Source organism: Loxodonta africana, chromosome 7 (genome assembly GCF_030014295.1).
Source record: "Loxodonta africana isolate mLoxAfr1 chromosome 7, mLoxAfr1.hap2, whole genome shotgun sequence".
NCBI lineage: Eukaryota > Metazoa > Chordata > Mammalia > Proboscidea > Elephantidae > Loxodonta > Loxodonta africana.
This window is the reverse complement of record NC_087348.1, coordinates 94,439,865-94,580,528: the sequence shown is the minus strand read 5'-3', so window position 1 is coordinate 94,580,528 and position 140,664 is coordinate 94,439,865. Positions and strand designations below refer to the sequence as shown.

Below are 140,664 nucleotides of genomic sequence, written 5' to 3'. Positions count from 1 at the left end.
TCTGGCAAATTCCTTGCTGGCCACCCTGCCACATCCAAAGTCCTCACCACAGGGTGGACTTTCCAAAGAACAAATCTGACCATGCCACCCACTGCCCCGTGTCTCCTCCAGGCCTTGAGACACAGTTCAAGCTTCTTAACATGGCTTGGGAGCCCTTCCTTAGTCAATTCACTTCTTCAAATTATCCTTCTTGAACTCTATGCTGAATTGTTCTGTGCCCTAGAAACAGCCCTGCCCTCTTTGGCCTCAGGGCCTTTTTACGTGCTGTTCCCTTTGTCTAGGAACCCATCTCCCCTTTGCCTGGCTAAGCCCTACTGACCCTGCATGCCTCAGCCGCGATACCACTTCCTCCAGGAAGCCCTCCCTACCCCTCTCCAAGGCCGGGTCAGGTCACGGTACTCCCCCAGGCCCATCGCAGCACTGATCTTAGCCTTAAAATAGTGAGATCAGCATGCGTCCCTCCCAGCTGAGGCTCAAGAGGCCAGGGGCGGGGCCCGGCCCAGCACACTGAACAGTGAACATCTGTCAACGAATGACGGGGTCCAAGAGGCAATGCAGGAGGCAGCACTTAGCACACTGTACAGCGCCAGGTACATGGATGGAGTTACTCCATCAACATCCCCCACATCTGTCCAGGACCCAGCTGAGCCCCTCAGAAGGAAGGAGGGGTGTTTCAGACAAAAACCCTGGAGGCCAGAAGCTGGCCTGCCTGTCCTGGGGTCCCCCTCCCCGTGACCACCACCCTCCACTTCACTGTCCCCTGCAGGTGTGGATATCGAGGAAGGCCATGCAGGCCTCCTGTGAGAGCTCCTCGCTGCCCAGGATCTTCTTGAGCAGTGCCTGCTTAAGCGGCTCCGTCGTGTGGCTCCACAGCCGATCCTTGCCACGTGCCTTGGACACCATCACACGGCTCAGAGTGTGTTTGGGTGGGGGCCTGGCACAGCACAGGAACAGTCAGCATTGACCCCGACACTGGAGGCCCCAGGGATAAGCCCCCTGGTGGTAAGACATTCTCCTCACCCTTCCTCTAGTTCCATCTCCTCCAGGAAGTCCCTCCTCTCCTCTGCTCTTCCCACGGCCCACCCAGCATGCCCATCCCAACTCTGGGCATTCCGAATTCCCGCTGCCTGTTTTCTTGCCTGTCTCCCCACCAGGACTGCGTTGGTGAGGACAAGCCCCCCCACCACACCCATTGGAGAGGAGCCGAGGCCTGCAGCTCACTGTCCTGTGGCCCCTCCTCTCTGCAGGAGCCCCGTCACCTGAAGTAGTCGTAGGAGAACTCCTCCAACGTGTAAGGCTTGGCGCGCGCCTCGGGCTCCGCAGGTCGCAGCTGCAGGAGCCGGACGACATCCTGCCTCTGGTCAGGGGTCATGGTGACCAGCGCCTGGGGGCCGGGAGGCGGGAAGCTGAGGTCACTGTCCACCTGAAGCTACTGGGATCACCATGTAAAAGCCCAGGGCCTCTGGAAAGGGGCTGGGGGAGACTCTTCTCCATGGAGGACGAGGTAGACCCCATGCACCACTCAGACCCTGGGACCCTTTTCTGTTTGGAATCTCTTAAGTTACATGCTGGCTTCATGACCCTTCCCTAGGTGCCCTGTGGCTGAACCGGGCAGGTTGCACCAATCAGAAAGCCTGGACAAGGGCAGGAGGCTCTGGTGTCACCTAGGAAGCTGGGCTCTGAGTCCACAATGCTGTATTCAGAGGGACTCCAAGAAGAACCAGGGCCTGGCCTAGGCCTTCCCTTCCCAACCCTGCCCTCATTGTCCTTCCAGAGAGTGCCAGGTGATGCCCCCAGGCTAGTCTTCTCCCATCCAGAGCCCTGCCCCTGGGCACTGCCTCTTCTGAAGCAGTTTCTAGGCCACTCCCCACTCGGTAAAGGTTTAATAGCTGCCCCAACATTAAGCTGTGGTGCCATAAAACTCTCACTTGTGTCTGCAGAAGCTGCAAATCATTAATCTGGTATGAGTCCTCACTTCCTTTTGCAGATATGGAAAGAGGAAAAACAGGGTCCCAGGGAGCCCCCCATTCATCCCCAGCCTGGTCCACTTACCACAATCTCCCTCGGTGGCATGGTGACAGTGGGCATGACATACACACAATCAGTGGGGAAGTCCCCACGCTGCTTGGTCCTCTCATTGATGCCGTTGGCCCAGCCCGAGTTCATGACCTGTTCACCGGTGTCATGGTCCAGGATGATGAGGTCTCCCTTGGCAAAGCTAAGGAAGCCTGATTCCTCCCCCGCTGGGGGGTGGGGGCAAATGGGGCCACATGGGGGCAAAGAGAGAGGCTGAGTTGGAATATCTTTATTTGGGTTGACGACATATAAGCCTATACTCCCCATTAAAGAATCTGAGGCCCTGTCCCACTCATGTCTACCCTATCTCCACCTTCCCACAACCCTCCACAGGGCCACAAGAGTAGGCTACTTCCCTGCTCAAAACCCTTCCATGGCTCCCCATTGCCCTCAGGAGAAAGCCCACACTTCTTTTTGTGTGTGTGTGCTTTACGTGACCGTTTACAAATCAAGCCTGTCTCTCATAAAAAAGTTATACACACCCCGCTGAGCACTCCTAGCTACTCTCCCCTTAATGAGACAGCACATTCCTCCTCTCCACACTGTATTTCCTGCGTCCATTCAACCAGTTCCTGTTCCCCTCTTCCTTCTCATCTTGCCACCAGTCAGGAGTTGCCCACATAGTCTCATGTGTCTATTTGAGCCAAAAAACTCACTCCTCACCAGTATCAGTGGCTATCTTATAGTCCAGTCCAATCTCTATCTGGAGAGTTGGTTTCGGGAATGGTTTCAATCTTGGGCTCACAAAGGGTCTGGGGACCGTGACTGTCAGGGTCCCTCCAGTCTCAGACCATTAAAAAAAAAAAAAAGCCTCGCCTTTTTGTGAGAATTTGAAATCTGCATCCCACTGTGCTCCTGCTCCATTAGGGATTCTTTGTTGTGTTCTCTGTCAGGGCAGTGATCAGCGGTGGCCGGGAAAGCCCACACTTCTTGACGTGCCCATGAGGTCTGTTGTGACCTGGCTTTCCTGACTTCTTCCACCTCGTTTCTTGTGTTTCCTCCCTCACTTTACCTAAACCAAACTATTTGCAGGTCCCCAGACATGCCGGCTTTCTCTTGCCTCTTTGCTTTGTTCATGCTCTTCTCTGTGCCTCAATATACTCTGTTCAGACATCCCTTCCTCCCTGAGCCCCCAGGCTGCGCAGGGGCCTCTTCTCTGGGCACCTATAGCCTCTGGGCTTCCCAGGTCACTGGCTGGTCACAGGGGCTGTAACTGTGTTTCCACCTCCTCCCAACTGTGGGCAGGGCTGGAGTCTGTTTCATCTCTGTCTTTTCCATGACCCACCCTGGTCCACCAAGGAGATGCTCAACCAGGATACTTTTCATTGCTGTTATTATCTGAAGATGGTGACTGTTACGGGTTGAATTGTGTCCACCAAAAATATATGTTGAAATTCTGGCCATATGCTGTTATGATTTAAACATGAAATTAAATCAGCTGGCTTTGAATAGGGCAGATCACCTTCTGTAATGCAATCTTACTTAATGTAATCAATCGATCAGTTGACGTCTTACAGCATAGCATGGCCTCTAAACCTAATCAGCTCTGAGCTATAAAAAGAGCAGAACAGACACATACATCCTCACAGAGGAAGATGTGAGGATCGCCTACAAGCCAAGTGACCAAGGAACACCCTGGACTACTGACAGGAAAGAATCGACAAGACTAACACCCTGATTTAGACTTTTAGCTATCAGAACTGTGAGAAAATAAATGTCTGTTCTTTAAAGCCACCCATTTGTGGTATTTTGGTTATGGCAGTGCTAGGAAACTGAGACAGTGGGTACCTGGGGAACATGGAGGAGGAACTCATGATCTAACCTGGAGAAGGGACAGGAGATAGTATTTGAGGAACCAGCTTCTTGGCGAAAGCCTATGTGTGATCTTTCAGGCTGGACCACAGGCAATTACAAAGACCTTGCCTGGCAGGCCTGGGGGTAGGGGGCTGCCCTCCTCAACCAGACTTGGTGCATGGCGGGTGCATCACAGTCTTTGGAGTGAGTTGCAGTCAAAGACTCAGGCTCCCTGGCTGTCCAGTCTCTTACTGGTATCTGCATCCTTAGCTAGGCTCCTCCATTTGGAGGATCTTTATCAGGGCCCTTGGTCAAGGCCTCTTCCAGGTGCCTCTGTCAAGACCACCTTGTCTTGGGGCCTTGAAGCCATCACTCTCCACTCTGACTCAGTACTCAGAACTTTTCCATTCCAAGCCCTGTCCCCTTCCCTCCCCCGGCCCCTGGGTCCATAAAATGGCAGAAGCCTTTGTTCAGGGCTCCCTCAGCAGTGAGCAGATATCACCTGTCACCTGTCTTTGCTGATACATCTGGCCCTTGCCTGATGCCATTCCGTGGGGGAAATAGAACATTGGGGGAGCCAGCACCTTCTTTCTGGCCTCTTGCTTATGATTTCCTTTTGGCTTGTTGTCTTAATTCACCTGCCAACACCCAGCAAATCAGTTCTTGATGGTATTGAACAACCAGTGAGAATTAGCCCAGCAGAGAAAGAGAAGGAACAAGAGGGAGGGAGGGGATGATTCCTCACGGGGCACAGATTGAAGGCACAGAGTTTTGTTATTTGGTCTAGTTGGAGCCGGCTGTCTGGGAAAGGTAGGATAACAAGGCAATAGCAGCCTTGAATGCCAGGCCAAGGCGAAGACATGTAATCTGCCTAACACCCCAAGCTCTCAATGCCTGGCAGGCTGTGCCAGGGGCCACTCACCAGGGTTGGGGTTGTCCTGCAGGGCCACCACGTACTTAGACCTCTTCCGGAGCCCTTCCAAAAAGGTGACTACCAGGTCACGGATATCCTCAGCATTGTTGGAGGTGAAGGTGTACTCATCCCCCTTGATGGTGGCCAGTGTGAAGCTGGGGGCTGTCATTTTTGCTCCCCTGCAGGACCAACACGGAGAACAGGGCCCATCCAGGGTCAGTCCTGCCCAGCCCGAGTGAGACGCAGCACAGCCCAGGTCAGAGCAGCCCAGCAAGAGCAAGACACGGCACTCCCTGAAGGAGACCAAGGCCAGCCGAGTCAGACGCAGCCCGGCCAGAGAGAGGGCCCACCTAGCCCAGGTCAGCCATGTCTTGGCCAGAGTCAAATGTGGCCCAGCCAAAGTGAGGCCCAGCCTAACCCAGGATAGATGTGGCCCAGCCGGAGCAAGGCCTGGTCTACCCAGGATGAGACACAGTCGGACCAAGGTGAGACATGGCCCAAGCCAGGCATTTCTCAGCCAGTCAGACATGTCCAGAATGATCCCGGCCTGGCCCAGCCCACTTACCCTTTGCCTGGATGATTCCTACTCACCCTCAGGTCTTGGCCTAGATACCACCTCCTCCAAGAAACCCTCCCTACCCTCCCACAGCCTTCATCACACTGATCCCTGCTTTCAAATGGCCTGTTCCATGTCTGTCTCTCCTCTCAATTTAAGCTTCTAGAGGGTGGGGACCATCTTGTCACCACAGGCCCTGTCTGCCTGGCATGGGCCCAGTCAGAGCTGGACATGTCCCAACCCCGGCCCCCATCAGATATAGTCAGAGACACTCCTATAAGCCGAGGATTCAGGGGTAGGGCAGCACTGGTGGAAAGCCTGTCTGTCCAGGAACTTCAGATATGAGCTGGAACCCCCTTCACCATCCACCATCCCTCCTGTGTGCATCGCACTTCTCAGTTTACAAAGAGCTCTCCCATTGATTATTGCATCTATTCCCCACCGCTGTTATAGAAGGAAAGTATTCAGACCCTTATCTGAGGGATGAGGACATGGAGATGCCCCACCCAGGCCCCTGAATCCCAAGCCAAGCTCTGTTCACACACCTGTGACTGGTCCTTCTAACCACTCGCCCCATCTCAGACAAACTACTAATGTGCTATAAAGCCTTCCTGCTAGGAGGAAGATGCCTGTGAGGTCTGCCCAGTGTGGTACAAACTGCTCCATCACTGTGTGACCAGGACAGGCTAGTGCATGTCTTTGAGCCTTGGTGACATCCTGTGAGGTAGAGAAGCCCTCAAAGACCCCCATGACCTGCATGATAGCTCCCAAGACAGCCCTCTGCTTCCCCTTCTGTCTGCCTGTGTCTCCATTGCCCCTTCCTCACCTACTGCTGGACACGGCCATGATCTCGGGGAAGGACAGCTCCAGAAGTACCTGCTCCTGCTCATCCACAAAGTAGACGCCTGTCCAGTTGACTGCCACAATGACATCGTTCTTGGGGAGGCTGGGGCCTGGAGCAGAGACCAAAGACACGGGGAGGGTGGCCATCCCAGCTCCCAGGCCCTACTCTTCCCAATCCTCATAACCACCAGGGAGGCAGCCAGGGCTGAGAGTATACTGATTTCCGTTTTACAGATAGGGAAACTGAGAATCAAAGAGTATAGCATTCCTAAAAGCTGAAATCCAAGGTGCAGAAGAGAGTGTTGCAGTAGCAAACCTGGGTTTGAGTCCCAAGCCTTCCACTGGCCTTTGCACAGCTTTGGACAAGTCCTTCCTCCATGCTAAAGTGGGGTATGGAGAGAGGCTAGACTAACTGAGCCCCAAAGTTCCCTCCAGCCTTAATATCTGGGGACTCTGTGATGCCCAGCACCAGCACAGGGCCTGCACAGAGCTGGCTCCGGGGTACAGCTGAGCAAATGGCCTTTGTGGGTTTGCATCAGCCAGGCCCACTTCCAGCTTCACAGAGCCAGCCCAGCAGAGCTGGTCCTGCCCATTCTCTGAGCCACCCTCTTCTGTAACAGTAGGTGCTATAATGACCCAACTATTCATTCAAGTGCTCAGTCTAAGGCATCACTGACCACCTGTTACGTGCCAAGGCTCAAGACCAGACTCCCTTGGGTCTCAGCCCTGCTACAACAAAGTAGTGTGGAGACACTGTGGGTTAGGAGCCATTCCCTGTTCTGTGATGCCAACAGAAACTTGATTCTTTCCCAGGGGAAGCTGGTGCTAGTACCAACCTTGCCAGTGAATTCTGACTGGTCTGTGCCAAAAAGATGATCTGATTCCCATTGCCAGTAACTGGCTTAGAAAAGAGTCTGTGACCTAATTCTAGCCAATCAGAAGTGAAAGGAAATCTGCTAGATGAGAAAAGACTTCTGGGAAAACTTTCTTGGCTTTTAAAGAAGAACAGAGAAGAGATAGCTTCTTTTTTGCCTAGAGAAGTTTTTGTTTGAGGCTATGATGCCTGGAGCTGCTGCAGCCATCTTAGGACCATGAGGAGGGCTGCTGAGTTTTCTGTCACTTGCACCCAAAAAAACTTGACTGATAGGATGGTATTTGTGCTGAGGGGTTATATGAGACAGGATACATAAGGCACCCAGTGCCTTGTCTGGCCCAGGGCTAATGGTATTCGGCTCCTTTGCACTCATTTCCCTGCAGGTACTGCTTCCTCAGAAAACCCCTGTTGTGTTCCCATTGCCCATAAGCTCTGGACTACCACTCTTGAACAAAGCTGTCTGGTTGAGGCAGCCTTGGGGGCTGTAACAGAGCTGAACAAAACTCTATTCAGCCACATCCCTGACTGGGGCCACCCAACCCTGCCTGCACACCACCCATGACTGGGAGCTTACTCCTTCAAATGCAGGATGGCTTTGGCTCCTTGTATCAATTTGATACAGGCTGTTCTGTGTATGCTGACCCTAAGACTGAGCCTAATGTTGGGAGACCAGGCTTGGGCGGAAGGAGGAGGCGGGTCCTAGTCACCCATGCAGTCACTACCAGACTTCAGGGAGGCAGGACCACTCAGCGGTGTTGACCTGAAAAGACCAGGCAGCCCCTGCAGGCTAGGCCCTTGCTGACTGGGAAGTCTGGCTCAAGCCACTCCCCGCCTCCCTCTGCTGTAGGCTGGGGCCGTGGAGTAAGGGGGCTGGAGAAGGGCAGAGGGATACTGGAAGACAGGAGGGTGAGGGGTACCTGAGAATTTGTAAGCTTCATAAAACCTGGAGAAAAGCAGGGGCCACTTGAAGCGGGCATAATTGACCACGTCCTCTTTGACTTTCTGAGCATCAGTTCTCCTTTGAGCGTAAATCCCCTAGAGAAGGACAGGGGACACAAGATATGAACAAGCTCTGCCTGAAATCAGATGTCACTGCCCCCAAAATGTCCCTGTGCCCTCCCACGTGTCATGGTCTTGCCCACATTCCTATCAGCCCACCGCCACACCCATTACTCTGTTTTCTCTTATTCAACCAATGTCAGTAGAGGCTGCCTCTATGCAGGCCCTGGGGGTTCAAAGTTAGGGAAAACATGTGCTCCACTGCCAAGGAGCCCCCAGTCCAGCCCGAGAGACAGGAGGGCCAGCAATCCCAGCAGACACACTCTGCATGCACAAGGCCCAGAGGCAGGGAACAGCGAGAGGCATGTGGGGAACCGGAAAGTCTATGGCTAAGCAGAGGTGTGCACGCGAGGCTGGCCAGGGAGGAGGGGGGATAGGAAAATGGCGTGTAAGAACCAGGTCACTTGGAGTTGTGGGCCAAGCCACAACTGCAAGATTGGGCTTTTGACGGAACTGACCCAGGTGAATCTGGGTGTTAGAGAGATCATACATAGTGTGGAGATGGGTCTGGAACCTGGAAGTAAGGAGAGCAGTGAGGGGATATTGCAGCTCCCAGCAAGAAATGATAAGGTTCAGCTAGAGCACCAGCATTTCATTTATTTAAAAATATCCTCCCAAACCTTAATCAAACCCTAGTCACCAGCCCTGTGATGCTGCAGTAGAATTGGAGGGATCAGAATGAACTCACTGTTTTTTTTTTTTTTATTATATGTAGACACAGACATAGATAAAGATACACGTGAATATGTGCCTATCAGGACGTACACTGCCACATTTCCATCTGCTGAGAGGGCCTGAAAGCAGTGACGTCCCAGAAGCGGTGAGTATTTAGGGGCCAAGGTACTCAGTATCTCCGAGTGAATCTTAAAAGTTTCAGAAAAATTAATAATACGTAAACCCTGTTGGCACAGTGGTTAAGAGTTCGGCTGCTAACCCAAAGGTTGGCAGTTTGAATCCACCAGGCACTCCTTGAAAACCCTATGGGGCAGTTCTACTATGTCCTATAGGGTTGCTATGAGTAGGAATTGACTCAACAGCAACGGGTTACACACCTATGCAGACCGTTGTGATCCACAGGGTTTTCATTGGCTGATTGCTTTGAAGCAACAACGTGTATGCAGAGAAAAACAATAAGGTGGAATGTGTGCAGTATACAGCAGTTCCAGTTCTTTCAATTAAGTCTGAAAATTTAAACTATGCCCCCCACTCTAAAAACAATACTCATTCACACCTGTTCCTCTGCAAGAGGTCTGGCCCACTGGGCTCTGAGAGAACAGAGGCCACGTCTGTCCTGTTCACGGCTGTGTCTCCAGGGCCTGGTACGGTGCCTGCACACAGCAAGTGCCCCGAACGAGATGAATGCATGAGCAGTGGCACCCAACCCAGAGCGTGACAGGATGGGAGGGAATAGGGAGCGGCAGGAGGTCCAGGGAAGGGGGGGGCAGAGGCTGGAGAAGTTTGGGAGACCAAGTGCACAGGCTTTAGCAGCTAACTGGACGTGACCTGTGGGGGTGGGAATGCCAAGTACAGAGGGCAGGTTTCTCCCTTGAAGGACCCAGGAGGCTACACCCGGGAGGCTGAGGTGGACAGGGAGAATGCATCTCTTCTGGGGTGGGCTGCAGGGAAAGGGAGGACCTCTGCGGGGAGCCAGGTCTAGGTGAAGAAGGGGGTGCAGTGAACATTCAGAGAGAGCTTCAGGCTGGTGGGGAGGTAAACAGAGAAGGTGAAAGGGGGTCATCGAGCACCTGGGCTAGGGAAGAGGCCATGTAGAGTAGGAGGATGAGAAACTGTTGATTTGTGAGCCTTCTGTCTACTTATGTGCAAAGATGTTTCTACTCCTATACAACATGGGCCTGGGATGGGGAGCCCACCGGTCCTCTACCAGCAACAGCACACCAGCAATATGGCCTCTGCCCAGCACCTCCCCTACCCCCTTCCTCGCCAGTATACCCCTGCGATACCTGGGCAGGCCCCTGACCTTGAGAAGGATCTACCCAGGGCTGGTTATGGGCCTGGGGCTTTAAGCAAGAGGGGTGGTGGGTGTGCCTAAAGTTCTCCAGGGAGGGGGTTGGAGCAGGAGGTCTTTCAGGGAAAAAAGAGTGCACTTTCTAGAAGCTTCCTCCAGCATCCACCAATGCTCCTGAGCTGTGGCTCCTGGGAAGCTGAGAGACTAGTGAGTGGCTGGTGCAAGTCCGGGAGAGGGGATCCCAATCACCAAGAGTCTATTTCCCTCACGTGGCTGAAGAAGTAGTTTTGCTCCCTCTCTGTGTCCCTGGGACCCAGCCCAGAGCAGGTGGCAGAAGACATGAGTGAACTGACATGCATGTGGTGGGAAGGCTGCTGCTGAGAGGCAGGAGGACAAAGGTGCCATCCTGCCACCCATTCTGTTCCCTGGCAGTTCCACGGATGGACAGATGTCAAGTGAAAGTTACAACCTCCTTGATGGCTCAGGTCCTTGCGCCTCAGCCTGGGTTACCAGAAAGCCCACCACCACAGCCCTCCCAGCCCTCCTACCTTCTTGTGGGCAGCAATGGCCAGGTGGGCCCACTTCTCTAGAGTCTTCAGGGGCGTAATTTCACGGTCCGGGATGTAGGTGGGTACAAGGTTCAGCAGGCGCTCCAGGATCATCTCAGAGCCGTAGTCTACAAAGTACTGCTGTGAGGCTAGCTCGGCCAGGTCGTCCTCCTAAGGTGGTGGAGGAGGCCTGGGTCACACATATGGCCCAGATCACTCTGGAAAGCCCTTCCAGAACACCGAAGCCCCAGGCAGCTCTCCTGCCCTTCCTTCCTGTAGCTCTCAGACACTGGCCTTTGGGACCTTGTGTTTTCACTGATTCACCACTGAATTCCTGTCTGCTCAGTGAGATCGTGAGCTCCCTAAGGGCAAGGCCATGCCCTTTTTGTCTCCTGGGCCCTCTCAACACCAGAGCCAGGGTATATGACTTGGCCCAAAGAGACCAGCCAGTCCACTGGTAATGGGCCAGTCTCTGCATGCTCAACCCCATGAGAGAGCCACTGGGGTTGACAAGCAAGAGGAGACCCTGCCCTGGAGGTGGGGTCTCAGGTGCCACTGGCGATGTTCAGAGTGAGGGGAGTGCCCACAACCACTATTCCCATCACCACTACTACCATCCCCTCAGGGGTAGGCTATACTGCAGTGGCCTCAGAGAGCCAGGCTGGCACAGGGCATTTGCCCCTTCTCTGACTGGGACTGGTGCACAGCAGCACCAGTGATGCCTGCCTGGGGCTCCCCAGGGCTCTGGCAGCAGGGGCAATAGAGAAAGGTTCTTGGTAGCCTTGAGACAGTAGATGTTTTCCAACTACTTTCAGAGTATATCAGATTTTTCTACAACTGATATGGCTGTACTAATGTATACTTACTGAATATCAACCCAGCTTACTACCATCATACCACCATTACCACACCACCATCATTAACCACAACAGCAACACCATCACCACAAACACCAACACCACCATCACTACTACTACCAACACCATCCCACCACCACGATCACTACTACCAACACCATCCCACCACCACCATCACCACTACTACCACACCATCCCACCACCACCATCACCACTACTACCACCACCATCCCACCACCACCATCACCACTACTACCAACACCATCCCACCACCACCATCACCACTACTACCACCACCATCCCACCACCACCATCACCACTACTACCAACACCATCCCACCACCACCATCATCACTACCACCACCATCATGACCTTTACCATCCTCTTCATTTCTATCATCTCTACCCTCATTCCTCCATCAAATCACCAACAGAACCATATGTATCATCAGAACCATCATCACCGTTATCATCAGAAGCAAAACAACCACCTTGCTCCTGTCCTTAGAAGGAGACAGGAGAATACACATTTGCAAACTCTGATCTAAATGAATGGATCTCTTACTCATTTAGAGCAGAGTTAACTACAGTAACTCAGAACAATAAAGCCAGTAACACTGAAGTGTGTACTCTGTGCCACACACAATCACTACAGTGGTATAGGAATACCTTCATAATATTCTTCAAAGCCTTTGCTCCTGTAATTTTATCTCATCTTCACAACTCTCATGATGTAGGTAGTGTTAAATCAAGTAGAAGCCTAGATAATGTCTAAACTCAATCAGGATAACCTGAACATAGCTAATGGTGGGTCATGGGCAGTAGCGCTCAGCCCACATTTGGAAAATGGGTGGCTGTGAGCCAAGCAAACTCAGCCAGAAGATTTCCTCTCACTCACCTTCTCACACCTGTACTCCCCAAATTTGACTCCTCGCACCACCTGCTGATAGATGAGGTTGGTGGCCACATTGTCTTCAGAGGGGTTATGCCAGGGTGTGAAGACCTCTTTGCGGAAGAAGAGACGCCATGGGGCATTGCGTTCCTGGGCACCCTGCTCCTTGGCATACTGCTCACACTGAGAGATGGCATCCATGACATGGTCACTGCCACTGCCCAGGGAGGACACCTGTGGGCACGTGGTGGTGGTCACAGGAGAGAAGACCCCAGTGGAAGAGCTGGCAGCCACACAGGGAAGGACTATAGGAGCCACCAGCTGTGCCAACTGTTCTTGTTCAGATGGAAAACTGGAGCTCAGAGAGAGCACCGACGTGCCTAAGGTCTCCCAAGAGGCAGACCAGAACTAGGACCCTGGATCCCAGCCACAGGCTCTGAGCCAACACACCCAGTTATTGTCTTTCTAGCATCGGCTTTGGGCGCAGCCACACAAGAGTTCCCACTTCCTAGTGTAAATCTTTTGTGAAACTGACGCACAAATTGTCAGCAAAAATATAAGAACTATCTGTGTTGGGTTGGTGCTGAGTGCTGTCGAGTCTGCTTTGACTTATAATGACCCCATATAACAGAGTAGAACTACCTCATAAAGTTTTCTAGGCTGTAATATTTATGGGATCAGATTGCCAGGTTTTTCTCCTGTGGAGCAGCTGGGCGGGCTCAAACCTCCAACCTTTTGATTAGCAGCTGAGTGCTTAACTATTGCACACCTGGGCTCCTTTTACAGGTTAAAAAATCCATGCAAACTGTGCCCAACAATATAGTTCTGTCCTTGGACCTGCCACAGTTGGGCGACACCTCTGCTGTGTGTGATGTTTCTGGGTGTGGAGGCAAAATCACCCAACCCAGGCCCTGCTCGTCGAAGAAGGCTCCAGGCCAGGTGTGGGCCCAGGGGATGCTTATACTCCAGCTGGTTATGAACAAGCATAAAAGAACTACCATTTGTTGAGTGGCTTCTCTGTGTCTGTCTCAGGTCCACCAACCTGATAAAGGATTATATTCCCATTTGTAGATGAGAAAACTGAATCTCAGAGAGCTGGAATGGCTGTCCGCTGTCTAGCCCATCAAGCCATACTCTCTCTCCAGCACCAGGGAAAGATTAATTCTGCCTGAGTACATAAGATTGAAGCGAGCTCTTGGTTGCAATCTGCACTGTGATGTTGGACTTTTCCTTAGGTGCTTAAGAGCACTCCACAATCCTAATGAGCCAGGCAGAGCAGGTATTGCCGCTGGTTTACACAGGAGAAAACCGAGGCCCTAAAGGAGCAACCCATGCGAGGTCACCTGAGCCAGTAGGTGGCAGCACTGAGATAGGATCAAGAGCTGCCAAGCCCAGGAGGGACCCAGGAGGAGGGGCTTCCGGGCCCCATACCTTATCAAACAGGGCAATGTAGAGGGAGAACCCAAAGCGGTCCTTGAGTGAGATCTTGTCGGCCAGCGCGTTGCAAAGTTCTTTGGCTGTGGTTGCTGAGTCTGTCAGCAGGGTCTTGGTGGTACCATCCATGAACGTCACAGGCAGCATGATGGGTTTCTTGGACTTGGTGGCCTGGAAGTGACCCAAAGGGGTTTATGGAATCACTTTACCTCAATTTTTTTTTTTTTTTTTTACCTCAGACTTGCTCATGTTCCCACCTGCCCTAGGGCCCAGCGCCAGGACATCTGGGGAGCCTCTGAGCTTCTGGCTCCCTACTCTTGTGGGGTTAGAACTGTCCCTGAGGCCTAGGCTCCCAGCATTCCACAGGGACACTGCCTGTCCCTGATCATAGGTGCCCAGGGAACCCACCCCAATCGGACCTTTAGGGTTGAGAGGGCGGGCTGGGAGGGCAGGCATTCCACCTGCCAGGTACTTCTGCCCTCATTTCACGTAACCATCCCAACACCCTGTGAGATGAGTATCGTTGTCCCCATTTTGCAAATGAAGCCACTGAGACCCAGAGGGCACCCTTGCTTTCCCAAGTCACTCTAACCGTAAAGCAAGCAGATGGGAATAAGTTGTCCTTTGGGCCTTTCCTGTTCCAACAGACCTGGGATTTCAGAACTGGAGTGTGGGTCCCAAAGCAGGGGAAGTTTATGGGGCACCAGAGGAAATTGGAGACATGCACACATGAATACACATGCACACACACATGTGCCCATGTGGGGCCAGGGCAGCACCTGCAGCTCAAGCCAGCTGGGTGGCTGTGTCCGTGTCCCATTCACAAAGGTCCTCCTCAGCCGCTCCTCACAGTACGGGGCATAGCCAGGGGGCCCCCCATGAATGAAGTTCCGCAGGTACTGCAGACAGAGGACCAGGGGAGGTGGGACTGGTGGACTACCTCTCCCAGCCCCCACTCCAGCCTCTCTTGGCCGCCCTCACTTCCTCACAAGTCTCCTGTCCCCAGGCCCTGCCCTCACACTCAGGCCCATCTGCCTGTGCCCTCGTCTGCTTTCCATGGCTCTCTGCTGCCCTCACGATCAAGTCCGCGAAACTTAGCTTGCTGGCAAGGCCACCACAATCTGGCCCCATCTGTCATAGCTGCACATCCTGCCTCACCTCATCAGGCACATACCATACTCCCCTCTTTACCTAGCTTAACTGTGCTTCTTCCTTCAGGGCCCAACTTAGGCCTCACCACCTCCTCCAGGAAGCCTTCCCTGACTCCTTCCAACTGGGCAAGAGCTTCCCTCTTCATAGCACTGACCTGTAGGGTAGTCCTGCTGTGACTAATTCCACCTCTGTCCCCAGAACCCAGGGCCTGATACTGAGAAACAGTTGAGAAAGTAGTCTGAGCTGACCTAAGTGCTTGCCTCAAGACAAGTTTTCAGACAGCCCCGGAGACACTGCTGCCAAATTTGGTCTCCTCGCAAATAAAAGGAGGCTGCGGTGAGGATAGAGTGAAGTAGTGGGTGCCTGGGAGGAGGGAGTGTTGGGAGATGGTGAGGCCTGAAGGCACTGGCCCTGGGGCCCTTGTTACAAAACTCTTCTGCCTCCCAACCCAGTGGTGAGCTTCCTCCTTTTGCTCTCCTCACTCAGTGCCAGGACAGAGCCAGTCCCCCTCTGCACCCTAGGGGCCAGACCCCTGCCCTACCTTAACGAACTTCTCGGAGGGGGCGAAGCAGCCCACGCAGAGGGACACAAGGATCCAGCCCCGGGCGTAGCTGCTCTTGGAGGGGTTGTGGGTGAGCTGCTTGCAGATCTGACAGTAGATCTCATCCCTGGGTATCCGGGGAGGAAGGAAGGGAGACCTGCTCCAGAGGAATGGCCCCGAGTCCCACCCTCCGAGCAGCAGGTGGAACACTGCGCAGCTGTCCCCTCCACTTGCCCAAGGTGGCCCAGGAGGACATAGAGCTGGGTGGGGGAAGGCTGAGCCCAGGCCTTGGGGGACCCTGAAGAGGGTTCTTGCTAAATTTAGAGACAAGGTCACGAAGCATGAAGCACGTTTCTAACTCCGATCCAGATTCCACGTGCCAGAGCCCCATGTTCCAGAGAGTGGTGAGTACCATGCTCTGGGCACAGCAGCCACAAGCCACCAGCAACCACACTCATCCTGCCCAGCTGGGTGATCAAGCCAAGTTAGTTCTCCTCTCTGGGCCCCAGCCCACAGTCATGGCAGAAAGTCCAACGTCTACTAGTGGCAACTGGTAAAGCAGAGACAGGAAGTACATCTGGGGAGTCTACGGGGTATGAAATGAGTAGGAACTTGACTTTCTCTTGATATATTTCTATAATGCTTGACTATTTAAGCGGCCATGTATAGCTTTTAAAATCAGATTAAAACAATGAAAACAATTTTTTTTTTAACTTTAAGGGATTTTAAATAATTGCTTTGCCGAAAAGAGAGAGAGAGAGAGAAGTCTTATAAAGCACCTAGCACAGTGCCTATCTTAGTAAACCTTCCATAAAAGCAAGTTGCAATTATTGTTGTTGTTGGGAAAGATTCTTCCCTTCTACAAACTGGATGCTGTCTAAGTCAGCTGCCTGCCTGTCCAGGGCCTAGGGCTTGTAAAACCCGTCGGCACTGAATCAATTCCAATTCACAGAGACCCTAAAGGGCAGAGTGGAACTGCCCCATAGTTTCCAAGGAATGCCTGGTGGATTTGAACTGCCAACCTTTTGGTTAGCTGTCGTAGTTCTTAGCCACTACGCAACCAGGGTCCCTGGGCCAAGGGCAGGACCTGGAAAGATGAGGCGACCACCAGGGAGCGCGCAACTGCTTCTCTTCCTTCCCAGAAGGGCAGGCAGGGCTGGGCAGGAAGAAGTTGTTGTTGTTGTTGTTGTTGTTGTTGTTGTTGTTGTTGTTGTTGTTGTTGTTAGGTGCCGTCGAGTCAGTTCCGACTCATAGCGACCCTATGCACAACAGAAAGAAATACTGCCTGGTCCTGCACCATCCTTACAATCGTTATGCTTGAGCTCATTGTTGCAGCCACAGTGTCAATCCACCTCATTGAGGGTCTTCCTCTTTTTCGCTGACTCTTTACTCTGCCAAGCATGATGTCCTTCTCCAGGGACTGATCCCTCCTGACAACATATCCAAAGTATGTAAGATGCAGTCTCACCATCCTTGCTTCTAAGGAGCAATCGGGCTGCACTTCTTCCAAGACAGATTTGTACATTCTTTTGGCAGTCCATGGTATATTCAATATTCTTCGCCAACACCACAATTCAAAGGCATCAACTCTTCTTCAGTCTTCCTTATTCATTGTCCAGCTTTCACATGCATATGGCAGGATTGAAAATACCATGGCCTGGGTCAGGCGCACCTTAGACTTTAGGGTGACATCTTTGCTCTTCAACACTTTGAAGAGGTCCTTTGCAGCAGCTTTGCCCAATGTAATATGTCGTTTGATTTCTTGACTACTGCTTCCATGGCTGTTGATTGTGGATCCAAGTAAAATGAAATCCTTGACAACTTCAGTCTTTTCTCCGTTTATCATGATGTTGCTCATTGCTCCAGCTGTAAGGATTTTTGTTTTGTTTATGTCGAGGTGCAGTCCATACTGAAGGCTGTGGTCTTTGATCTCATTAGTAAGTGCTTCAAGCCCTCTTCACTTTCAGCAAGGTTGTGTCATCTGCATAACACAGGCTGTTTATGAGTCTTCCTCCAATCCTGATGCCCTGTTCTTCTTCATGTAGTCCGGCTTCTTGTATTATTTGTCCAGCATACAGATTAAAAAGGTATGGTGAAAGGATACAACCCTGACGCACACCTTTCCTGACTTTAAACCAATCAGTATCACCTTGTTCTGTCCGAACAACTGCCTCTTGATCTATGTGAAGGTTCCTCACGAGTACAATTAAGTGTTCTGGAATTCCCATTCTTTGCAGTGTTATCCATGATTTGTTATGATCTACACAGTCGAATGCCTTTGCATAGTCAATAAAACACAGGTAAACATCCTTCTGGTATTCTCTATTTTCAGCCAGGATCCATCTGACATCCGCAATGATATCCCTGGTTCCACGTCCTCTTCTGAAACTGGCCTGAATTTCTGGCAGTTCCCTATCGATATACTGCTGCAGCTGTTTTTGAATGATCTTCAGTGAAATTTTGCTTGCGTGTGATATTAACGATATTGTCCTATAATTTCCACATTCGTTGGCTCACCTTTCTTGGGAATAGGCATAAATATGGATCTCTTGCAGTCAGTTGGCCAGGAAGCTGTCTTCCATATTTCTTGGCATAGACGAGTGAGCACTTCCAGCGCTGCAACTGTTTGTTGAAACATCTCAATTAATATTCCATCAATTTCTGGAGCCTTGTTTTTCACCAATGCCTTCAGAGCAGCTTGGACTTCTTCCTTCAGTACCATTGGTTCCTGATCATATGCCACCTCTTGAAATGGTTGAACATCGACTAATTCTTTTTGGTATAATCACTCTTCCATCTTCTTTTGGTATTCCTTCCATCTTCTTTTGATGCTTCCTGCATCCTTTAAGATTTTCCCCATGAAATCCTTCACTATTGCAATGAATTTTTTCTTCAGTTCTTTCAGCTTGAGAAACGCCGAGCATGTTCTTCCCTTTTGGTTTTCCATCTCCAGCTCTTTGCACATATCATTATAATACTTTACTTTGTCTTCTTGAGACGCCCTTTGAAATCTTCTGTTCAGTTCTTTTACTTCCTCAATTCTTCCCTTTGCTTTAGCTTCTCGACCCTCAAGAGCAAGTTTCAGAGTCTTCTCTGACATCCATCATTAGAAGAGATTATCTAATTCAGTGGTTCCCCAATTTTGAGATTTCATGGATGAGTACAATTTCAAAATACATTCTGGAGGTTGCCAACTTTTTCTCACAACAAATAAGGATATTTAAAACACAGCACATGTGCACTCACACACACACATGTACACCCTGGTGTCTACTATGTATATCACAATCGTTCCATAAAACAAAAGTAATTTTTTATATCCAAAGACTAGGAAGGGCAAAATCTCAGAACAAAGAGTAGTTCTTTAAATAGAACAAATTTAACTTTAGAAACATCTCTATTTTCCCCATCTTGCCACAGACCAGTGAAAACTTCATCAGCTGTGTCTGGGAGCCACTGACCCCATTCACTTTATGGACGGGGAGACTGGGGTTGAGAGAAGGGTAAGGTTAGTCGTGGTCCCTCAGCGAGCCAAGGGCAGACCAGAATCAAAGCCCTGACTCTTGGTCCAGGCCTCCTGGCACTGTATCCTCTAGAAGTGACAACTTTAGTTATGCTGGGGAGATAACTGTGAGGCAAACCCTGGAGGTGAAGTAGTGGGTGGTATGACCATCTCTGGTGAGGTAGGAACCAACCTCGAGGAGCAATGAAAGGAGGCCTGACTGGAAGGCAGGAGATCTGGGGCCTAAAAGACCCTGGGCAAGTCTCTTCCCTGCTCTCGACTTGAGTTTGCCCATCGGTAAAATGGAGTTAGTCTCCCCTCACCCCTGATCCTGCCATCCTCCCGTCTAGAATGCACAAGTTCATGGGCCAACTCTCCTAACCAACATGTCCTGTCCAGATAAGGTTCTCTTAGACAAATACTACTCATTTTCCATCCTTTGACCCAGTCAAGCTGATTCCTTAATTTCCTGGTGACTCCTAATCACCCGTCTCCTCCCAATACCCCAGAGACCTGGGTAAAGGCCTCTCCTGGGTCTGAGTGGGGAAGGAGGCATTTCGAGGACTCCCAGGCATGCTGGCCACGCTAACTCTGACCACGGGGCCTGCACTGGGAGCACGGAGGGTGAGCAGGCAGGTGTAGGGTTAAAGCAGAAAATACATGTAGGATAATGAGAATCACTGCTATGGTTTATTGAGTCCTAGTATGTTCCAGGTCCTGTGCTAAACACTTAGCACAGTTTTATCTTCCCACAACCCTATGAGGTAGGTACTATCATTATCCCCCCTTTACAAATGAGGAAATTGAGGCTTAGAGAGATGAGAGAACTCGCTCAAGGTCATACAACTAGCAAGCAGCAGAGCTAAACACAGGCCTGTCTGGCTTAATCTGTTGCTAAGGTGACGGAGCCAGAGCTTAGCCACCAAAAGCTCGCCAGGACCCCACCCCGGAAGTGCAGGGTGCCCTGCCTAGCCGGTGCCCTCCCTGAGCCCCCACCCCAGACACTGACCGGAGTGCTGGCCGGAGAATGCCATTGCCGATGACAAAGTGCAGCTTCTCCAGATTGGAGGTGGGCCGGTCCTCCAGCATGCTGTTGCCCTGCACTGTGGACTCCCCATCATGAAGCCTCTTGGTCACCTAGGCCAGGGGGAGGGCACAGGCTTGACCAGGGCAGGGTGAATGGACCAATGCCTGAGTCAGCCCGTTTCCCCGAGAGCAATCCCAGGAATGAGCCAGAGGAGCTGGGCTCCCTGGCCCCTCGGATAGACACACGGCTTGGCTCCTCCCTCACCCCCGCCCCCTTCAGAAGAGAAGTTGGATCAATGACAGCCCCACACAGCCCAGGAGCACTGGCCTGGTCTGGGGAATCTGGCTCCTCGGCAGCCTCCTAGACAATGCTTCCCCCACTCCCTCTCCCTGGGAAGTCTTTTCAGCCATGATGGGGACCTGTTGTCTCCAAATGGGACCCATAATCAGGATGGACCCCATGCATACAACTTCTGGGACCCAAAGGACACCCCAGATTCCAGCCATCTGGTCACCATCACCCAGTCACCAACATCCTGGCCCTGAAGCAAAGAACTCAGACCCAAGTTCTTACAGAATGAGTTTCTCTTCTCCCATCCCTCACAGCCCATGACACCAGTCCCTCACTCTGCCCAGAAGAAGCTGGGTGAGAGAGAGGGTGAGCGGTGGGAGCGTATCACCGTAGTCACGTATACTGAGAACTCACAGCCATTGTCTCACTCCCTCTTCCTAGGAGCCCCATGGCGTGAGTATTTTCTTCCCTGGGTTCTTTGGATACCAAGTGGCAGAGCTGTGATTTAAATCTGGGGTAATATGGCTACAAGACTAGATTTGAGCCCCCGATGGATAACAGGACAAGGGCAGAAGCAAAGCAGGCTGTGGAAGCCCCAAAGCGGAACCTCTGACTCTACTGCAGAGAGGTCAGGGGAGGCTTCCTGGAGGAGGTGACCCCAGGTAGAGAAGGGGAAGGAGGTATTTTAGGTAGAGGGACTGGTGTTAGGGGTGTGAGGGAGCTGAGCTGTAAACGCCTTGGTCTGTGCCTGCCTGACCTCCACCAGCCTGGGCACTCCTGGGCCCAGGGCCAAGACAGTGCTTGGAGAAGGAGAGGTGAATAACCCAACGGATTAAAAAATCATCATGCAAACAAATTAATAGTGTTGATGCTGGATGAGGCCTCTTATCCCACAGAAAAGCTTTCAACATTTAAAAGGTCCTTGGGTCAAATGCAATCCAGTCCATCCTGCAACAGGAAACATCCTCTCTGTCACTATCTGCCACTCCAACCCCCACTCCTTCTCTGAGAAGCCCCCTCTAACCCCAGCCCCAACTCCTCGAACTCTTGTCTGCCTAATGGTCTCCCACACTGTCCTCCCCGGGCCAGCCAGGACCCCTGAGGACAGACAGTGTCCACTTTCCTCCTGGTCCCCCTCCTGTGTCCCTCCCAAGCTCAGCCTCGCCCCAGCCTGGGCCATCTGCAGCAGCCACCTGCAGCAGCCACCTGTGGGCTGCCAGCCCCCTGGGGACTGCTCTAACCTCTTCTGTCAGTTTAGACTTCTTCTTCAGGGTCAAGTGCACAAGCTTGTGCCTCACGCTGCTCTTCTTCTGTCCCTCAGGGAGCTGGGCCTGCAGGACCAACAGGGATCCAGGTCAAGTGACTTGGCAAAAAGTAATGACAAGACCAGCTGAAAACATACAATGTCTGTGAGCTATCTACCACCCCTACCCACCACGCCCACTCAGTAAAGTGCAGTAACCCACCCAAGGCCTCCCAAGAAGTTGATATTGGTGCTGGCTCCGCACGCAAAGTTCCTATCTGCTCTGCCACGAGGCCTCCTTGGTTGCGGTACGCACTTTACAGTTTACGACACGTTTGTTGCCTGTGAGTGGATGAGCTGGGAGGGGGCTGGCAGAAGTGATTTTTAGGATGTGCACCCTGTGAGGATCCTGAGCCTGGGGACACAGACCTGAGAGAGACATTGGCCGGAAGGCACCTGGCCTCACCTCACCCTCGCCCTGCAGGGCCTGCAGCTCCCTCTTGTATGTCTTCTTGCCCAGGGTCTCGTAAATCTTGGTCATCACAGGGATCTTCTCGCTGCCGTCACTCATGGCTGTGTGGTACTTGGGCTCAGGGAGGTCGCCCATGAACCGGAGGATGGTGATCCAGACTGCCAGGGCCGCCTGAGGACGGAAAGCCAGTGAGGATATTGCCAAAGAGATCAAAATAACCTGGCGATTGGGGGAGATGGCTAGAGAAGTGCCCACAGGAGGGCCATTCTGAGCCGGTCACGTGACCATGTTCCTCAGAATCTGGTCTGTGTGGGCCTGGCCCCCGCTGGGCGCCGAGTGCAGGCTACAGTCAGACCTGAGCCCTGCCCACTAGGGCCCACCACCCTCAGCACTCACACTGCACCACCAAGGGGAGTCCACAGCCCCAGCCCCCCCAGCAGTGACCCCCAATCAGCAGGAGCCTCACCAGCTGGTCACCCTCGTCGTCGTGGAACAGCAGTGGCTGCTTGAGCGGCCGCCTGGTGTAGGTGTGTGTGGTGGTGCCCTGAAAGTAGGTGGCTGCGAACTTGGCGAATTTATACTCAGAGAGGTCCTCCTCATCCTCATCGGGCAGAGGCAGGGCTGCGTCGAGGTCCTCCTCCACCATCTCCCTCCGCCCACACTCCAGGTCCTGATGGGGACAAGCAGGTTTTCTGCTGTGCAGGTTTGGACCACCAAGTGGGGAGGCCTGGGGCAGACTCAGGACTGGGCAGCAGCCCTCCGGCCTGTCCCTTCCCCCACAAGGTGGGGAGCTGTGTTCATCTCGTGTGCTATCCAGAGCCTGGTACATGGTAGGTCCTCAATATATGAATGAATAAAAGTTTAGGAATCCCCCTAGAGTGGGACACAGTGACTAGCCCAAGGTCACAAGGCAGGCTGGTGGTAGACAGGCCCTGACCCAACTCATCACTGCTCCCCTCTGCTCAGAGGGGGCCAGGTGGACTTCAGTGCAAAGGGGCACAAGAAAAGAAAGGGCCACCAGCCACCTTCAGGGGTACCGAGGCTCCCAAGATAGACATGGGGTCTCTGGAACCCCTGTTCCCAGCCTGGTACCTCGAAGCCACTAGGTGCCTGGCCCTCTTGGCCTGGTAAGCTGCCTGAAGTCCCAAGGAAGCCAAACATCTTGTCCACCATATCCGAGTGATTGATAGGCTCATGGCGGGCCCTCTCCATCTGCTCCAGGAGCTCCTTCTTCCGCCGCGCCTCCTCTTTCTCCTTCAGCTCTCGCTCTGCGTCCTCACGAGCCAGTTGGGCCAGGCGCTCCTGGGTGGTTGGAGTGATGCAGAGGAGATGGATGTCAGCACTGGTACCACAGCCTCAGGGAGTAGGCTGCCTGTGGGAGCCCAAGAGAGCCGCCAGAAGCTGGGGCCTCAGTCCCATCCTCTACCCAGGGCCCTGCTGACCACTGGGAAGAACTAAGCCTCAGGCTTTTCCGTGTGGGGCCAGCTCAGCTCAGCTGTCACAGTCCTATGCAGACAGATGCACAGCTGCACAGCACTTCTGGGCCACAGGAAACCCTCTCGACAAGCCCAGGCAGCAATCCCACTTGTCCTTCAGGGTATCCCTGGGGGATGACCTCCTCCAGGACGCCTTTCTGATTGATATCCCCCCATCCCGAGGGGACCGCGCCAACCCGGAAATCCCACTGTCAGAGGTTTGACTGCTGCCCAACAGAAATATAATTGCAAGTATACATCTTAAAAAAGTAAAAGGAATAGGTGAAATGAATTTTAACATATTTTATTTAACCTACTTTTTCCAAAATATTATAATTTCAACATGTAATCAATATTTTTAAAAATTAGTGAGATATTTTATATTCTTCTTTCTTTCCTTTTTTTGGATACTGGACTTCAAAATCCAGTGTGCGCTTTATGCTGAGAGCACTTTCCCACTGGGATTAGCCACTTTTCCAGGGCTCAGCAGCCACGTGTCTGGTGGCTCCCGTATTGGGCAGGGCTGCTGTCTTGGTGCTGTCACCCAGGCTCAGGCTTTTGAACCTGGGTGCTATTTCCCAGTTACAAAAGGTACTCCTGAGGGCACTCTGGAGCCCTCTGTCCTTCTGCCAGGCACAGGATTAGGCACCCAGGAAGAGCTCAGTAAACGTCTGCTGAATGGATATAGTAGGAATACCTTTTGAACGAGTAAAGGAAGGTTGCATGGATGAATGATGGCTGGCCCAAAGTGGATAAAAGCTGCGGATCAAACGAATGGCAATCTAAGGAGCTGGGATTTCTCAGCTCACCTGATGCTTGCGTTCTGCCTCCTCCTTGGCTTTCTTGGCGCTCATCTCCTTCCGGAGCTTCTCTTCCTCTGCCAGCCGCATTTTCTCAGCCTCCAGACGCCGCAGGTACTGAAGGGAAGCACAGTTGGGTGGGCAAAGAAAGTTATGCAGCTGTTATCACAGCCCCTCTTACCAGCTCACCTCACTCCCAACCCAGACTGAGTCCTGGGACTCGGTGCAATTTTCCCAAACTATTTGGCAGGTAGGGAAACTGAGGCAACTAAGAAATTCTCAAGGATACACAGTGGGTTGGGGCACCACTGATCCCAAAGCCAAATCAGGTTTGCCTCTGTCTCCCAAAGATTCACAGGAGTGCCTGGAGCTTGTCTGGGAGAATGGAAATAGAGGGGTGTGGCCCCAGTTGATGGATTCTTCAGAGAAGGCAAGGGGCACTCCTGCCTCTCTAGGCCTCAGCTTCCTGAGACAACAAGTCAGGGTAGAGCAGTGCCCCCCAGAGGACATAGTCCTGGTAGAGCTCTGAGCTGTGGGCACTGTGGACCCAGGACCCCTCACCTCACCCCTGAGGCGCCGGTGCAGCCGGCGGGCGATCATGCCCCGGGCATAGGCCTGCACGGTGAGCACAGCCCAGAGGCGGTGGCGGAAGGCCTTGCGCACCAAGTAGGCACGGCAGCGGGCCTGGAACTCAATGATGCTCCGGCGGGCCAGGCAGTACTGCTGGTGCAACTTCCGGGAGCGGTGCAGGGCCTGCAGCCGCAGGAAACCCAGCCGCATCTGCAATGACAGCCGTCCAGTGCTCAGAGCCTGCTGCCCCCTTTCCAGACTGACCCTGCATCCCTGAAGGCATGGTTGTCTCCTCTCAGGCTGGGGCTCCCCATAGCTAAGCTCTATCTCCTCTCAGACTAAAGTTTCCTAGGGAATGGCTTTGATTTCCCTCCTCAGACCGGGAGCTGCAGCCAACTGGACTCCTTCCTTTCCACCTTCCCAGCCCCAAGTCCAGGGTCCAGCCCAAACTGTTGCTCCACAGAGCCTTCCCCGAGGGCTCTAATCTCCCCAGTGGGCTCACAATCCACCAAAACGTTCCAGAAGAAAAGCGACGGACATTGCTGACCAGTTGGGAAAGCCACAGAAGAATCAGACCTGGACTTTGGGCTGAAGGAAGGGGAGGGGCTGCTTGGGGCAGTGGCAAGAGGCCAACCATGCCAGGCCATCCTGATTCAGGCTGCCATGGCAACGGGGCTAGGTTCAAAGGCCTCGTGGGGTAATGAGCAGCCCCCTCAGGGAGGATCACCAGCTCGTAGTTCTTCCGGCAGTTGTGGCCCCGCCAGTGCCTCTGGATCAGTGTGGCAGCATTCTTCAGCTTCAGGAAGTTGGACCTGAAACGGCAGCAGTGATGTGAGTGGATCTAAAGGCAGAGAACCAGCACCCTGATGTAATCAGAGTACAGGTGGGGTCTGGAATCAGGAGACCACGACTGAGTTCCAGCTCTGTAACTTCCCATCTGTATGACCTTGGGCAAGGCATATAGCTTCTGTGCCTCAGCTTCCTCATTTGTGAAATGGGTAGAACTTAATATCTGTCCTGCATGCCTCACGGATTGGTCACATAAGTCCACTAAGCTAAGCGTCAAAAGATGTTTGTTGAGCAAGATCATGGAAGCTCCACAGACACATTCAAACTCCCTGAGGGACAAGATTACTGGGCTGAGGACTGTGGGGACCATAGTCTCCAGGAACATCTAGCTTAATTGGCATAACATAGTTTATAAAGAAAATCTTCTATATTCTATTTTGATGAGTAGCATCTGGGGTCTTAAAAGCTGTGAGTGGCCATCTAAGATACTCCACTGATCTTACCCCATCTGGGACAAGGGAGAAGGAGGAAAATCAAAGACACGAGGGAAAGATTAGTCCAAAGGACAAATGGACAACAACTTCCACCAGACTGAGTCCCGCACAACTAGATGGTGCCTGGCTACCACCACCAACTGCTCTGACAGGGATCACAATAGAGGGTTGCAGACAGAGCTGGAGAAAAATGGAGAACGAAATTCTAACTCGCAAAAGAGACCAGACTTACTGGCCTGACAGAAACTGGAGAAACCCTGAGAGTATGGCCCCCAGACACCCTTTTAGCTCAGTAATGAAGTCACTCCTGAGGTTCACCCTTCAGCCAAACATTATACAGGCCCATAAAACATAAGACTAAAGGAGCACACCAGCACAGGGGCAAGGACTAGAAGGCAAGAGGGGACAGGAAAGCTGGTAATAGGGAACCCAAGGTCGAGAAGGGAGAGTGTTGACATGTCATGAGGTTGGTAACCAATGACACAAAACAATATGTGTACTAATTGTTTAGTGAGAAGCTAGTTTGTTCTGTAAGCCTTCGTCTAAAATACAATATTAAAATATATGTGTAAAAAAGTTTTAAAGGAGATGTTAGCTGAATTAGTAAATGTATGAATAAATAGATTTATGAATAAATAAGTAGAAGAGTAATAAAAAAAATAAAAGCTTTTAACAATTTATTACTGACTAACATCCTCATTTTTTATAGATGAGGAAACTGAGACTCAAAGAGGTTGGGACTACAGCCCATGTCTCCTGACTGACTCTGAGTGAGTTCAGTGCTGTTTCCTCCACACACACGAGGATGATTTCACAGGATGATAGTCACCATCAGCTTGATAGAGGTCAAGAAGCACAGAGAACACACATCAGACAGCAGATGTCGCTAAAGTTACAAATAAATAAAGGAAGGGTGAAGGGTGAATGTGAGTGAGCCAGTGAGCCAATGCCTGATGCACACACAACCAAGTTAGCAACTGTGGAAGGGGGTGGACAGATGCATGGATAGACAGATGGATAGATGGCTGGATGGATCCACAGATAGATAGACTGGTGGATGAAACAGATGGATGGACAGATGGATGGATGGAAGAACTGGCAGACGAATGGATGGATGGATGGACGGACGGACGGACGGACGGACGGATGGATGGATGGATGGATGGACAAATGGAGGGAGGGAGAAAGTGACCAGATGAACTGCAAAAGGGGCAAGTTGTAGGATTTTGTGGAGTCTGAATCATACTCCACAGTCAGCCCTGCCCAGCTGTGAACTGTCACAGGTATGCACATGTCCCTTACCGGGAATATGGGATGTACCTTGTAACATGTGACTTTTCTTTGGGAAATTTCATTAGCCTCTGAGACTGGCAGAGTGTGCATATTTGTGCCCTTTGTACCCACGTGTGCATGCGTGTATGTGGGTGAGTGCACCGTCTTATTCAGCATTCATGTGCATGGATGGGTCACATGTGACCGATGTGCTCGTGTGTTCACCTGTGTTTGCATGATCCTGCTATGCATAAAGTTCTGTCCAACTGGAGGGAGGGCTGGGGGCTCAGAGGTGAGGGAGGGAAGGCCGGAGAAGTCAGCAGGGCCTGTGTGTGCACATGAGTGCTTGTTTCTATGTATGTACACAGATGTGCATGCTTACTTCTGATATTGTTGTTGGGAATGCGGACAGAGGTGAGCCAAGTGCGTGCACACACGCACATGCACACACACTCATGTGCAGGCTGTGATGGGCAGAAGTTGGTCCCGGGCACGTACCTGTCTTTGAACCCCCGGATGACCTTCTGGAGGAGGATGACTCTGTCGGTGATGGCCTTGTCACGCTCCACCTCCAGCAGCATGTCGTGGTGGTCCTGGAAGGCAGAGCCCCTGAGCAGTGCGCCTCTAACATCTCCTCTCAGGCCACCATCTCAGTCCCAGGGCCCTCTTTCCCTTCACTTGGAGCCCAGACCTAGGACTCAGCTGGCCCCATAGGCTCCCAGGCCAGCTCTGGCCCTGTAGGGTAGCTTCCCACGGCCATGGGTACAGGCAGAGGTTGGGGCTACTTCCTGGAGCCTGGGTGGGACAAACGGAGCAGGAGCAGCCAAATTCTACTGGATGGGGTCAGAGGGCCCAATATATACACACGCTGGCTTTATCTCCTTAGTGTCTCTGCCCAAGACCCTGCTTTTCTAGATATCTCTGGGTGTCGGCCCCTGTCCTGAGCCAGCCGCCATCATTCCTCTCCAAGGTCTTGGCAGTAACCTCCTAACCAGTCTCCTGGCCTCTGTTGCTCCCCCCTGCCCTTTCCTCACAAGTAGCCTTCCTAAAACACAAATCTGACCATGACCTTAAATACCTTTGGTGATAACCCTACTGTTCCTGGGGTCAAGCCTGATTCCTCATGCTGGCACTCAAGGCCTTCTGTGATCAAGTTCTGTTGACTTCTCCAGGCTTCTCTTCCTCTCCCTCTGAGTCCCAGCCCTCATGCCAGTTGGTCAAAGCTTCATTTATTCACTCAATACATATGAATCAAACATCTGTACATGCTAGGTGCTGGGGTGGTACCACAATGGTCCCCTCTCCCTAGAGAGGTTAGAGTCTCATGGGGGAGCCACATCCATCAAATCATCACAGACATATCACTTCCAGACAGGGCCTGGCACAGAGAAGCTGCTCAGCCAAGATGCTCATTTTTGAATGAATGAATGAGAACTGAATATTTTGTCTTTGAAAACCAGGGCCCATTTCTGAAGAGCCCAGAGAGGTGAGGATGAAGATGACAACCCTCAGAGCTCTCTGGCCCTGGGTACCAGAGGCTTCATGCCTTCCCTCCTTTACCCACACAGGCCTGAGCATCAGACCAACCTGGGCTGGAAGCCCTGTTCTCCACTTCTGGCTGCATGACCTTGGGCAACTCACTTCTCCTCTCTGAGCCTGTGAAATAGGCATCATAATGCCTACCTCCTGGGCTTGTTGTGAGGATCACATGAGCTCATGTGTGAAAAGCGCCCACCCAGGGCTGGCACAAAGAGTGTTTTCCAGGTGGCAATAGTGAGTTGGGAACAGGCCCCCATTTCTGATGTGGGAACGAAGGCTCAGGGAGATAAAGGCTCAAGGCTCCTCAGCCAGAGAGAAATTAGATTAGCCCCAGGGACTCCCTCTACCCAGGAGTTGGTTCTTGCCTTCCTCTTCTACAGCTATACTGGGTGGCTCAGTCCCTCCCCCACCCCAGAGGGAGGTGCCCTGCCCCGTCACCCAGGCCAGCCAGAAATCTCCTGCAGCGGAAATGCAAATGGGAAACCCAGAGTGCTGGGGCTCATGCTGTCCCTGCTGGAGCTTCCCTGTACCACCAGCTCCCAGTAACCTCTGTTACAAGGCCATCTCGTCCCACAGCCCAGCTTCCTGCTCCCAGCCCTGTTCCCCTGCCCCAGCTGCCCAACACCCAACTCCAGCTTCCTGCCCAGGCAGCTGTGGGAGCCAGAGAGCTCCAGCTGCTGGCTGTGTTTAGGGAGGCCAAGGACAGACCCAGGGCCACTACAGTGCAATGGGGGTCAGCACACATGGCCAACCACAGCCTGGGATAAACCCTGCCTGGGAGGAACCTTAAAGATAAACCCAAGAACCCCCCAACACAAGTACAACCCATTTTATGGACAGGAAAACCTGGCTCAGAAAGGGCCAATTACTTGCCCAGAGTGTTGGGGCAGTTAACCACACCGCTAAGATTTGAAACCAAGTCTCCTTCAAGAAGGCGTGACACACATTCCCCCCTCAGGCCTTTGGTTTTCTAACCAGTCAGTGGTCAGTGTTCTGCATTGGGGGCTGTGGGGCCAAAGCCTCTGCAGGTTACAGATGATCTCAAATACCCATTTCCCTTCCCTTGCTGAGGAAGCCTCTCCTGTACTTCTCGGCTCCTCCTGGCCACAGACTGCAGGGCAGGTAGGATCTCAAAGGTGCAGCACTGGCCCCATCTATAGTGCCCACCTAGGGATCTCCCACCATTTCCCCACCATGGGCAGATGGAAGGATGGATGGAGGGACAGAAAATGAACAAACAGATGGATAGAAAGGGCGTTCACACACAACCGCCACTCTACCTCAGAGGCAAAGGTTATGCTCACCTTCAGGAAGATCTTGGTTTTGCCGATCTGCCAGTCATCATGGGTGCCCAGCACAGCCTCAGCCATGTGCTGGCATGTCCCCCGAAGGTCATCCTGGGTGGGAGGAGCACAAAGGAATGGGAGCCTTGCCGGTGGTAAGGCCACTTGAATGTCCCTCCCAGTCCCAACTCTGCCTTTGACTTGCTGTGTGACCCCAGCCAGGTCCTGCCTCTCTCTGAACCCATTGATCACAAAACCCTCTCCCACTCCTAATGTCTAGTTTCCATTTGGCAGCCTTGACCTTGCCCCGTACACCACCACACATGAAGCACACACCAGCCTTCCACGGCCTGAGCCCCCGATCTTCCCAACCTGAGGTACCTGAGGTAGGCCGAGGTGTCATGCCCACCCACTGTTCTGATGACAAATTGGGCCCAAGCCCCTTGCCCAGCCCAGAGCCCGGACCCTCCTCTCCCCACAGTCGTGCACCGTGCCCTGTACCTGCTTGTAGGCCGGCTTCACTCCAGGCAGCAGCACACGGTACCGCTCCACAAACTGCACAAAGCTGTAGCGGATGGGATAGCCAGCTCGGCGGATTCGAATGGTCTCCATCATCCCTGAGTACCGCAGCTGGCGCACGCACAGGAGCCGGTCAAATAGCTACAGGCAAAGCCATGGATGTCAGGGCCCGAGACTCCTTTGGGGAGGCCAGCCCTGCACCATGTTTTATCTGCCCCAGACAAAGGCCCAGAGAGACGGAGGTGAATCCCGCACAGCATCATGGAATGGGAACTGTGTGCCTGGGGAACACAAAGCGGGGACTGATTAATTCTCCTTGGGAGATCCAGAGTGGGCTTCATGGAGGAGGCAGTCTTTGCCCTGAGCACTGACAGGAAAGGGGGCATCCAGGGGGGGGAGCAGGTGCAAAGGTGTGGAAGCCTGAAAGCGAAGACTTGTTGGGGGCGCTTTAAGGGTACTGAGGAGGCCAACCCAGGCTGCATTGTGCAGGTGGTGGCTGCCTTGCACAGTCCCTGGGGTGCCCTTCACATTGTAGCCATTATAAATTTGTAGTTATTGGAACAACTTTCTGGCTGTTGACAATAAAATGCCTTAAGGAAGAGGCACATTTTTCTAAGTTGTTTTTTGTGATGGGAATGAGACCGGGCTGTCTCTCTAAGTATTACAGGGGAGAAGGGGGGATGGAGCAAAGGAGGGCCTTGGAGGCCAGACTAGAGAGGCTGGGCTTCATTCTGCATGAGATGGGAAGTCAGGGAAAGATCTGGAGCAGGGAGTAATGGATGGGGGTCAGATTTGCATTTGAGAATGATGTGGGTCCCCGAAGTGGGAAGGGTGGCCTGGAGGGAGTGAGATGTGAAGCTGGAGAGCTGAAGCCCAGTGAGGAGGCTGCTGCCAAGGCCCAGGCCACAGATGCTGAGGTCTGGGCAGAAAGAAGGGCTCAGGAGGCATTTCAGAGGCAGGAGAGATGGCTTCCCTAGGGCCCCTGCCTTAGAGGAAGAGTCTGCTGAAGTCCTCCGTGACCCTCACTCCCTGCAGACCGGGTCCGGAGCCCATGGGGGCATATCTCATGCACTCTCAGGGAATGTTTTCCTGGCAGGGGGCAGCAGGCGGCAGGCGGGCCAGCGCGTGCGGATGGCCTGCTTCCGCAGCCTGTTTCCTCTCTGTCCCGGCACTTTCCCCAGCCAGGGCCTGGCCTCCCGCCTTCCTTCCCTTCCTTCCCTCCCCAGACCCCAGGCCCCACGGCCCCAGCTTCCCCCTGGGCCTTCCTGCCAGTAAACAGCACCTCCCAGAGCTGTGTGCTATGGAAGGGGATGGCTGAGAGGGAGGCAGTGGGTCTGGGCTCCAGGCTGTGTTCACAAAGCGGAGCTCAAGTCTCCTAGCCTCCCTGAGCCCCCCATCCCCTACTCCTCTGCCCTGTTCTGCATCTCCAGGGGCAATGACCATCCCTTCATCTCCCAGCTATTGCGAAGGTTAAACGGAGCTATGGAGAGACCACCTAAGGAGGCCCCGTGGCACAACAGTTAAGTGCTTGGCTACTACCTCAAAGTTTGGAGGTTTGAACCCACCCAGTGGCTCTGTGCGAGAAATACCTGGTGATCTGCTTCTGTAAAAGATTAGAGCCAGTTCTACTCTGCCACATGGGGTCACTATGAGGCAGAATTGACCGGAAGGCACTTAATAACTAAGAGAGACCATCTAGCCAGTGCCCGGCACACAGCAAGGGCCCTTCAGAAGAGTAAAAAATGAGAACGTCCCCAACCAGCCAGAAAGATGGGGGGAGGCTTCAAGGAGGGGGCTGTCAAAGGAGGGGCCACATCAGGGACCAGGCCGCCATCATTGCATGGCATACCCATCCCATTTCATCTATGAGGAAACTGAGGCATAGGAAGATTAAGTGTAAAGTCACCCAACTTGAAGGTGGTAGAGCCAGGATTTGAATCTGGGCCAGGCCTACTGCAGCATCCAGGCTCTTTCCAGGGCACTTGCTGCCTCCATTAAATCTGTGACCTTGTTCTATAAGCCCTGCTCTCCCCCAAAGAAGATAATGTCACAGGGCATCCAGAGCCCACCCTATCCCACCCATGCCCCAACCCCTCCCTGCCCTGCCCCAGTCTGGCCCCCCGGCCAGGCCACTCACCATGGGCTTCTTGAACTCATTGGGCTTGATGCAGCGCACAAAGAAGGGCTGGCAGGCACCCAGTGTGCGCATCAGCAGCTCCAGCGACCGCTTGAACTGACTGCTGAGTGTGGGCGAGCGCTTCCTGGTCTCGGCGCCCTGGGGGGATGGATGACAGTGATGGGAGGGGCTGCGCCTGCCGCCCTCCACCTCTCCCAGCTGCTGCCCAGGAGGGAAGTGGAAGGACAGGTCAGTGGGGTCAGGGTCATCCCAAGTACTTGGTGATTTTCCTGTGACCCACGGGTCTGGTCTAGGGCTTGGACCCCAGATACACCCCCTCAGGGAGCCACCCAGGACCTCCAAAGGCATCATATCTGGGCCAGGAGGAAGTGAGCTGTGACCAGAGGAGCACACAGGACAGGGAGTCAGGGGCCTGGGTTCCTGCCCTGGTGCTCCAGAAGACCTCAGGCAAGGCACAGCCCTCTCTGAGACTCAGCTTTCTCCCCTCTCTGTATTACTGAGCGGTTGGACTTGGTCACTTTGGGATACTGGGGTCATACGGCGACAGGGTTAGACAAACCTACATTCATATCCTGGCCCAACCACATCCTAGCTGTGTGATCATGAGCAGATCACTAGGCAACACTGAGCCCCGTTTCCTAAGTGGGAATAATGCCATCTGTCTACTGGCAGGGCTGTGATGAGGAATCACCGAGGTGTGCATAGCCACCAGGGAAGGCAGGCCACTCCTGTTCTGGGAACCCCTGGAGGAGGGGAAGGAAAAGGGGAGGGGTGCAGCCTGTGACCTCTCCCCTCTTTGTGGGATTAGCTGGTTAGTAGCAGACTGGGGGCAGGGCAAACCTGGATAATCCTCCTAAGAAGGCACCCGAGCTGGCCCCCCCCGCCCCGCACCGTGTGGCATCAAGGCCCCCCAAAGGTTCTGTGCTCTACCAGCCGCTATCTGGAATCAGCTACCCCTCTGCACCTCCCCACCCTAATGGGCCCCCCCCACCTCAGAATATTGTGAAATGAGGTGGGGAGGGGTGCTGGGGGAGGACCTAACCAGCAAACAGGAAGCGAAACATCTCAGACCAGTACAGAAGCTATTCCACAGTATTTTATACTATTGTTTTCCTGACGATTTTCATTTGGATGAATGTAATTTCTTATTAATGAATTTGATTTTATATTTTAAGAGCCGTGTTTTTTTCTGATATCCTGTGGCACCAAAGATCAGAGGGACAGATGTAGGGTGTTTTGAGGGAGGTTTTTTCTTTTTTTTTTTTTTTGAGGGGGAAGCAGAGATGCTTAACCCATACTAAATTTAGACAATATGCCATAGAGTGCAATGAAATTTGCCAAGAAACAGCAAAAGCTTGGTATCCTGAAATTTGTTGTGTTTTCCATTTTAGTTTTATTTGGAATATGTTTTAGGATTTTGATAAAGAAAGCTGGGGAGAATTTACATTGTGGTAGGGTGACTCTCAGGTCTGTGGCCCCTCCGGGGTGCCTTCAAATATGATCCAGCAGCGCTGGGTGGCTCCCCCACACACAGTTGAAGGGGGAGCTGTCCAGGCTGATCTCTACCCAGATGCCATTAGAGCCCCTGTCCGGAGTGCAAGCTCGCACACATGTGTGTGTGCACTCACTCACACACACACACACACACACCCTTCTTTGGTTTCCGTGTCATCACCCTGGAACTACTTACTCTTTTCCACTTTTTCATCCATCTTCCCTGCTGTGAGGACAGGCTGGGTCTACCTTGTCTGCCACTGGGTTGCCAGAGCTTGGTGCAAACAACCATCAACAACTCTGCTGAACCGTTTTCAAAGTGGTTCCTGACTTCCACCGGCTCACAGAGATTGTCCACTTTCCAACTGCTCAGGCCAAAACTCTAGGAAGTACCTTCAATTCCTTTCTTTCTCTCACATCCAATATGTCAGCAAATCTTATCAGCTCTCCTTTCAATACATCCAGAATCTGACCCCTTCTTACTACTTCCTTCACTATCACCCTGATCCAAGCCACCATCTTTGCTGTCTCAGATTATTGCGAAAACTTGTGAATTGGTCTCCCTGCTTCTGTCCCTCCATAACACGCTTCACTCCACTGTTAACACAGCAGCCAGGGTGAGCCTGTGAAACCTAAGTCCCATGATGTCCCTTCTTGGCTCAAAACTCTCCAGTGGCTTCCCAGCTCACTCAACATGAAAGCAAAGGTCCTTGCAAGAACATACAAGGCCTCACAAGATCTGGCCCCAATACCTCTTGGACCTCCCCTCCTAGCTCTCTCCACCCCCTTGCTCACTCCCTTCCAGCCGCTCCAGCCTCCTCACTCTTCCTGGAAAGCACCAGGCAGGTTTAGGGCTTAAAAAGTACCTAAGGGCTTTGGCACCTGCTGTTCCTTTTACCTGGAATGCTCCTCCTCCAGGATGGGCATGGCTGGCTTCCTCACCTCCTGCAGGCCGTAGCTCAACTACCACCATACCTGTGAAGTCTTTCCTGATCCCTTATTCAACACTGCAAAGCCCTGCTGCTGGCATTCCTCTGTCCTTAATGTTTCTCCGTATCACTTATCATGATGTGGCATCCTATATATTTTACTTATATATTTGCTTATTAACTACTTCTCCCTTCTGCTAGAATATGAGTTCCAAGATTGCAGTTTTTTTGTTTTTGTTTTCTGTTTTGTTCACTACTATGACCCTAGGACCAAGGACAGTGCCTAGCACATGACTGGCATCAAACATATATGTAGATTCACTTAACTATAAAAAGACAAACAATCCCATCCAAAAATGGGCAAAGGACTTGAACAGGCAGTTCACCAAAGAGGATATTCAAATGGCCAACAAGCACATGAAAAGATGTTCAACATCATTTGCCACGAGGGAGACACAAATAAAAACACAATGAGATATCTCCTCAATCCCATTAGAATGGCAATGATCAAAAAATGGAAAACAATAGTTGTGGGCCAGGTTGTGGAGAAACTAGAACCCTTGTCCATTGACGGTGGGAGTGTAAAATGGTGCAGCCACTGTGGAAAGCAATTTGGCAGTTCCTTAAAAAGGTGAACACAGAACTAACTACCTTAGGACCCAGAAATCCCAATCCAAGGCATATGCCCAGAAGAACTGAAAGCAGGAATGCAAATAGAAATCTGTACACCAATGTTCATTGCAGCACTTTTCACAACAGCCAAAAGGTGGGAACAACCAAAACACCCAACAACAGAAGAACGGATAAGCAAAATGTGGTGTATACATAAAATGGAATATTACTCAATCATAAAGAGAAATGAAGTCCTCATGCATGCCACAACATGAATGAACCTTGAAAACATTATGCTGAGTGAAATAAGTCCATCACAAAAGGACAAATACTATATGTACTCACTTATATATATAAAAAAAAAATACACAGAAACCAAAGATTATTAACGGTTACCAGGGGTGGGGGTGGGGGGAAAGGGAGAGTTCTTGTTTGGGAGTCATTAAGTTTATGTTACTGGTGGTGGAATATTTTGGAAAACAGTAGCAATAATGGTGGCCAAACATGAAAATGTAATCAGTATCACTCAATTGCAAATGTGGAAGCTGTTCTGTTGGTGAATGGTTTGGTGTGTATATTTTCACCGTGGTAAAAAATATGTGTGTGTAAGTAGACTGAACGAATGAATGGGAGTTATGAAGCTGCAAGGTCTGCTCTCACTTCCCTGGCCATCTGGGTTTCTGACTTGATTTTTTGTTTTCTGGGTTAATGTGTAGATATTTGGGGATGGGCTAAAGACAGAAGTGAGAAGTCCAAAGGCCAGTGTTAAAGAGGCCCTGGGGAGCAGAAATCTGAACATGACGCGAAAGGGGTTGGAAAGTCACGGGCATGAGAAAGTCACCTGCAAAAAAAGTGAACAGGTGTCCATCCCATGGACTCAGGGCCCCAGGGACATGTGATCTGGGTTAGACACTAATTGGGGGATGCTCAATGCCCTGGAAAAAATGCGTTTGTCTTGGCATAGCTGGTCCTTCCACCAGCAGTGGCTGGGTGGCGGTTCCTGTGTTGCCCTGAGGAGATGCATGAAGAGTCACGGAAAGAAAATTCGGGGGCTGGGGTGACCAGTGCAGGGTATGTGTTCAGATTATGGGAAGGAGGCAGTGTAGGCTTCCGCTCTGACAAAAACATTGCATCTATTCAACTGTCATCAAATAAACCATGACTTAATATTTCATAGTTTACCAAGCTGATTTCCACTTTCATTAACAGAATTATCATGTCCCCAGCAGTTACAAAGTCTTTCTTCTTTCCAGGATGCTCTGCTTACAGGGGCTGCACAGTACAGTATAATAAAGCAGGGACTTTGAAAGTCTCAATTCTGCCCTCACTTGCTATGTGTTGTTGTCGTTAGGTGCTGTCAAGTCGATTCTGGCTTATAGCAACCCTGTGTGCAACAGAACAAAATACTGCCCGGTCCTGTGCCATCCTCACAATCATTGTTATGCTTGAGCCCATTGTTGCAGCCACTGTGTCAATTCATCTTGTTGAGGGTCTTCCTCTTTTCGCTGGCCTTCTACCAAGCATGATGTCCTTCTCCAGGGACTGCTCCCTCCCGATAACCTGTCCAAAGTTAAGTGAGATGTAGTCTCACCATCCTTGCTTCTAAGGAGTATTCCGATTGTACTTCGTCCAAGACAGATTTGTTCGTTCTTTTGGCAGTCCATGGTATATTTAATATTCTTTGCCAACACCACAATTCAAAGGCATCAATTCTTCTTCGGTCTTCCTTTTTCATCATCCAGCTTTCGCATGCACATGAGGCAATTGAAAACACCATGGCTTGGGTCAAGCACACCTTAGCCTTTAAGGTGACATCTTTGCTTTTCAACACTTTAAAGAGGTCTTTTGCAGCAGGTTTGCCCAATGCAGTGTGCCATTTGATTTCTTGACTGCTGCTTCCATGGGTGTTGATTGTGGAGCTAAGTAAAATAAAATCCTTAATAACTTCAACTTCTCCATTTATCGTGATGTTGTTTATTGTTCTAGTCATGAGGATTTTTATTTTCTTTATGTTGAGGTGTAATCCATACTGAAGGCCATATGGATTCATCAGTAAGTGCTTCAAGTCCTTTTCACTTTCAGCAAACAAGGTTGTGTCATCTGCATAACACAGGTTGTTAACGAGTCTTCCTCCAGTCCTGATGACCGGTTCTTCTTCACATAGTCCAGTTTCTTGGATTATTTGCTCAGCACACAGATTGAATAGGTATGGTGAAAGGATACAACCCCGACGCACAGCTTTCCTCGCTTTAAACCACGCAGTATCCCCTTCTTCTGTATGAATGGCTGCCTCTTGATCTATGTACTGGTTCCTCATTATTAGCAATGAAGAAGTCATTGGTTTTGCAAAACTCTATCTTGTGATCTTTGGCATCATTTCTATCACCAAAGCCATATTTTCCAACTACCAGTTCTTCTTCTTTGTCTCCAACTTTTGCATTCCAATCACTAGTAATTATCTGTGTATCCTGATTACATGTTTGATCAATTTCAGATTACAGAAGTTGGTAAATATCTTCAATTTCTTCATCTTTGGCCTTAGCGGTTGGTGTGTAATTTTGAATAATTGTCATATTAACTGGTCTTCCTTGTAGGCATATGGATATTATCTTATTACTGATGGCATTGTACTTCAGGATAGATCTTGAAATGTTCATTTTGACAGTGAATGCGACACCATTCCTCTTCAATTTGTCATTCCCAGCATAGTAGACCGTATGATTGTCCAATTCAAAATGGCCATTTCAGCTCACTAATGCCTAGGATATTGATGTTTACGCATTCCATTTCATTTTTGACGATTTCCAATTTTCCTAGATTCATACTTCATACATTCCACATTCTGATTATTAATGTATGTTTGCAGCTGTTTCTTCTCATTTTGAGTCATGCCACATCAGCAAATGAAGGTCCTGAAAGTTCGACTCTATCTATGTCATTAAGGTCGACTCTACTTTGAGGAGGCAGCTCTTCACCAGTTGTATTTTGAGTGCCTTCCAACCTGGGGGGCTCATCTTCCAGCACTATATCAGACAATGTTCCGTGGCTATTCATAAGGTGTTCACTGGCTAATTCTTTTCAGAAGTAGACTGCCAAGTCCTTCTTCCTAGTCTGTCTTAGTCTGGAAGCTCAGCTGAAACCTGTCTGCCATGGGTGACCCTGCTGTTATTAGAATACCAGTGGCATATAGCTTCCAGCAACACACAAGCCCCCACAGTACAACAAACTGACAGATGCATGGCAGCCTTGCTATGTGATCTGTAGCAAGTCCCCGCACCTTCTTGAGACAGACCTGGAGTCAAATACCCATTTTGTCACAAGCTATGTGACCCTGAGCAAATGCCTTGTCCCTCAGGGTCCGTTTCTTCTCCTATAACATGGGGTTAGTAGTACTCACAGAGTTGTTGTGAGGATTGAATGAGACTATAAATGTAAGCCCTTCACTTACAATCTGGCCCAGAATAGGTGTTCAGTAGACGTAATCAGTATCAAATTTGACACCGTTGGGTCCCAATTCTGTGCCACTAAAACTCCCTCAGGAGTGGGCCATTTCTGGAGACCCCAGGTTCTGAGTTTCGATCTGTCCATGATTCCTCAGTAAATAGTTTCTAATTGCAGGGGAAAGGGCCCTAGAACAGGAAACATCATGAAGAGGTCCCCAGAAGCTTCTGGGAGCTTTGGAAAGAAAGAGAATGCTGGGAGATGAGATTGAAGAGAAGCAGTAGGAGGAGAAAATGGAGTTCAACCAGAGTACAGTCTGAGAGCAGGAGGAGTGGATGGGCCAGGATTGGGATTGTGGGGGGCTGGGCAAAGGGTTATAGAGAAGAGGAATGAGAGTTGATGACAGCTCAAAGCCACACTTGTCTCTCACCAATGCTGTGACCCTATAATATGTGGGCTTGGGGGCAGGACTCTCCTGGGGCATGGGGGCTTCAGGAGCCTGGAGCCCTCTCTGAGGGATGTCTTGCATTCACCTATTAGCCTGCTAAACCACAGAGCTGGCCTCTAGGGAGGGGGGTACCCAAGGCTGATCCATGGGCAGAAGGAGGGAGGCCTCCATCCAGACAGGCCCCTGCTCCTGACATGCTGGGGTCCTGTCCTGCTGGCTTGGTTTTGTGAATTGCTTTAGAACTCTATGAGGTACGGGGTGCTGGGGGATGCACTGGGGCAGAAGGTATCATTCAGGGGCACAGGGAAGGAAGAGGACCCAGCATGGCATCAGATGTGAGAGGATGTCAGTATTCAGCAGAGAGGAGGCTAAGTGGACAGTAGAGCTAGGCTGTGGCTAAGGGGCCCCCAGCACCTGTATGATCTAAAGCAGCTTGGGGGCCATACCCTGAAGGTGGTGGTTAGGACCACACCAAGGGATGCTGTTCCAGGGCTTAAGGATGTCCAGGGGGCAATTGTTTCTAGTCCCAGCTCCTATCAGGATTCTGTGACTTGGGGTGAGTCACGCCCCGCTGTAAGCCTTCATCCTCCCATCTGAAAAACGCCAAAAATACCACCTGCCCTTTTTGCCTGGCAAGGTTATCAGAGGATCTGACCAAGTTTTGGATGCAGAAATGCTTAGCAGGACCTGGTAGAAGGAGCAGGGATTGATGACTCAAAGAGACTCAAAGATGGAGTGGAAGAAAGAACCCAGTAGAGGGGTTGGGAGATCTTGGTTGGAATCCCAGCTCTGCCCTTGGGTCACTAGGTGCCTGGGCAAGTCCCTGCCTGTTTCTAGGACTCAGTTTCCTCATTTAAGAAACAGATACCAGCAGCACACACAACTCAAAAAGCAAAAAACCAAAAACACTCCACAAACCACTCCACAAAAAAACACACTCCAAAAAAAGAAGAAGAAAAAGCCCGGCCCCAGGGGCCTCCAAGGCCTCTCCTGCCATCTTCAGACCCCGGGGTTGGGGGTCTTTTACCTTCACAGAAGCTGCTGACTGGCGGAGAGTGACCGATGAATAACCACAGAGAAACTACAGCAGCAACCACAGTGCAGGGCGAGATGGGCAGAGGAGGGAGCAAGGAGAACGTGGTGGGTCAGAAACCAAGTGTAAAATCCAACACAGAGGGAGGAAGACTCCCAGGGGAGAGGTCTGTGGTCCTGACAGCTCTGTGACAGCTGGTGGTCCCAAGGGTAGGGGGCAGTGCTGGCACCTGGACAGACACCTAGGGGATGAGGGCTTAGCCCTCTCCATGAGCCCTTCCAGGGATCCTCCAGGAACCCATGGGGACAGAGGAACATATGAACTAAAAAGGTGTACAACCCGTAGGGAGAATTCCACTAGATTGCCACCCTAGGGGCTAAGAAAAGGTAGGGGGGTGGCCAGGGCTTGTGGCAATGTGCCCTTTGGGCTGGTTTCCCCAAACCCCCTCTGCTCTCCCACATCTCCTGAGAGCTGAGCATGCTCCCTTCACCTCTGCTCCTGGCAGCTGCTGGAGGTCTGGGAGTGGCCCTCCAAGATAAACTGAGCCCTAATCAGGCTCTGCTTTGTGAACCTTCTCTGGGCCTTGCACCCCTTCCCCCTATCAGTGCAACAGAGGACCAGATGGGAGGATCTTGAAGGTCTCTCACGGCCCCTCCTAGAACCATAGCAAAGCACTGTCCCCATTCTGTAGTCAGAGGAGCTCAGCTGAAGCTGTTGGATGAGGGCGGGGTCTATCACAGGCCTGGCTCCTGGGGGCCCTTCCCTCCCAGTGGGAACCCACCCCCAGCATTACCATGGCAACATCGGCCTGGAAGATCTGCTTGATGAACTTGTTCCGGGAGGAGTGGACCAGATGGATGATGTCTCCATGCAGGGTGTCCCGGTTCTTCTCCAGGAAGCCTGGGCAACGGCAAAGCCAGGTCAACGTCACCTAGTTCAACCATATCCATTTTACAGCAGGGACACTGAGGCTGGGGAGGACAGCGGCTTGCCCAAGATAAGAGAAAATGAGTGGCTGAGCCAGAACTGAGACTTCATCTCCCCAACCACACAGTCTCCCTTCAAAAAAGGCAGCAGTTCCAGTTCCAGGTGGAGAACAGGGCACCTTTCTGACAGAACCACCCAATGCCTGAAATGCCACCACCAGTCTTTTGAACCAAAGTGTCAAGATCCCTTGCTAAATTATCAGTGTGTCACCTGGGAGAGAACACATGCTGGTCCAGTGCCAACTCACAGTAGAAGAGCCAATTTAAAATAGCTTGTGTTTGAACAGCATGTTTTACCACGTGCCCTCACAGCACTGATGCTCACAACGTCCCCTCTATGTGCGGATGGGCAGAGATTAGCTTTCCCATCCCATCATTTGGGAAACTCATGCTCAGAGAAGCTAAGTGAGTTGTTCAACACCACACAGCAAGCCAGGGGTAGAGTTAAGACCCCATCCCACGCCTTCTGGCCTGATCCCTGGGAGCCTCTCCCACTGACACAGATCCCAGAGGAGGCTGCCATTCCCAGGGACTGAGGAGTCAGGTCTTGCTCTACTAATTAGTGGAGGGTCTTGTTAGAGTGGGGAGACAGGATGCTCCAGGGCTGGGGATGCCTGAGGGCAAGGGAAACTGCAGATAAGCAGCACCCCTCTCCCCACAGGACTCAGGATACCCCAAAACGGTGGAAGCACAGAGATACAGTGCTAGGTTGCCCACCTAGCATCTGGGGTAGAGGTGAGTTCCAGGGGGCACACAGTAATGGAAGGGTGGGCTTTGGAGTTGGAATAGAATTACCAGGCTCTAATCAAAGCTCTATGACAGACTCGCTATGTGACCCTAGGAAGGTCCCCTCTGTGGGTCCTCAGTTTCCTCATCTGTTGAATGAGCATAATCATACCCATCAACTCTTGCTTCTGTTCAGATCCCCTAACATCACCCATTTCACAAATGAAATGCCAGATTAAAACAGTACTTTGTGAACCAGAAAACGCTGATAAAATTGTTTAATGTAGCTCAGACCTGTTCAGTGGACCGCAGCAGGTCATTTCCCTCTCTGGGCCTCAGTTTCCAAATCTGTAGCAGTAGATGACCCTTATGTTCCCTCCAGGTCTGATATCTATAATTTTATAACTCAGAGTAGAATTTAGGCAGTTTTCATCTCTGTATCCTGAGCAATGACCTCAGAACATAATAGATGTTCAGCAAATGTTGGTTGAACTGAACTAAAAAATACAATCCTTTATATCCATAAACAATAGACCAATTTGTTTGCTTGACAGTCTTGCAAAACTTAAGGTCTGCTTCCTTCTTTCTAACAGCAGGGTTGAATGTCATAGTCCAAGATTTTAAAATGGTATGAGCAGCCTTCAGATCCTGTAATTGCACCGTGGCTCACTGATACTTTCTGCTGCCTTCGGGACAAAGTCCACAGGAAAGGAGGAAACTGATGGCTCTTTGTTTGCTCTGAATTTCATTGGCCTCTGAGTATGAGTAGGACCCTTTGGGGCTGAATGACAGGAGCTCAATACAGACACACAGCACAATGATGCTGATTGGAGGCTGGCCCTCTAATACCAAGGTGAGAGGGGAGGGGTTGGCAACTGCTGTCTGTGCTTTTTTGACAGACCGTATGAGAATTCCAAGTCGGGTAACTGGACTGTGTTCTGACCCCTCTTCTTATCTTCTAGCTTCAAAATGAACCCAAGAGAAGATGCATCTGTTATGGACTGAATTGTGTTCCCCCAAAATATGTGTTGGAATACTAATTTTATTCCTGTGAATATAAGGAGCCTGGCAGCACAATGGTTAAGTGGTCAGCTGCTAACTGAAAGGTTGGCAGTTTGCACCCACCAGCCACTCCACAGGAGAAAAGACCTGGGAATCTGCTCCCGTAAAGATTATAGCCTAGGAAACCCTATGGGGCAGTTCTACTCTGTCATATAGGGTCACTATGAGTCGGAATCAACTCGGTGGCACACAACAACCTGTGGATATAATCCCATTTGGGAATAGAGTTTTCTTTGTTATGCTAATGAGATTCTATCAGTGTAGAATGTGTCTTAAACTCAATGACTTTTGAAATATAAAAGGAGCAGATTAGGCACAAAAGCAAGGAAGCAGATGGGAGAAGATAGGTGTCATGCCACATCACCAAAGAACCAAGAGAGGAACAGAAACTGGAAAGTGACAAGGACCTTCTCAAGAGCTGACAAAGAAAGCCTTCCCTTAGAGCCAGTGCCCTGAATTAGGACTTCTAGCCTTCTAAACTGTGAGAAAATTAATTTCTGTTCATTAAAGCCACGACTTGTTGTATTTCTGTTAAAGCAGCACTAAAGAACCAAGGTAGCATCCCCTTCAAGGCTCACATTGGTCACGTTGCTGAAATAGCCTTAGTGGGTAATGGGACAGGTCCAAGGACTGGTTTTGCACCTAATAGGCTACATCATATAAGAGAAGTCAATGCCCTGGCCCCATTCTGAGCCTCAGTTTCCCCATATGTACTGTTACAGATTGAATTATATCCCCCCAAAACATATGTTGAATCCTAACCCCTGGTACCTGTGAACATAATCTTGTTTGGATATAGGGTCTTTGAAGATGTTATGAGGTAAGTTAACCTGAGGTCATACTGGAGTAGGGTTGATCCTAATCCAATATGACTGGTGTCCTCACAAAAAGACAAAAGATACAGACACAGAGGAAAGGCGGCCATGTGAAGACAGAGGCAGAGATTGGAATGATGTGTCTACAAGCCAAGGAAGGCTGAAGTTTTTCAGGAACCACCAGAAGTTTGGAAGATGCAAGGTAAATCTTCCTCTAGAGCCTTCAGAGAGAGCATGGCCCTACTAACGCATGTAGACTTTGGACTTCTGCCCTCTAGAACTATGAGACAATAAATTTCTGTTTCAAGCCACACAATTTGTGGCACTTTGTTCTGCCTGCCCTAGGAAACTAATATATGAACAAAAGAGTGTTGAGCCCAGCGTTTCCTGCGGCCCCTCCCCTTTGGTATTCCAGGACCCTGATGTCTCTCCCCTGGGCTGGAAAGGGAAAAGTAGGGCACACGGACAAAGGGAGACAGACCCAAACAGCCTGCTTGTACCTTGGGTCTCATAGTAGACAATGCCGGCAAAATGGTTGATCCCAAACTGGGTCTCGTGATTGTTCTTGGGGGGAATGTAGTTTGCGTTGAGCTTGTGCTGGGAGTTCAGCTTGTGCAACATGGTGGTGTCTGTGCCCTGTGGGAACCGAGGAGCAGCTGCTGAGCCCACCCTTTCTGCCCCCCAACTCTCCAGCAGGCCCCACTGCCCTTCCGGCCCCACACCTTTGCAACCCCCTGTTCCATCTTTCTTAACAACTTCTCCTTCTTTTATTTGTACCCTTCACAGGAGCTCTCTCAGTCTCCATTTCCCCATCTGTTAAGTAGGTGAACTGGAACTAGACAACTGTGAAAGTCCATTCCAGTTTAGAAAATCTATTTCCCATGATTAAAATCACGGGAGCAATCCCCCCAACCCTCTTCACCTCAAGACATAAGGAACCACCATTTTCTAAGCACCTATCCTGTGCCTACAATGCCAATGCCCAGATTTGCATTTTTTGGCCCAGACCAAGTGGACTGTAGGTGACTCCTAAATATCAGATGAATGCAGTCAACTGGACCCTAGAGCAGCCTTAAAGGATGAGTATCAATAGTCCCATTTTGCAGATGAGTACAGCTGAGACTCAGAGTGGGGAAGGGACCTGCCTGCTCCCCAGCCGGCAGGTGGCAGTTGCAGGATCCCACCCTGCTGCAGACCCACCTTGGGGAATTTGCTCTCCTCGTCGATGAGGGAGATGATGTTCATGGGCTTGTTGGCGATCATGTCCAGGGCGTCCTGGTTGTCCGTGAACTCAATGTGCAGCCAGTCGATGCTCTCCAGGTCGTACTCCTCCTGCTCCAGCTTGAACACGTGCCGCACAAAGAACTGCTGCAGGTGCTCGTTGGCGAAGTTGATGCAGAGCTGCTCAAAGCTGCAGGGGGCATGGGCACAGGGCACAGGGGGTGCTGTTCAGGAGCCTTGATGAGCAGGGTGAGCTCAAGCAAATCACTCTCATCTTGAATCAGGGAGGGATGGTCAAGTTCAACCCCTTAATGACAGAAGAGGACACGAGGCCCAGAGTGGGCAGATGACTTGCCCAAGGTAACTCTTGAGTCAGAAAGGGAGTTAAGGCTAGAACCCAGGGTGCAGGACCCCTCTCAGGACCCCTTCCCCTGCACAACCAGGCCACATGGAGAGGGTTGGGCAACTGGCAGACAGGTACTCAAATCCCTGGCAGAGCACCCGGAAGACAGCCAAGACACAGGGCAGGCCAACCCTAAGGAGATATCCAGAGTGTCAGCAGGAGGTGGGAAGGGACTGGCAAGATTTGGCAGTCAGAGGCTTGGCTGCTGAGCCATGCGCTCAGCACTTTCCCGGGTGACACTTTGTGCATGCGGTGTGGGGGTTTTGCTTGACAGCAGAGGGCTTCGAGACACTTGAACCTTACAGAAATCGAAGTGGTTTGTCAGGAGTCACACAGCTAGGAAGTGGGGTAGGATTGGCTGCCTCCAGCCCCACGATCCACCTATGGCTGCTCCATTTATCAGCCCCTCACATGGCCCCCAAGAGGTAGGACCCCATCCCAAGCATGGTCAAGAACCCCCATGCCACTTTGTGCTCAAGCTTAACACAGGCCCAGCATCACCAGCATTGAGGGACTTCGCAGCTTGGACCCTGGGCAGATCAGCAGGGGCCAGTGGGGTCTGGAGACCAGAGGGGCCGCCCCAGATGTCTAAGACAGTATAAGAACCTCCCTCCCTCTTATCTTGTCCCATCCCCTGCCGACCTCAGCTAACCCTAGGAAGGGGAAGGAACGGGGAGGTGGGGAGGGAAAGTGAGGGAAGGAGAGAGGACCCACTGGGATCACTGAAGTGAAATTTTTCAACAACCTGGCAGAGTATACTTTTAAAAATTTTTTGAAAAAACAAACCTGTGCCATTGAGTTGACTCCGACTCATAGCGATCCTATAGGACAGAGTAGAACTGCCCCACAGTGTTTCCAAGGAGCAGCTGGTAGATTCAAAATGCTGACCTTTTGGTTAGCAGCCAAGCTCTTAACCACTGTGCTGCTAGGGCAGCAGAGTACACTTAGAGCCAACTAAATATGGTTTAAAGGGAAAAACGTGACATTTCTTAGGTCACAATTCACACGGGGCAGAGCCTCACACGGTACCTGTTCACAGAAAAGTTCTCAAACCCAAAGATGTCCAGGAGGCCGATGGACCGACGAGAATTCTTCACCTCCTGGGAGGGAGGCTTGTAAATCGCCGCATTGATCTTGTCCACTATCCACACGAACAGCCGCCCGTAGATCCCCTAAAAGGTGGCTCCATCAGCCCCAGGGCCCCAGATACACCCGCCCACAGGAGAAAGGCCGGGCTCCTAAACCCCACCTTCCAGACCCCTGGTGACCTCACTTCCAGAGAACAACATGCTGATTGAAACCCCCATGCCTTTACTCAATCTGTTCCTCTGCCTGGAGCTCCCTTTCCTGCTTGAACAATTCCTACTCATTATTCAAACTCTGAGATGTCAGCTCCTCTGAAGGCTTTCCTGACCCCGCAGTCTGGGAAGGAGCCCTCCTTTGGGCTCCAACTCTCTGTGTGTCTGTCTCCTGCATCAGCCCTAAGGATCTCCAGAGCCCCAGGGCCTGATGAAGGGAGGGGCTCAATGACTAGCAAAGGCAGGAGAGCAGAAGCAGGACTGTGCCACCCCCTCCACCCCACCAGGCCCCTTCAGTGTCTTCTGCAGAGACCAGCGATGGTGTCCCCTGGGATGGGAGCCAAGTGGCCAAGGAGTATGATCCAGAGTGAAGACCAAGGGGCTGGAGGTCAAAGCAGACCAGGGTGTGAGGACCTGAGGAGACAGGGGTGGGAGGGTCCCAGGAGAGCACAAGACCCAGCCCCTATTGGGGTGAATGGAAAGCTGGGGTTCAGGAAGGCAGGTACTTGCCCAGACCTTGGAGAAAACCATGGCCAGAACCTGGACTCTGGATCCAGCAGCCCCAGGGCAGGCAGGGGTCAGGGCCCAGCTGTCCACGCAGCTCTGTGGACTCTAGAACACCTGCCCACCAACAGCCAGCCTCCCAAAGGGCGGAGAGAGCAAGTGGCCATTCCACAAGCAGCCCACCTTGACGAAGGCATCGCGCACGTCCAGCGCCTGCTCCCTGCTGAGCGGAGTGGACACCGTCTCTCCACGGGTGATGAGGGTGCGGCTCGTCAGGCAGCTCATCAGGTCTGGGGGATTCACCTAGCGTGGGCAGACAGCGAGGGGCTCACCTTGCTGACAGCCACCTGCTGGCCTGTCCCTCCCTCCACTCACACCCAGACCCATGCCTTCCCTGCTCCCACTTTTTAACCCAGGCCTTTTTTCAGACTTTTCGCTCCACTAAGAATGCCCTCACCCAAGGCCCCACAGTCAAATCTTCAATCAAAACCCACTCAAATGCTGGCTGGAAGGAATTCTCCCACCTTAACTCTGGCTCCCCACCCTTGTCCCTCCCAGGTCTAGCACATTAGACTGGGAGCTCCCTGACTCTGGCAGAGCCTACCAAAAACCAAAACAAACCCTTTCGCATTGAGTCGATTCCAACTCATAGCGACCCTATAGGACAGAGTAGAACTGCCCCATTCTGTTTCCAAGGAGTGCCTGGTGGATTTGAACTGCCAACCTTTTGATTAGCAGCTGTAGCTCTTAAACGCTACACCACCAAGTTTTCCCTGGCAGAGCCTAGCATTTGCTAAATGACTGACAAACAGACTCAACACATATGGCTCACAGTCACCAGTGCCCTTTTACCTGGATGTGGAGACCGAAGCCCAGAGGACAGGAGAGATTTACCCAGGGCTACAAAGCCCAGAGCTTCACAGATCCCCCAGTTCAGGGCCCCTCCATGCCCCACACCATACCCAGGGGCCAGCAGGAGTCTAGCCTCTGGACTCCACTCCTTTGGACCCATGCCCTGCATGGAGCCTGTACTCAGTTGGTTCTTAGTGGTAAACAAAAGTTTCCCAATCAGAGGGCTTCACTCCCTGGTTCCCATGTTCCCAGTCCCCACTGAGCTTGAAGTCAAACCACCCTTCTGAAAGGAACAGAAGGAACAGTGGGGAGGGAGGGCTGGGCACTAACCTCAAGAAGGGATGCAGCTGTGGCCAGGGACGGGGAGAAGAGGACTTCACAGGCGTCCAGGTTTTCAAAGGTACGGGCTGTCGGCAGCAGAGGGTTCAGGATCAGGGCAGGGAGGGCGGGCTTGGGGGCAAGGGGCCCAGTTCTAGGCTGGACCAGGTTGCCATGCTCACTCTCACGGGGTCTGCCTCATTCTCAGGGGACATCAACACTGTGATTAAGTGCTTCTCTGGGTCAATGTATATTTGACAAAAGTTCTCACCATGAGCCTATGAGCGCCATGAGGGTGGGAACTGTGTGTGCCCTGTACCTGGCACCATGCTCGGCATCCAAGTAGCAGACAGTGGCAGTCATACACTGCCCCCTCGCCTTCAACCCCAGACTCCCAGAGCTTTCAGAGGCACCCTGGCTCCTATCAGTGCGGGTTTGTAAACTTGCTTAGCTCAGTGCCTGAGACCATCTGCCCTTCCCCAAACATGCCCTGCTCACTCAGGCCTCAGAGCCTTTGCACGAGCTGTTCCTTCTGCCTGATGTGCCCTCTCTCCGTGTCTCTTAGTCTTTCAAGACTCTAGACTGTGAGTGCATTCACTGAGCAAATTTTTCCAGACTTCCTACTGTGGGCCAGGACCCATGCTGGGATCCAGGGACAGGAGCAGAGTGGGACCAGGTGCTGCCTCAGAAGACCTCCCTGCCTGGAGCATAGCAGGTGTCCAGGAAGTATCATGAGTAAACATGTCCCTTTCCCTAGCCTTCCTCCTTTCAGAAGATGGCTGTTCAGTCATTCACACCGTTGAGTCGACTCCGACTCATAGCATCCCTATACAACAGAGTAGAACTGTCCCTTAGAGTTTCCAAAGAGCGCCTGGTGGATTCGAACTGCTGACCCATTGGTTAGCAGCCATAGCTATTAACCACTACACCACCAGGGTTTCCACTCACACCTTCAAAAATAAAAAAACCAAACCCAGTGCCATCATGTCGATTCCGACTCATAGCGACCCTATAGGACAGAGTAGAACTGCCCCATAGAGTTTCCAAGGAGCACCTGGTGGATTCGAACTGCTGACCCATTGGTTAGCAGCCATAGCACTTAGCCACTACGCCACCAGGGTTTCCACTCACACCTTAGCATGAATTCAAAAATTTACCCTCTTCCTGAGACATGTGACCTTTAGGAAACCAAAATTGGAAGGGGTTTTAAACGGCCCGTAGTCAATTCCCAGTATACTTTATCGGTACATCTTTATGGTGGAATTTTAGTCCAGTGACACCACACTTGAGGATGATTTCAAGCTGGCAGACCTGTTCCAACCTACGCACAGGCGAACTTTCTCCAGCTTTCAACCCAAGGAGGGTGCATGTTGGGATAGAAACTGAGACTCCAGTACCCCACGGGCAGCCAGAGGCTATGTCGTCCTCGGGCCCAGTGGGGAGTGGGGTGGGGATCTGTGCAGGCCTCTCACCTTCATACTGCAGGTTGCCCAGGTGCAGGATAGCAGCCAGGAGCTTTGAGATCTCCCAGTTCTCGGTGTCAGTGAACATGAGCACCTTCATGGCAGAGCGGATGTTGGCATATTCCTGGCTGTCCTCTCGGCCCTCACAGGTTATGCAGTTACCCTAGTGGGCAGGGATTGGGAGAGTAGGGTGCAGAGGGCATCAGGGAGGCCATGGGTACCCCTAGAGAGGCAGCGCCTGGTCAAAGCGCCCTTTCTGCCCGGCCAGGTCAGTCCAGGCCAGCCTGGGGCTCCACTCAGGGGCACTGACCTCACCCAGCCGGTACCATGACACCTCCAGAAAATCCCTGCCTGGGCTTCTCAAGGACACATTTCTTCCATCTGGGGACCCCAGATACCCCTTCTTCCCCAGAGTTGGGGAGCCAGGGCGCTGCTGCCAGGCCTGCCCCTGTCACCCTGCCTGGCAGTTATAGTACCAAGGTCCTACTGTCTCCCCACCTCCCTGAACAACACTCACTTGAATCCCCTCACCTGGTGCAGCCTGGTGTGGATAGGTGGATGGAGAAGGGGTAACAGCAGATAGGCTGGGCACTAATAGGGGGTCTGCCCAGGTCTCTGCGTCTATGAGACCTGTTTGCATGTGTGGGGTGTGTGTGTGTGTGTGTGTGTGTGTGTGTGTATGCATATCCAAGTGTGCCAGCCAGCTACAGGAAGTGTCCAGGAAGGCCAGTCGCACCTACAACCTCTATACACATACACATACAGACACAAGTACACGCATACCCTTCTGTTTTCCCGTACTCCTCAGGTGCATGACTAACACTTGTGTCCATGTGGCCTGGCCCAGCCCAACCCCAGGCAACCAGGACTGAACTCTCCCAGGACCAAGGAAGCGAGTGCCCCCAAGCCAGCCTGTTACGTGCATGGTCCCAAGACCAACCACCCCATTCTGGGCGGCATCAATGGCCCCAGGGCACAAACAGCAGCAAGAGACTGGCACCAGAGCCTGGCAACCAGCAAGCCCTTGAGGCTGAGGCTGCAGCAGCCTGCACCCTACAGCTCTGGGAGGCCTGGCAAAGGTCCCCATCTTCAAGTCCTTAAAGACTAAACTAACAGCACATATGAGTAGACAGATTTGTGTGTGTGCGTGTGTGTGTGTGTGTCCCAGATGGCTAACCGTCCCCGTTGCTATCCAGTTTGACTCACAGTGACCCTATGGGACACAGTAGAAATGCCCTTAGGGTTTCCAAGGCTGTAAATCTTTACCGAAGCAAACCACCACATCTTTCTCCCACACCGTGGCTGGTGGATTTGAACCTCCAATCTTTTGGTTAGCAGCTGAACGCTTAACCACTACACCACCAGAGCTCCTTTGTAGATGGCTACACACATTTAGAAATGTGTGTGTCTATGGTGACAGTCCATCTAGATGCGTGTACAAGAAGGTGGGTGCCGGAGTGGCGAACAGGTCTTATGCATAGACGAGCCCAGGCTGGGCTGGGGCATGTCAGGGGGCAGGAGAAGGCCCAGTGCCCTCCCGCCAGATGGGAAGCTGGGGAGGGGCTGGATGGGCATGGTCTGGATCTGCCCCGACCTCCTTGGGCTGGGTGTCCACTCCCCAAAGTGCCCTGCTGAGCCTCACCATGGCCAAGTAGTTATAGTCGGTGGCCTGGCCCAGGCCCAGCTTCTTCTTCTGTTCTTCGCTCATGCCCTCCAGCATGCAGTAGAACACGTGGTAGTTCCTTTCATCAGGGGCCTGAAAATGTGGGCACAAGCTCTTGGGGTCAGGGAGAGGGGGAAGGAGGAGGCCACCAGGAACCAGACAAGGTCTATGTGGGAGGGAAAGCTGTAAGCATGTTTTACCCTTTTAACAAGTGGCTTTAATGATGGTGGCATTTTGGGCACTGAGGCAAGAAGGCAGCAGCACAGAGCCCTGCAGGTGATGTGTGCCCCACCCCAGGCCGAGAGTCCTGGGCAGGTACAGCTCTGCCCCTGGGAAGGCCCACATTTGCTCCTGCATTCCCTGGGCTCAGACCCACCTGGCGACAGACACGTGACTTCTCCAGCAGGTACTGCTCAATTTTGGCGCCCTCGATGGCACCCCGCTTGTTGAAATGGATGTCAATGTACTTCCCAAAGCGACTCGAGTTGTCGTTGCGAATGGTCTTGGCATTCCCGAATGCTGTGGCGGGGTCAAGGGTCAAGGGCAAGGCCAGTCCCACCCCAGCCCCCTGCCCTGCCCTCAGAGCCCCAGCCCTACCTTCCAGGATGGGGGTGGCCTCCAGCACCTGCTGCTCAATCCAGGAATGCTGCCCACTGATGGCCGCCAGGAACTGTAAGATCAGCTTCGTGCTCTCTGTCTTCCCCGCCCCAGACTCCCCACTGCGGAGGACATGGAGGGAGTGTGAGGGCCCGTCACAGCCCGTACTGCCCTGGAACACTGGGGCCTCCGCCCAGGCGGCCCTCTCTCCCATCTGTAGAATGGGCTAACAGTATGGACTTAGCAGGACTGCGAGAGCGAAAGGCCCTCGCCCAGCACTGTGCTTTGTCACACCTGAAGGTTAGTCTCCTCCCCCTTCAAACACACCCTCCTCCGTCCATACTTGCCACAGAGCATGGCGCTTATTAGATGCTCAGTCAGTGCTTTGTCTTTTTGCCTCTGCTTGAGAGACAGCACAGACTCTCTGCCTGTGTAAAGCAAGACTGAGATTTCAACTGATTATAAACTTAACAGGAGCCAGCAGTAAACAAGGCTGGCCTTAAAAGCTAACGTGAGCTTGGGTAGCATTAATAGAAATACGAGGCCCAAGAAATGGGAGATGATTCTCTACATTATGACACTACACACAGGGCATAGGGCCTGGCTCTTCAGGAGTTTCATGCCATTTCCAGTAGTGTAAGCAATCCCGAGAAGCATTAAAGCGCTAGGTGCTAAGCCTGGAGCTCCGCACTGGTACTGGGCCACCCACCTGATGATACAGCACTGGTCACGGCTGTTGCGTTTCATGTTGAAGTAGCAATTGTCAGCAATGGCAAAGATGTGGGGGGGCATCTCCCCAATCTTCTTGTTGGTGTACTGGCGGATGTGCTCTGGCGAGTAGATGGAGAGCAGCTGGTAGGGGTTCACAGCCACCAGGATGGAGCCTGTGTATGTCTGAGGGCAACAAGGGACAGGGAGCTCACCACCACCCGTGTGGGAAGCTCTGATTCTAGAAAGCTCCCAGACTCTGCCCTGCTCTGTCCTTCTGGAAAGAAGAGCACTGGCTTTGGAGTCAGGTGGAACTGGGGTCAGAATCCTGCCTCCTCATGAGCTGGAGGCGGGGTCTTCAGTCTAGTATCAGGCATGGCTCTGAGTAGGTGCTCCATAGCCTTTGGTGAAGGGAGGGAGAAAGTGGGCCAGAGGGAGGGAGGAAGGGTCCCTCAGCCTCATTTTCTTAATCTGTAAAATGAACATCAAGTAGACATAATATAACTGTTTATGAAGGTTAAAGGAGATGGTGTGTTTTAATATTTGGAGCACACAATAGGTTTTCCTCCAATGTTCGCTCTCACCTTTGACCCCAGGCCTTGCATACCAAATAGATACTAGACAGTGTCCAGTGTAAAGGCTGGATTGATGAGGGGGAGTAGAAGGGGTTGGATCTGGATTTGGGGGGCTGGATGGGCCCCAGTCTCAGCAGCACTGACCCAGGGCAGAGAGGCCCATGCCCTCCTGGCAGTGCTGGGGCAGGGGCCCTTTCCTGGGGGGCTTTCTCTAAGTGGGCACCTCTGTTAGTGAACAGATCGGCTACCTGGAGCTCTGCCACCCAGGGGACAATACAGCCTGCCCCTCCCACCACCAGGGCAGAGGGAGGTGCTCAGGGGTTACTCCTCCCACACCTCCCCCCAAGCTTGAAAAGGTCGGGCCCAGCCTGTAATTGGTGATGTGTGTACGTTGAAATCTGTGGCCTGGAGAGGTGGAAGAAAGATGTGACTGGACAGGGGAGGTGACAGCCCCTGCCCCCTCCTACTCAAGGCTCAGCGTATCACACCACAGACACAGCCTCAGCCCATCGCAGCCACGTAGGGGAAGCACTGCCATGGGCACTACATGCCTGGGGACAGGACCACCCGGGGCCAGACGTGGCTGTGCAGTCCTGGCATTGGCCCTCCGAGGCCATGAGACTTGGCCAGGCAGTGCCCCTCCCTGGGCCCAGGAGGGCTCTCCTCCCCCATCCAAGTCTCTTCCTCCAAGCAGCCCACGGCAGAGGCAGTGGAGGGGGAGGAAATACCGACCCAGCTGAGACTCACTGGGGTGACCAACTTCACAGCAAAGCCCAAGCAGGAAGAGATGGGGCAGGGTGGGGGGAAGAGGCAGAAGGGAGCAGCCAGGCCAAGCAAATAAGCCTGGAGTTGGAGCTGACTGATGGTGGCTCTCAGAAACACTCACCCGCCCTCCACAGCTGGTCTGATGTTGGAAAGTGTCAGAGCAGAAGAAAAGGGAGCTGGTCAGTGGAGGGGGGGCAGGGGGTATGAGGATGTTCTCCATGAGCAGCACCCCACATGGCCCAGGGCTGGGCTAAATTCTCAGATCAGGGCCTGCTGACCCCCAGCCCTCCAGGCCCCATCCCCAAGGCCCCTGTCACCCTCTCCTACAGCCCAGCCCTGCCTTGCTGTGGGAACCAGCTAGATTCTGGTCCACTAGCCAGTAACCTGCTTCAGACTGGGAATCAGGCACAACGAACATCTCTTTGGCAAATCGCTTTTCTAAGGCTCAGTTTTCTCATCTGTAAAATGGGGGTCATTAATGCCTACCTCCCAGGGCTGATGCGAAGACTAAAAGGTATAACCTTTCACAGGTGCCTGGCACAGAGTAACCACTCATGCTGCCACCTTTCCTTCTTCTCAAGATTTTCTTAATAATGTGACACTGAACTATCTGGCTGGTGGCCGCCATGTGGCATGAGGCTGGCTCCATGCATTCATTCAACAGCCCTTTACTGAGACACGTGGGGGCAGGGAGGCTGATGGCCACAAAGCTGGGTGCCAGGGAGGGAAAGCCTGGGTGGAGGAGCTCAGACAGAGGTGCTTGGATTCCATGGCGGGGGGGGGTGGGGGTGGGGGGAGGAGGTGTGTCAAGTCAGTGGGCTCATCCAAGGATGCAGAGCACTGAGGTGTGAAAGGGCATGACATTTGGGAGGTCGGCTTGAGAAAGGTCACTCCGGCGACCATGGGGGATAAATGGCAGCCACTGAGGCTGGTGGCAGAGGCACTATTTCAGAGCCTAGTGAATCAGCCAACAAGGGCAGCGGAAGAATCGGTGCCAGACAGAGGTGCCCCTGAGTGCAGGCTCGGTGACTAAGAGGGAGAGGAGGTGCTGAGACACCAGGAGAAGCCTTCCTTGCTGGGGACTGGACCCTCTTCTCAGCCCAATGCCCTAGGAGGTCTCCCTTACCATGACTTCCACGACCCTCTCCATTCTGCCCAAGGGTCCTCCTAAGCACCAGAGCCCTGAGCCACCTGCCTCCCGGATGGCTCCAATGGATATCTCCCAGCATGTGAAAACGAGGCTTGCCCTTCTCTCCAAACTGCTGCTCCTCAGCCTTCCCCACTCGGCGAACGGCACCATCACCCATCACTCAAGGCAGAAACCGGGGAGGCCCCTCGCCACTTGCCTTCCCTCACGCCACCCCCACTTCTCTCTATCAGAACGGCCACCCTGAGTCCAGGCCACCATCATCTCCCCACTGGGCTCCCCACTTGTATATTTGCCTCCACTCAGAGTCAGGGTGAGCTTTTCAAAAATCTGACCATGTCACTCCCCCGCTAAAACCCCCTAGCATTTCCCATTGCCTTCAGGACAAGGTCCAGACTCCTCTCCCTGCCCACTGACAGGTGCCTGGCACAGAGGGCAGGCCTGACCAGCCTTAGCGTGCCACCACACTGCATCGCCTGGGGTCTCTGGGCAGGAATGCACATTTCCCCTGGCCCTTTATCCAGCTAATTCTGACTCCATCCTTTGGGTTCTCCCCCAGGCAGCCAGGTCCCCCTCCTGTGTGATCTATCATACCACGCACAGTCCCCTTCCCTGCGCTCCCTTGACTCCTCTGCAGCCACTGGTTCAAGGCCTGGTTCTCCCAGGCTGGCTCTCCTCTCTTTACCCAGGGCAAGTAGATGTAGCTCAGCAAACGTTTGCTGAGTGACTGAAAGAGTGACTAAATCAATGAGTGGAGAAGAAATTGAGTGGACAGCATTGGCTGTTGTCCATAGGAAATAGGGAGCTGAGGGGACAGGCCTGACAGAAACACAGCAGCCGTACCCATGGGACAGGAAGGAGAGCCAGGGTATGTGCTGAGTGGATAAAGCACAGACAGTGTGACAGTAATGTTACCTGTGTGTGTGAGTGTATACAAATATATACATGATGTATGTATATAAACCAAAACCAAACCTGTTGCTGTCAAGTCGATTCTGACTCATAGCGACCCCTATATATGTGTACGTATTTTTTTTATATATATATATGTGGAAACCCTGGTGGCATAGTGGTTAAGTGCTAGGGCTGCTAACCAAAAGGTTGGCAGTTCGAATCCACCAGGCACTCCTTGGAAATTCTATGGGGGCAATTCTACTCTGCCCTATAGGGTCGCTATGAGTCGGAATCAACTCGACCGCAATGGTTGTGGGTATATATATATGTATGTGTGTACATATACAGTATATACATATATATGCCTAGCCCTTCTCTTGAAGATACATAAGAAATTAGTTACAGTTCTCTTCCTGGTGGGAGGAACACTTTTCAATTGTGTAAGACATATATCCATTTTAAAATAAATAATGCAAACGAGCCCTATTTCTTCAGCAAGGGGGACCCACCCTCCTCAGCAAAAGGTCAAGGACAGGTCAATTGCCAGGTGGAGCCCCATGGGGCTCAGGACTTTAGAGCTTTGGGACAGCTCTCACTCCATCACCTCCTTTACTCTCAGAAGACCTCTGTGAGGTATGGTCATAGCGCCCTTTTCCGATGAGAGAGCTGAGCCTCAGGGAAGTGGAAGGACCTGCCAAGGTCACACAGCAAAGCAGGGGAGGACTGGGATGAGCGAGAACCCTGGCAACAGAGCCCCAGCTCTCTCGCGCCTCTCTACCTGGGCTTTCCCAGATCCCAGGAACACAGCTGGTAGTGGGGGCTGTGGGAAGAGAGCAAGGAGGCTTGACCACTACTGGCAATGAGACCCAGGCACACCCCAGCCCTCTCTATCCTCTGAGGCTCTCGGTATTGCTCTCTGAGGCCCTTCTGGTCACTCTCTGTAAGGGTCTATGGTCACCAGAGGATTAATGCCCAACTGTCCAGCAGAGTCATCTTGCTCAAGTCTCCAGTAATAAAATCTGCCCTTTGGAGCCACAGGATGGGGTGGGAGAGAGATAAGGAGCTATTCCCAAGCCAAAGACACAGCATAGCTGGTCCCCAGGACCCCTCTCCAGGGCCCAAGAAACACACCCCTGGAGTTATGGCAAGAATCAATTTCACCTCAATCCCCACCTCCTCCAGGAAGCCCTCAAGCCTGCCAAACCTGGGGACCTCTCCTTTAGTGGGCCATGGAGACCACATCCTGGGACTCAAACACCATCCCAGAGTTACAGAAATCAGTTCATAAAGTCTCCTCACTGAGCCAGAGGGAAGGCCGAAGGCAAAGAGGTGCAGGGACTGCCCTAAGCCACATGTCAAGACATCCTACCTCCAAGACCAGGACTTCGGTCCCTGCTTGGCATCAGGGAGCCCCGGGTCTCAGGCCAATTCCACTATCCACTCCCTGCAGGACTCAGGGACAACTCTTGGTTTCCGGGACCACCCAAGGAGGGATTGCTAGGTGTTCCCTGAGGGCTCTCCCCTGTTCTGGGGTTCCTGGGGCTGGTTTGTGTCCCTGGGGTGCTATCCCTTAGGCTCTTGGGGCAGGACAGCTGGAGGCAGGCAAGCCCAGGGTAGACAGTCAGGGACAGAGTGTCCACCTGGCCACTGGTAACCTGAGAAAATCCTGGGTGCATGGGGCTGCCGTCCAGGGTAACCTAATTCCTGCAGCCACAGAGGATTGCCATGGTTAGGGACAGGGACAGTTTCTGGGTGGGACAACAGTCCTATTGCTTCTTCAAAGCTCTGCTCCAATCCTATCTCATCCACAGAGCACAGAATCATAGACTTAGCAAATCAATGAAACCTCTCTGAACCCTGAAATTCTTGAGTATATATCCTCAAACCAGTAGACACCCAGACTCTTAGTCCCATGGACTATCAGAGCTGGGCCCCTTCCAGGTCCTATGCTTGGCCTCCTGACCATGAGACCCTGAACAAGAAGGCAGCTTAGACCACCTCCTCTTGACTCCTTCCCTGCCCCTCCACAGGAGATGGTGCATGTCCCCCCACCCTCTCCCTCACCCAGAAAAGAGGTCAGAAAGAATAACGGTGAGAACTTCTAATGAGGTAGCTGCGCAGATCTCAGGGTTTTCTGCAGAATCCATAAAACTCTGGGATTATTTTCTTTGATCCCTAGTCAGCCTAAACCACTGCCATCTCAAGAATATGTCAGGTAGACCTCTCTGCTGGTGGCCAGCTAATGAGTCCTGCCCCTCTCCCCACCCCCCAAAAATTTACAAACAAGATTCACTGTTCCCAGATGGAAGGTTTTCTTTTGTTTTGCTTCCCTCTCCTTTATAAGAGGACCTCTGGTGGCACAACAGTTAAGTCCTTGGTTAACTGAAAGGTTGGCAGTTCGAACCCACCAGGCAGCTCCACAGGAGAAAGACCTGGTAATCTGCTCCCCTAAAGATTACAACCAATAAAGCCCTAAGAGACAGTTCTACTCGGTCACGTGGGATCACCATGAGTCGGAATCGACTCCACCACACCTAACAACTCTTTGATAAATCCTGGTCCCTCAGCGGTTTCAAGGCCTACAGAAGGCACATGAACCTGTGGTACAAATCGCCTCCTTTCCCAACCAAGCCACGGCCCAAAAGAGAGGATGAGCAACCGAGTCGTGCAGCTGTGGACAGACCAGTCCCTGTCCCCCAGCGGCTGGCCTGGTGGGCTCAGCAGGCTGGGCCCACTGAAGAGATGGGCATTTGGGCTGGATGGGCGGGCTTTGGGCTAGAGGGGTGGGGGAGGAGGGGGTCGGCACTCACGTAAATGAGGTGGTCCCGGTAGCGGATGAGCAAGTTGCGCAGGATGCCCGCCTCGTTGAGGTCCCCCAGGCGGATCATGTCCTCCACACCGTGGACCGACGTGGGGTGCATGGGCTTAATATGCGTGGCGTTCTGCGGGGAGATCCAGTGTTCCTGCGGGAGGCACGAGTGGCCATGTCAGGTCGCTCTCAGAGGGCTGAGGCTGCACATTGCAAGGAAGGGGCCGCGGAGTGGCGGGGGCCCAGGCTCTGTGCGACCCTGGTAAGGGTCTCGTCTTGTCTCACGGCCAAATCCCCTCAGTTTGAAAAGGTTTGAGTACCCTCATCCTCACTCCCGAGGAAGCTCTCTCTGCAGACTAAGAGGTGGGCAGGGCAGGGACTTTAGGCCCACCTTACTTTGTCGCTAACGGGATTAGAGTTCCCGCGGTCACTCTGCAGAATGGCGCCGAAAGTAATCATTGGCGTTAGACAGCCTTGGTTTAAAATCCAGGCTCTGGTAAGCAAATGCATGGAAAATTCTTTCAGATCCTGCCGAGAGTAAACTAGCAGGCCTAGGTCACCGGGAGAGCTACTTTAGATAGAGTGGTCAGGGACCACCTGTCCGAGAAAGTGACATTTGAGCTGAGACCTAAGTGATGAGAAAGAGACCACTATAAGGTGTGGAACGAGGGAAGAGCCAAAGCAAAGCCCCTGAGATTGGTGAGGGTTTGGCCCATTCAAGGGAAAGCCTGAAGGCAGGGCAGCTGCAGTGGTGGGGAGAAGTGGGCCCGTTCGGTATATGTTTCACGTGACTTGCTGGTGTATGTGGAGCAAGGCAAGAACTTTCAGTGCCTGTAGGAGGAATCTTAAACTAGGTCTGAGATTGACTACCGGTACCCCCTACTCCAATGGTTAACCCCCTACTCTTCCCTGCAATATTTCCTGCTGCCACAAGGTGGCAGGCAGGCGACCATCTGGACAATAGCATTGGCTCTTGCTACAGGCAAGGGCGCTTGCAAAGCCCTGGCTCAGGCTAGCAGAGTTTCCTCAGGGCGCTGGAAGCCTCTCCTCCCCCAGGTGGTCTCCAGCACCTTCTCCATACAATCCCAGCCTCTCAGGTCAGTAAGAATCAGACCTATGCTCTGGCCACGGCCTGAGTTAAGCCCCGTGGCTCCCTGGGGCCCCCTCCTAGTTCCCAAATTCCAGGACCTAGATCAAGCAGGAATCTGACTTTTGGGAGCAAGAGGACCTCTCTTCCCGGCTCAAGCCCTCAGACTATCACATGTCATGTCCTCTTGCATCTTATCCACCTCCGGGTTGCCTCTGGGATAACCACTCCCAACAGCCAGACAGCAAGAATCTGGGCATCAACACCATCCCTTGCCCTGCCCCCCATCCAGCTGGTCACTCAGCCCTGACCAATCAACCCCCTAAAGGGCTACTGGGGAGCAGTGCTGTCCTCAACCACCTCGAGTCCCCACCCTGATCCAGGCCACCAACTCTCAACTGGCCCTGGCCCCCTACCACTTGTTGTCCTCCACCTTACCTCCAGCTCTCCCTCTAATCTCTCATCCACCTGGGAGTTTCCTCAAGCACCAGCCTGACCCTATCACTCTGGGGCTTTCAGCCCTTCCCCGACTCTCCCCACACTCCTTGGCCTAGCATTCAAGGCCCCACATGAGCTAGACACAGGGATGGCTAGCCTTTGCCCCGGCTACCCTGTACTTCCAAGCCAAAGAAGGTTGGTCTTCACTTCCCCAAACACCTCTGTGACTTTGCTCATGCTGTTCCCTCCACTTTCTTTCTACTTGTCGTTTCAGGCTCAGCTCAGATGTTGCCCAGATTCTGAAGCTTCCCTGACAATGCTGCCTGCACACACATGCTCCACCTATACTGCCCCCACCTCCACCCAGGCTGGATTTGGGGCCTCCTCTGGGAGGTCTTCCTCTGGACAAGGCAGTGGTCACACTGGTTGCCATGGTCTGAGTGCAGTTCTGGCCCTGTGTTCCTGATCTGCCCCAAGGCTGGGAGCTCATGGAGGCCAGATTCCAAGTCTGATCCATCCCTGAGCGACAGTGCCTCATATGAAGCTGGGAACAAAGGACGTGCCAGGGAATCTCTGATGGGACAGATGGTCAGCAGGCAATAGCTAGGGACCAGGTCTGAGGTAGGAGTAGAAGTCCAAAAGCTGGAGAAACCCCAGAAGTCCCCACTTCCAGCCCCTTCACTTTACATGAGAAATCTGAGGCTCTGAGCACAGTGGTGACCTGCCAGGGCCCTCAGAGGAGTCAGGGACAGGGCCAGCCAAAGCCCACCACTCTGGTCTCCTCGGCATTTGATGGCACTTACTGGGCCAGGAGTATTTCAACCATTCAGGCCCTCTCCAAGGCATTTGTAGGCCGAGTGATGAGGTTCAAGAACCCGCCTCGACTTTCCAATCCTGTGTGGAACATTCCTCTCTCCCAGACACCTATTTCTTGATAAAAGTTAATCCAGTTGGAAAATTCCCCTTGCCTGGTCCCCACTCCCTAGCTCAGTCCTAGGCCCAGCATGGGCTGCAGGGGAGAAGGCTTCTGGGCAAGCTGTCTGCCTCCGTGCCTCTACTCAACCTCTGGTCCCCACAATTCTTCCCTGTGATAGTCAGCACAGAGGTTGAGAGACTGGCAGTTAAATACCCTGTGCAAGTCACTGTGCCTCCCCAAGCCCCCACAACCTCATCTATAAAATGGGAATAATAACAGTGTCTTCTTCCTGGGGATGTTGGGGAACTAACTGATACAGTAACAGCCAACCTTAGTTGATAGTTCACTCCCTCCAGGTCTGTAAAGCACTGGGGCCTGGTAAATGTTCAACAAGGGCTGGGTATTACTACGCTAATGCTTTCTAGTTCTACAGAGGAGACATATGTTCTCACCGTTCCCCACTGTCAGAAAGAATTACTATCTCCTTATTTTACAAGTAAGGAGCCAGGCTCAGGAGAGGTAAAGTGACCCACCCAGGATCACACAGCCACAGAGTTAAATGGCAGAATTGAGCCTCTCCTCACCTCTTTCCTGCATAGGGCTCCCAGCTGAGGTCACCACCCCTCAGCTCAATGTCCACAGCACACAGACATGAGCCAAAGTGTAACCAGGGCAGAAACCGAGGCTTGGCCCTGAAGGAATACCAGAGAGAGAGAGAACGCGCACACGTGGCCAACTCTAGGGACTTGGAAGCATTAAGTTAAGAGCTGGCCTGGGACTGAGAAAGGAACAGCAGACTCTGTAAAGGAAGGTAAAGATGGGTACACCTGGCAGTAGGAATGGCTTGGACAAAGGCAAATCATTGGGATTCCAGTAAGGACAGGAACTATAAACTTTCGTTCATTCATTCAGCAAGTCTTTATGGAGAACCTGCTCTATGCTCTGGGGAATCAGAAGTGATCAGCCTGGTCCTTGCCCCCACGGTGCTGGAAGCCTGTGGGAAGACAGGTGGGTAAAGATGTTGGCCTGAGGGGGGTTGACGGATGGGAAAAGCACCTTGAAAGAGGAGTGGAAGGGCCAGAATGCCGCTGAAGCAAACCCCAGCCCCCCAACCCGCTCTCTGCCAGCCAGTCATGCCCCTCCCCGTTCTGCAGCTCCCACTCTCAGGCCTTGGTGGGGGCAGGGTAGGAGGGGACCTCTGGGATCTGGTGATACAGAGTTATGGGACACCATCTGACATGCAACATGAACCAGGTGAAACTCAAGACTTCAGGCAGAGTCCCTGCCCCCTCTTGGGGAGGGGCTCCAGGCAGGTCTGTAGGCCCATCAGTGCTGCCATCCCAGCAGGTGCCCCCCCACCCCCGTGGCTGCAACCTCACAATGGCTTCCTAGAAGGTCCTAGAACTGGAGCTCCAGGAATGACCTTGCAGGAGCTCCAGTTCTAAAGTTCAGGGAACAAAAGCGTGGTGAACAGAACTTGAGCCCAGAGGGGGCAGAGCTGCCACTGAGAAGTTGAGGGTTAAAGGGCACCCCTGGAAGCCACAGGTCCTAGGTTCTAATCCCAGCACCATCACCTGCTAGCTGCATGAGTAGTCATGGTGGCCCCTCTCTGTGCCTCAGTTTCTCCATGAGCCCTGGTGGCACAGTGGTTAAGAGCTCGGCTGCTATCCAAAAGGTGGGCAATTCGAATCCACCAAGCGCTCCTTGGAAACTCTATGGGGCAGTTCTATTCTGTCCTATAGAGTTGCTATGAGTGGGAATCAACTTGAAGGCAACGGCAACGGGTTTGGTTTTTTGGTTTTTTGATACCATGACCCAATAGAGTGAGACTATAGGCACTTTCAAACACTAACTTTACTGAGATGTTCCACACCTGTAATCTCATTTATTTGTCAACAACCCTGTGAGATAGTTATTACTAACCCCATTTTACAGAAAAGGAAACTGAGGCTCAGAAGGGGAGGAGATTTGGCCAAGGCTGCACAGCTAATAAATGGGTGAGATGGGATTTGAATCCAGTCTGTCTGACCACAAAGCACCCCTGCGCCTGAGGAGCTCCCAGTCTGATGTCACCCCCACCCTCCCAGTGCACACGCACACTCACATACGGAGAGACACACATCTCTAATACCAGGCAGAATGGATTGAAATGCTTATGGAAGTAGAACAAGTATCCTGTGGCATACCCTGTGGCAGAAGGGGGGCTCCCTCTCACTGGGGTAGAGGGGAAGGCTCCAAGGAGGAGCGGGGGTCTAAGAGACAGAAGTAGGGGCACAGCCACCACCTCTGCTGCCTGAGGCAGGTCATTGCCTGGTCCCTTTCTCAGGTCACCTGTAAGCATGAGTCTCCCCCAGGCTGGGGGGTGAGGGGACTGGGGAGCTACTCACATTGCCTTCATCATCCACCACCTGGATCTGCCCAGAGTCACAGAGCTTCACCACTGCCCCGATGGGCACGTCAAACTCTTGCCCGGATCTCAGGTCCATCCAGACATAGTCCCCCTGTGGGTGAGAGAACCCCGGCTGGGTGAGCAGGGAGGGGATCAGGCACCCCCTCCAGGCAGTCCCATACCCCTCACTCCTGGAGGTTCTTCTGCCAACTGTGGAAAAGGGAAAAGAGGGGAACTTGCACTTGCGAAAGGCCTTCTGGTGCCAGGCCCTAGCCTGGGCACTTACGCAATATCATCAAGCCCTCCTCCATGGCTGCCATCACTCTCTCCATTTTACAGATGAGTAAGCAGAGGCTCAGAGAAGGAAAGAGCCAACAGAGAGCTGGGCAACTTCAAACCCAGCCCTGCCTAGCTCTCCCCACTGCCCTACACCCACACTTATACTACAGACTCTCTGGGGTGGACAGGAACACCAAACTACCCACACCATCTCCTCTGTCCAAAAGGAGGCGCTACCCAGACTGTGGGTGAATGCTGCAGCCTCCAACACCCCTGGGGTGAATTCTCACAGTTACAGTAACAGGTACCTTACAGTGACACTGTTCTGCACTGGGTCCTATGATAAGAGTTCAACCACACTGTCTCCTGGCTTGTGGGGAAAGCCTGATCTCAAGGGAGGAGGGTTTCATATCGGCATGCCCTGCGGCATCTAGCACAGGGCCTGGTTCTCAGGACATGCTCTGTAAGAGCTCAGGGAAGCCAAATCTAAAACTCAGACAGAGTCAGTTGAAACAGACTTTGCATAGTCCCTTCCAGCACTGAGATAGATATTTAACAAACATGTGCTAAGCCCCTACTGAGTGCCAGGCAGGATCTAAATGCTGGGGGTCAAGCTGCGACCATGAAGTCTACAATCTAGTTGGGAAGAGACAGAAAATAAACAACTGAACAAATATACCAACATGGTCACTTCAGACAGTGATGACTGCTGTGAAGAAAATAAACACACCAATAAGTGGAGAATGACTGAGCCAACCAAACTCAGCCTCAGTAGCCGGAGAGGCAACTCTGTGGAGGGGACCTCTGAGTTGGGACTGAAGGAGCCAGCCAAGGAACGAGGCAGGGGATAGTAACCTGGCCAGAGGGAATGGCAAGTGCAAAGGCCCTGAGGCAGGAAGGAACAGCAGGGAGGCCTCTGAGATACAGGCAGGGGCCAGACAAGTAGGGCCTCGTTGGCCTGGGGATAAGAGTTTGGATTTTATTCTAATTGTAATAAGAGGGTTCCTTCTGGGTGTTTCCCAAATTCCCCAGGATTCTGAGAGAACTTAGACATCCTAATAAAAATTTAAGTTAATATCAAGCAGCAATCAAAAACATAGCAGTTGATAAACCTGATTTGAAACGAAATAAACCGATGGCCTAGTGGAAATAACTCTGGGCTATCAGTCAGGAGACACGGGTTCTAGGCAAGTCACTGACTTCTCTGAACCTCAGTTTTCACGTGCCATAGAAGGTGGTGGGCTCAGTGAGCACCAAGATCACCTCATCACTGTTTTGGCTTCCTCCCCAAACTCCCATGGAAACCAACTCTTTTCAGCCACAGCTGTCACTGGACCCCGGCTCCATGAGATGGGAGCTTAGCACATGTTAGAGGTAGGCTAGCTCCAAACCTAAGCTTTCTCCAAGAAAATGTCAGAAAAATTTGAGAGGTTTGGGGAGGGGGTGGAGGAGAACTCATGATTACTGAGCACCCACTGTGTGTCTGGGCTCCATGGTTTGCTTCCCAGAAGGCGATCCATTTAATCCTCACGATTGCCTTAGAAGCAGACTCAAGCTGTGCTGCCTGTCGCTGGGCTCACCCACCCTAAGTGCTGGCTGATGGATTGCTTGCCTGATCACCTGACCCAGCCTGTGCCCAGGCCACTCAAAATCAGTGCCTGATGAGACTGTGAGCATCTGGAGGACAGAGCCTGAACCAAAACAGGGCGAGTCAGGAGACGCTGGTTAGGAGAGGGAGGGAAGAGAGGAAGGCAGATGTGAAAGAATATGAAGCTTTATTGAGGGGCAGGGAGTGCCGGGGGGAGGGCCAAGAAGAAGGAGTCCTGGAAAGGGCTCCCAGATCTAACTCCTACAGCCTCTCCCATCCCCAAGGCCACTCCCCAGGCAGCCCATAATTGCATTTGGCTTTGTTGGGGGTGCCCCACTAGCGGCCTCACCTCAAACTGAAGACCCTATTTGTGGCTGTGTAATGCAGGGCAAGCCCCAGCTTCTCAGCTGTCAAATGAATGGCTGGAGCAGAGGGTCTCCAGCTCTATGGGCTCGGGGCCTTCAAGTGGTTGTATCCTAGAATGATTCTGCCTGTATGTTTCACTATTGTAGAGCTCCCAGTGGTGCCATAAACCCAGGGAAGACTTCCTCCAGGTGAGCACACATCCACAGGGAACATGTAGTCAGGAGATCTGAGTTCTAGTCCCAATCCTTTCACTAACTTGCTGTGTGACTTTGGGTAAATCATTCAACCTCTCTGGGCTTCACTTTTCCCCAGCCTTCCAAATGGATGGAGTCAGTGCATGTGAAGATGAGAAATCCATGCAAATCTAAGCTGTCCTTGATGTCTATGCTCCTTCCCTCCCAGGCATCAAGCCCCATACAGGATTAATGTTAACTTCCCACAGGGCCTTAGCCCCTCCTCTGGGACAGGGCACTCCCCTTTGTGGAGTGAAAAGGGGTCTGTTTCAGGACTTTCTCCCCTCCCTTATGGTCACAACCACTCCTCTGGGACACTGGTTTCGTTAGTCCATTTTCACAAGTGGGAAAGCTGAGCCAAGTGACTGACTTGTCTGTCAGGGTACCAGTGAGCAAGGAACAGGGTCCAGTAGTCCAGTTACTAACTGTCGATGGTATAGGGACCCTGCAGCCCTGCTTTCCTTCCACCAGTCACTCAACCAGTCCACAAACCTTTACTGAGACTGCCCTGTGCACCTGGAAGCACTTGGTGTTCTGCACCTCGGCAAAGACCGGGAAGCCCCTTTCTGACGCTGGCCCACCGCCTCGGGCTTTCCAAGTAGGAAACCTCCCGGTCCAGGGAGGGCCAGCCTGGGCCAAGTTCAAGCCGGGAGTCAAGGACCGCTTGTGGCACCACAGGCCACAGTCCGCGCGCACCCTAGCGCTTTGCGACCTACGGCCTACCTGGCCAGGCGGGGAAACCGAGGCCGGGGCGGTGTCCCCAGAGCGCGCCCCTCCCCCTCCCGGCCCGGGCCTCACCGGCAGGACCGCGAAAGTCTTGAACGCCTGGTTCAGGCTGCGCACCAGGGCCCACTTGCCGGGCTGCCTGGCGCACGGCTCCGTGGCCTCGGTGGCCTCGGCAGGGTCGACGGGGGGCTCCATGGCGCTGAGGGTCTGGCGGCGGCTAAAGCGGCGGCAAGGCTTGGGCTCCCTAATTCACCTAATCCGGTGCGCGCCGCCCGCCCGGGAACCCTAAACCGGGCCATCTGCCGCGGGCCCATGGCAACGGAGGCTTAGGTGACGCCCGCTGGCGGGAACGGGGAGGGGTCGCCCGCGCCGCTCCGACCCTCTCCCATCACAGCGGGACCCCAACTCCGCACCCTCCTCCGGACTTCGCTTGGAACACAGCGGGTGGCAGCCCAGCAGCCGAGCCGCGTGTACCATGGAATAAACGTGGCTCCTGGAGCTTCACCTTGACTGCAGTTTTGGAGAAAATCCATACACTTTCTATGAAAAGAAACGCGGGAATGTTATAAAGTAGAAGTCAATAAACTCCAGGAATTTTTAAGACGAATCAACAATCTTTCTGGCTTGCTGGCTGCCTCTTGGGAAGTAAAGGCAAATACAAATCGTTCTCCTGGGAGGGAGAGGGGGGACAACTTGGCAGGGAAAGCCCCTAAAAAAGCCAGTCTTTGGTGAGGTCAACAGTTATCTTCAGCCTGAAGAGGGGGCACCGAGGCCTGGTAGGGTGGTGTTCCATGGGTTCCCCCAGACAGCTGACCCACCCCTGATGGCTCAGAGCTCACCCAAAAGTGGGCACCAAGCTGAGCTCCCCTGCCTTGGTGGCCACCCAGGGCTGGGCATCTGGCTCAGGGTCTGTGCTGGGCTCTGAGCCACAGCAGCCACCTCCCTCACCCACACTGAGAGGGCATGGAACATTCAGGTCCTGTGACCCTCTGTCCACTACCCCCTCCACCCTTCTTCCCTCCCCCTGCTTATCTTTCTCCTCCTCCCCTCTCTCCTCCTTCTTTCTCTTCTCTCTTCAAGGTCTCCTGTTGCCATTTTTGGCCCTCGGCACTGTCTGGAATCCTGGAAACCCAACTGCTACCCGGACAAACAAGCAAACAACAGCGGGTTGTGGGTGGTGGCAAGAAAGTACGCAGTGATGCTTCACCCAGAATTCAAAACTGCTCAGGCTGGATCCAGGGCTTTCTTCTACGTAAACTCCTTGTCAGGAGACCCAGGGCTCTGCCATCGAGCACAAAGCTGACTGACTTCAGCGATTCCTACCCATTCCCTGTGTGTTCTCAGGGACCCTGCTCTCTGAAGGAGTTCTTCTCCAGTCAAGCCAAGAACGAGTACATCTTTTCTTGCCTGCCTGCCCATGAGAATCCACTTGAACAGCAATCAGGTCCTCAGACACAAGGAAGAGCCAGTGGTGGACATCCATCCAGGCATCCTTCTGCCTATTCATTTAACCGGTCTATCCATTTAACCAACCTAAACTGAGCACAAGCTCAGACTAAAACACAGGGAACACTGATAAACAAGACACGCCCTCAGAGCTCCTGACTGGTGAGGTGGACAGACCCAGACACAGATAAGGATGTACCACTAGATAAGAGACAATGGTCCTGGAGAGACAAGATAGCATAGCAGCTAAGAGGTTGAACCCTGGAGCCAGATGGCTTAGGTTCAGTCTGGGCTGGGCCACTCACAAGCTGTATAATCTTGGGCATGTTGTTCAACCTGTATGTGCCTTTGTTTCCTCATCTGTCAGAGGACAAAATAACAGTAGTACTACCTCTTGGGGCTCTTGTGAGGATTAAACAAGTAAACACATGCAACACACTCAGATCAGTGCCTGTTACAGTACATGCTGTGTGAGTGGTTGGTTTTTATTAACTGGAAGAATCATGTTGGGGTAACATCTGGGTGTTATGATTTTCCAGGCAGATATATGAGGGAAGGGAATTCTAAGAAGAGGAAAGAGCAAAACACAGAGAAACAGCGGTGAGAAGGAAGAGATTGTAAAGCAGGTCCAGTGGACGGAGAGAGGCCCCTTGGGGGAGACCCTGCAGGCGCTGAGAGCCTGGGCCTGCCTGGACTCAGACCCATTGCTCAACCCTCTGCACCTAGGCCTCACCTGAGCTGAAACTTGGGGAACAAGTTCCTTCTCTGAAGGTGGCCTGGGAACAATCACACCCAGATCCTTTCCCAGATCTAGAGCCTACTGTAGCTCCAGCCTCATCTTCTGTCACTCTGACCTCATAGGGATCTATCTGAGAAGGCTTCACCCCACTTATTCTCTTTCCTGGTCCCACCCAACCACCAAGACTCCGCTGAGCCATCTGCTCTTTGCTCCTCACACCTTTCTTCCCAGTACCCTCTGCACTGTACTCCCTTGGTGCCTCACACAGACTCCTGGTGCTGCCCTCACCCCACCTCACCACCATCCAGTCCAACCCCCGCCCACCCATTTTATAGATGGATAGACTGAGATTCAGAGGGGGACAGGGATCTACCAAAGGACAGACAGAAAATTGAGACAAAAAGCTTTCAGGAAATAACCGTCATCAATAAGTGATGTCAGTGAAAATGGCTAAATAGGAAACTCCAAGAGCCCATCTCTCCAGAGAAACACTGAAAAACCTGGGAAAAAACTGTCAGAATCAACTTTATCAGAACTCTGAAAAATAGTCAGAGGTTTACAGCAACGAAGCAAACATTTAAACAAGAAAAAGACAACTGAAACCTGTTAAGAGAGATTAGTGGCATTTAAACTTACCTCCCTCCCCCTCCCAGCTTGTTGAAAGTCTTAAAGATGGCAGCCTGCATCCCTGGTGTTGGTTCCTGGAACCAGAGGGAGCAGAGCGGACATTCTTCTCAAAGAATTGTGGTTATCTATTTTTTACCTGTCTGGGGGCTTCCTGAAGGTATAATGCAAAGGGCTTGCCTTTATTTCCCCAACTTGGAACTCTTCTGAGAAGCAGCTACACTATGGGTGGAAGATATTGGTCAAATGCATTCAAAGGCAAATGAACTACCCACTGCCACCTGGGATAGAGAATATAATCTGGGGCAAATGATAAACACTTTTAACCGGGCAGAAAAGCTGGGGAATGAGATGCTTTGGGGATTAAGGGCTTTGAAAAGCTCCCACATACACCAAAGAATCTAAAAGGCCGTCCTCATGCTTAGAGTTGTACATGTGCTCAGAAAAGACCTGAGAAGGTGCTAAGCATCCACCTCTGGTCGACCTTCCAGCTCTATGTAAGCAGGAGGTGAAGGATAATGCGGAGTTGTAAATGGACTAATTAAGAATGGAAGGTGTGCCCAACACACACACAGAACCCGACTGCAAAGACCAGGAGTTGTTTTTTTGTTTTTTGTTTATTTATTTAGGCTTCAGGCATTTAGATACTCCCATTACTCTACATGAGGAAGAATATAATCTTCATGGCGGGGTGGTGGTGGAGATCTTGCAGAAAAGTCACTAAACAAATAAGCAACTACAAACTACACATAACAAGCAGCAACAACAAACCCTGAGGAAGAGGGGAGAATCTGACTTCCAGATTTACCACATTATAATATTCAAATGTCTAGTTTTTAACAAGAACAACAAAAAAAAAATGATAAGGCATGCAAAGAAATAAGAAAGCATAGCCTATTCACAGGAAAAAAAAAAAAATTAATAAAAACCGCCCCTGAGGAAGCGCAGACACTGAACTTACTAGAGAAAGACTTTAAATCTACTATCTTAAATATGCTCAGAGAACTAAAGGAAGCCAGGCGAATGATGTCTCATCAAATGGAAACTATCAATAAAAAAATAGAAATTGTAAAAAGGAACCAACAAGAAATTCTGGATCTGAAAAGTGTGACTGAAATGAAAATTCCACTAGAGGGTTCAACAGCAGATCTGAGTAGGCAAAAGAAAAAATCATCAAACTTGAAGATAGGTTGATTGAGATTATCCAGTCTGAGAAGCAGAAATAAAAAAGAAAGCAGGAAAATGAACAGAATCTAAGAGACCTATGGGACACCATCCAAAATGCCAATATTTGCATAATGGGAGTCCCAGAAGGAGGACAGAGAGAAAGAGGCAGAAAGAATACTTGAAGAAATACTGGTAGAAACTTCCCCAATTTGATATAAGACATGAATCTATACATTCAAGAAGCTTAATGAACTCCAAGTACAATAAACTCAAAGAGATTAACACTGAGACACATTAAAGTCAAATCATCAAAAGCCCAAGACAAAGAGAGAATCTTGAAAGCAGCAAGACAGAAACAATTGATCATGTACAAAGGATCCTTAATAAGATTAGCAGTTAGTTTTTCATCAGAAACCATGGAGGCCAGAAGCAGTGGTACAATGTATCTAAAGTGCTGAGAGAAAAATCAACCAGGAATTCTATATTCAGAAAAACCATCCTTCAAAAACAAGGGAGGAATTAAGACATTCCCAAATAAACAAAGGCTGAGATAGTTTATTTAGTTTATTACCACTAGACCTACTCTACAAGAACTGCTAAAGGAAGTCCTTCAGGCTGAAATGAAAGAATACTAGATGGTAACTCAAAGTCATGCAAAGAAATAAAGAACACCACCAAAGGTATCTACATAGATAAATATAAGAGCTAGTGTTATTGTATTTTTTATCTGTAACTCCTCTTTTTTCCCTATGTGGTTTAAAAGACAAATGCATAAAACAATAATTATAAATCTATTTTAATGAGCATGCAATGTATAAAAATGTAAATTGTGACAATAACAGCACAAAGGAGGAGGGCTGGAGCTGTATAGAATGAGAGCTTTTGCGTACTATTGAGCCTATAACTACATAGTTATGAAGTTAAGATGTTAATTGTAAACCCCAAGGTAACCGCTAAGAAAATAACTTTAAAAAAAATACAGAAAAGGAAATAAGAAGGGAATCAAAACAGTACACTAGAAAAAAAATCAATTAAACTCAAAAGAAGGCAGTAACAGAGGAACTGAGTAAACAAAGACATAAGATATACAGAAAACAGCAAAATCGCAGGACTAAGTCCTTCCTTATTAGTAATTTTGGAAACCCTGGTGGTGTAGTTTTTATCAGTAATTTTGGAAACCCTGGTGGTGTAGTGGTTAAGTGCTACAGCTGCTAACCAAGAAGTCGGCAGTTTGAATCCGCCAGACGCTCCTTGGAAACTCTGTGGAGCAATTCTACTCTGTCCTATAGGGTCACTATGAGTCGGAATCGACTCTACGGCAGTGGGTTTGGTTTGGTTGGTTTTATCAGTAATTACATTAAATGTAGATGGATTATACTCTCTAATTGAAAGACAGAATGAATTAAAAAAAAAAAAAAGAGCCAAGTATATGCTGTCTCAAGAGACTCACTTTAGCTCCAAAGACCCAAATAGATTGAAAGCAAATGGATGGAAAAAGATATTCTATGCAAATAGTAACCAAAAGAGAGCTGGGGTGGCTATACTAATATCAGACAAAATAGACTAAGTCAAAATCTGTTACAAGAGACAAAGAAAGACATTATACATTGACAAAAGGGTCATCCAAGTATCATCAACGGCCCACAAATTTATCTTTCAGCAAAGTACATCCAGTTCCTTCCCTGGCCCCACCACAGAGATGGGAATCACGTCGCGCTGAAACAGAGCAGGCTTCCCTAGAGTACTTAAAGAAGTGAAATCATGTGTGCCATAAAGCTCTGGGTTCTCATTCCTGTCCTGGCACCAGCTGCCCTGCATTCCTGGAAAAGTTCTTCTCCCTGAGACATTTTCTTCCCCATCTGTACATGAGGGGCTACTGCAACAGTCCCATAGCCTCCCCTGACCTCCTAGGAAGGACAGAAGCCTCCCAGCTTCCAGCCTGCCTCCTATCACCCCTCACTCCCACTGTCACAGTCCTGCTCCTAGGCGCCTTCACCGTTTCTGAGCCACCTCCCCTCCTGGTCTGGGAACTTCTCCAGGGCAGGGAGCAGTCAATTTATCTCCACATCCTTTGTTCCCATCTTGGCACAGAGAAGGGGCTCAAGTGCTACTTTGCCGGGGTGAGTGAGAAAGTGACTGGAGGAGGTGGCCTCTGACACACTAGGAATCCCCAGGAACCCCTACCCACCTTCAAGGCCATTGACACCACTGCCCAGACTGCCACAGGTCCCTAGGAAAGAGCCCATGTTCTGCAAATCTGACCCAGTGTGAGCAGTCTGACCTCTTCTCCTGAAGCCCTATGCCTGTTCCTGTTGCCACACTCCCTGCACAGTAGCCCCCTCCTAAGGCCTCCTCTCCCTGCCTGCTGCCACTCTCTCACAACCATGGCTCCCTATCCTGTCTGGACCCACCCCAGCCCAGCTCTGGCAAAATCAATTATCCTATCTGGACATCAGTTTTCTCACCTGTGACATGAACATGACTGTCCCTGCCTCATAGCCTTGCAGTGATAAAATGACATCATGGACATAGATATCACAAATCACTTCTCAGCCTCTTGGCTAAGACGAAGTGTATAGAATGACACACAGTAGGACCACTATGGATGCTACAAATGAATGAACTTTTTTCATGAGTGAAAAGATTTGAGTTCTTAGCCCATCTTTATGTAGGCTTTTCCTGTGCCTAATACCCTATGGCACCATTATCCTGTGGGATGATGATGGATGGATGGATGGACGGACGGATGGATGGACGGATGGACAGAGAGACGGACGGACGGACAGATGGACGGATGGATGGATGGATGGACAGATGAACTAAATCTCATTCACTGATACGGCCCACGTGGGGATATTCTCCGAAAGGGGAAAGAACCACCTTTTCCTTTGAAGAGTCCTTAGATTTTAATCTCAAATAAAGTGTAAGAGCAGAAAAGAGAGAAATTTCACACATGGGAACACTATTAATATTATTTTATTAACAGTAGCAGTAGTGGCAGCTAACATTTATTGAGCTCTGTGTCAAGCATTGGGCTAAACATTTTATATGCATTATGACATTTCATTCTCAAACATCCCTATAAAGGAACTGAGCTCAGCGATTTGTCTATGGCCACACATCTAGAAAGTGATGGAGCCAGTATTCAAATCCAATTCCTCTGTCTAAATGATGGTATAATCATAGTAATTCATTCATTCCGCAAATGCACACAGAGTTCCACCCTGAGGCTGAGGAGACAGTAGGGAGCTGGTTGAAGGCAGTCCATGATTCCCAGGACTCACTAGGAGGCCCCAGGTAGGCAGGGAAAGACTTCTGAGTGTTATCCAGATTCCAATGTAGGCAGAACAGGGAAGGCTCCCAAAGGAAGTAGCACCTTACACTGAGGTCTGAGGAGAAGTTAGCCAGGCCAAAAGGGGGAGGCCCAGCATTCCAGGCAGGCCGACCAGATGGGAGAAAGAACGTGAGTCTTTCAGGAAAGGGAAGGAAGTGGCAGGAGGGGTCGGGGGGAGGGAAGACAGACCAAGGACGCAGGTAATGGAAGAAGACCTGTCATGGAACCCCCCATGGCATTTAATCCTCACAACAACAGTCCCAGGAAAAGAGGGTTTTTATCTTGTATTACAGATGAGGAAACTAAGACTCAGAAAGGCTGAGTAAAATGCCCCAAGTTGCCCCCACTAGACAGTAGTGAAGCCCAAGGTAGAGTCAGGTCTGTGGGCTCTGCCTCGTGGAGCCACAGAACTGGCTATGCCCCCAGAGCTGGGAACTTTTTCAGGACCAAAGAAGTAAAAGAAATATGCTTTCTCTTTGCAGGGTGGCCAGAGGTGACAATTACCTGCAGGCACCTGCTCCCAGCAGCGGGCCACCAGAGGGTGAGGTGGGCCAGCGTTCAGAGGGGGCAGCTGGGGAGAAGGAGACACCTAGTCAGCCAGAAGCCTGCCACTGAGGTCCCCTGAGGGAAGATGCCTGCAGGGGGCCCAGGCCCTCCCTCTGGGAGCTGCCCATGTCCCTCCCACCCAGCCCCCATCTACCTGTAACCTAGCCCCTATCACCCAGCAAACACTCAATGAAAGGGACTTCGCTTTTATTGATCCTGGCCGTCTGTGATGGACCTTTGAATAGTCTCTTAGGTGAAGGGGCTCTAGAGGAGATCCCTCCAGCTCCAGGATGGAAGATGGTCTTTCCTGATCCTGCCCTAAAGCCTGTCTTCTCATATAAACACAATCACACACACTTACATACACACTGGCCCCATATGGCCTCATGGCCACAGGACAAAGCTGGACGTGAAGTTGCTGGCAACCCCCCACAGCACACACCCTGAAAGCCCAAGAGCCCAGTGCCAGGCCAACCTGGCTCTGGGCCTGCATTCTTGGCTCCCACTCTGGAGACCAAGAGCTCATTAGAGCCTCACGCTGATCACGGGGAAGGGCTGAGGATCAGGAGCTGTTGTGGCCCGCATAGAGAGTGGGGCTGCTGGACTCAGATGGGGGCAGCAGCTCTGCTTTTTCTCTGTATAACCCCAGGGACTCCAGCTCAGGCCATGACATCCCTCGCTCACTGCTCCTCAAGGCTCTCAGGAAAGTTCTCAAGTCCCCTCCTGGTCTGACTCCAGTAGCCTTGCAACCTCTTCTTCCCCTTCCCACATCTAGCCTTTGCACATGCTATTCCATTGCCTGGAATGTCTGGAGATTCAGAGATGTATGTAAATAAATAGTTTATAACCAGGGAGGTAAGTGCAGTGAGGAAGGAAGGCCCCCGCAGGCACATTGCAGGGGACAGATTCCAAATTCGACCTGGGAGAATCAAGGAAAGCTTCACAGATGGGTTTCGAAGCATAAATAGGTGTTTGTTAAGAGAAAGGATTAGGGAAGATATCCCTCGATTAACATATAAATGAAAGAATATGGAATAGGGGCAAGATGAGCCACCCAGCAAGGTTATTTCTAACTCTGAGAGCCTGTAGCTCCATGAGCTGAGAAAGACAAAGGCCAATGAAGGGGATGGGGTGCTCACCTGCTGAAGAATCACCATTGTCCTGTGTCAGAAGCTCCTCTGCCCGCCTGGCCAGACACAGTTCTGGAGGGGGAGACACCATGTCAAGCCTCTGAGCAGGAGTCACCTGGGCTTCTCCAAAGCCGGAACGCCTCCTTCCTTGGGCGAAATCCTCCCTGGCTCCTTTCGTTCTGGCCACAGACCAGCCCGAGTGGCCTGAGCCTCTGCTACCATCACCAGCTCCATTGCCCAGAGCAGCTGAGCCCTGCTCTTGGCTGCTATCATTCAGAGACTCCCAGAGGGCTCCTAGAAAGCAGTGAATCCAGCCCCTTTTGGACATATGGGTAAAGGGGCCCAGAGAGAGACTGAGATTTGCCCAAGGTCACACAGCAGGGCAGGGCAAATTTAGGAGTGTGGGTGGCAGGGGCAGCCTGGCCCAAGAGCAGGGCCATGGGCTGAGCCTGGTCTGCTCATCCCATGTCCTGCCTAAAACCCTTCCAGAGCACTCACTGCCTTCAGGATGGAGGGTCTCAGCCCCCAGCCTGACTTTAAGTCCTGCCCAATCTGGCTCTTGCTGATGTCTCAGACCACTCACTGTTCCCAAAACAGGCCAGCCCTTTTTGAGCCCCCTGGGCTTTGCACATACTGGCCCCTCTGCCTGGAATGCTGACCAGTAAACTCTACCTGTGCTTCACAGCTCAGCACAGGTGGTACACCCTCCAAGAAGCCTTCCCTGACCACTCCCAGATGCCAAGAGTCCCTTTGTTCCCTCTATCCCAGCCCTGGGTATATGCATTATGTTGTGCAAGTTGGGGTCTAGCTCCTCCTCTGTCCCAAAATCTGGGAGTTGAGCCAGGACAGGACATGGGTCTGAGCCACCCCCATTCCAGCCTTGTCCAGCGCTGGGCCAAGCCCAGAGACAGGCTCAGGAAGGACTTCACGGACTGAGTGAGGTGACCAAAGGCAGCCCCAGCACACAGGCCCTGGTGTGAGGCCCCTCTGGCTCCTGACCCGCCCCCCCCCCCCCCAGGATGAGCATCAATTTTTCACGAGGGCCCAGTCAGAGGCGCTGGGGCATTTGATCCTCTGCCCACGACACTGCCTGACACCCGAGCCCTGACCCTGGCACTGGAGCTCTGGGGCACAGCGGACACGCAACCCTTCTGGAGACCCGGCCCGGATACAAGGAGGAGAAGTCAATCTAACAAGGGCCAGCAGGCAGCTGCCCCTGGGAGCTGTGTCTGAAGAGGGTGTCCCAGCCATCCTGCTGGCATCTTGTGCCTGTGTGACTCGTGGAAGCTGGGGCCAGAATCAGCGTTTTCATTAAAGATCTGGGACTGTGGGGGTGGCCATCAGGGAGGGGATATAATTGAAGAGCCACATGTAAGGGAAAAGCTGTAAGAGATGCATTTTTTTTTTTTTCCTAAAAATGAGAACTAGATCTTGTCTAAGTTAAAAGTTTTTCAAATTGACAACAGAGAACCCAGAACTGTACGTATGGGCCCATTCCTGATTTTACCTCATCCCCATAACAACCCTGGGGGGTGGAGGCGGGGTGGGGAGTGTCCATATTCCCATTTCACTGATGGGGGAGCTAAGGCACAGAGAGAGGAAGTAATTTATTCAAGGAGAGAGATCAAGAAAAAGGGTGTCAGAGAGAGACCAAAAAGATGAAGGGACAGGGACAGAGTAATCTCTCTCTGCCACTCCCAGTATATCTGCTCTCCTGGCCACAGAATGTCCCCACCCCAGTTCTGGCCAGAGAAAACTTCGTGGAGACCATGCCCCTCAGCTCTTCCCTTCTCCAGGGTACTAACTTCCATCTTTCCAGGCTGGGGACAGTTTCATTCAGTGGCTGCTGTGGCTGAGACCCCAAGGTTGGCAGGAAGCCCAGGAGCAAGTGGCTATGGGGACAAGGGATCCAGAGGTGGCCCAAGCTGATGACTGCCCCCAAGTCCAGTCACCAGACCCTCACTGCAGCAGTCAGAACCAACCCTTCTCCCAGTGCCCAGGACAGTGCCCATCCTTACCTGCCCTCTGCCAGCTCCCCACCAGCCTGGGTGCAGCTGCCGCCTGGGTACAGGGCTCAGAAAGCTAGGGTCACAGGTCCAGGCCAGTCTGCAGACACGCTTCCCCTCTTCCTCTTCCTCTGAGGCGCTCTCTGGGTGCCTCCCTGGATCTTTCAGATTTTGCCTCTGTGCCTCACTGTCCCTTTCTCAGGCTCTCCCTTTCTTTCCTGCCCGGGGCAGCTGTCCAGCCGGCGCTGCTGGCCCTCCGCCCTCCACTCCCCACTCCAGAGCCTTCTCCCAGGAGGCGGAGCTGAAGGGGCCTCCAGGTCTAAGTGCCCGTGACATCAGCGTGAGGGACGGGCTGTGCTGGGGCCAGGACTAAGGTCCAGGGGCTGCCCAGGGCTCTGCGAGTGCAGAACGGCCAGCGGAGAGGCAGGACACTGGGGTCTCTCTCTGCCTGTGCCACCGGCCAACTTGTGACCTGGGCCTGCAGCCACCTGTCCTGACCTTGGCTGCCTCCTGTCACTGGCGGTAGCATCACCTGCTCAAAGTACCTGGGCAGAAAACCTTGTTCTGTCTCTGACTTTGTCACTGATTTACTGGAGTCTCGGCCCCTGCCTGCCCATCTCTGAGCCCGTTTTCTCCCCTGTGAAATGGCAGTTTGAGGCTCAGGTCGGGAAATGATCAGGTAGGGCCTGGCAGGAAGAGAGTGCTGAGCAGGCCCCTTCTCCCCCTCCCCATGTATGCCCTCTCCTGTTACTGGTCTGCCACAGACCCACTTTCCGGGATTCCCTTCAGATATGTCCCTGTGAAGCTCATCAAATCAAACAAAGCCCTACAACCTGTTCTGGGCTGGGGGTGAGGGGCGGGGAGTTGTGTGTTGCTCCTAATCACGCAGGAAATTTGGCCAAACCAACTGGCTTGGAGCAACCCTGCATAACAGGGACTCCTACAAATTGAAGTGAAACAGGTGATTTAAAGGAGAGGGAGGAGTAAACAAAAAGTTGGTGTTTGTTTTTAGCATTGGTGAAGACAATAGCATCAGAACCTTATGAGACCTGGCATTTTCTTGTTCCCACCCTTTGCCTACAGCCACACCTGGCAGCTGCCCTTCCAGTGCCAGCTTCTCCATGGGCAGCTCTAGGCCCTGGCACAGGGAGAAGCTCTTTCAGATCCCCAGCCCCCATAACCCAGTGCGTCTGGAGGGAAGGGACCTCAAGGCTGCCGCCCAGCCCAGAAACAGGCAGGGGGCACAGTAAGCCTACTGAGAACTGATGGCCCAACAGCACCACCTGCTGGGCACAGGCACCACCATCTGAGCAAAGCTGGGCATCTGCCTCTCCCGGCCTGTAGCAGCAAGTGGGCAGTGGCAGTGGGTGAGGAGGGTGTCCATGGCCTGGCTCTTCACTGGCCCTCATGTGACCCCTCCGCCCTGGCCTGTCTATGCTCTGCTAGTGGCTGAGGGGGACTCAAGCTAAGGAGTCAGCTAGGCTCTTTTCTCACTATGTGACCTTGGGGAAGTCCCACCTCTACAAGCCTCAGATTCCTCTTCCTCAAAATGGGGTGACAATATCCTCCTCAGATGGGATTGGGAGGGGCGCTATGAGGTTACATACCTGTGAGCCCACTTGGTAAACTGGCTGTTGGGCGAAGCAGCTGCACACAGAGGGAGGGTGCTCAGGGTCCCACAGGTAGCAGCAGAGGGCTACAGGCCAGGAGTCTCCATTCCTTAGGAAGCTGGGCACCCCAGGCAGCCAGAGCTGAGGGTGGTGGGCTGGGACTCAGCCCAGAGTCCTGACCTTCGAAGACCTTCGGCTGCTGGGATGTGCATCCCCAGCCTAACACCTGCTGTGGACACTTAGTACCTCCCACTCCTTGCCTCACCCCCCCCACCCCAAGCCTCCCAGGCTGAGCAGGGCAAGTGATGTCAGCCCTACACAGATGGGAAAAATGAGACCTAGACAGAGACATGGGTGTGCCCAAGGCTGGCCAGCTGCAAGGCCTGGGACAGAAAATGTCTGAGCTGTAAGGGGGCGGGATGGTGGGAAAGTTGGGGGTGAGATGGGGTGGTCTCTAAACGCCATGGTAACTATTTACTCAATACCCACTATGCACTAGGCTAAGTATGTCACTTAGTTCGTAACGTCCATTTCTCACAATCCCATAAAGAAACCTAGAATTGGCCTCAATTCACTTATTTTGCCCTCACCCTCACCCTCCATCCTACTGGAATTGTCTATTTTTTTTCCAAAATCTATCCCAACCCTGTTGCTGCCCACCGCCACCCCTGCCTTCCCAGCTCCAACTGGCAGCATCTTCCCTGAGTTTCCTCAATGGCCTCCGCTCTTCTCTGCCTACACCCACCCGTGCCTCAATCCACAAACCCACCTCTTCTGTCCACAGGATTCACGTGCTGCCTCCACCGCACCAATCAGATCAGGGAACTGGGCTTCCGTAGACTTGCAGGCTAGAGTCCCCAGTAATGCCCACATGGCCCTGCTGATACCATAAGAGTATTTATAGTTGTCTTCCCTACTAGTTTGTGGACTGCTCCAGAGTGGGGACCTTGTCTGGTTCCCCGTATCCCCAATGCCTGGAATGGAGCCAACCCTATACAGAGTTGCTGAACAAATGACAGAATGACCTCAATTATCTCAGCTGTGACTCAAATCCTCCCTCGTCTGTCCCTGTGACAGACAGGAGAACAGTCGCCTGGGCCTGGGAAATAGTCCCTCCTCTGCCACCCCACCTCCCCTGCCTGCAAAGGAACAGACAGACACGGGAATGTCTTTCTGGGATTTCGGTTACATTTATTCCAAGAACAGAACAAGACTGGGGATTCTCTTGGCCCCCTGGGCTGAAGGGTGCGTCACGCTAACAGAGCAATGGCTCTCCCCAACCACCATCCAGTCCCGGCCTGGATCTCCACAGCAGCCAGGAGACAGCCTGACCCACCCAGAGGCAGAGAGCACAGGCAAGGCTGCAGAGCCGACTGGGGTGGAGGCAGTGACCAGCCACCAGGCTAAAGCCCACGCAGCTCTGCCAGCTGTCCTGGTGGACATGGCTAACCAAAGACCCCATGTGTCAGCCCCAGAGGCCCCAAAGGTGGTTTACCTGGCCTTACCTCTCCATTTTTCCACCCTCTCTCAGGATTCTTAATGTAAAATGGACATTGAGAAGTGGTGATTACATTAACGTGTATATAGCGTGTAACGTATACAGATACATAGAGAAAGGAGTATTGTTTTGCCCTTATTCAGCACTTGTTAGTTAGAGTGCTTGACAAGCAAGGATCATTGGCCCCACTTTGCTGAAGGGGGACATCGAGGCACAAGAGGTTTAAGTGACTTGGCCCTGGTCATGCTCAGAGTGCCGGCTCCAGGCTCAGGCTCTCAAGTGAAGTCCTTGGGTGTCTTTCAGTTCCTGACCCCTCATGTGGCCCAGGGTCAGGACGCAGGAGCAGAAGTGGACACAGAGTGAGGAGGCAAAGTCAGAGAATCCAGCACTTCCAGCCAGGGCACGGGACCCAAACAGCGAGATCTGGAGGCAAAAACTCAGGTTCCCAAAGGAACTTCTGGGCAAGAGCCACAGGATTTTGTGTTCAGGAGCCAACTGTACTTTTTAATTTACTTCACCTGGCCTGAGAGCCCAAGACAGCACAGAAGAGACCCGAAGCTAGTTATGGCTCCAACATGCAACAAGAAGACCCCAGGAAGTCAGTGCCAGCATGCAAAAGCCCCCAGTACCAAATGTCTCTTCATTCACCTCCAGACCTCCTCTGAGAAGGTGACGACTTCTTCCATGGCCCACCCAAGTGTAATCAAATATAACGAGATGTCCAGAAAACAGGAGTTCAGGGAGAAAAAACAGATCCAGGCTTTCAGTTTTTCTTGAAAAACCCGTGGTTAAAACAGATTTTCAGAACAGAAAGGATATAAAACTTTGAAGACCGAAAGGAACATTTTGGTCTGGGTAGCAAGAAGGAGCCTGTAGCCTCTTTGGCCGTGTTTGGGGGAATGTTGGCAGAGGTGCCTCTGGTCAGCTGACAGATTTGCCTATCTCCTGTCATGTGACCTCAGCAGGCCTGAAACCACCCACCCCAGAGTCCTTTCTCCCAGAAAAAGCCTGGGTCTCACAGCAGAGGGGACCCTCTCAGGTCCCCTTGTACCTCCACCCTCCTGGCCCCTAGTCCATTAAACCGTGCACATGCCCTCTGGCTTCAGGGCAGTGAAGGCAGGAAGAGCCGCCCTTCCTTGCCACTACTGTTACCACCTCTTGGGGGCCTTCACCCAGAGGCTGGGAATGAAATCAGAACCTGGCTGCAGCTCCCCTGGGCTTCCACCTGAGAGGAGGACCTGAGAGCAGCGGCGTGGCCACGGCGGCTGCACTGGGTTTCCCAGAGCTGCAGGGGTAGAGGCTCAGCTCCACCTGGGGCCTCATGAGCATCATTTATTCATTTGGCAAATCTCTGTTGAATGAATCCATGGATGGATGAGTGGACAGGTTTGGAGGGTGAAGAAACATCACCTGCACATTTGCCGAATTCCAGCCTGAGCAGGGGCCCAGTGGCTACTAAGAACCCTTTCCAGATGGCTACAGAACCAGGTGACTGGGAGACTGTGGTTGGACCAGGACACAAGGAGCCAGAGTGGGGCTCAGGGACATGGCAGTTTGTATGTAAACAAGTGACATCTTGGCACTCCGTCGGCAGCAGGGCTTGGGAAAATGTTTTCAGCGAATTGAGTCTCTTAGCAGAGGTGACAGGTGGGGTAGTGAGGGCCATTTTAAATCTCAGGCAAGAAGACTCCTCCATGAGAAGGGAGGGCTTTAGAGCCCTCAGGACACTGAGAAACACAGACCTCCCAAGGTCACATAGTGAGTCAGAGGAAGAGATGCGGAGAGGACCCCAGTGTCTGGGTTCCCAGGCTAGTCACCGGCCTGGTGGGGACATACACATAATGGTAAGAAGTGCTGGGGCAGGTAGGAGGGTGGGTATCAGACAGCTGTGAGGGAGGCACTGCTGAGGACTTTCACAGCAATGATGCCAGACTCCTGGCTGTTGCCATCTTGGAGGGAAAGGGTGTGCAGGGCCTGGACATCATCTGGGTCAGCCTTCAGGTGCACCTGGCCCAGAAACTCATCTTTCAGGACTCTGTGGTTCCAGACCTGGGAGGAAACAGAGGATTGTGGGAGGGGCCATCTTCAAGTCTAGGAGTAGGTACTAAATCTACTTCTCACAGTGCAAGCTTGGCTGAGGAAAAGGAGCCCTGGACTACCTCTGACGCTTGGGCAAGGCCATGTCCCTTCTGCAGCCTCAGCCTCATCATCTGTCAAAGCTCCCTTCCACATTTACAGTTCATGAATCTGTTATTTTCAGCTCTGCTATTGACCTTGGGTGACTGTGAACAAGTGGTATGTCCCTTGCCCTACTGTCCCCATTTTTAATGAGGACTGGATCAACTGCCCTCTAAGGGCCCTTCCAGCCCCGACATTTATGGGTCTGTTATTTGATCCAGTGGAACTCAGTGTTAAGAAAACTTGGAAAATCTACAGCAGCTCCCGTGGGGTACCTGAGTGTTTGTTTACAGATGGTTTCTCACCCAGAGATGCTGGCCTGGGCCCAGGGGATAGCGGGCTTCCCGCTAACGAGCTCAGGATCATTGTCCACAGACCACCTGGGTCTGAGAGAGGAAGGACCCTGGCCTTCTGATTCTCTGTTCAAGGCCCTTAGGAAACGGCCACACCACACACTGTCTTCAGTGCAACTTATCCAGATGGGCCCACCTACAGGGGAATTTGAGGAACAACTACCAAGGCTTTTGTGCAAGGTCAGCAGGCATGACTGCTGTCCTCAGCGAGGAGACTGACCCTGCTGGGACTCAGAATCACACCACTCCACAGTCTGCTCAGTCCCATTCATCCCCCTTACAGGCTGACCCCGCTGGGCCTCTGAATGACACCAATCCAGAGTCTGCTTAGTCCCATTCATTCCCTTACAGGCTGACCCCACTGGGCCTCTGAATCACACCAATCCAGAGTTTGGTTAATCCATTCACCCACCTTACACATGGGGACTCTGGGGCCCTGGGGGGGAGGGGTAGGCAAGTGAATTCCCAAGGCTACACAGTGAGTCGGGGGCAGAGTGAGAACCCGAACCTGGTGTTCCTGGGTCTCTGTCAAAGGCTCTTCCATCTGGGCTCTACCCCTCTGAGGGGGGACGCCTCAGGCTGGGGCCCAGGAGGGACCCTAGGAACAGGTGAGCTCACCTGGACAGTGATGGGCTGGCCTGGCTTCTTGCGGTAGAAGACGCCTTTCACATTATACTCAGGCTTTGAGGTGCCTTTCTGCACAGTGGAACGGACTTTGTCCCCCTCACACTTGATGATCACGTAAGAGTTAGCCCCTAGAGCAGGTGTGGGAAATGGCGTGAGGGTGGGGGTTGGAACATGGCCCAGGCGGAATGGATGTTTGGGAGGTGAGATGCCTCCCTGGGCTCAGGTGTTCAGGAGAAGTGGAGACCAGAGTCTGGCCCATCTCAAGGTCTCCTAACTTCCAGAGACAACGGGACTGGCAGGATGGGGCACAATGGTCATCTTTGGCCTCCAAGCCTTTATTTGTGCTGTTCCCTTTGCCCAGAGGTCCTACTTCCCTTCCCCATCTCACCAGCTAATAACTCCTCGACCTGGAAAATGGCCAACACTTCCAGGAACCCTCCCCTGAGCACTCCTCCCAGGTATCTGTTCCCGTATCTAACTCCCCTGCCAGATTGGAGCTCCCTGAGAGCAGGGGGTAGTGGCTGGGCCCGGGTGGACGTCAGGAATGGTTTGTTGAATTAATGAGTGAGTGCAAGCGAGCTCCGGAGGGCTGGGTCCCTGCAGTTGGAGGGGAGGGCCTGGGAACAACCTCCCAGGGCAGGAGGGCCAGGGGCTTTCTGGGCCTAGGCCAGGGTGAGCTCACCTGTCGGGGAGTCTGTGAGGCCAAAAGCCCCCAGAACATGCACCTGTGTCATGAGCTGGGGGTAGCCACACAGGGAGCTCCAGCAGGAATGCGGGGGCTTGTCCAGGCGCAGCTCCCTGGGACAGGTAGGGGTGATGGAGAGGAGTCAGGAAGAGGGAGGTGAGGAGGGGGTTCAGAAGCAGAGTGAGGAGAGGAGCAGTATTTAGTGCAGATGTCTCACACCCTGGGCAAATCCCCACAGGCAGTCCCCTTGGGCTTCCTACTGCTCTATCCCTACCCAAGTGTAGCCCATTCTCCCCCAAGAGAAAAGCAACTTACTGAGTACATACTATGCACCAAGCCCTCTGTTGGGGTGTTACAAGTATTATTTCTAACCTTCACAAAGCCCTGGGAGATAGCTAACTATGATTATGCCCACTTTACAGATTAGGAAGCATCAGGCTGACCCAGGTGAAGGGACTTGCCCAGACAGGCCCATCAGGCTCCATCATACCACAAACTGCCTCCCAGCTTTGAAGTGTAAGCAGGGCCCGACCTGTCCTTCCAGGCACACAGCATCTGGGCTGCATACCACATGGAAGGGCAGCGTTAGACCCACAAGGTTGGCACCCCAGCAGGGATGGAGATGGTTTCAGCAGTCCACTGAACCTGAGAGCCTACTACCATGGGACAGGGGATTGTGGTGAAAAGCTCTCTGCCCTGGAGTCAGGCTGGGTGGCATAGTCTGACTTGACCACCAGCTGCATGGCCTTGGACAACTCCCTTAACCTTGATCCTGAATGCTGGTCCATAAATTGGAGTGATAGGGCCTCCTGCTCAGGGGTGTAGAGAAGATGAAATTAAATGAAGTGAAAGCTTCTTTGCAAAGTGCTGTGCACACATGAGAGGCTACTCCTAGTCCTGGCCAAGGCAGGCTGGGATGGGGGCCAGAAGAAGGGAAAGGAATGAGATGGCACGGGTATCAGCCCAGGGAGGCTGGAGGCCTGGGCTCCACATCTTGGGCAGACTCTGAGCATCTCTGGGCTGCGGATTCCAGGTCAGCCCAGTGTGTGCTGTGCCCCTAACCAACCCTGGCCCCAAACCAGGCCCCACGCACTGGCAGTTGGAGGGCACATCAGTGAAGACCCGGAGCAGGAACTCGCCCGTGTGGCCTGGCTCGAAGGTGGTGGGGATGATGACATAGCGGCCCTCAGGCTGGTCAGTACGCAGGAAGACACTGCGTGAGTTGATGTAGATGGAGCTGGCGGCCTGATGCTGAAGGCTGTGCATGCGGTACTGGCGGTTCTCTTCCACCTGCCGAGAGAGGAGAGGGCTGGGCCACACAGAGCCCCACCCTGCTCCACCTCAATCCATCCCACTTTTCTCTCTCACCATCAAGCAAAGGGTGATAAGTCCATTTTTATGACATGTTCAGGATAGGGAAATCTACAAAGACTGAAAGTAGGTTAGTGGTTGCCTAGGACTTTGGGGGAAGAAGAATAGGGAGACTGGATGGTAATGGCTAAGAGGCACAGGGTTTCTTTCTGAGGTGATGAAACTGTCCTAAAATTCACTGTGATGGTTGCACAACTCTGAATATATTAAAAGCCACTGAATTGTACACATTAAATTGGTGAATTATGTCTCAATAAAGATGTTTTTTAAAAAGAGGAGATAAGAATCCCTCTGGTGACAATGTCCATGGGGTTCCCAAGTGTCATAACAGAACCAAACATCATGATCTGCCCAAGTCACAGCATGTATCTGTGAAATGACATCACTTGCTATCTGGACATTCTAGACAATCCCAAAAATAAGTGCCCCGATACTCTATAGTCACATTACTGAAGGTCATGAAACATCAAAGTCACAACAAAGTGTCACAACATGTCAGAACACAATGAATGTTCCAGCATACTGATGTGAACAAATTGTCGGGACATGATGGGAAACATCAAATGCCAGGAACTCAACATGGGCCAGGCACCAGGCACATTCACACGATTTCATTAGAAGTCTGGTGTCAGAGTGGCATATGGTGTCCTGCTATGCCAGGACTTCACCACATGCTGGCCGCCACAACATGTGGAAGGCTTCAGGTCCCAGGCCAGGGGGACTGGCCAGTGGTGAGCCTTCCTGGCTCCACCCAGGAACGCCCCACCCTTGTGCCCAGCAAGGCCTGCAATGGGGCTTCATGTGGCTTCAGGAGCACAGAGAGACCTTGGAGAAGGGGGAAGCCAGGGAGCCCATCTGATACCCAGGACCTCCCAGGAACTACTCTGGCCACAAGCAATCCTCCCCTTCCTCATTCACCAAGCAACTCAGGCCTGCAGGTTTGGGGCAGAAAGAAATCAGGCTGAGAGCTCCCAAAGAAGCCAGATGCAGGCTCCTCTGTGGGCCCACATCACAGCATCCCCATGGTTTCAGTCAATGCAGTAGAGAGTGCTGGGGTGACGTCAGTGTCTATGATGCTCTAGAGTGTTCCCCTCCAGGCCTGGGTAGCCCAAACTCCAGCCCCCTCACTTTCCTCACCCAGAGCAGATCCCAGCTGGCCTCACCTTGTAGACGTTGAATCCAATGGCCAGGTTCTCACCCTTGCCCTCCCGGCGGGTGGACCGCCTCGGCCGCTGCTGGATGCAGATTAGTACCTCATCCTCTGGTTTCTTGATATCGAAGATGTACTGCAGGCACGGCATAGGAAAGAGAGACACTATAGTGAGGCCACCGTGAAGATGGGCTTACGGGCTTCTGGAAGCTGGGACTCCAGAGCCAGACCTTAGATGAGCCACTTCCGGGGCAAATCATACCCCCTCTCTGAGCCCCAGTTCCTTCTATGAGCCTAACAGTTCCTACGCCTCATGAGAGCTGTGAGGGTTCAATGAGATGATGGGTGCTTAGCTCTGTGCTGGCACACAACTGATGCTCAATAAAGGCACACCAACCAGCTGTCCCCATTCGGGCTGAGGACTAAGCAGCTGCCATGGGTCATGACCAAGGAAACTGCAGGGGAGAGGTCCCTGTGGGGGAGCCCAGCCTGATCAAGTTCCCCAAGAAGGAGCAGTATTGTGCCGACGTGGAAAAAGGGGTTTGAGATTCCAGCTCAGCCTCTAGATAGTCATGTAGTTCTGGATAAGATACTCATTAGTCCCTTTGAGCCTCAGTTTCCCCATTTTTTTTTACCATCTGAAAGCCAGATCATGGGGTTGGAGGCTACACGACCACACAGATGGGATCGATGCGCTCATCCAACACCCACTGCACAGACGGCCCAAGGAGGGACAGGGATGTGCCAAGGTCATGCAGGAGATGGTGGCAGGATAGCAGCAAGGGCCCACGCAGCTGCTCAAGGACTTGGGAGGTAGGGTCCCCAAGAACACCCACCTGTGGGTTCTGAAAGAAGGTGTTCCTGTGGTTGATGCAGCCCCCGCTGCGGTTCAGCTGTGGGTCCTCGTGCTTTGTCCAGGTGCCGCGCAGCTGGGCCTCCTCCCACGTCTTGTGGATGCTCAGGTGGGACGTGTTGATCAGGCGGCACTTGATGATGTCGGTGAAGTATCGGCACACATCCTCAAAGGTCATCCTGGGCGCGGGAAGGAGCTGAGCAGAGCAGGTCACCCCAGCCCACCCTTCGCTCGTTCTACATGCTCTAAACCAGAGCTCACACAGAGCAGCGAGCGTGGACATACCGTCACACAGACCCTCAGCCTCTCTTGGCCTCAGTTTCCTCCTTTGTAAAATGAGGATGCATCTCACAACAACTGCCTCCCACACGGAATTAGTGCAGGAATTAAGTAATTGAATAGAAGCATTAGTGCCACTTCCGACAGATGGAATGTGCTTGGCAAAGGCTGGTTGTTATAATTATTAATAGCATTAATAACTAATGTTATTAAGTGTGTTTCCATCCACTATCTTCCACAGCTGTTGTGAGCTGGAAGAAGTTGATGGGTGGGAGCCCCTTGGTAGACATACTGGAGTGGGCCAGGGTGTCATTATGGTCACTGCATGCTGTGTACCTGTCACTGCCTGGGTGGGGGAAGGGGGAGTCGATTAAGAGCAAATATATATGAGGAAGGACTCAGGAAGAAGCCCTTTCCACAGACAAGGGCCTTCTTTTATTTTGTTGTTGTTGAGCATATGTACAGCAAGACAAGGGCTTTCTACTGCTATGTTCTAATTCAACTGATCCTTAAACCAAACTGGACAAAGCGATGCTGCTCACAGGAGGCCAGAGCCAGAGGGCCTGGATGGCTCCCCTGATGCCTTTGGAAGGGCTCCTAACTGGGGTGCCAGGGTCACTATCATTTGATCCTGGGTCTTCCCTGGGTTGTGGGAATTTGCAGGGCCCCCATGGCATCCAGTACACATAGGGTGTCTCGTGCCCCTCCAGAAGTCACCATATTTTCTGTTCCTGAAGACTGACACTGAGCCTCAGTGAAGGCTGAATGAATACAGGAATGAATGAATGCAGAAATGAACAAATGAATGCAGCAGTGAATGCAGGCTGAATAAATACAGGAATGAGTGAATGCAGGAATGACTATCAGGTTCTTCAATCCAAGCTGCTGCCAACTTCTGAGCCCACTCCCCATCCATGCACCCCCTCCCAAACCCACATGTGCTCTCTCACCTCTGGAATGGGTCTCTCTCCTTGCCCATCCAGGGGCTATCCTGTACCCTACGTCTCGGTTCAGGAAGTATCTCCTCTATGAGGCCTTCTCTTCTTTCCTACCTTCACCCCAAGTATCAGGCTGCCCAGTGTGCCCTTGCCCTCTGGTCAATTCCCTACCTGCTGGCATCCTGGCCTACTCGTCAAGGGTTCAGCTCTGGGCCAGAGAAGGGACAGAGAAGACTATGGGGGATGAATGGGTCCATCACTGCCCAACTCATTTTACAGAGGAGGAAGCTAAGACTCAGAGACATGGTGTGACTTATCCAAGGCCACACAGTAAGTTGGTGATGGAGCATTTGCTAGGGCTCTGGCTCCCAATTCCCCATGTGGTGCTCCCTCTGGGGGCTTCCCTGCTAGGCCCACAGGAGGCTCCTCCCTCAGGCTGGACACCCAGGACCAGCACACTCACCAGAACTCGCCATCATCCCGCACGGTCATGCCCATCTTCTCCCGCTCACTCTTGCTCACTTTCTGCCACTCCTCTGATCTGGGATGCAAGGGCCAGGGGAGGAGAGGGAGCGGGTAAGAGGAGGGGCCCTACCAGGACCACCCTGGCAAGGGTGAGGAGGTACCAGAGACAGCTCAGCCCACACCTTCATCTGTGTGTGGGTGTGGTCTAGGGCACAGGGCCATGCCCTGTCCCTCAGAGAAACCCCATCTGCCCACTCCCCCAGGTAACCATGGGCAACCACCATGTAGGCAGGGGGTGAGGGGGACATGACCCCCATTGGAGAGGGCCTGGGCTCCCTCCTCTCCTAGCCTCATCCAGGGCCTTGGGCTGAGCACAGAACATCACACCCATTCACATATCCCTCATTGCCTCCCTTCCTCCTTCCCTCCCCCACTCACTTTCCGGGCAGGTCTCTAAGTTCCCTACAGGAATAGAGCTCATCCCCATCTCCAGGCCTCTGCGCATGCTGAATCCATCACCACACACCCACTCCAAAGTAAATCACCTTTCTCTCTTCCTAACATCTTCCTCCCACAAATCCTTCAAGGCCCAGCCCTGGTGTCACCTCCTCCAGGAAGCCCACTCATTCTAAGCAAGCCCTCGTACTGGGGCCCACCATGGGGCCCACCAGTCTAGAGTGTGCCCTGCGCCTGTACCACCTCCCCACCCTGGGCCTCACGTGTCACTCCAGGGCCCATTCCACTCCCGCTCGCCCCAAGGGTTGCGCAGGCGGATCATGTCTAGCTTCTCCGACTTGAAGAAGGCCAGCAGGCCGTGGCCCAGGCGCACTTTCCGCACATCGGTGATGGCATATGCATGGCCCTTCACCAGGCCGCACGCCAGGCGGGCCTCCATGTCAGCCGCTGTCACTGCCTGCAGGAGGACACAGGTACTCAGAAGGCAGGGCTGGGCTGGAACCCAAAGGTGGGCCTGGCAAGAACACCACCCTCTACAGTACAGGAAGGGAACTGCAGCTCCACACAAAGGTGAGGCCTTGCTCCTCTGACTGGGGACTGCTCAGCATTCTCAGCCCTTTACAAGCCCGTCACAGGGCAGCGTTCTGGTAAAGGAAGGTACCTGCAGTGGGGTCAGCCCAGTGGTGTGTTGGAGCCAGCTTGCACTTACTTAGATAAGTAAGGTGAATACCCAGGAATTTTGCGAGCTGGCTGGTAGCTTGATATCAACCATGGTGGAAGCACTTACCCCACAGAAATCAGTAAATGCTACAAATCAGGGCTTTTTTACCCCTAGAGCTGGTTTATCAACACACCACTGGGTCAGCCAGACCTGGGTTCAAATTCTGCCTTCACTGAGCCCCAGCTTTATCATCCCAAACATGGCAATTAATGAGCTACAATGACCTTCATGAAGGACCCAGCCCTGTGCTGGCCTGCAGAAGGGACTCCCTCCCTTCTCTCAGCTGCCCCTTGGTTTCCGATGCCTCAAACCTTGATTGAGGGACCCTCAGATGAGCAGACACCCATCACCCCAGTGCAACAGGGCTGGAAAAGGAGGGTGTTGGCCAAACGGTGTGGGGATGGGATTTCACAGCATAAGGGGTCAGGGCGGGGGCCAAGTGTCTGGATTTATGAGCCAACTTGGGGCTGGGCTCAGCCTGGGGTGAGACAGCCACCTCCCACCCCAGTCAAGGTTGGTGAAGGGGAGGGATGCCTCTGAGGCCACTCACCTTGATGGAGGCACTGATGAGGCCTCCCCGGCTGTGCACCTTCAACATGCGCTCGAAGAGCTCGTTCCTCTTGGCCTCATCATTGGCGAAGTCATCCTCGGTCAGGTCGATGGGCTCAGAAACGCCACCTGTGAAGTCTACCAGTGCATCAGCTGTGTTGCCTCCATCCAGAGCCTGGTAACAGCCTGCCAGCCTGGGGAGCAACATGAAAAGAACTCCTAGCTCATGCCCCTCAGCCCGTCTAAGACCTTCACCTTATAGGGAAGATTTTTGACTCAGAGAGGTCAAGCAAATTGCCCAAGGCCACACAGCAGGTCACAGCAGAGCCGACACTAGAACCGAGATCTCTGACTCCCAGGTCAACATCTGTCCCGCTGAGCCACACCATTTTATTGCTCAAATTCCCCTCAGCCTTAGTGGCCCCATCTTCAAAAATCAGTCATCCAACAATCTAGCAATTCTTTTCACAAGCATTAAAAACTCAGATTTCTTTTGACCCATCAATTCTGAATAAGTAGCATCATTTATAACAATGTAAAAGTGGAAATAGCCTAGATATTTAACAACAGGGAATTGTTTTAAAAAATACCACTGCTTCTATACTCTGGAACGTCATGCAGCCATCGGGAAAGCACTGTAAGAGTCCTATGAAAAGGCTAATAGTGCCTGGTTGTTATGTTCACAAAAGAAATACAGTAGGATTCCAACTACCTTAAAGATTCATTTTTGAAAATATGTATTAAACATCTGCTATGCACAACATTAAAGAGCCTTGGTGGCACAATGATTAAGCGCTCAGCTGCTAACCCACCCAGCAACTCCTCGGGAGGAAGACCTAGGGATCTGCTCCTGTAAAGATCACCTTCTAGGAAACTGTATGGGGCAATTCTACTCTGTCACATGGGATCACTAGGAGTCAGAATTGACTGGACAGCACCTCAAGACAATAACATGCTGGCAGCTGGGGACACAGCTGTGTCGTCTTGTTTAAGCAAGTAGGAAACAGGTTGGCGTCTTCAAGGTATACTGCTGAATGTAAATGTAAGAAGCAAAATGGGCTACAGAACCCAATCTATTTTTGTGAATTAAAAACGTATGCACACAAAACAAAAATACAGGTTTTGCAAGGTCACCTGCAAACAAAAAGATGCATCAAAGATCTTAACGGAGTTGACAGTGGTCGGGGAGGGGTGGAGAAGAGGCACAGGGTGCAAAAGGAGGAAATAGAGATAAAGAGCAGGGCTGGGGCCTTGGGTGGAGAGTGGTGATGCTGGTCATGAATTGAGGACCCCGATGAACTCAGATGGCCCAAAACAGGGAAGGGACTGGAAGAATATGCAGAAGTATGGAAGACAGTGATTACCTTCTTCATGTTTTTCTATATTTTCCGAATTTGCTATAACAGATAAGTATTCGTTTTATAATTTAAAAAGTAAATAAACACAATAAACCAAAAAACCAAACCCAGTGCCATCAAGTCAATTCCGACTCATAGCGGCCCTATAGGACAGAGTAGAACTGCCCCATAGAGTTTCCAAGAAGCGCCTGACAGATTCAAACTGCCGACCCTTTGGTTAGCAGCTGTAGCACTTAACCACAATATATTAAATTATATTCAATATAAAAGACATATTTGTAAAAATATATATAAATAAATAAAATATAATTTAAAAAACAAAAAAACACACAACTCCACCGGGCATCAGCTGACCCAGAGAGATAGAAGAGGCGCTGCACCAGGGACCATGAAAAGTCAGTGGCCACCAGGGGGCGGGTTTTACTTTCCTGAGATTAAACCAGCCAACAATGTTTTTCTTGGTTTGTTTTTGATGCTGGGAGTTTCTAATTTTGTTTTACCTTTTCTTTTCACGTGTGCACACACACACACACATTTTCCCAAAGAAGATGGACAGATGAGCCTGGGAGGAGGAATGGGATATGGTTTCCATGAAGCCAACTGGGCTGGTCTTCGCTCCCATGGGCCCTCCTGTCCCAGGCCTTCCCCCGCCCTTCAGGGGCCTGGGCAGACCACTCTGCCTGGAGCTGTCCACAGCTCAGCCAACCTTTGCTCATGCCCACTCTGTGCCAGGCTCTGTGATGGGCACTGGAGAACAGGGTCTGGCACAGAGCAGGAGAGGGGTCAGCAAAGTGAGAATAGATGGCAGACAGGTAGACAATCGGGCAGGTAGACTGATGGATGGGTAGATGACAGGAGGCCCAGTAAGCAGGAAGTGTAGCCATGTGGTCCACCTTCCACAGCTGAGGCCCAAGCTCAGAGTTACCTCTGAGTAGACTCAAAGGGTTCCAGTGGGGGTTGGCAGCTTGGATCTTTGGGAAAGAAGCACAAACCTGATTGTGAGCACTTGCTTGGCCCCCTGGCTACCTGCGGGACACCCACCTGTCTGAGCCTCAGTCTTCTCATCTGTAAACGGAAGTCACAAGGCCTCCCCTCATGCATTGGTTGTGGGGATTTGATACCATCTACTTTTTTTTTTTTACTCAGAGGGCCTTCAGTCCAGGCCTCTGCCCCATGCAGCAGGGGTCAGCTGGCTGTGCCCTTGGTGCCCAGACTCTGAGCCCACTGTATGTCTTTGCACCAGCCCCTCATCTTTCTGGGCCTGGGAGCCCTGGCTAAAGGAGTATGCATACTGAGCCCATCAGCAGCACTGCCCACCCACCCACCCCCCCAGCACCAATACCTACTTGGCATAGGCCTTCTCTACCAGGGCACACCAGAACTCATTGAGGGAGCTGGAGTGGCAGTAGATGAGCTGGTTGTTGACCGTGGGCAGTCGGTCATCAATGACCACATCCACCCACTCCCCGAAGCGCCAGAAGTGGAAATGGAAGATGCCCGCGTAGGCACTGGGCTTCTCAGGGTCCCACTCCTGCTCCTTCCAGTCTGGGATGACCTGGACAGGGAGGGGAGACAGGAAGGAGACATATTGAGAGGCAGGTCTGGCTTCCTGAGGAAATGGGAGTACAAGCCTCTGGGGAATCAAAATGGAGAGGAATACTGGATTCAATTCTTGTCTCTGCCATGAACCAACCTGGAACCTGGAGCAGATCCTTCTCACCTCTGGGTTTCAGTTTCCCCAGCTCGGCAGTGGTTATAGGATTCCCCAGGCTTCTCTAACTCTATCACTCTAAGATTCTATGAGCTTTCTCACGCCTCCCTCTGTATCTTCCTCCCTCAGAGATGTATCCACATCCATCACCAGTCCCCAGCCAGTTGAACAGAGCAACCACCCACCCCGTCTGACTCAAGCCTGAAGCCGGCAGCACACTGGCCTCCTCCCTTCCTTCTCTCCACCCAGTCGGGCCCACCCTAACTCCCACATTCTTCTGAAACTCATCTCTTCTCCTCCATCCACTGGCACCACCCTGACCCAACCTCCATCGCCTCGCCCCGACACTATAACAGCTTCCGGCTACTACATCTGCCCTTGCTCCTCTCCGTCCCTGACAACAGCAGGGTGATCTTTCAGACAAGCAATGTGATCATCTCGTGGCTCTGGAAAATAGGATCCAAACCCTTAATGTGCTCTGGCCCTAACCCGCACCTCCCCAGCCTCATTTCTCTACTTTGTCCTACCCCAGCCTCTATCCCCTGCTCCCTGCTCTAGGTTCTTTCCCTGGTCAGAACTTCATACCTGCTCTTCCTCTTCCTCTTCACCCAGCTAGCTCCTACTCATCCTTTAGGGTCCCTTCCTCCTCCTCCAGGAAGTCCTCCCTGACTCTTCAAACTAGGCCAGGTCCTCTGTCCGCTAATCTCATGGCACCTTCATCCCAAATACAATTACTGTGTGATGTGGTGTTCAACATCTGTCACTATCACTGGAACTGTCAGCTGTCTGAGAGCAGGGACCCATCAGTCTCGGCCACTGCTATACACCCAGCACCTAGCGCAAAGAGGGTGCTTGATGGAATGAATAAATTAATAGGTGCTGATTGGGACTCTAATGTTAACTATTATTTATGAGCATTTTGAAATTGCCGGGTACCACATGCCATGGGTTTTCTCATTTAATTCTCACTTCAACCCTGTGAGTAGATTACTATTATCCATCCCTGTTTTACAGATGAGAAAACTGAGGCTCAGAGAGGGAAAGTAACTTTTCCAGGGTCACACAGCTAGAAAATGGGAAGCCAGGTGTTATGGGTTGAATTGTATCCCCCCAAAAGATATGTTGAAATCCTAATCCTTGGTTCCTATGAATGCAACCTTCTTTGAAATCTTTCAAGATGTTATTAGGTAAGTTAAGATGAAGTCGTACTGGAGTAGAAAACCCAAACCAAACCCATTGCCATCAAGTCGATTCTGACTCACAGCAACCCTACAGGACAGTGGAATTGCCTCAAAGGGTTTCCAAGGCTGCTATCTTTACAGGCGCTGACTGCCACATCTTTCCTGGTGGAGCATCTGGTGGATTCGAACCGGCGACCTTTCAGTTAGCAGCTGAGAGCTTTAACCACCGTACCACCAGAGCTCCTTTACTGGAGTAGGGCGGGTCCTGGCATAACAAAGTAGGGTGGGTCCTACTCCAAAATGACTGGTGTCCTTATAAAAAGAGGAGAAACTCAGAGAGACACAGGGGGAAGATGGCCACATGAAGACAGAGGCAGATTGGAGTTATGTTGCCATAAATCAAAGAATACCTGGGGGTGCCAGAACTGGGAGAGAAGAAAGGATCTTCCCCTACAGCCTTTGGAGAGAGCATGACCCTGCCAACACCCTGATTTCAGACTTCTAGCCTCTAGAACTGTGAGACAATAAAATTGTTGTTTTCAAAAAAACGACCAGACTTACTGACCTGACAGAGACTGGAGAGACCCCAAGAGTATGGCCCCCGGACACCCTTTTAGCTCAGTAATGAAGTCACTCCCGAGTTTCACCCTTCAGCCAAAGATCAGACAGGTTCATAAAACAAAACGAGACTAAAGGGCACAGCCCAGAGGCAAGGACTAGAAAGCAGGAGGGGGCAGGAAAGCTGGTAATAGGGAACCCAAGGGCAAGAAGAAAGAGTGTTGACGCATCATGGGGTTGTTAGCCAATGTCATAAAACAATATGCGTATTGTGTGAGAAACTAGTTTGCTCTGTAAACCTTCATCTAAAGTACAATAAAAAATATATTTGTTGTTTTAAGCCACCCACTTTATGGTTCTTTGTTATGGCAGTGCTAGAAGACTAATACACCAGAACTCAAATCCAGGTCTGATTGCCTCCAAAGAATGAATTCCTTATCACTGTGGGCTGCTCTGTGCCCAGCCCTGGGCTGAGTACTGAGACCCTGACGAATCAGACACGGCTCATGCCCTCAAGAGGCTCCCAGTCTGTTGGGAGAGGCAGGCACACAGGCAAAGTGCTGAGGCCGACACAGGGTGGACGCGGGGCCGTGGAGAGAAGTAGGGGGCCTGCCTGCACGGTCAGCAACAGCTTCCGAGCAGGTGTCTTGAGTGTGGGCAGTGGGCGTCCACCGAGTAGACAAACTGGACAGCAGGAGGTGGGCAGGGAAGGGAAGACCCCCTCACCCTGCCAAGTGGGGGTAGCCTGCATGAGACCAAATGGGGCCAAGCCCCACCAGGGCCAGAGGCAGCTCCTTCCAGAACCAAAGCACCCCCAGGTATTATAAGGGTGTGCCCCCAGGGATCCAGGCTGAGATCCATAGATGAATCCGGAGGCGTAAACTCCAGGGCCCCGCACAGCCTGCACACACAGGCTTTGGCCAAAGATGATTCCCCAGCCCCCAAGCTCATTAAGAATGCTTCTGTTTACCATCAATAAGGATGTTGGCAAAGGGAAGTGCTCCCTGGTGGGACATTCAAGATCAGGAAAATGAAAATGCTAACCACAGTGAAAGGCACTGCCACCACTAATGGAGGCCTACTAGGTGCCAGGGCAGGCCGAGCTGCTTACTCTGTTGCCCCTAACCTCACGACAATCTTTTGAGGCAATGCTATAGGAAGTCACTGGCAGAAGCCTACCCCCAGGCATGGGTGAGGAAGGAAGGATTCAAACCCAGGGCCCAGGGCCTGGCACAGTGTCTGGAACCCAGCAAGTGCTCCATACTTTTCCTTTTCTCCCACCTCCTTGCTACTTGCTTCCCTTTTCAGTCAACTCTGTGTTTGCCTGCCTCTACCCTGACCCATAGCACTCTTCCCCCATTTTGCTTCCACAACAGAAAGCTGGACAAAAACCTGGTCACATTTTTCCCAGCCCCCTTCCACCCACCATCCAGCTGGTTCTCCCTGTTAACAGGAGGGCAGGTGGGAGTTATTATCCCCACTGAACAGAGGGAAAGGCTGAGGACCAGAGAGGAACAAGAAGCTGCCCAGGGCACAGAGCGATGGGAAATCCTAGGCTGAGAGCACTGCCTCCACTGCGCCCCTCCCACCTGCTCTGAATGTTCTGGACTGCAGGGAGAGGAGAACACAAAACTGGGAGGGAGAAAGGGGAGCCCTCACAGGGTGCTGGGAGGTACTGCTGGGGCCGGGGGAGGATCATTAGCCAGACTCAGGCCTTGGCTCTGAACCCTCTGGGGATTGAGAAGCAGCTAATGAGGCCCCAGGGCCTGCAGACCCAGAGTTAGGGATCCCATGGGCCTCAATTTCCCCTCTCTCCTGCATCACAGCCATTGGACCTGGCATGGAGTGGCCCCAAATCAGACTTCCACTCCTGCTATAACAGGCAGAAGGAGGACGACTGTCCAAGCAGGTGAGCTCACACACGTGCACACATTAAACACTCTTCCACACCACATCCGGTCATGCCAGAAATCAAAGAAGTGATCGAAGACTCTTAGGGCCATGTCAAAGGATTCACGAAGCAACCTGGAAAGGTTCCACTGAACAAAGATGGGCCAACCTGGCCATCAATAAGGATAAGTACTGCAATGACTAAAACACATCAAATATGTTCAAATCCATGAGACCGTAATGATATTTACAACAACAAACAATCATTACAAATACGTAGCTACTACTGGAGGATGGTAGGGAATCCATTATTTTGAAATTGGAAAATTAAGGGAAAGAATCAAGCATTTATCCTGCCTTTTTGATATAAACTATACTGAAGGGTAACCAAATAGTAGATGAAGGGAAGTTTTTGCCTGGAGAAGTATTCCAACTAACAAGTGAAGAAGAAATGACAATATTAGACTACTACCATTTTGCAACCACTGACTGGTGGATGCAGGCAATGACCATCAAAGGCTTCTAACACCACAAAAAAGAAAAGATACCAGACACTACGTGCCTCCTGAGAGAAGTAATAACACTCATGCCTCTGAAACTGATCAAGCTTCTAGAGCTAAGTCCTAGTTTACAGGAAATGCAGGGGACAGAGGAACATGTTAAACGACACCAGGAAGATGCAGTCAGCAAAAACCAGACAATGAGAAACTCCAGGGTTCAACAACCCAGTTTCTTCAACAAATAAACTTCAAGGCAAAATAAAAAAGGGGGGAACAAACCAATTGCAATTATGGACCTTTGTTTAGCTCTCATTCAAACAAACTTGTAAATGTACACACATTTACGGTTCAACTATGAAATGAGAACACTTACTGGGTATTTGATAAAAAACCAAACCAAACTTATTGCCATCAAGTCGATTCTGACTCATAGCAACCCTATAGGACAAAGTAGAACTGATCATAGGGTTTCCAAGGAGCAGCTGGTGGGTTCAAACTGCTGACCTTCTGGTTAGCAGCCAAATTCTTAACCACTGCACCACCATGGCTTCACTGGATGATATTAAGAAGCTATTTTAAAATATTTTAGTTGTATAATGGTATTGTGGTTATTATTTTTTAATGACCCCTTATCTTTCAGAGATGCTTCCAGAAATATTTATAGATGAAATGATATGCTGCCTAGGGGAAGTAGAAGAAACAAAATAAGGCCCTAAGTTGACAGCTGCTGAGGTGGAGGGCTGGGTACATGAGAGTTCATTGGGCTGTTCTGTCTACTGTTGTTGTCTACAGTTGAGAAAGCCTCCATTACCACAGGACACCAGTTCCCTATCCTGGCATCAAAGCCCCACGGAGTCAGTTCTGCTGACCCTCTTAGCCTCATCTCTGAACACCTTCTCTCAGGTCCCTTGGAAATCTACCACAGCCTCCAAAGACCCCATGATGCTTCATGCCCGTATACCTATGTACATGTGGTTTCCTCTTTCTGGAACACCGTTCCCCCCCATTGGCCCTCAGGGGCTAGCTGAGTAGCAGTTTGCAAGGGCCTCCCTAACAGAGCCCTCCACTGGGCTCAGTTTGGGTAGCCCCCTCTGGGCTGCCCCAGCATGCCTCTCTCTTCCCTGATCACTGGGAGGAGCTCCTTCAGGGCTGGGGCCATGTCTGACTCATCTCCAGGTCCCCAGCATCCTGTACAGCACCTGGCCCAGCTCCAAAGCTGACTGAGTCTTCCTGGCAGGAAATCACAACGAAGCCCCTGACCAGCCAGTGACCTTGTACACATTACTTATCACCACATTACCAACCGCAGGGCAAGCAGGGACTCCAGTTTCAACTGGGAAACGCCAGCTGCTTCTCTGGGCCTTGGTTTCCTCATCTACCTACCCTACCTCCAGGACTACCGTGAGAACTAAGGTGGACAATGGCCTTAGAGGTATGGCATGAACTGTCCAGTGCTATGTACACGTGAGGGTCATCCCCGTGGGTGTATGGAGTGTGCACAACTGTTGGGAGGAGCTAGGAGGGAACTGAGACTACCTGGTCAACTTCTCTCCCAGAAGGAGAAAGAAAAACCTCAACAGCACTACCTGAGCAGTTGGGAAAAGTAAGGCCTGGCGCGTAGAGGCATGCATGTGGGCTGACCTGGCAGGAAGGCAAGGACTATGTAGGATTCGGAACCTCTCTCACACCCAGGGGAACCATTAACAGACACCCACTGTAGACTCAGCCCAGAAACCTCAAGAGCTCCCCTAGGAGCACATGGCAGCACCCTGTACTGCCTCTGACTGCTAGAGAGCTCCCTGGGTCTCCCTGGGGGACTCCCACCTAGATTCAAGCAGGGCCCTGGCTGGGCTCATATGCTACCAGGGCACAGGCAGACCTGGACTTTGCCAATGCTGTGAGAGAGAGGAGGAGAGGGCTGGGAGGGTCAGGAGCCCAGAAAGGGCGCACTGCCCATTACCTCTGTGTGTGTCACTGTGTATATCTGTGAAAGTATACATGTGAGTATCTGTATGTGTGTGTGTGTGTGTGCATGTATGAATGCCAGCATGTGTACACAAGCATACACGTGTGGGAGTGTGCAGGTATGTGAGTGTGTGTATATGGTGTAGGAAGGAAGCTTGTCACAGATTTCTGCCAGGGACCCCAGAGGGCCAGCTCAGAGCACTTCTGAACAATATCTGCAGGGTTGTGGGATGAGGGGCTGCGGTGGGCTTTCCTGTGTTACCAAAGTTGGGGGAGATGACCTGCAAGGGCCCTTCAAGCCCTTAAAACTAGAGGGTCCCTGGTTATCAGCATCTGAGATTCCTCAGCTATCAGCTACTGATTCCAAGTCTCAAATTCCCAATTTCAGATGCCATGATTGGAAGAGGCCAGGGAGGTTGGGGGCCACCCTGCTGCCCCCTCAGGGAGCAGAACCTCAGCCCACAGGCTCACCACCCCCGGGATCAGGAAGCCTGATGCAACTGTGGAGGGGGCACAGGGATTCCTGTTTACATGGCAGGGAGCCCGAGGCAGGAGAAGCTCACAGCCAGAGGCTGAGAGACTGGGTAGGGACCCCCAGCCTTGGCCTGCCCAGGCCTGGCCCCATGATCCCAGGCAGGCCCCTCCCACTGGGTCTCCGTCTTTCCAATTCTACTGTGAGGGCTGAGGGTCCCCTTAGCTGGGCTGATCTGAGATCTGGGGTTTGCTACACTGGGACAGGGGAGCTTGGTCACAGCGGTGGAGGACAGTCTACTCCCCCACCACCTCTATTCTCTGATCACAGAGCCAGGCCTGGCCTCTGCTCCTGCTCATCCCTCCACCCCACGCCACCTGCTGCCATAGGCACTGGCCTGCTGGGTCACCTTGGCCAACTCCACCTCTCTGAACCTTTTGCTCCTCATCGGTAAAAAGGTTCCCCTAGCCCACTCCTCCCAGAATAATAATGAAAATTAGTGAGACCAGTGTCTGTGGTGACTGGGACACAGAGGGTCCCCATGTGTCAGCTCTATAAAGCTCCAAGTGTTTTCCAAACATTAATACATTTAATCTTCACAACAACCCTACGAAGTAGGTACCAGAATGAATCCCAGCTGACAGATAACACAGGCTCAGGGAAGCTCTGTGACTTGCCCAGGGTCACACAGCTGGTGAGTGACAGAGCCAGGGTGGGTTCCTAACCACTACACACACTGCCCCTCTGGGAGGCAGAAGCTCAGGAAATGGCAGGTTTCTTCACCCTGTGGCTTCTGTGGTTTCCATGGAAAATGGGTCCTCATTTCCCATTCCTGGTACCTGCCCACGCCCCAGTCTCAGGAGTGAGAGCCAGGCTCCCTACCGCTCTGACTCCATTTCCCGCACCCCCTCCCAGAGGCATCTTCAGGAGTGGACGAAAACTGTGGCTGGAAGGGCAAGGCTTGGAGAGGGCTATGTGCAGGGAGGCAGAGATTCCTGGGAGACAGATTCTGTGGGGCTGCAGAAGAGAGGGCAGTGCAGGGCTGGGGAAGGGTCTTTGGACACCACGACAAGGAGTATAAAGGGGGAAAGAAATGAGCACATAGCAGTTGCTTTGAAGTAAGGGCTCTGGGATGAGGAGGAAAGGGGAGGTGAGGCCTGGCTGAAAGGGCCACTTGGAGGCTAGGCAAAACTGCTAGTGCGGCCTCTGTGGCAGAGTCTGATGGTAGGTCTCTGGGAAGAAAGTTGGCCTAGTCTGGGCTGGACCCTCAGGTAGGGGAGAGGCAACTCTCCAGCCCAACCTAGGGGTGGGCCAGTATTACAAGGTCAAAGGTTCACCCACATCCATTGTCCCGGCTTCTCCACACCCTCTGTGACTTTGTGCCTCTGGGCCTCAGTGTCTCCATAAAATGACTGAGTTTGAAAGAGGTGATGAGGGGACAGAGCTATATAAAAGGGTCAACTGGGGCACTAAGGTCCCAGAGAGTCGGGGCCGGAAGGGACCTCACAGGACAAGGTCATTCACTCCACTGTACAGAGGGAAGGTCTGAGACAGCCAGGGGCTGCCTGAGGACATGCAATCAGTCAGTGACAGGGGCCAAACTAAACCACGGCACAGGCCTGGCCCCACCCCACCTTCGGATACTCCCTCTGTCCTATCTGGCCCCTGCCCAGCCACCCTGCAAGGGAGGGAGACTGCAGATGAAGGCTGCTTCTGTGCACGCCCACCCCATCCCCTCTGGTCTCTGCTCTCCTAGGGCCAAAAGGTGGCCCCCACCCCGTGGCCTCAGCAAGATTCTCTCCAACCCCATACAGTGGCTGGTCTGGGGACTACTGGAGAAAAATCCTCTGGAATGTTGGTTCCTAGCTGGGTGTCAGGAGAGCCATTCTAAACCCAATCCTGATGTTGACCTTGAGCCAGTTGCCTGTCTGCTCTGGCCTCATCCCTCGAAGTTGGTGGAAGGAGGGTTGTTCGTGTGTGGGGCATGGGAGGGGGTGCTCAGGGCTATGAAGGGGCAAGGAGGTAAGACAGAGCTCCTTGAGGGGAGAGGTGGCTCGAGGAGAGAGACACATACACCAGGCGAGGGCACACAGGCTTTATTGGGGACACACAGTGGGTGCACAGAGGCACTTACCCACCTGCATGGGCAGAGGTGGGAGGAGGGCAGGGGTACAGGCAGTTTGGTCCACGAGGCCCATAGGGCTGCAGGGAGAGGTCAAGCAAAGAAGCAAAGGGCAGTACCACCCCCAAGGGTCTGGTCTCCCTGAGTAGAAAGCGAAGAAGAAAGGCAGGCAATGGCCAGGACTTCTTCCAGCTCATCCCAGAACAGGCCCGGAGCTCCAAGCTAGAAAAGACCCTAGCTCCCATCCCAGCCAATCTCCCCAACACCCCACTCCTGCTTGCACACCTCCAAGGGGTGTTCACCCTCCCAGCAGCCCCAGCCGCCCTGGGATGGCTCTGGCCCTCTGTCTCTCACTGCATCGACTCCTAGGGTCCCGAGGCTCCCAATGGCTCTGCATCATGGGGGGAAATATGGACACACCCCTGTCTGACCAGGGATATAAAACAGGCTGGCCTTGAGACAGGGCGTTGGGGTACTATCTGAGGGCCCTTGCCACCTAACCAGGTGGTGGATCAGGCTCCTCCCTCAACAGCAGGCTCTCTCTGCCTGAGCAGTATGAAGCGACATGGGGCTTGGGAGCCGGAACAGAATCTGCTGAAAATTGGGCAAGGCCTTCTCTATGCCTCAGTTTTCCTGTCTTTTTTTGAGTAATTGTACCTGATGACCTGAGGCAAGTGTTTCTCCATTACACCCCACTGCTGCCTCCAGCCCACTTCTGGCCACCAGCCCTCATAAGTGCCCCACCAGGCACCCCCAGTCCAGTCCGTCCCTCAGCTCTACTGAAGAAGCCGGAGAGATGCCAACAGACTCCACATCAGGATAAACACTCTCCTTCCTAGACCACTGAGCTGGGAAAAGCCCAACTTCCCAGGAGGCAACGCCTGAAGCCTAGAGAGCCTTGGGGACTGGGCCCCTTCCCGCCAGCTTCCCCCAAGCAGAGAGAAACTCCTTTACTAAACGATTCCCCACTCTACTGCATGAGCCTCGAGGTCTCCTGCTCAGAAGGCCTTCCAAAGGTCATCTTGATCAAGCCCCTGCTATGGGCCATCCTTGAACGAGCTGGGCAATTACATAATTAATATAAAATCGGACTTATACACAGGGTAGGTATAGACCTCTAGTAAATATCCATATGAATACAGCACGCTCTGTTTTAATACAAATGTATATATAATATAGATAGGTGGATAGATCTCTATGTGACTTTTTTATATCCCTCCCACCCCTTTCACTTCTTTGCTTTTGAAGTAATTCCCAGAAGAGCCACAGCTTGGCCAGTACTCCCTCCACCATGCCCTCACCACTCACTCCCAAGGCCACTTAGCCAGATGGATGGAGAGACTGCAACCCCCAAAGCAGCCCTGCCCAACGTCCTGAGATCCCTGACGCACTGTGGACTCTGCAAGGCCTGTTGGGAGCAGCGCTTTCCTTGGTCCCTAGGCTGGGTGTTCACCTCCAGACACCGGCTTTTGCAAAGTGCACTGTGGCCAGGTGGGCACCAAAAGCTTGCCTGCTTGCTTCCCCGAGGCAAGGTGGCTGCTCCTGTCTTCTCTGTCTCCCCGTCTCTGGAGGAGGCTACGTGGCTGGTTCTTTGGGTCTCTTTCTCTGTGTCTCTCTTTCCATCTCTCCCCACAATGAGGCAGAGAGAAGTCAGGCACCAGGGCCTCTCCATCCTCTCCCACTAGCCCTGACCAGGCCTCCATCGTCTCAGCAGAAGCAGGGTCAGCCATTTTGGCTTCTAGGCTACAGAGCCCTGAATTCCTCTCTCGAGCAGGAGCACCAGCACCAGGGAAAAGAGGAGGAAGAAGGACACGGGACTCCAGGGGGTGGCTGGCCAAGCCAAGTACAAGCTGAACCGCTAGAAGAATGCCCCCAAACACACCTGGGGGGAGGGTCACGGGCAGGGCAGAGGACAGCTGGGCAAAAGGAGGGGCAGCCGCAAGGGGCTACCCTCAGAGCTGGCTAAAAATCACTGAGGCCTTGAGGTTGGTGGGCTCGACACCCTCGCCAAAGGTGACGACGAAGTACATGACCTTGCGGATCTTGGCCAGGTCCGACAGGCGCTCCCCAAACTCCAGGGCATCTGCCTCATTCCAATCTATGGCATCCGAGTCCTCCTTGCGCCAGAAGATGGCAGCGGGGTCCAGAAGCTGGCGTGTCATGAGGTTGGTGAGATCTGGTGTCCAGTTCTGCGAGGTGCCCGTGATGGTGACCTTGCCTGCCTTGTCCAGGATGACATTCCAGCGCTCAAACTGCAGCTTCTGCTGCTGGGTGAAGTCAAGGCGGTACACGTACTCGGACGGTCGCAGCAGCTTCTCGCCATCCTGGCGCTTCTCCCCACGCTGCTTCAGGCTCTCTACACGCAGCCTCATCTGCGTGGTCAGGACCTCGTCCGGGGCCAGCAGCATCTCGAGCTGAGGCTTCTGTGGCTCATCCTCCGCCATCACCCCACTGCTGCTGCCGCCACCACTGCCGTCAAGGAGCCGAGTGGGCTGGGGCCTCTGGGAGCCAAGGGAAGAGGCCACCAAAGAGGGGCCCCGCCTACGCTCCCGCCCTCCCCTCCACCCTCACCTGTTTGCCACTGGCCCTTCCCAGTCCCACCCAGTCCTCCAAATGGGGTACATGAGGGGTGGGAGACCCAGATGTCAAGATTCCCAGGAGTCCCAAATGCCTCCTCTCTCCTCGCCCAAGTGGTAAAGGAGGCACTGCAGGCAGGCAGGAGGGTGAGAGACTCCTCGGGGACCAGTTGCTGATGTCAATCGCTGTGGCAACCGCCCTGACTACAAGGAGGGACAGGCTGGGAGCGGGCTTGTTTGTGAAGAAGGGAGCGCCTCATAAGGGCAGTAAGAGGGGAGGGAGGTGGGGAACACGATCTCACTGGAGCTATGTAAGGAAAGGCTGGACGACCACCTGGCGCAGGGGGGCGGGGGGGAGGACAAGGACCAGAGCGGGCCCATCTCATTGGAGATTTGAAGTCACCCAAGTCAAACCTGAGACTCCCTCACCCTCACCTCCCTATACCCAAATGGCCAAAGCCTGCAGATTATGCCTCCCACATACCCCAGGAGCCCTCCCTGCTATCCACACCCCCCGGACCCTGGCCCGACCACCGTCATCTCTCACCTAGTCCTGTGGTGCTCAAGCTTTCGTGAGCGTCAGAAATCACCTGCAGGACCTGTTAAAGACTGCCAGAGCCCACCCCAGAGTTTCTAGCTCGGCAGGTCTGTGGCAGGCTGAGAATACGCATTTCTAACAGTCTTCCAGCGGGTGCTGATGCTACTGGTCCAGGGCCTACATTTTGAGAACCACTGGCCTACATGATTCTAGCCTGCTGTCTCTGTCTCAGCCCTGCACCACGTGGCAGACATGACCAGCTTCCTCTCCCACTAAAATCCCACCACTTACTCCACCTGTATTGATCCTCGGTTTCCCCTAGGAGGCTGGAGGCTGAGGAAGAAGCAGAAGCTGATAAACATCTGTCTCCCCAGTTCCTGGGGCAGAACCAGGAGCTCAGCTATTATATGTGGGCAAATGGAAAAGCTGGAGTATGTGAGTGTAGTTGGGGGTGGGGGTGGAGGAGAGGAGCAGCTGCCACGACATGCCATACACAGAAAAGAATGCAGAGACATAGGTCAAGGCGAACAACTGAAAACAATCTGAAGGCTCTAGTGGACCACAAGCACAGTCAAATGCTAAATATGGAGGCTATCTAAGTCAACGGGATCTTGGGCTACATGTAAAACAGGAGAGTACTAAGACAGACAGAGCACCTCACCCTGCTAGGACATCTTGAGCCCTGGGGGCAGTTCTGGGAGTCACCAGCAACAGTTCCCCAGGGTATTCCAGAGCATAACAGGAATTACTATAGGTTGTGATCGGGGGAAGCAGGGGTGCTTCTAACCCTAAACAGAAAAAGACTAGGAGAAAATGTAGAGAATCCTTCACACTGGTTGTTTCTGGGTAATGAAAAACCTTCAGTGATGTGGAACATTTTCGTACTTTTTCAAGTTTTCTGTCCCCAGCACCTAGAGTGGTGCTCTTGCTCAGCTGACACATGGTGACTAGACACAAAGAGCAGGAACTGTTTACATAAAGGGACCGGGATGGGGATAGGAAACATGTAAGTTGTTGTTAGTTGCCGTTGAGTTGATTCTGACTCATGGCAACCCCATGTGTGCAGAGTAGAACTCATTCATAGGGTTTTCAAGCTGTGCAAACTTTCAGAAGCAGATTGCCAGGCCTGTCTTCCAAGGTGCCTCTGTGTGGGTTCGAACTGCCAATCTCGGCTTGTAGTCGAGCACTTAACCATTTGTACCATCCAGGCAGCAGGAAACATTTTTAAATGGAGCTAAACAATAGTCTGGCCCTGTCCCTGAGTAGCTTTCTCAGGCCTTGCCCCAGGACTGCCCACCATCCAGCACTCGCTCTTGCAGACTGGCACTGGGGGTCATATAAGTGCTCTCCTCTGGCCAGGAGTCTGACTGACTCCTCTTGGGCCTGGGTCCAGCCCAAAAACCAAAACCAAACCTGTTGCTGTTGAGTCGATTCTGATTCACAGCAACCCTAAAGGACAGAGTAGAACTGCCTCATAAGATTTCCAAGGCTGTAATCTTATAGAAGCAGACTGCTACATTTTTCTCTCATGGAGCAGCTGATGGGTTTGAACTGCCAACCTTTCAGTTAGGAGCTGACCTCAAAATCACTGTACCACCAAGGCTCCTTGAGTCCAGCCTAGGGCAGGACAAACCATAGGCTTACAGCAGGGATCAGGTCTACCTCCATGCCCACCTTGGACCAGGCCAGACATGATGGCAAGGGCTCAATCTCACTGTCACATTTGATTTCTGGTTCACAAAACCTGGTCAGATAAAGTCCACCACCAGGGAACACACAGGGAGTTGGGAAGACCATAATGCTTCACCAGGGATCCCATAGGAGAGGCGGCCCACAGCCAAGAAGTGTCTGGGAGAAGAGAGAAATAGGCGGGGGAACCCACAGAAGGGGGCCAGGAGGGGAACTTAGCACATGCAGAGAGCCGCTAGATGTCAAGGGATTGCCCCCCGCCTCCCCACCTCCTCTTCTCCCCCTACAATCCTAGGGGCTGGAATGGTCAGGTTTAAACTGAGGCCAAGAGAAGGAAAAGTCGCACGACTAGCAAGGGACCCAGGCAGAATAAAACTCAGGTCTGTCCAGCTTCAGATCCTATGCCCATAGTCCCCAGGTTGCCTCAAGGCTGGAGGTGGAGGGGTTGACTCCCTGGAGAAGGGGGCATTTGTGTAGAGGGTGCAGCATGCCTGCATCTGAGGCTCCGGGTCCCCAGAATGTGAGGCTGGGTAGGAGGGTCGGGGGAGCAGCTCAGATTGGGCTCCTCCCCCCACCTTCTGTGGAGAAAAAAGGGTGAGGCAGGGGAGGCCCTGCAGGGCAACAGGCTCACAAAGTGATGGGTGACAACAAACAGGGCCTGGTCAGCAGGGACAGGAAGGGAAGGCAAGGCCCAGTAATGAGCTCCCCAGGGCCCCTGGTCTCCTTCCGGGAGCCAGGGGCTATCACTAAGGCAGCACCAGAGGGCAGCACCAGAGCCAAGAGCCTCCACCTCTACTCCACCCACTTAGGTACCTCATCGTCCCAGGTACCCAAGCCCCCGACCCTGGCAGCCTCTAAGGCCAACCAGGCCAGGTGCCTTGATGCCTGCAGGACGAGCCTCTGGCTCAGAAATAAACACAAGGCTGGCCCAAGGTTGCACAGCATCAGAGATGGCCCTCTGCCTCCAAGTCCTGGCCTCCTCCGCCACTAGCTAGAGGGGTGCTGCACAAGGGGCCACTGTGGGCCTGGCCTGGGGTGGGGGGCACAGCAAGCTGAGGCTCTTCCCTATACACTGCCAGAAGAGGATCCAGTGGGGTCAGGCTCTGGCCCCACTGAAGGCCCTGAGGAGGTCTGGGGCAGCAAGGCCAGGGTGTGAAGCTGCTGGTTAGTAGCTGGTCAGACAATCTGGGGACAGGCTCCATTCCCAAAACATTCCTGAGGCTTCTATTTGCCAGGCTCCTGCTGTGCTCAGTGGGAAGATATAAGTTGGGCTAATTCTGCCTGTGGGGAACTCACCTCAAGAGGGGAGACCACAAGTAAACAGGCAGTTATGGGGCAGGGTGGGAAGTGTAGGGATAGCCCAGGTCACAGGGAGGATGCCCACGGGCCACCTCCATTCCGAGACTGAGCACTGGCCTAGCCAGGGGTAGGGCTCAGAGGCCGGGGGATGTTGTTCTGGGCTCGGAGAAGGGGTTAGAGCATGCGAGCTGGAGAGTGGGGACCAGCCCTATACCTAGAGAATAGCTGCAGGCCTGACCCTCTCTGGGCCTTGGAGCCCCAAGTGTGAAATAATCCCTTGTGGTCCCAAGAACCTCTGGGGCCTGAGGCCCCATGGCTACCTGGGTATAGGCTGCAGCCGTGGCCTCTGCAGAGACCCCAAGGCCAACAGCACCCTCTCTCCCTCTCCCCACAGGGCCATGAGGGGGCAGGTGTGGAGTGGGGGCAGGGGCAAGTCCTGGAGTGGCTTCGAGAGGTCACGTGCCTGTTCAGAAGACAGGAGAGCAGGGCACCTAGCACAGTCCCAGCCGCAGTTTAGGGCACAGCTCCCTCTGATGGCTGAGGGATGCCTTGCAGGACAAGGCACAATTCAACGGCTGGCACAGGAATATGCACTGCGTTATATGTGTATTATAACACCATTCACTGAGCACAATGCTGCACCTTAAGTCCAGTACCTCATTTCACACTCACAGCCCCCTGGCAAGGTAGCTACTCTGACTATCCTGATTTTTCAGCTAAGTAACCTCAGAAAGTCATATAGCTACCCAATGGTGAGGCTGGGGCTTGAACCCACATCTCTGAGATTCAGACACCCAGTATTCTTAAGCCACTCCCCCCGCCAAGTCCCTTGCTAGGGAGAACAGGAAGGGTAGAGACGAAAGGGGCAAGGCAATGACCTGTATTTGCCAGGATGCGCACCCGGGCCTGGCAATACCCCACCCAGATCCCTCTCCACTGCAATCCCTGCCAATAAGTCTCTAGAGAGAAGGAGTTCAGCCTCCACAGCAGCCTCTCTGCCGCCACAGGAGTGGATGTTATTCTGAGTGTCGGATTTAAGAGCTGCAATGTCTAGTGCTGCCACAAGAGGGCGAGGCATCAGGCCAGGAGTCCATTTTTCCCAACCTAAACCATTTGGCCCAGGTCCAGAAACTCAGCAGCTTGGCACCAGGAATCATGTAGTTGAGGGTCTTCTGGATCACCTCCTCTGAACGACTGGGGAACATAAGGCCAGAGAAGGACAGGGATTGGCCCCAGTCACACAGCAGGCTACTGACAGGGGGCTCCTGAGCCTGTTAGTGCTGTCTCCACACTGAACAGGATTCTGGCAGCTTCCACATCTCTCAGGTGTATATCCGCCAGGTAGCTCCAGGAGCTGTGGGCCCCTAGCAGTGGGGAGGGGACAAACAGGATCACCTTGGGAGCTATACAGAGTTCCAGGACCTGGCCATGGAGATCCTGAGCTGCCAGGTGACAGAAAGATGGTTCTGACACTCAGCCAGTACTGAGGAGTCCCGATATCACTCTTATCCCCTCCCCAGAACAGGCTTTTGTAAAAGCCACCTGCACATTCACCTGCCACTACTTGGCAGCAAGGGCCACAGCAGAGTTAACATCCCCCAGCACCCCGGTCCCACCTCAGCCTCACCTTTTGCCATAGCGACTCGCGGGAGGCGAGCGACGAGCAGGCCGCCACGAACCAACAGTTGCCCACCTGGCCCTGGTGCAGGTCGTGGGAGCTGATGCCATCCACAAAGAGGCGGGGATCCTTGCAGATGTCCTGCAGAGTGAGGAGAGCATGAGGGGCGGGCAGCACACAGACACCCACCCACAGCAGAAAGAAGACCTGCTCTCAGCGGGGAGATCCCCACGTGGACAGTCTGCTCCCACCCGAATCCAGCTTCCCCAGATCCTGCCTGGAACGCCCTTCTCCCCTTCCCTGACCGGAAAATTCCACTCTTCTGCCAAAGGTTTAAGGAATATTGTAGAAGGATGTCAGAGCACTGGAACCTGGACCACTACCTTCCTGCTGTACTCTGGGGTCCTCTCTGGCTAGCAAGGTTCCATTTCCATTACCCTCTAAGCACCAGTAGCTCTGTCGTGCCCACTCCCACCAGCCCCCAGGACCCACAGTCATGATAGCATGGGGATGGGGTACAGAGAGGAAACAACCACCGAAATCGCACATGACGAGCAGGAAAAGGAGAGCTAGGCGTAACAGATGTGCTGAGTCCTGACTGCTCCAGGCCCCAAGTGGGGCACATTCCTTGTGCTGTCTCATGTGACCCTCACCGTGTCTGAAGAGTTGTTGCTGCTGTTACGTGCCATGGAGCCAGTTCTGACTCACAGCGACCCCAAGTGACAGAGTAGAAGATTGATTTCCCAAGCTGTAATCTTTACAGAAACAGATCACCAGGTCTTTCTCCTTTTGAGCCATTGGGTGGGTTCAAACCACCAACATTTCAGCTAGTAGCTGAGCCTTTAACCCTTAGTACCACCAGGGCTCTTTGCCTGCGGAGTATGGGGTTGTTATTCTATTTCACAGGTGAGGAATGGAGGTTCAGAGAGAGGCAGTCATTTGCCAAAGGCACACAGCAAGTGCTTTCTCATTTTTCCATGGAGACTGGCGTGTAGACATAGCCAGGAGGTGGCACGGGGCAGGGGTAGCCCTGGGCAGAGGAAGCCTCGCCAGGCAGTCCTCTCTGCTCACGAGGGCTGTTCCACAGGACATGGCCAAGGAAATGATTCATGCCTGACAGGAGGCCCTAAGGTCCAGCCCTTCCTAATTTCTGGAAACTCCTTGCTCTCCCCACAGAGACAGCCAGCCTAGATGGGTTTTAGGACCACCTGCCCTTCACACCTGACCCTCCCCAATGGCTCAGGCTGGGTTTTCCATCTTTGTGCTACGGGGCTTTTTCTTTTAAAAGCTCCCCTGAGGCAATGCTGTGGACTGGACAAAACATGGGTTTTGGCTTCAGATCAGACACTGAATCCTAGCTCCTGGCCCTACAATTTGGTGAGCTCTCTGAGCTTTGGTCTTCTCACCTAAGAAGTGAGAACAATAACTCTAACAGGCCCACCTCAGGCCACTCCTCCTGTCCATCAGCATCTTCACTCCACAGAAATGACAGTGACAGTTGCTGCCTCACCCCTGGGGGTGGGATGACAAGGGGCAAACATTGGCATGCCTTCCACGTACCAGGCACCCTGCTGGCATCATGCTCTTACTTAATACTCACCATAGCCCTAAGAGGTGAGCAGTATTGTGCCCATTTTACAGATGAGGCCCACAGAGGTTAAATAACATACCCCAGCCATACAGTATGCGCAGGATGAGAGCGGGCCTAGTTGTCTGTCTCCGCTTTAGCAGGTGGCCCTGAGCTTGTTCAGTCACAGCAGAGCAGTTGCAGTCCTATCGCAGGTGTCCAGCACAGGGTAGCAGAATCAAGAAGCCAAAATTTGAATTCCTGATCCACTCGTTTACCAGCTGTGCAGTTCAGGGCTAGTTGTTCAACCTCCCTGTGCCGACATTTCCTCACCAGTGAAAAGGGGATAGATTATTTTTCCCTGCAGGGGTGTGGAAGGATTCCATGACCTTATGGAGGCAGTGAACTTGGCCCAGTGCCTGGCTCAGAATGAGGCCTGGCTCCTAATGACAAGCTCATTAATAACCCGTGGCCACGACCAGCACTCTCTGGCCCTTCTTGCAAGAAGCTGCCTCCCTTCCTGCGCCTGGCTGGGGAGGGGCTCAGGCAGGACTGTAACAGCACGTCCTCCAGGATGGGCATGGAAACAGAGGCTGGGGTCTGCCCAGGCCCTAACGTAAGTATCCAACAGAGGGAAACACACCAGCCTTTGCATATGTGGGTGCTTTTCTCATAGTGCTCCTCAGACCCCAGGGACCCCATCAGCACCTGGCAGCATGTCCACATCAAGGGACTAATCCCTGAAGACACTCCCTCTCCTCACTGACCACAGCCTGGCCCCGCAGATTCTGCCTCCAAAGTACCTCTAAACTCCAGTACTCCCCCTCACTGCCCCATCCCCTCATCTCTTACTTGACCCACCTCCTCCCTGTGCCCTCCCTTCCTCAGCTACCTCCTCCAGTGCAGTTATCTGGCCTCTCCACAACCCACAGGCCAGATAACAACCCTGCTCAAAACCCGCCCATCGCCCAGGAGAACACTGCCTTCAGGGCTTCACCTACCCTCAACCCCACATTATTATCCTTGCAGCCCCACAAGATACACAGAATTGCTCAAGCCCAAAACCTTCTGCCTACTCTCAGACCTCTGGCCCTCTGCCCAAGCTGGGCCCCCAGTCTTGATGCCTTTTCCCTTCTGACATAGGTCAAGAAGCCAAATACCATGTACAGGCACCTCCGAGCCAGCCCTCACCAGCCTGAGGAAGTGGTTGTCTGTGGGGCCCTCTCTGCTGACACTAGCCCCAAGGACAGAGCCAGGATCTTCATAGCGAGCACAGGGCCTGGGACACGGTGGGCCCGCCATGAATGAATGAATGAATGAACAGAGGACTGTAGAGGGAGCCCATATCTCCTGCATCTTGAATCCAGTGTTTCTTCCACTTCAAGGGTCCCCCAGAACCTCAGGTAATGATCACAGAGACCCTTCCAACTAGCCCCATCTTGGGTCCAGGACACTCGGGACTCTCAGTGCCAATGAAAATCTGTTCAAATGACAGCTCAGAGGGCATGGGAAACAGGCCAGGCCAGTGCACACTCATTGTAGCACCTTTCCCCTCATGGTGAGAATGGACCCTCTGGCACCTCCCCAAGCCCCAAAGCTCCTCAGGGGGCAGGAACTCCTGAGGCTGTGGCAGGGAGCCCTGAGATGGTTAGTGGAAGCTGGGGAGGGGAGGGAGTCATTTGCCCAGTGCTTCCAGGCCACAAAGCACATAGAGTGTCTAAGGTGAATGGAAGAAATGATAAAGTAAAAGAGCTGAACAGAAGATTTCAAAGGGTGGGTCAAGAAGACAAAGTAAAGTATTATAATGACATGTGCAAAGACCTGGAGTTAGAAAACCAAAATGGAAGAACACACTCAGCATTTCCAAAGCTGAAAGAACTGAAGAGAAAATTCAAGCCTCGAGTTGCAATATTGAAAGATCTTATGGGCAAAATATTGAACAACACAGAAAGCATCAAAAGAAGATGAAATCCTGAGACCAGAAGAACTAGTTGGTGCCCGGCCACAATCGATGACTGCCCTGACAGGGGGCACAATAGAGAACCCCTGAGGGAGCAGGAGATCAGTGGGATGCAGACCCCAAATTCTCATAAAAAGACCAGACTTAATGGTCTGACTGAGACTAGAGGAATCCCGGCAGCCATGGTCCCCAGACCTTCTGTTGGCCCAGGACAGGAACCATCCCCGAAGACAACTCATCAGACATGAAAGGGACTGGACAGTGGGTAGGAGAGAGATGCTGATGAAGACTGAGTTAATTATATCAGGTGGACACTTGAGACTGTGTTGGCATCTCCTGTCTGGAGGGGGGATGGGAGGATAGAGAGAGAGGGAAGCTGACAAAATTGTCACGAAAGGAGAGACGGGAAGGGCTAACTCATTAGGGGGAGAGCAAGTGGGAGTACGGAGTAAGATGTATATAAACTTATATGTGACAGACTGACTTGATTTGTAAACATTCACTTGAAGCTCAATAAAAGTTAATTAAAAAAAAAAATGCTAATGACACCAAAAAAAAAAGAAGATGAAAGGAATACACAGAGTGACTGTACCAAAAAGAATTGGCCAACGTTCAACCATTTCAAGAGGTAGCACATGATCAAGGACCAATGGTACCAAAATAAAAGTCCAAGGTGCACTGAAGGCACTGGTGAAAAACAAGGCTCCAGGAACTAACGGAATACCAACTGAGATGTTTCAACCAACAGATGCAGTGCTGGAGGTGCTCACTCATCTATGCCAAGAAACCCAGAAGACCGTTACCTGGCCAACTGACTGGAGGAGATCCATATTTTCGCCCATTCTAAAGAAAGGTGACCCAACAGAAAGTGGAAATTATCAAACAATATCGATAATATCACTGTCTTAGGCTGGGTTCTCTAGAGAAGCAAAACCAGTAAAGCATATAAACATATACACAGAAAGAGATTTACGTCAAGGAAATGACTCACATGGTTGTAGAGGCTGAATGTCCCAAGTTCCTGATTCTGATCAGCTTCTCCTGATTCAAGTAGCCGCAGGGGCTAGCAAACCCAAGATCAGCAGGTCAGAGAGCAGGGATCTTGCTCACAGGCTGCGAAGATGAGGAACCCCAAGATCGGCAGGCAAGACCACAGGTAAGTGCTAGCTCAAGTCCCAAGAATTGGAGCTCAGAGGAACAAGAGCCAGCTACAGGATCCAGCGTGAGTGAGCAAAAAGCCCCCGAGCCTTGCCAAAATATCCACTTATATTCGATGCAGGCCACACACCCAAGGAAACTCCCTTTCAATTGATTGGCCACTCATAGCAGAGCCCATCGTGGGGGTGATCACATATCAAATCTCACATATCAAATCCCAACATTATACGACTGCCAACACACTGAGAATCATGGCCCAGCCAAGGTGACACACAATCTTAACCATCACGATCACATACAAGTAAAAGTTTGCTGAAGATCATTCAAAAGCAGTTGCAGCAGTACATCAAGAGGGAACTGCCAGAAATTCAGACAGGATTCAGGAGAGGACGTGGAACAAGGGATATCACTCCTGATGTCAGATGGATCCTGGCTGAAAGCAGAGAATACCAGGAAGATGTTTACCTGTGCTTTGTTGACTATGCAAAGGCATTCGACTGTGTGGATCATAACAAATTATGGATAACATTGTGGAGAATGGGAATTCCAGAACACTTCATTGTGCTCATGCAGAACCTGTACTTAGACCAAGGGGCAGTTGTTCGAACAGAACAAGGGGATACTGTGTGGTTTAAAATCAGGAAAAGTGTGCATCAGCGTTGTATCTTTTCACCATACTTACTCAATCTGTATGCTGAGCAAATAATCCGAGAAGCTGGAATATATGAAGAAGTATGGGACATCAGGATTGGGGGAGGACTCATTTACAACCTGTGTTATCAGATGACACAACCTTGCTTGCTGAAACTGAAGAGTAACTGAAGCACTTACTGATGAAGATCAAAGACTACAGCCTTCAGTATGGATTATACCTCAATATAAGAGAACAAAAATCCTCACAACTGGACCAATAAGCAACATCATGATAAACGGAGAAAAGACTGAAGTTGTCAAGGATTTCATTTTACTTGGATCCCCGATCAAAGGCCATGGAAGCAGCAATCAAGAAATCAAACGATGTATTGCACCAGGCAAATCTGCTGCAAAAGACCTCTTTAAAGTGTTAACAAGCAAAGATGTCACTTTTATGATTAAGGTGCACTTGACCCAAGCCATGGTATTTTCAATCGCCTCATATGTGTGCGAAAGCCGGACAATGAATAAGGAGGACCGGAGAGGAGCTGATGCATCTGAATTACGGGGCTGGCAAAGAACACTGAATATACCATGGACTGCCAGAAGAATGAACAAGTCTGTCTTGGAAGAAGTACAGCCAGAATGCTCCTTGGAAGCAAGGATAGTGAGACTTCATCTCACATACTTTGGACTTATTATTAGTAGGGACCAATCCCTGGAGAAGGACATCATGCTGGGTAAAGTGGAGGGTCGGCGAAAGAGAGGACGATCCTCAACGAGATGGACTGACACAGTGGCTGCAATGATGGGCTCAGGTATAGCAAGGATTGTGGGAACGGCACAGGACCAGGCAGTGTTTCGTTCTGTTGTACCCAGGGTTGCTATGAGTAGGAACAGATCCGTAGCACTTAACAATAACAACAATATCTGGGCCCCAAGGCCACATTCTCAGGAAGCAGAGTCAAGAAGATAAATAAGGCCTTGCCTCCCCTCCTAGCTGGCCTCCTTATTTTATCTCCCAGGCCCTGCCCCAGAAGCCTAACGCAGCTCTCTGAGGCAGAGGAAGCTCAGACTTAACTTCTACTTCCCTGAGGCCCTGAAGGGCAGGCCCCTGAATGGCCCCACCCCCTCAAGAGAGAGAGCCTTCCGTGACTGTCTGGCATCAACAAGGTCTGGAGCGGAGGTAGCCTCCAAGGTGTCCTCCATTCCAGATCCTCCCAGCCAGGACCCTATGATGGAGACATGATGCCCCATTCTGCAGGGGAGCGGGCCAAGGCCCAGAACCAGGTCTGCCGGGCCCCCTGACGAGAGCTCTTTGCTCCACTGAGCAACCACTGCTAGGACAGACCTGTGGGGCAGACCCAGCCCTGCCTGGCCCTGTCATCCCAGAACACAGCTCTGGCCCTGGACACTTCTCCAGCCCTTGAGAGAGAAACCACGCTTGGGAGTCAAGGGCCCCAGGTTGCAGGCCTGGCGTTGGCCTGACTCCCTGTGACAGGGAAGGGATCACAGGGACCTGGGGGCAAAATGGCTAGCCTGGGAGGGAGCAGAGAAGTAGAGGTTGGTCCAGAGACATGCTCCCAGCTGCCAGGAGAGGAACAGGCTTTGCCTGCGCTAACCCGGAGAAACCACACTCCAGGTCAGTAGCACCTTGGGGCACCTCAAATGGAACAATTCCAGAAACAGATCACAGTGACTGGGCACCTGACTTGGTATCTACTGTGTGCCAGGCACTGAGCAAAACAATCCTAGAGGGCAGATAGTATTAGCAACCCCAGGAATCCAAGGTACAGAAAGGCTAAGTAAGTTGCCCAGAGCTACACAGGAAGAGGTGAACTGAGATTCAAACTCAGGCTTCTGCACTTCCAAGAGGGCGAGGGTTTATAGGTGACACTGCTACCCCAGAGCCCCAATCTGAGACAGGTTAGAGAATCTCATCACATAGCAATGAGATCAAGGGGTCAGGGGCAGCCCAGGCCCTCACCCCACCTCCAGGGGCCCAGGCTTTCTCAAGACCGAGATCTGTCTTTCCCCCTCCATCCAGTCATTCCTCACATCTTTCCAGGGCATCAGCTGGATACAGGCAACAGAGTGAGTGAGGGAAGGTCCCTGTTCACAGGCAGGTCCCTCAGGAGGGGAAGTCATACTCTGATCCCCTGTGTTAACAGAGAGGTGACAGCAGGGGCCCATTGAGGGGTCAAAGGAAGGTGGCTGGAGGTAGTGATACCAGCAGAGCAGGCATGGAGAGGGCTGGTAGGCAGGGAAGCTGGGGCAGGGATGGGAACTCAAAATTCCCCCAAGATGGGTTCCAGCCACAGCCTCGAGACAGAGGCTGCCTCTGACACGACCCTCCTCTGGGCCCAGCAGCCTGTGTGCTCCTCCCATCGCTGTCCACACTTGGGTTCACCCCTGGGCCTCCCCTACCAGCTGCCAGCCCAGCTCCTGGGTAGGGCAGAGCTGACCGTCCACCTGCCAGCCCAGCTCCACGGTGTGGCAGGTTCCGCTGGGGCTACAGACAGGGCTTCTGGGGTAAGTTAGGATTGAACTGAACTGGACTGACACCTGCTGTGAGCCTGATGTCAAGCCGCCTGAGGGGTGGAGTAGGGACCGCCCCTCTGGTCAACATACCTTGGGGCACTGCCCTCTGTACCTGCAGTCACCCACTGGCCTCTCAGCCCCTTGCAGCCTGTTAGACCAGCTCCACCAGATGCAGGCCACAGCCCATGACCCACCTCCTTCCTCAGCACAACAAGAAGCTCAGGTTTCCAGGCCCTTGTACCAACAGGAATGTGGCAAGGCAGCGGAACCAGGGTGCCCAGGCCATACCTGCAGAGGCTCACTCCTCCTGCCCCTTCCCCCCGCCACCGGCATCTATCCTCCTTCACCCCAGTCACCTCTCTCCAGTCAGCAAGCCCAATATCCCCATCTGACAATTGGGGAAACTGAGGCCCAGGAAGGAAGTGTGATCTCTGCCTGGCTCAGGAAAGAAAGGGCACCGTCCTCAGGAGTTACAGCCTGTGCCCTGCCCCCTTCACATAGACCTGCCTCTCCCACCCCCTGCCCCCATCTCCTTTCACAGCAACTCCCGTCCTAAAGGCCGCTTCCTCTGAGAAGCCTTCCCTGACCCACTGAACTCTATCTCTGAGCACAGGCCTGCGAGGGGATCGTTCCTGGGCAAGGCAGAGCCCAGACTGCTGTGTATACCCCAGCTGCCAGGCCTCAGGTGCAAACTACATGTTTCTTAGCATTTAAAAAAAAAACAAAACTGTTGCCATTGAGTTGATGCCAACTCAAGGCAACCCCATGTGTTACACGGTAGAATGAGCTCCACAGGGTCCTCTTGGCTGTAATCTTTATGGAGGAGCCCTGGTAGTGCAGTGGTTAAAGCGCCTGCCTGCTAACCGAAAAGCCGGTGGTTTGAATCCGCCAGCCACTCTGCAGGAGAAAGATGTGGCAGCCTGCTTCCGCACAGATTTACACTTCTACTCTGTCTTGTCTGCTATGAGTTGGAATTGACATGACATCGGTAGGTTTTAGTCTGGGGTAATCCTTAGGTAAGCAGGTCACCAGGCCCTCCTTCTGCAGAGCCACTGGGTGGTTTGAGCCACCAACCTCTCAGTTAGCACAAAGTGGTCTAACGTTCAGCAGAGATGAGAAATGGGGCCTTCGGCAGGAGCGGGTTTGATGAGCATAAGCCCTAGGGGTAGGGATGGGATCAGCTCAAACAGGGCACTGGGACCACCAGGCTGCCCTGGGGGAATTCTGAAAGGTCCTCAAACTGCTGTCTGTTAGTAGGACCCCTACTTGTTCCCTTCTGGGTTCTACCAAAGGACATCCAGGCTTATCTCCAAGGACAGGGAGTGGTGAAGTGCTAGACACAGGCTGGGGGATGGGCCCTCTGGCCCGGCAGGGATGAGAGGAGGCCCTTCCCTGCTAGGGCCCTGGACCTAAGAGGGCCTGGTGCATACTCTTGGGATTCCTCCTGAGCTCACCACCTTGCTGACCATCCCCTTCAACCCTTACCTCCCTGGCCAGGTCTGAGGGAGAGCCAGCAGATGTTTACTGAACTGGAAAGAACAAAGAAACAATGAACTCTGACAGGAAGGAGAGGGTGTGGGCCTGTGGCTGGTGTCCTGGGGTGGGGACTGAGGAACACAAGGAGTGGCCCACCTGCAGAGTCCATAGGAGATGGGATGTCCCACTTCTGGGTCCCAAGCACAGGGCTGGCAAGGAGAAGTTGAACAGGAGAGGGGAACTAAATAAAGCTTGTCATCTGCCTCCCATGTGTCTGATACCTCAAGTCATTTCAACCTCCAAAAACCATAATCAGCAAGAATTATTCCTACCCTTTACACATGGGGAAACTGAGGTCCAGAGAGGGGAAGCAACTTGTTCATGTCAACTTCCAGTAAGGTAGGGTCAAGCCTGCCTGGCTCAAAAACCAGCCTCCTCGGAAATGGAATGTGTGGCTAATTGCCTCCATGAACAACGGCTTCCCTTCCCATGAGACCAGAAGAACTAGGTGGTACCCAACCACCATTACTGAATGTTTTGATCAAAGATTCTATAGCAGAATCCTGACCAAAAGGGGGAAAGTATGAGACAGAATTCCAAATTCTCATGAAATCCAGACTTTCTGGTGGCACTGAGGCTGTACGAACCCCCAAAACTACTGCCCTGAAATAATCTGTAAACCTTAAGCCAAAAATATCCCCTGAAGTCTTCTTCAAACCAAATAATAAAAAAAGAAAAAATAATAATAGTTTAGCTTAATTAGTAAAGAAAGTCTGCCTTGAGTGTTGTGGTCTTTTAAAGAACTATCTATATGGGATCAAACTGACAAGAGCAACTCCAACGGTTAGGTAAGAAGCTTAGGGGACGGTGCGTTTATGTTAATGGAGGAGGAACAACTCAGAAAAGGAGGGAGAGAACGGTTGCACAACTCGAAGAATGTGATCAACGTCACTGAATTGCCCATGTAGAAACTGTTGAGCTGGTGCATGTTTTGCTGTGTGTATTTTCAACAACAATAAAAAACAAATGATTTAAAACAAATGAAAGAACCAAAAGAAAAAAAAAAAAAAAACAGCCTCTGTATCCCATTTTGGGACAGAGGCAGGGAGCTGGCCAAGGAGATGGTTCAAGAACATAGGGGCAGTGATAATGAACAACTTACAGAGAGAGAGCTGGAGGTGGGATGGAAGTGAAGAAGAGCTTCTCCAGGCCTTTAGAAAAAAGTTGGCTTTTTGCCCTCTCTAGCTATAAACAGTCAGGTCACAGAACCCAGGAAGTGAGGCTCCACAGAAACGCAGCTGCCTCAGGCCAAAGTTCCATCACGTCAGCCAAGCAGATGGGAGTTAATGGTCAACCAGGCAGGGCCCGGCCCCACCCGCCTGAACCAAAACAGGCTTGATTTCCTGCGCCACAAACCCCCATCCTGTGAGAGGAGCCTAGAGCCTGCCTGTTACACCAGCCCTGCCTCCAACCAGCAGGCCTTGCTAAATATCCATGATTTTTTTTTAATCTCGGCAGTGATGTGGACCGTCCATCACACCCTGTCCACTCAGCCTCACTCCTCATCCAACACCATTCAGCCCCTGCCTGGCCTTGAACTGCTTCCCAACGAGACTCGTTCTCCCTACTGCTGCCATATCAACACTAACCACACACTGTCACCTACCCTCACATCCAAGGCAGGGGCAGGTCTGTACCACCTCTCCAGCCTTAATGTCTCGAACAGGACTGGGCACAGAGCAGGTAGCCAGTGAGGATGGCAGATAAAGAGAAAGAGCTGTGGCAGGAATCCTGAACCTGCAGAGAAAGGGCTGAGAGAGGCCAAGTGACTCATCCAGGATCACACAGCAGGGGAACACCAGGGCTGGCCAGCCTCCTTCCAGAGCCATGATCTAAAACATCCCGGGTGATAGCTGAAGAGCAGTAGAGGGTCAGGACAGGGGCAGTGAGGGAGGGGGAGCCAGAGCAGGGCGGAGAGCTTGAGTGTCCCCCACCCGCCCTACACTCAAGACCTCACAAAGGCCCTTTTGAGGCTGGCCTCCTTCCCCCCTACACTTGACAAAGGAGGGAGAAGAAGGCGTGGGAAGGCGGAAACCCAAAAGGCAGAAATCTCTTGGCCAGGCCAGAAGGCTTCTGGGAGTTCCGAAAAATCAAGGCAGGGCATCCGAGATTCTAGGGCAGCTGCCACCAAACCCACTGCCATCGAGTCTATTTTGACTTATAAGATAGAGTGAAACTGTCTTACAGGGTTTGCGAGGCTGTAGTCTTTATGGAAGCAGAAGCTGACTGCCGCATCTTTCTCCTGCAGAGCAGCTGATGGATTCAAACCGCCAACCCTTAGGTTAGCAGCTGCATGCTTAACCACTGAGTCACCAGGGCTCTTTCAAAGGCACCAGGGACCCTTTATCTGGTGTTGGGGAGGCAGGGCCAAGCAGCCAGCGTCCTGGGCTGGAAAGCAGGACTCCCAGGTCCCGGCCAAGCTCTGCTACCAGCTCACTAGACGACCTGGGGTACATGCCTCCCCCTCTCAGCCTCAGTTTCTCTACCTTTCAAGAGTTCAGCCTATTTGGTGAAGAGAAAGACAGCACACAGCACTGGGGAAGTCAGCACAACTTGACCAGGGCAAAGTCAGAGAAGCTTCACGGACACATCCAAAAGCCCAGAGAGACCAAGCTACTGGGCTGAGGGCTGGGGACCATGGTCCTGGGGGACATCTAGCTCAACTGGCATAACATAGTTTATAAAGAAAGAAAATGTTCTGCATCCGACTGTGGTGAGCAGTGTCTAGGGTCTTAAAAGCCTGCGTGCAGCCATCTAAGATACATCTACTGGTCCCATCCTGGCTGGAGTAAAGGTAAATGAAGAACACTAAAGACACTAGGCAAAGATTGGTCCAAAGGACTAATGGATCACAACTCCCACAACCTCCGCCAGACTGAGCCCAGAAAAACTAGGTGGTGCCTGGTTACCACCACCTAACTGCTCTGGCAGGGATCACAGTACAGGGTCCCAGAGAGAACGGGAGAAAAATACAGAACAAAATTCAAAAAAAAAAAAAAAAAAGACCAGGCTTGCTGGTCTGACAGAGACTGGAGAAACCCTGAGAGTAGGACCCTAGACACCCTTTTAACTGAGTACTGAAGTCACTCCTGAGGTTCGCCCTTCAGCCAAAGATTACATAGGTCAATAGGGCCAACAATAACACACGTGAGGGACATGCTTTCTAGTTCAATTCATGTATAGGAGATTAATGGGCACACCAGCCCGAAAGCAGACAAGAAGGCAGGAAGGGACAGGAAAACTGGAAGAGTGGAAACGGAGAACCCAGGGTGGAGAAGGGGAGAGTGTTGACATATCGTGGGGTTGGCAACCAATGTCACAAAACAACTTGTGTATTAGCTGTTTAATGAGAAACTAATACGCTCTGTCGGAAAGCTTATGCTCTGTAAATTTTCGCCTAAGGCACACACGCACACACAAAAGAGTCCCAGCCTAAGGAAATACATGGGATTTTCAAGTTTGAAGGCACTTGAAATCACAGCCTGGAAGAGGAAGTAGAAAACTAAGTCCCATTCTCCCCAAAAGTGCAGGGGACCAGAGGGAACTCTGTAAACACACATGGGGTCTCTGTCATGCTTGCTCAAAGCCTGGCCTCCTGTGGCTCCTCTGCCCTCAGAGCAAAGATGGAGCACCTTGGCCTGCACACCAGGCTCTGCGACCCGGCCAGTGGGCTTCCCCTTCTCCCAGCCCTCCTCTCCACAGGGGCCTCATGCTCCAGGGGCCACCACCTCTCAAACACGCCTGAGGGCTTTGTGCCTGGTGTCCCTATCACACAGCCCTTCCTGGCAAATGCCTCCCCCTCCTTAGACTTCCAGAAGCCCTTCTCTGATTACTGGGCAGCTGGAGTCACAGCCTCCATGGGCCCCAGGTCCTGAGCATCCTCAGGACAGCAGGTCCCCTGTGTTGTAGTCCCTCTTGTGTGATCCATTTCCCCATTCACCAACACAGCCACGGAGAATGGCAGAGGGGGCCTGGGTGGTGATTTCCAGCAGCCCCGCCCCTTCACCCACCCTCCCCTTCACTCCTCAGGGCCAAGTGGGCACAACAGTGGGACTCCCTCCCTCTCCCACCCTCACCCTCAGGAGTTGAGGACAAAGGGGATAAAATGGTTCCATGAAGCCAAACATTTCTCTTAAATGTACTTCCGTACTTCCGACTCAACACTCAAGGCCAGGATGGGGTGGCAGGGCGGGGGGAACAACCAGAGAGAAATGCTGCAAATTCATCATCGTCCTCAATATGAGTGATGAGAGCTCCCCGGACCGGGGGCCAGGTGGGGGCCAGGCTGCTCATGAGTTCCCCTGTGCCCTCACCACAACCCAATGAGCTGGTCCTGCTATTTTATATGAGTCTTCTGATCATTATTGTTGATTAATCATAACAATAAGTGCTTTTCATTTATACAGCCAATGACACTTTCAAAGTCATTGCAATAATAATCAGGAAAGTAAATTCCTCACACTTGGGTGTCACGCTACATTTTAACAAAAAAAACCAAGAGTCATAGCCACATCTCATTTTGATCTCAAAAACAAACCTGGGAAGGAGGGTGGCAGAGCAGAGGTTTCTGCCCCGTTTTCCCTGTGAAGAAGCAGAGGTCCAAGGAGGGGTCAACGTCAAGGTCCTAGCTAGGCACTGGTGGGCCAGAGATTAGGGTCTATTGTGCTGGCTCCCCATCCAGAATAAATCATTGGCCCCTCCACTCTCAGGGCTGCCACCCACCTCGAAGACCTGTGGCCTGGGGATAACTCCTCCCCACCACCCTGTTGCCCCCAGACTCAGCCAGTGGCTCCAGGCCTATCCTACCCACCCTGCTCAGCCAGCTCCATCTGGGGCCAGACACTGACCTTGGGCCGCTTCCATGTGACAGTGGGCCCCAGTGCACCCTTATAGTAGAGCGAGTCGTCGGTGGCCGGGAAGTGGGGGTCCTCAAAGAGCACCTTCCTGCGCAGACAGGCCCGCTTCAGAGCCGAGTAGTTCTGGTCCTCATAGGGCTTCACACACGACAACATGGTGGCCGCTGTCCCAGGGAGAGGAGGCTGAGGCAAGGCAGCAGAGGGCTGGCTGGGCACCTGGGCAGCTCCTAGGGTCCCTGGGAAGGCAGGAAGGCAAGAGAATTGTCACTTATGGAGTACCTGGAATCCCTGCTTTGTACGGACACCAAGTTAGTGATTCCTCGTCTTCCCCTCCCCGCAGCCTTGTGAAGTGGGCATTGCATAGGCAAGAAACAGGCTCAGAGAGGTGGAGAGGCCTGCCCGAGGGCACACAGCTGGTACATGGCAGAGCGTGGAGAAGAACCGCTTGGCCTGGCTCCACAGCCTGAATTCTCTCCAGTTTCTGATACTCAGAGGTGACCCTAGACCGCTGGCCAAGAGCACAACAGTGTGCAGATCCGGCCCAGGCCACGCCCACCTCCTTCCCTTCCTCTCTTTGTTTAACCAGCCTTCCCTAGCTCTCCCCCACCAGGCACTAACGCCAGTAGCTCACTGGCTGGTGACACGCCACCAGGGGGGCAGCAGTACCTCCAGGTTCCCTTCAGATGCTCACTCCTCATCTAGAGGGGAAGATTTCTGCCCTGGGTGGTCACCTTGACCAGTTACCCTCCAGCCATCATATTCGTTCATTCTTTCTTGGCCCTCCCTCCAGCACGCTGCCTCCTTCACCGCACCTCTGAAATAATCGTCCCCAATTCTATAGGGAGTACACTCATCACTTCTTAATCCTGGTGACCTAACTTCCCCTGTGGCCTCCCACCTCCAAATGCAGACTCTCTCCCTCGACAGCCTCCCAGACCTCAGCAGCAGCTCACACTCCTGAACACAGACCTCTTCTTGAAACTGTCCCCCTGGGCTTCAGAAATGTCTGTCACTAGTGCTGGCCCACTCCCTCATCTCTGATCCCCCGTTCCTGTCTGGAGCCACCCCATGGCTGTACCAAACTTAGTGGTCTTTTCTGTGGTGTGGTTGTCATGACGCCTCTTTCCACCAATGACCCCCTTGTCGAGCCTGGACCTCTCTTCTGGGTCCCAGATCAGCCCTGGGTGAACCATGGCCCTCACAGTCAGCAATCTAAAACCAAACTCCTCTCCCCCCAGACCTCCCTAATTTCTCATCATGGGAACCAGACGGTAAGCACCACCACTGGACCAGAAGCCCCCGCGTGCATGCTCCTCTTGTTCTGTTCCTCCAGCACACACAACCCCAGCACAGAGCCTGACACAGGAAGTGTCAGTAAGTGCCAGCATCCTTCCTTCATCCCCAGGTCCAGGTGAGCCTAGCCCAGCACCTGAACCTTGTAGACACGAGCTGACCAAACACAAAGAACACAGACTGGACTGACATGGCCAGGGAAGGTCTCCAGGGGGTGAGGGCTGCCAGTGGGGTGACATGACACATCAGGCACTCAGAGAGATAGGCCGGACAGCCAGGCACCTGAATGGCAGCCTCATCTATGCGTCATATCCCAGACTCTACCTGGACTCCTGCTGAGCTGCACACACCCGCAGGTGCACTCCTCCCGGGGACTGGTGAGCACTACCTGGGGCCCTGGAGACAGTCACAGCAATGCCACACACCCACCACCACACCCCCACCGAGGCAAAGGTTTCTCAGCCCAGCCCTGAGGGAAACCAACGCAAGGTAGGCTGGGAGCAAGATGGATGTGATGCCAATCCCAGCTGCAGCACACCACTCACTTCCTGGGTGACCCTGAACAAGTTACTCAACCTCTCTGAGCCCCCATTCTCACCTCTACTATGGGCACAATGTTGTTTCAATAACTGGAAGATGCCATTGATTGACCAAAGGCTGAGTAGACTGTTTGGCAGGGCTCTTTTAGGGACAGGTAACAAGAAAAGAAGTTGCCAAGCCACCTCGCATTCCGAGAGAGAGAGAGAAACCAGCATTTCTCTGGCATCAACCACAAGCAAACATCACTTCGCTGGAGGTTTGTTCATGTTATTTGCAAACAGGGCTGGGAAGCCCTTACCATTGTTGCCATTTTTCAGAAAAGAGAACTGAGGCTCAGCAAGGTGAGGCAGCTTGCCCAAGCCCGGTGGCAGAGTCTGGACTCAGATCCAGGGACTCCGACTTTGGTGCTTCTGCCTTGGCCTCCCAATCCCGCAACTGAGGAGAAAGGACTAAGCACTGGGCAGGGTGGCTCACCCACACACATTCTGGCTGAGCTGGGCCTCACAGGAAGGGAAAGATGGAGGGACTCTACAAAGAAAGGGGAAACAGGAAGGGGAGGAGATGATGAAGGGCAGAGTGTGTGGGACATGGAAAGACAGCTGGGAGACAGGGAGGGTCAGATGGTGCCTGCCTGCCAAGGGGGCTGAGAGCTGGTTTGTCCTCTGCTCCAGACCCACAGCCACTTTCTCTCCTTCCCCCCTATCCATATAGGGCCCCTCACACCGCCCTGAGACCTCAGGTCAACCACTTAACCCCTCTGGCTACCCCTCTGCCCAGGGAGGCCAATAACCCTGACCCTTTCCTCCCCACTCCAGTCTGGGAGCCTAGGGAAAGGAGAAGGGGGCAGCTGGGAGAGCCAGGCCCTGGACTTGGGCAGACAGCCACCATGACCATCATTAGCACCATGGGTTTCCGGAGGTGCAGGAAGCAATTTAGGTGCAAGAATTAGATCCAAGAAGCTGAAAATGGGAGACAAGAAATCAGCTCTTGCAATTCCAGTGTTTCAGAGCCCAGAGGACGCAGAGAGAGAAAGTGAGCTGGCTGAGGTCACACAGCCAGGCTGGTGGATAATGAGGGTTCTGGCTGCTCGCCAGGCCATGATGGAGCCAGAGTGCTGGGAGGGCTTGCCTGCAATGAGGATGAGGATGGAGGGAGCTGGGGGCTGAGACAGGAAAGCTCAGCTGGGCCAGGGCCCAGGAGAACATGGGCCAGGCCCAGCTGGCTGAGGGTCTGACCCAGTTTAGCTATCTCTCCAGCCTCCCTCCTGCTAGCCACACAGACCCTGGCCTACTTCTGTCAGGCTCTGAGGCTCCAGGCCTTTGCACAGGCCATTCCTTAGGCTTAGACTGCTCTCCTGCACCCTCCATCTGCTCCAGGCTGACCTCTTACTCCATCTACCAGGTCAACACCTCCATGGGGTCGTGGAGTCACCAGCCTCTCTCTGAGCCTTGCTATCTCCTGTGGCTCCACAATGAAGGCTGCAGATAAACCAAGAGTAAAAGAAGCTGGGCTCCACACCCCAAGTATCCTTTTCCTGAGCCTGAGCACGACACCTCCCTAATACTTGCAGACTTCCAGTCTCCAAAGTATCTTTTTACACTGTGTGTGGCCAGGCACAAACCCCAGGAGGTCCCGGGGCAGTCCAAGCTTCCCTGCGGCTCTTTCAGCCTACCCTCTTCCCTTTGGTCCCTGCCCAGTTCCAATGGCAGGTCAGTCAGAACTGAGTTTGAGTCTGCACCACCTAGCCTCTGCGTGCCCGTGGACAAGTATTTGTTATTTGCTTTTAATTGTTGTAAAGATACGTATAACACAACACTTGCCAATTCATTTTTTACAAGTATGATTTCATGATACCAGCTCCATTAATCATGCTGTGCAATCATCACCAATAATCATTACACGGATAAATCTTTAATCCCTCTGAGCTGCCATCCATCAGCCCTCCTCGGAACTAGTCTCTATGGTGGCAAAGGTTAGAAATAAAGTGGCATCTGCCCCTGGGCCCTGCCCTGGGGAGCTCACTCTGTCCTTTCCTTGGAAATGGTATGCACCCTCCTTCTGGAGCCCCAGGAGGTTGTGACCAAGTCTGTTGCTCCTAGATCTGCTGGGTGGTGGGGAGCAGTCCAGTTGTATATGGTGGATAAGTCCATCTCCCAGCAGGCCACACTGCTTCGGCTGAGGAGGAAGGAGGGCTGACACCAGTGAGCCTTCCCTGGACAGTTACAGCCTCCAAAGCCATGAGAGAAGCCGAAGGGAAAGTTTTAGACCCATTTTGTAAATGAGAAGATCAAGGAATCTGTCCAAAGTTCACGGCCTTCTTAGCTGGATCCTAAGCCTCCAGACTCTATCATACCAGGGAGGGCTTCCCAAATCAAGGGCCCGGGGTAAAACAGTGACAATTTTAGAGGAACCGTGAAGTGCCAAAAAAGAAGTCATAAAGTTATTCTCCTTCCACATCTCCTTCAGGGATGTCTCAGTTTGGCTCAGCCTGTCTTCAACACCTCTTAGCCCTTGCTATCTCCAATTTAACAAAGAGCAGGCCTTCAGCTCAGAGGCTTCTGAGAGCGATAGCATCTGGCTTGAATTGAATGCCTTTTCTTGTTTTTACTTTATTTTGAAGGTTCCTCCAGTTACCTTGTATTTAGGAAGAGTGACACTGACTTTCCATTTACGGTAAATACACAGTTCCCATTTAGAAATATTAGGGGGAAAGGAAGTTGATTTAAAGGAAAGTATTGCTATCAGTGGTGTAGGTGCGAACCCAGGCACTACACGAAGCTCTAAGAGCAACGTGCTGCCACAGAAGGAGCCCGGGGACAGGGTTCCAGAGCCATGTGGCAGGCAGGTCACCTCACCTCTGTAAGCCTTGGGGCCTTCCTCTGTAAGGTAGGGTCATGGTGCCAGTGTCTGCCTCAGGGCGATTATAACAACCAGAGGCTGCAGCTGAGCCCAAGTCTAGCACTGAGAGGAGATCAAAGCCAGCACACAAAGGGCTAAGGACACACAGGCCATCCTGAAGAAGAACAAAGTTGGAGGACTTACATTATCAGTTAACAAAATCTGCTGGCGCAGTGGTTAAGTGCTCAGCTGCTAACCAAAAGGTTGGCAAACACACCCAGTGGCTCTGTGGGAGAAAAGTCCTGGTGATCTGCTCCCATAAAGGTTACAGTCATGAAAACCCTATGTGGCAGTTCTACTCTGTCCCATGGGGCCACTATGAGTCAAAATCAGCTCAATGGCACATGACAACAACAGCATCATAAAGTTCTAGTAATTGAGACAGTGTGGTACTAGGACAGAAAAGGTCAGGAAGAGGCCACAACTATGGGCACACCTGATTTACGACACGTGACACCACAGTGCACAGTACACCTCTGTAGCAGAGGGAAGGCCGCATAGCCTAAAGGGCTCTGGTGTGTGACTGGAGTGGAGATGGATTCTAGAGCTGTGTAGGAGGGAGACTCGACTCTACTTGGCAGCCAACTGGTCGTGAGGGTGAAAGGGAGGATACAGGATGCCTCCTGGGGGTCCCCTTCTGTGCTCCAGTCTCCACACCCTGTAGCAGGTGCCCAGTATGCAGCACAGGCCCGATAAAGTAGGTATCGTCATGTGTCAGCTAAGGGGCCAATGATGCCCGTACCCCATGCCCTGGCAGTCAAAGCCCCTCCCCCGCCCTCCCACTGGCCCCCACTCCAGGCAATAGAGCCCCCTCACCATATGATCAGGAAGGGGCTGAACAGCTGTGTCTTCATAACCCAGGGACACGGACAATTTCAACTTGGGCGTCTTTGCCAGCACCTATTCTGACGTGGCCCTGAGATGACAAGGAGAGGCTGGCCCCCCCGAGGCAGTCCCAGGTGAGGATGAAACTGGGATGACAGGCATAGATGGAGAACTAAGCCAGACACTGGTCAGCATTTCCAAGAGTAAGACAGGCCGTAAGTGAGGGTGATGGGGTGGGAGATGGGCACTGGCTGAGGGCCTCTTCAAGATGGAACCTAAGCAGGGTTTCAAGGCTGGGCCAGAATCCCCAGGGCAGAATGCACTTCAGGCGGAAGGAAGAGCCTGGGCACAAAGCACAGGAGCAGCAGAGTGCTGAGTGACAGCTGGAGGCCGAGCCAGATCTGGCAGGACCAGCTCTGCAGGCCAGGGGTGCCAGGCTCAGGGACTTTAGCTTCATACTGCGTGCACAGGGGAGCCAGGGAAGGGTCAGGCGCCGGACTCAGGGTCAGACGCTGAGGCTGATGCAGGGTCCCTAGGGAGTGCCCTGGCCTAAGCCAGGACAGGGAAGACCAGATGCTAAGGGAGACGGCCTGGAAAGGGCAACTGATTGGCTACTCAACGTGTTTTTCTTAACGTGTTTATTCCCTTTTATCCCACACCCCACTGTCATTCTCCTCCTGCCCCAAAGCCACCATTTTAACAACATGCTTAATGTGTATTCAATAAAGTCCATGTTGTGGGTGTATTCTGACCTCCCACGACCATCTCTCCCGTGTATCATATACTGGAATAGACAGCAGAATGGCAGAAGGAGGTGGGGAGGGAGAGCTGAGCTTAGGGCGGAGCTGGGCCATGGCTATACTAGAGGATGTTGGAGAGGCCTGGCTACGCCAGGGTCCTGGGTCCTGGGCCACCCTGGGCTCCTGGGTCACTGCAGGCCCCTAGGTCCTGGGCTCTGGCACTAGAGCCAAGGTTGCCAGGCACAGTGAGTCACTCCAGACAACATCAGGCAGGCTGGCACCGGGGCCGGGAAATCCTGTCTTTCTTCTCCCCTCCCCTTATCGTTTCTGTGTCCAATCCATTCTCCGCCCAGCTGCAGTGATCTTTCTAACACATAAATCTGACCAAGTCTCTCCCCTACTAGGAGACCCCAAGGGCCTAGAGGGAAGGGCCAAGCACAATTGGGGGCAGGGTCCCTAGCTGGTCCTGGGGGACCAGTGGCCCTGGAGCTGGGATGTCCTGGCAGCGAATATGAGGGAAGAACCAGCCTCCAGGTCTGGCTCGCTATGTGGCCTTGACTGAGTCATAAGGCCCCTGACACCACAGCTGTTCCTCATTCGGGAACTGGCTCCTGCCACAGGGTGCTGTGAGAAGGAGGGAGCTGGGAGCCCTCTGTAAGCAGGGCGTAAATCATAGTGGAAACTCCAAAAGTGCTGTTCCAGCTCGTGGGTTCCTGCAGGCCTTGGGCAGGGGCAGGAAGAAGCTGAGAGCTTGGCTGTACTCCTGAAGGCAGGAGGCTTCCCTGCGTAGGGTGACCACCTCGGCCTGGTTTTAGCACTAACAGCCCAGTGTCCAGCCATGGCAGTTGGTCACCCCTCCCTCAGGTCTCCCAGCCCCGCTCCTCATCCTGCAGAGAAGGCGTTGGGAGAAGGGCAGATGCAGCTGGGTGCCCCCAGGGAAGAATGTTCTCCCTCCCACCCTAGTAGGGGTGAGGTTGGGGGATGTGGCACCTGGAACTGCAGGTCACAGGTGCTTATTCACTCTCCCCTCCCCCGGCCCAGGAGAAACAACCTGACAAAACGAGACTTGACAGGTCACTGAAGCCATCTCTGCCCCACTGTGCTGTGTGACTCCCAGCAAGCCCCTGCCCTCTCTGGCCTATAGGCTCTCACTGTTGAATGGCAGGGAGGGGTACAACTTCTTGCTCTTTTCCAATCTGGTGGGTCTGCCACCATGGGCAGTCTGTGCCCCTGGCACCACCTGTCTCCAAGACTCAATGTTTGAAACGTAGTCAGATGGTGCCCATTTCTCAGACTGGGAAACTGTGGCTTGATTCTTAGGTCAAGCTCCTGCACAACCTCAGAAATGAGCTCTACTGTTCTGACTGCATAGATGGAGTACAGAAGATCAAAGACAGAAGATGGCCCAGCACCCCCCTCACTTAGGCAAATACAAAGAAAACTGACCAGTGACCTCCAGCCCTCACCCACACCTGCTCTGCGCCTGGCCAGGGAAAGTGAGGAGTCACACAGGGGTCTGCCTTAGGGGTCAGCCTGGTGGAGGAGATGCCGCTCTAAAAGGGAATGATTCCAATATAGAGAGATCTGCTCTAAAAGTGAATGATTCATTCAGACACGGCAGGGAGGACTGCCCGGAGGAGGTGGCATCTAAGCAGGATCTCAAAGGGTACACTGCAGTTTTGAGAGATGGAGGTGGAAGGTTTGGGGGAGGAATATTCTGGGAGGAAGATACCATTTAGCAAGGGTGGAAGGCAGGGCACAGGGAGAGGGAAGAAGAAAAGGGGCCAGCGCAGAAACACTGCCATGGCTGGGCGGTGGCAGACCCTGAATACCACGCAAAGGAACCAGGAGTGTGACCGGGTGAGTGCTACTCCTCGAGGATCCATGAGAGGTCAGATAGAAAGGGGCCAGGTCACAGGCAGGGAGGCCAGGCTGTAGAAATGGCCGTGAGAGAGAAGCAGGGCCTGGTGTGGCATGGCCATGGCGGTGGGGTTGAGATGGAGACAAGGGGATGAGCATACATGCCAGGGGCTCTTGGGGGTTTGACTGGGGGCTCTTCCTTGGAGGCACCGGGAGACTCGCCACCTCCAGGAAGACAGACCATGTCTTGGGTAAGCAGTATGTTGGCAGCGCTCCCGGCCCCATGCACAGCCCTGCATCATGTCATGTTTCTGCCCTGGCAGTCCTGAATGCAAATCCCCCCTCCTCCCAGTGTCGGGGCTGAGGGTGAGTCACAGCCGCAGAATGTCAGGCTACAAGGGCCTCAGGAGAGGTGCCCTACGCATCCCCATCCTCAGATGGGGAGACTGAGGCCCAGGGAGGGCCAAAGCAGTTAACCTCTTTGTGCCCCAGATTCCTAACCTGTAAAATGAGGGCCTTTTCCATTCTGCTGGCCCAACTCCCCCACTGGGCCCCTCACACACCTCTGCTACAGGCCTTAAGGCCCCTAGCCTGGCCCATCCCTCACAAGTGGTGGTGAAGTTCAGATGACCCCACACAGCTCAGGGCTTGCGGGATAAATGTCTGAAACAGCTGAGTTCTACTCTGAGAGACTAAGAGACTGTCAAACTCAAAACGATGTCCGGTTGCTGGGGCAGCCCATGGGAACATGCTGGCACATTCCCCTTTCCAAACATCCCTGAGTTCTGGCTACCACAGGCTCAGGCTGGGCACTGGGGCCAGAGGTCCAGCAGCACCAGGCCCTGCCCACAAGGCTCCCAAGTTGGGGTAGGGGCCAGAGACTGAGAGTGACTGCACAGGGTAACCAGGGCTGGACTCAGGGAAGCCAGTGGCTGTGGGTGCCCAGAGGGGGCTGGGAAGGTACCTTCAATGACACTACAGTTAGTTCCGACGACAGACTGAATCAAAAACCCAGTGTCGTCCAGTCAATTCTGACCCATAGCGACCCTACAGGACAGAGTAGAACTGCCTCATAGAGTTTCCAAGGAGCACATGGCGGATTCGAACTGCCGACTCTTTGGTTAGCAGCCGTAGCACTTAACCACTACACCACCAGGGTTTCCATAAAAAAAAAAAAAAAAAAACCAAAATACTCACATCCTAATCCCTGCAACCTGTGAATGTTACCTTATATGGCAAAAGGGACTTTGTAGATGCGATTAACGATCTTGAGATGGGGAAATTACCCTGGATTATCTGGGTGGCCCCTAAATGTAATCACAAGTGACCTAATGAGAGGGAGGCAGAGAGAGATTTGACTTCCAAAGAGGAAAAGGCAATGTGAAGATGGTGGCATAGATCGGAGTGATATGGCCACAAGAAATGCCGAAGCCACCAGAAGCTGGAAGAGACAAGAAACAGGTTCTCCCCTGGAGGTTCCAGAAGGGGCCAGCCCTCCCAACACCTTGGTTTTAGCCCTGCAAGACTTGCTTTGGACTTCTGGCCTCCAGAACTGTAGGAGAATAAGTTTGTGTTGTTCTAAGCCGCTGAATCTGCGGTAATTTCTTGCCGCAGCAATAGGAGTCTAATATGGTTCCTAAAGAACAGCGGGTGGGGTAGATTGTGTGGCCCTATCCCCTCTCTCCCACTCGAGGAAGCAAGTGCGTGAGCAAGGCGTTATTATTCCTTGAATTGCTCCAATACAAAATAAAGTCAATGTCTCAGTTACTATTATTAGTAACAAATCACTTGGGTCCCATCTCACCCTGCCCAGCAAGAAAAGTTACACAGTAGTCCCCCCCCCCGGGACTGTCAGGACTAGAGCAGGGGCTGGGGCTACAGGGGCAGACAGGCGGAGACTCAGCCAGCAGGCTCTCTCCTCTGTCCCACAGGCCACAAGCTCCTTGCAGACATCCCTGGGCCACAGCTTGGTGCCTGCTCTGGTCCCCAGACCCTTCTCCACAGCTGATTTTCTGTGTAGCAGAAAATCACAGTCCACACCCACAGGGCACCTCGGCCTCAGCCACTGGATCCCTACACACTAGCCCTGGGAGAGCTGGGGACCTCGAGAGAAATACATCCTCTCAATGAGACTGGGGAGTAACTCAGGCCGCAACCTCCCGGGGCCAACCCTGAGGGAAGTCTATAAGACATCCCAGATTAGGACCGAAAAAGGCCTTGGCCCATTTTGTCTTTAGTGAGCAGGGACAGGCAAGGCCCAAGGGAAGTCGGCAGCTTAGCCTGGACGGAGTTGAGGCACTCACCAGGGCGTCAGCATCAGGAGTGGAAATGGTCCAGAGGGGAGACGAAGCTGGGGGCCTCGAAAGCCATGCCCAAGGGGACCACAGGGTGCCAAGGAATGTTTTGAGCACCGAGGGCAAGGGATGAAGGGCCAGAAGAGCTTCTGGGGGAGACGTGAGGGGTGTGGGCACTCAAAGGCCCTCAAAATGCTCAAGGAGAGGAGGCAGAGGTGGAGCAAAGGGGTGAGGTGAGAGGAGCAGCTGCAGACAGGCCCACCTGTGGTGCACACCCCAAGAAGGTGGCTGGGCAGCTGCGTGGGAAAGGGGGCTTCAGATTCTGTGCTCTGCAGCTAGGGGAACCCAGAGTCCCTTCCGAGCTGTTCCTCCCACCTTCATACCTTGCTGTCCACTGCCCCAGCTCCTGCCCCTCCTGCGGTGTAGGAGCCCTTGGAGAGGCACAGGGACGTGACCAGACAGAGACACCTCACAGGAGGGTCTGAGAGGGTCAGCAGTTCCCCTTCACCCACTGAAGTCAAGAGGGGCCTCCACTTCACTGGGCAAGACCCTGTTACCTTTCACCCCTCTCCCAAAGTGAGCCCCTTCTTCCTATTTCCCCCAGTGAAGGAGAGGGACCAAGTGGTTGTTAATTACTATGAATTATAACAGCTACCAAACGCCATGCACCCACTAAGGGCTTTTTGTGGTACGATCTAACCCGATCACCCACTCCCTGCATCCCTATGATTAGGCAGCATTTAGAGCCCTGGTGGTACAACAGTTAAGCACTCGGCTGTTAACTGAAAGGTTGCCAGTTCAAACCCACCAGCACCTCCAAGGGAGAAAAGACCTTGGGATCTGCTCCCGTGAAGATTTCAGCCTAAGAAACCCTATGGGGCAGTTCTACTCTGTCCTATAGAGTCGCTATGAGTTGGAATCAACTCAAATGCACACTGCAACAATGTCCCCATTTCACACAGGAGGAAACTGAGACTCACACAGAGAAGTGACTTGCCTCAAGGTCACAGGCAGGTAGGAAGAGCTGGTCTTAGCAAGGAATAAGCCTGGACGCACGACTTGGGTCCTGCGGATAGCAGGGGTCACTGGAGAGAGGCGTCCCTATGTTCACTGGGGCTCCAGCAGGGCCTCCTGTTTGGTGAGAGGGGGTTCAGGGCTGCTCTGGGGCAGGTGCGTAGAAGGCAGAAGCAGGCAGAGGCAGCACTGGCCTCAGAGCAGTGGGTCCCCCAAAGCTCACAGGCCCCACTGCCTCCAACCCTCATCTCATTGCCTTCCTCCAGGCCAGCTCCACCCCCATCAAGGTCACCAACTCAGAGAGGGGCCACCCATCCTTCCCCAGAGGCAGGGTCCTTTGCAGCCCCTTGGCACCTTTCACTCACCCCATCCCCTTCTAGGAATCCCTGTCAGGTCCCCCGTCCTTTGCTAAGCCAAGCCCCAGGGTAGAGCATGAGAAAGAAAAGCCTGGTGGCGGGGGGTGGGGGGGGGATGGGGGTGAGGAGGAGGATGGGGTGGGGGAGGGAGGATGCCCCTCCCTGATGTAGCCTCCTCCTCACTGGCCTCCACAGCAACCCACCCACCACAGCAGCCAAGAGTGAAGCCTCACAGACACGGATCCGACCTATTTAACCCCCCTCCCCACTAAACTATCATTCAGATTTTACCTGTGCTATTCTTTTTTTTATTCCCTGGGCCTGCAATGCCCTGCCCTTTCTTTCCTGCCCAGTGAAATTCTTTTCATCCTTCAAGCCCCAGCACCAATGCATCTTTGGTGCTTCCCTGGTTCCCAGGCAGTATCTGTCCCTGCTTTGAGCTCATGGCCTTTCCTGTCAGAAGAGAGGCTCCTCAGGGCAATGACCCCACCTGAGCACCTCTCTATCCTGGCACCCAGCTTTGGCCTAGAGCAGCAGCAGCTGGGCCCACCTTACTCTACCCAGTCTCTTAGCAAGGGAAGACAGCCAGATCATCTCCATCTTCACCCTCAGGACTAGCTGGACTGGAGCAAGGACTAGGCCCAAAGACCCTGGGAGGCCTCATACTCACAGGATCTGCTCAACACCTCCCTGAGACTCCTCTCTTCCAGGAAGTCTGCCCAGGTTTCATCCTCTCTAGAATCCTGCGGATAGTAGCCCTCAGCACTTCCCTCTCAGACCTCCTGGTGCAGGAAGGAGCTTCTGGCTGCCGGGTCTGGCAGACCTGAGTTTGAATTCTGACTCTGAGAGGACGGCTCACTTCATCCCTCTGCGCCCACTCTGCTCATCCATGTGGGGTCTGCGACTGAATCTCACCAGGTGAAATGAAGCCAGGAGGGAACTTGGCACCTGTTAAGAACCTTCTGTCCTATTTCAACTCTGATCCCCCAAGCTGGTCTCTCCAGACCCTCAACTCTGGGGTACTGGGAAATGGAAATGGAAGGGGCCAGATCGGAGAAGCCAGTTCTCTCCCAGATCACCCTCCTCCTCACACACACCCCCCAAGCCCTGCAGCCAAGGAGAAAAGCCCTCATCCAACCTGGGGAGGAAGACCAGGAAGGAGAACAGGCTCGGTCAGCCAGGGCCTCGCCCAGCCTCCTCTACAGCAGCGGGAGGGACCCACCCAGAACAGTTGTGGAATTGAAAGGGTGGAGGGCTGGGGAGGGATCAGGAAAAGAGAGTAAGAGGAGGGGAAGACACGACCAAGCCCCGGGTGTCAGGCGCGCCTCGGCACTTCTGCACTAGGGAAACGACTCCAGAATACCCAGGGAGAGGTGGAAAACGACCCCTCGCCTCGGGGGGGAGCGGGGTACGAGCCCCGGGATCTGGGGCGGATCCCCACGCCCCCACCCCCGGTCCTCAAGGCCAGCGCCTACCTCCCTTCCTCCACAGGCCGCGGCAGGTGCAGCCTCCTACTCCGCACGCAATGGCTCGCGCTGCACCCGCACACACACCCCTGAAACACGCCTATAAACACGCGCGCTCGCACACACCTCCCTCGGCGCAGAGCCTCCTACCTGCCGCAGCGCCTCGGGGCAAGCCGGACTCCGGCGGTGCCGCGCAGGGCGCGGGCGCAAAAGGGACACCGGGCCGGCGCAGCGGCCTTGGACTCGGGCGAGGAATCCGACTGGGGCTGGCCTGAGGCGGGGACTCGGACTCTGGCTCCCGGGTTCAACCTGCCCCGCCTCGCCCCGCGGCCTCCTCCCGTTCGGGGCCAGAGGCGAGGCGTGGTTTTGTGTGGGGCAGGCGGGGGAGGAATCATTGCGCATGCGAAGTGTCGCCGCGCTGTGAGGGCATTTGCTCTGGGAGACTGCCGCGGGCTTCCTGCGCGGGAGGGAGGGGGCGTCCCGGGACCCTCAGGGCTCGTTCCGAGCCCTCTCGGCTCCGTGGGGCTGCGCGCTCCCTCCCGTAGTCGCTTTGTCCCAGGGAACCCTTCAGGGTCAAGTACAGGTCAGGAGCTCCCCGAGGGTTCTGCGCACAACCAAAGAGCTGGCTGAGCTCACGAGGCGCAGACCGAGAGGCAAGCCCAGCAGAAATCTGCGCTTTGGACATGCCTCTTGTGCCTTGAGCACCGCAAGGGCCAAAGCAGGGTATCTGGGAAAAAGGAAAACTTGATGAGGAGCGCACGTTTCCCTGCTCGGTCACCATCCGTACATCCATCTCCCAAGTTTCTGGATGAAGGAGGGGGTACCAAGGCACAGCGGGGTGGAGATGCACAGAGGGCCCTTGTCAGATGGGGAAAGCTGGCCCTGGGCCTGTACTGAGCACTCAGCACGTGCTGTGATAGGGCGACCTCAGGAGTTGGCTGGGATCCTGTTCTCAGCTCAGTGGCTGGCTCCCCGAATGCCACTGGGAAAGTCCCTGATCCTCGGTTTCTTAATCTGTAAAATGAGGACTGTAATCCCTACCCTCATAAGGCTGTTTCAGGGTTGAGATAGAGAAAATTTAGGAATCCTGGCACACAGTGGGGGCTCAGGGCATACCGACTACCTTTCCTCTCTGCCCTGGGACCAACTGAAGACGCACAGCCGATCTGATCATCTGAGTCCCTCACTTTGCAGATGGAGAAATCCAGGCCCACTCATCCTT

At 52.7% G+C, this 140,664-nt stretch overlaps 3 protein-coding genes across 3 annotated transcripts in view; all 3 read right to left on the bottom strand.

The window, feature by feature from the left end:
* Nucleotides 1-64,658, bottom strand: part of MYO7A (myosin VIIA) — an 81,815-nt gene extending 17,157 nt beyond the window's left edge. Inside the window, exons 1-36 of the mRNA XM_064288733.1 lie at nt 64,510-64,658; nt 59,683-59,835; nt 53,493-53,677; nt 52,784-52,905; nt 52,563-52,705; nt 52,166-52,279; nt 50,533-50,686; nt 49,073-49,149; nt 48,074-48,193; nt 47,118-47,260; nt 45,665-45,875; nt 44,965-45,100; nt 41,669-41,775; nt 32,919-33,056; nt 30,764-30,922; nt 30,284-30,376; nt 27,939-28,033; nt 25,613-25,697; nt 24,877-25,095; nt 24,325-24,432; nt 23,133-23,342; nt 22,507-22,710; nt 22,035-22,211; nt 21,567-21,656; nt 20,017-20,144; nt 15,506-15,632; nt 14,592-14,711; nt 13,810-13,983; nt 12,385-12,612; nt 10,630-10,800; nt 7,974-8,091; nt 6,166-6,292; nt 4,793-4,962; nt 2,053-2,243; nt 1,260-1,384; nt 777-934 (exon numbers count right to left, since the gene is read on the bottom strand). Coding sequence (XP_064144803.1) covers nt 777-934; nt 1,260-1,384; nt 2,053-2,243; nt 4,793-4,962; nt 6,166-6,292; nt 7,974-8,091; nt 10,630-10,800; nt 12,385-12,612; nt 13,810-13,983; nt 14,592-14,711; nt 15,506-15,632; nt 20,017-20,144; nt 21,567-21,656; nt 22,035-22,211; nt 22,507-22,710; nt 23,133-23,342; nt 24,325-24,432; nt 24,877-25,095; nt 25,613-25,697; nt 27,939-28,033; nt 30,284-30,376; nt 30,764-30,922; nt 32,919-33,056; nt 41,669-41,775; nt 44,965-45,100; nt 45,665-45,875; nt 47,118-47,260; nt 48,074-48,193; nt 49,073-49,149; nt 50,533-50,686; nt 52,166-52,279; nt 52,563-52,705; nt 52,784-52,905; nt 53,493-53,677; nt 59,683-59,835; nt 64,510-64,608 — 5,179 coding nt within the window. The 5' untranslated portion in view covers nt 64,609-64,658. The remainder of the gene's footprint in view (nt 1-776; nt 935-1,259; nt 1,385-2,052; nt 2,244-4,792; nt 4,963-6,165; nt 6,293-7,973; nt 8,092-10,629; nt 10,801-12,384; nt 12,613-13,809; nt 13,984-14,591; nt 14,712-15,505; nt 15,633-20,016; nt 20,145-21,566; nt 21,657-22,034; nt 22,212-22,506; nt 22,711-23,132; nt 23,343-24,324; nt 24,433-24,876; nt 25,096-25,612; nt 25,698-27,938; nt 28,034-30,283; nt 30,377-30,763; nt 30,923-32,918; nt 33,057-41,668; nt 41,776-44,964; nt 45,101-45,664; nt 45,876-47,117; nt 47,261-48,073; nt 48,194-49,072; nt 49,150-50,532; nt 50,687-52,165; nt 52,280-52,562; nt 52,706-52,783; nt 52,906-53,492; nt 53,678-59,682; nt 59,836-64,509) is intronic.
* Nucleotides 64,659-81,452: 16,794 nt separating this feature from the next.
* On the bottom strand, nt 81,453-139,712 carry CAPN5 (calpain 5). The gene is made up of 13 exons (XM_003420025.4): nt 139,593-139,712; nt 126,148-126,392; nt 111,915-112,046; nt 95,133-95,341; nt 92,430-92,622; nt 91,422-91,615; nt 90,701-90,778; nt 89,004-89,199; nt 88,181-88,303; nt 86,740-86,936; nt 85,644-85,759; nt 84,953-85,089; nt 81,453-83,852 (listed from the first exon to the last, which is right to left on the bottom strand). Exons 2-13 carry the CDS (start codon nt 126,310-126,312, stop codon nt 83,682-83,684), a joined length of 1,911 nt encoding a protein of 636 aa, XP_003420073.1. The 5' UTR covers nt 126,313-126,392; nt 139,593-139,712; the 3' UTR covers nt 81,453-83,681.
* Nucleotides 106,138-106,689, bottom strand: OMP (olfactory marker protein). Its single transcript, XM_003420026.3, has one exon. The coding sequence runs from the start codon at nt 106,627-106,629 to the stop codon at nt 106,138-106,140; it is 492 nt and encodes a 163-aa protein (XP_003420074.1). The 5' UTR covers nt 106,630-106,689.
* Nucleotides 139,713-140,664: the final 952 nt, after the last annotated feature.

Bases quoted from the DNA above. Each gene is read 5' to 3' on its own strand.
- OMP (XM_003420026.3), bottom strand. From the start codon at position 106,629: ATGGCGGAGGATGAGCCACAGAAGCCTCAGCTCGAGATGCTGCTGGCC.
- CAPN5 (XM_003420025.4), bottom strand. From the start codon at position 126,312: ATGTTGTCGTGTGTGAAGCCCTATGAGGACCAGAACTACTCGGCTCTG. The intron at 92,623-95,132 runs GTAGGTATTGGT...GTTGCTCCCCAG, and splicing joins GTAGAGAAGGCCTATGCCAA to GCTGGCAGGCTGTTACCAGG. The intron at 86,937-88,180 runs GTGAGGCCAGCT...CTCTCTCGGCAG, and splicing joins TTGGATTCAACGTCTACAAG to GTGGAAGAGAACCGCCAGTA.